The sequence below is a fragment of the Mirounga leonina genome, unplaced genomic scaffold (assembly GCF_011800145.1).
Source record: "Mirounga leonina isolate KUSES-001 unplaced genomic scaffold, KU_Mleo_1.0 Mir_201, whole genome shotgun sequence".
Taxonomy (NCBI): domain Eukaryota; kingdom Metazoa; phylum Chordata; class Mammalia; order Carnivora; family Phocidae; genus Mirounga; species Mirounga leonina.
In genome coordinates, this window is record NW_023270504.1 from 702,770 (window position 1) to 846,948 (window position 144,179).

The following is a 144,179-nucleotide window of genomic DNA, read 5'->3' on the forward strand; positions in this document are numbered from 1 at the left end:
TGGTTGTTTCTCTGGATATCTGATGGAGAGAGAGATCACACACACACAATAGGCAGAATAGCTCTACATCTGAACTGGTGTTAGAGTGGGTGTTGAGTAGGCAAGGGAGGACTGTTCCACCTTGAAAGAGAGCTGTTAATTCCTAGAAGCGTTATTAAAGGCAGCACTGTGGGCTCTGCGGCTGGAACAGCGAACTGCTCGTTTATGGTCTGCATGGCAGGCGTTCGTCCTGTCGCTCGCTCGCTCGCTCGAGTAGTCCTCTGTCTCTGGCAAAGGGAGACCTGTTTTGCCTGCTTGCCTGATTCTGCTGCTCTTTGCGCTGCAGCAGCCTCTCTCATAGCTCCTGGTATCGTCGTCCGTTTTCTGGTTTTTGCTCTAGGATGTGGTGAGGTGTCCCGTCAAAGAGCATGGCTTTTTCTAATCCCAGCCCACACACTGATGTGAAAGTATTTTTTGTTCTTTCTCTGGAGCATTATGTTCTTCCACCCGCAGTCACTCAGCCAGGAAAACATGAGGGTATTTTGCAATAACATTTGGAATATACATTTTTATCTTTTAGTTGGGATTTCCAGTGTTTATATTCTAAAGGTCAGGTGATGTCACCGTCTTAGTCATTAGCAGTCTGCGTACTGCTGAGTGTGTAACTCTGCCAAGTCAGAGCCTGTGGCACTTTCCTAAAATCAGCATGAGGATGATGAGTTACTCGCCCTTTTACGCACATAAACGTGCATGGCCAAACAGTGAAAAACTACACCCAGCCAAGCACAGAGCTCACCCTAAAATATGCTGCTTTCCATTGTTCCAGCAAAAGAGATCCTGCAAGTGACTTTGATAATAATGAAAATGGAAATAGAATTTTTCAGTGAATTTTAGTGATTTGAGTATATGTAAGCATTTCCCTCCCCAGAAACCTGCCTGCTTGTCTTTTTCACTCCTCTCTCTCGCTCGCTCTCTCCTTCTCCCTCCCTGTCCCTTTTCTTATATAATTCAAAAGACTATTTGGTGAGGAATGAAGATGGAAGATTATTGATCAGGGGGTTTCTAATGCTGTTTTCTACTCACAGTTCAGTGTGAAGGCTTCATTTATGTCCATAGAGAATACTAGTATGAACTAGAGGTGGAGATTTAAGAAAAGGCAGGTGGAGGATACAAAACTGCCTATTCTTTTGGCATACACTTAAATCACTTTCTTCGTGCCATGCAATTACAACTGTATATAATCTTTGTGACAAGTTTATTAGGGACTTTATATAGATTAGAAAACCAAGGTACAAAGAGGTTGACTAATTTGCCCAAAGTTACACAGCTGGTAAGTAACAGAACCTAGATACAAAACCGTGCAGCCTAACTCTAGATCTTAACCTTTGTGCTGTGCTGCCTCGGATGGGAGTCCAGGACAGTAAAAGAGGGAGGATATATAGATAGGAGATTTCAGAGCACGTACATGATAATGATGTAAGTGAGGAAAATGGAAATCCATTGAGAGAACAGAGCATTTCAGGTAGGTGAGTGGGTGGCATCTGTACTCACCTTGAAGGCCGAGCTAGACTGTGACAGTGGAGATCAAGAGTGAGAGTTTGCCTTCAGTTAGAGGAAATGGCATGAGTAGAACATCCCGGGGCTGGGAAGTTGGTTCAAAAAATTAGTAGTATAATTATTTGGAGAAAAGGACTGTATACAGGAGTATAAGATACAAGGTAGGCTGCAGCTAAATTTTGCAGGCCCCATTTTATAGGCAGTTGGGATAAGGGGACTGAAGGTTTTTGAGCAGGGAGGTGGCCAGAGCAGTGCTTTCGAGAGCTCAACTTGGTGGGGCGGTAGTTTGAAGAAAGGAGTGCAAGACGCAGGGAAAAGCATTAGGAGACTATATTTATTTGCTTTTGCTGCTACAGTAATACCGCCACATACTTACTTAAAACAACACACATTAATTATGCTCCAGTTTCCGTAGGCCTGCAGTCCAAGCACGGCTGAGCTAGGCCCGCTGCCTAGGGTCTCACGAGGCTACAGAGTATTCACTTGGGCTGTGGTTGTTTCTGAGGCTCAGCTAAGGAAGATTTTGTTAGCTGAATTCGGTACCTTTTGTACCAAGGACTTCAGTTTCTTGCTGTCAATCAAAGGCTACCCCCAGCCCCTAAAGACTTCTCTCAGTCCCTCCCATGAGCATCCCAACACTGGCATCCCATCACGTACCAGCTTACTTTTTCAAAGCCAGCAACGGAGTGAGAGACTTCTGCGGAGCAGCTTACATAATCACATACGTCCTGTCACTTCAGCCACGTTCTGTTAGAAACAAGTCACAGGTCACTCCCACACTCAAGGAGAGAGGACTACAGAAGAGGATGAGTATCAGGAAATGGATCACGGAGAGACTACTCCAGAGTCTGCCAAGGAGACAAATGCAGTTGATGAGACAAACTGTCTGAACTGGGGTGGTATTAACGCAAACAGAAAAGGCAGATTCAAGAAACTATGTCTAGGCAATATAATTATGAATTCCTACCCACATCATGTGAAGTTCTTTGCATACATCATCTCATGTAAGCCTCAAAATAACTGTATGAGGTGGGTGCCAGGAAAATCCTTATTTCACAGATGAGGACACAGGCTTTGAAAGTTAAGTACGTAGGTCACAAATATCCCAGCTTCAAATCTGGGTGTCCCAACCTAGATTTGAACATAGGATGTCAGTCCCAGAGCTCATAGTCTTAGCCACTCTTCTTTAATTGGGCTTAAAAGTATAGAGGATTTTAAGAAAGATGGGTAAGAAAATATTGAAGATAACTGCAAGAGTTTAACCCATTTCAACTCAGGGAGTGGTGGTGGTATCGAAAACAGAAATGTCACGAGAGGCACTATTACACTAATACTTACTGTGCATACGCTACGTGCCGAGCAGTGTGCTAAGCACTCAGTATGCATTACACAGTTAATGTTCCAACAGCCTGTGATAATAGTGGGTAATTCAGCAGGTACCTAAATTCCATCAATGGAGCATAAGAAAAAAAGTCAATGCTAGAATAAACTATCAGGGAGCATCCATGTGGAAACCATCAATCTCTAAAATTAGATGAGATGGGTATGAGGGTGATCTAGCAGTGATATGTCACCCCACTGATCGCCACGGTTGATTTGGCTGATTTGGCGGCTAGACATGTGTCTCCTTCCTCACCCTTCCATGTGCATCTCTCCTGTAGCTGTACACTCAAAGAGGATGACCTTCCCAGATATTGTTCTTCCATCAAGGGTATATGAGAAGCTGTGCACCTGGCAGAACCTCCAAACGAGCTCTCAGGTTCAATTTGTAGGAGAATGTAGGGTAGTCAAGATTCCAAGACTCCAGACACATCCCAGTGAGGCACTGCATGTGGCAGTCTTCCTTTCTTTTAAAAATTTAATTAAAATTAGATGAGATGTTTAAGAGACAAGGGACAGACCCCACAATAGAACCTTAAAACACACCTTTAGAGGTTGAGGGGAGGAAGAGACCCTTTAAAAAGCAATGAAGACATATATATCAGAGGGAGAAGATGAAGATATAACTGTAAAAAGCAAAGGGGAAAGAGAAGAAAAAAGGTCTGTCAGCAATATCAAGCACAAGAAAGTAATCAAAGAACCTCAAAATCAAGGCAAGATAAGTGAATTTGGCGGCTAGAAGGTCTAACTTTTGGGTGAGTAGATTCAGGAAAACAGAACCTGAGTGAGTCAGAGTCAGCTGGCCTATGGGTGGACGGGGGAGCTGGCCTAGGAAGGAAAGAGTAGGTTGTAAGGAGGAAGAGTTCACCAGTATAAATTTCTCTGTAATTGCAGATGAACTAGTAGTGTAATACAAGAGGGGTTGAACAGTTGAGTAGCAGCAAGCTTGTGTGTCATAAACAGAAAGGAAGGCTCATGTCAGAAAAAACTGAAAATGGCAGAAAGAGACAGACGGCTGATGGAACGTGACCCCAGCAGAGACAGAAGGAGAAGGGGGTACAGGTCCTTAGAAAAGGCAAGAGACATGTTACTAATGGAGGTGTAGGAGAAGAGCCCCGAAAGAAAATGCAGAAAAACAAGAGGTTCAAGAGAGTAAAATTGAGGGTGTTCAAATTGAATGTCCTCCATTTTCTTCTTAAAGAAGGACCCAAGTTCATAGTAGTGAGAAAGAGGGAAAGATTTCAGTACTAGAAGATAGTACATATTTTAATTAATTGATGCAACAGTTGAGCAAAGTTTAGCCCAGTGGTAATTGAAGGCAGTTAAATGGTACTGTGCATGGTTGGAAACTGACATCGTGAGGATGGCAGATAAGCATGGAGGAAGGAAAGATGGATTCTAGAGACCGGCAGAGTATTGGCATGGTCTACACTGAGTGATGAGGTTAAATGAAAGCTGAGGGGAGTTTAGAATCTAAAGATTGTGATTTGGGTGTAGAGGAAGTGATCAGAAATTAGGAAATAAAATGCTTGTTACCAGAAAAGGAATGCTTGTTATCAGAAAAGGAATGCTGAGACCTTGAAGTAAAATAGTTCCAAATCAAGCAAAATGCCCTCTTGCAATTTCAGAGGCTAAATAAAGAACTATTAAGCCAAAGTATTATATGGGCCAGAAGTAAAAATAAACAGCTGTGGCAGAGGATGTGAGGGGGTAGAGGATATGACTGACCAGGCACTCAACTCAGGAAGACAAGGTGGGGTGTTATGATGATGGAGGTCATAAACAGACCAAGGACAGGGCTTAAATGTTAAGGTTCAAACATCAGAGGTTGATAGAGGCAGAACACTAGTCTAAAAATGACAATGAGGGCAAGAGTGTTTGTGAGGCTGGTTGTGTCTTCATGGGCAATTCCAGTTTCAATTAAGGTAAAGAATTGGAAGTTTAACTTGAGAGTCAATCTAAGACCAGAGGAGACTTTGCTTGACAATAGAACTAGGAGGCAAAGTCACTAAGGAGTGACTGAGACAGAAGCAAGGACACACAGCAGGAAGGGAAAGTGTTAGTTGGGATCAGATATAAGCACTGTTCCCTCCCCACATCTATGCCATCACCTGTTTACAAGGGACCCTTCTAATCCTTAAGGTATTATCCCCATTTTACAGATGAAAAAAAAAAAAAAATCTGGTTTGGGGACTTCAATCTTGTCCTGACTGCAAATTCTAAGGTCTTTCTACCACGACAGACTCTCGGCAGTCTTAAAGTGTTAGTATAGCTTTCGAGGACTAACTGGAAATCATGTCTGACTTATATGAAGTGCGTATAAAACACAATGTGGTTTTTTTATTGAGATATAATTAACCTATAACATTGTATTAGTTTCAGGTGGACAACATGATTTGGCATTAAACGTCCATCATCATACATTATTTACAAATGTTTCTTGTCATGAGACCTTTTAAGACCTACTCTCTTAGCAACTTTCAAACATGCAATGCAGTATTATTAACTGTAGTGGCCATGCAGTTCAGTACCTTCCATGACTTATTTTTTAACTGGAAGTTGGTACCTTTTGACCCATTTCAATTCTCCAAACTCCGTTCCCCAGCAACCACAAATCTGTTCTCTGTATCTAAGACCATAGCTCAGTATTTTTGTTTAGATTGCACATACAAGATCATATGGTATTATTCCACGTAGCATAATGCCCTCAAGGTCCATCCATATTGTTAAAAATGGCAAAAATTCCTTTTTTTAAGGCTGAGTAATATTTGTATGTGTGTGTGTGTGTATGTACACACATTTTCTTTATCCATTCATCCATCAGTGGACACTCAGGTTACTTTCATGTCCTATTGTAAATAATGCTGCAGTGAACATGCAAGTGGATATATCTTTTGAGTTAGTGTTTTCGTTTTCTTCAGATAAATACCCAGAAGTTGGATTGCCAAATCTTATGGTAATTTTGTTTTTAATTTTTTGAGGAACCTCCATCCTGTTTTCCATAGTGGCTGCACCAATATACATTCTCATCAATAGTGCACAAGGGTTCCTCATTCTCTACATCCCCACCAACACTTGTTATTCATCTTTGTGATGGTAGCCATTCTAACAGGTGGGAGGTGATATTTCATTGTGCTTTTGATTTGTATTTCCCTGATGATTAATGATGTTGAACACCTTTTCGTGTACCTGTCATCTATATGTCTCCTTTAGGAGAATGTCCATTTAGATCCTCTGACCATTTATTTTATTTATTTTTAGTGAGAGAGAGTGGGGAGGGGACAGGGACAGGGAGAAAGAATCTCACTGAGCGCGGAGCCTGACTTGCATGGCTCAATCTCAGGACCCTGAGATCATGACCTGAGCCAAAACCAAGAATCAGACGCTCAATCAGGTGCATCCCCCCTGACCATTTTTTAATTGGATTGTTTTTTTGCTGTTGAGTTGTACACACAGTATATTTCTTTGTTTTTCTCTTGAGTTATATTCAGATCTAAGATATTCTATGTGAGCTTTACAGCGAATACTGTATATTTAAATCTTAATTTTTTTTCAAGAAAAACATCTTGGACCCTTTTCCTTAACGATATTAAGGAACTTTCAGATATTTCCAAGATAAGCACATTGAATTTCTGCAACTATACCCTAAAACATTAATACTTATATTGCATTATTTTTCAGATGTGAGAATGAAACCAAATTTAAAACAGAAGAAGTATTTTGGGCTTACAATTTCTGCCCTACGCCATACTCCTGGACTGCACTTCTGGGCCTTATTTTATATCTTGTTTTCTTCGCACCTGGTAAACAAAGGCTTTGTGTTGTTGTGTTTAATTTAAAGTGTCTCTTTTTAGAGGACAAACTACTTTTTCAAATTCCTTATAAACTATTTTACTGAAATTTTTAGTTTTATGTTTTTCTCAGGAATGGGACCAATGCCTTGGACTGTGAATTCTGAAATATATCCCCTTTGGGGAAGAAGTACAGGAAATGCATGTTCATCTGGAATAAATTGGATTTTCAACGTTCTGGTTTCACTGACATTTTTACACACAGCAGAGTATCTTACATACTATGGTAAGAGATTATTATTCCCATCTATAGTTTCATTTTTATTTTTCCTCCTTTTTTTATATATGCAATCATTTGTGTTTAAAAGTATAGTGGTTATATTTTTGCTATTATAAGTAATCTCTATGTGGGTCTCTCATTCATTCCCCAAAGGCCATGAAAATGTACTTGGAAAAGATAAAAGGAATTCTCCTTTCCTAAGCAGCATTGCTTCTTGTCCCTCGGTGCTTTATAGCCTTCTCCCACCTTCCAACCCAAACATCTCCCAGCTATCTCCCCAGTTGGAAATCTTCACAGCGTGCTTTTAGTTTAATGAAGAAACATAAAACAAGAGAGAATGGCAGAAAGGATGCAGGCAGGGAATGTAAGGGCTAATGCTTGAAGATGTCTCATGACGGAGATGGAGTCATGTCCAAGGAGATCCCCCAAAGGTCGTGCTGTGATTTATGCCTTCCACTATGTCATCTGTGCTGTTCAGGCCATGGCATATTAATTTCAGCATCCACTCAGAGCAGCACCCACCACTGCCTGAAGCATAAACCTGACAGCGGAAATGTGTGGACCATAACTCAAAACAGTATTAGGAAGTGGCTGAGTCAGGAAAAAACTTCTAAAATGAAACTTTACTAAAATGACAAGAAAGATTTTCTCTTTAGCAACAGAATTTCTTCATTATTAATTTATAGTTTATAGGATTCTAAAAGATGAAATGTGAGGTTTTTGTTCTACTCTCCCCATAAGTCTCTGTATGTATATGGAGTGTCTCTTGCTTATGCCATTCTCTGGTCCCTTCCCCATCGCACACACCTCACAGTTGGACCATAAATGTTTGGAGCTCAGGCCAGGACTTATGCCTTGTTCACCATTATATTCCCAATGCCTTCCAGGGCATCCTGTTCATTTGATAAGCACTCAGAAGTGTCTGTCGAATAAATATGCAGAAGAATTTTGAATATGAGGAAACATTATATGAATCTATTCCTCCTCTCTCTTCTGAACATCCTGTATTGGTATTTATTTTTATTATCTTTATAAAACTCTTTGTTTCTCCCAATGAACATTTCGAAATTTAGAAACATTTTATTAAAAACTTAATACACTGGCATTTGAAACTGGATATGTATTTTGTATATTCAGTTTTAACCCATTGGCAATTAAAGCTTTCTTTTTGAGAACATAAATTTTACACAATAAATACTTACCTATATTTGCTAATTCTTGAGAATGCTTAATTTTTTTGTTTTGGAGAATTCTTAAATATTTAAAGACCTAAATATAGATTAATATCCTGAAAAAGTATTTTTTATTAAGTCATAGACCAAAAGTCTACAAGGCAAGGCTTTTGTTACCAAAGCTCCTCTCAAATTTATGCTGCCCGAAACAACATGAGGCAACAGAAGTAAAATTTAAATGGGGCATAGCCAGGCTTCTTTCAGAAATATCCAATTAGAACAAACTGGCGGTTGCCAGAGGGGTGGGGAATGGGGGGGATGGGCAAAATGATTGGTAGGAGGTACAGGCTTTCAGTAATGAAATGAATAAGTCAGGGAGATGAAAAGTAAAGTACAGCATGGGCGGGGGGCGCCTGGGTGGCTCAGTCGTTAAGCGTCTGCCTTCAGCTCAGGTCATGATCCCGGGGTCCTGGGATCGAGCCCCACATCGGGCTCCCTGCTCCGTGGGAAGCCTGCTTCTCTCTCTCCCACTCCCCCTGCTTGTGTTCTCTCTCTGTCAAATAAATAAAATCTTAAAAAAAAAAAAAAAGAAAAGTACAGCATAGGGCATATGGTCAATGGTACTGTAATTGTGCTGTATGGTGACGGTAGCTATACTTGTGAGCACAGCATAAGGTACAGAGTTGTGGAATCCCTATGTTGCACACCTGAAACTAATATAAATTGTGTCAACTGCACTTCCATTTAAATATATAATATATAAACATGAACATTTTTATATATGATACAAAATATTTTAATATAAAATTAAATATTTTAATAAAATTTAATAAAATATAATTTTAAAACTATATATATATCCAGTTAGAAGCAGCTTTTTGCTTTGCATTAAGCCAAGCTTCTGTCAGCACGCTGGTCCATTAGGTCTACTGCTTGCTAGTAGTGGAACAATATTTACGTTCAGGTGAAGTTTTTTCCCTGTTTTTGGATTTGAATTTTAATCTACATGTTACTGGTTTATGTAACATACATGTTTCTAACCCTGATTTAACAAACATATACCATACTGAAGTATTTCTCTTGAAATATGCAGGTCTTTTATTTCCTCCTTTCTTATTTCATAAAATCTCAAATTTTGTTTCCTTTCTAAGCTATACTGCTTAGAAAGGTCTGCCTTGGACCCCATTCACTAATGTTTATTACTAAAAACTGTCACCAGTATACCATTTTATGTATAGCACTGTGAGTACTAAATACCAAATCTACTATATAGATCCCTTGGAAAGCAGTGTATCAAAGTTCCTGTACTGAGATACTGAAATTCAGTCACACATGATCTTTGATTCCTCATTCTATATAATTCAATTAAATATTTGTGTTAAATCTGAAACTTAATATAGGACTCTAATAAGATTTCTTTTCTTCAGAATAAAGCTGAGGAATATCTGCACTTAACAATCCTGACAGACTCGTTACAGACATTTTTTTTTTTTTCCACTTTCATTCCAAGGAGAAATAAGTAAGTTTACATAACTGACCTGGCCATTACTTAGAGCAGGTCACAGCGCCCCCCTGCTGGCTCCTGCCTCTGGGGCTGAACCACAGGTCTCACCAGTGGAGCACCCTTAAGAAGTTTTGGTATTTACCTGCTTTGCGTTCTTTAGATTCTATAAAAGGGTCTTTTATTTTAATAGGATTTTCTTGATGTTGTTTGGCTTGGGAATCTGGGTAACAAGTAAAGCCACGCCTTTAAGAATCTTTAATCCATAATTGTTTTTAACCGTAGGGGTTGAGGACTGATAGATTTGATTTGTTATTTTTCTTTATGCCACTGTTCCTAAATTGTGAAACATGATTGTATTTTATAAAGCCAAACCTAGTTTGCTCTGTTAAGAGATTTTGGAGTTTAGCAGCCTGATTTAGTCTAAAATGTTTTACCATCTGCACTTATTTTTTCTGTGTTATCATCATGATTACCATCCTTTCTTTGTCCCTTCCTGCTAAAGATCCATTTCTCTTCCCACAAATTTCACTTCTCTGTAATCAAACACAGTACTTTATCTCCTTTCATTTTTTTCCCTAAATCCCCACATTATCCAAGACCTAGCTTGTCGGTATCACCTTTTTCATGAAAACTTTCCCAAGTTTTAAGTCCTACTAATGTCATTCTATTCTAATAGCAACCCTTCTTCCTTAATCATTTAGTTGAATTTGATAATGCTATCCCTTTTTTGGGTAACCAACCTCCAGAATTCTAACAGGCATGTAACATACATTATTTCTGTTCTTAGCAGTTGGGCAGGGCAGCAGTTATTTTCCCCATTAGACAGATGAGGAAACCAAGGTCACGAGAATTTAAGAAACTCTCCCAGGAGTCTGCCTGCCTCACTCTGTGACTTTCCGATCTACACTCTGCAGAGCCATGATCCCCACCTCTCACTGTAACGCTCGGTCATGCATCCCTGGTGACCTAGTACTGTTTTCTGGTTATTTACCAAGTAGAAGACGTAAAAAATAGGTCTGTTGAACATGAACCAAACAAATGAAATAAAGGGACCCCTACATTTGTAAATGGAGTTGTGTTTTTAAACTGAGAATGATTTATACCAGCCCAGCTCCTTAAGAGTTGTATGGCTTCTGATGATTTAATCTAACAAACTATGTCACGATTTAGTCATTTTCTCGAAATCTCATTATTTATACCTCTTTTTCACTTTTCTCATAACTCCTCCTCATTCCAGAGTAGATTCTTCCAGGTGGCCAGTTCAGCAGCCTTTTTCCTCCATAGTTTTCCTTGAGCCTTCCCAAGAAATGTTTCTGTGGATATTCCTGAAATGGCTGCTTATAGGCATGTCTTTAAGAAGTAGTTTTGGGGCCCTTGGGTAACTCAGTCGGTTGAATGTCCGATGGTTTTGGCTCAGGTCATGATCTCAGGGTCATGGGATCAGGCCCTGCATTGGGCTCCACACTCAACGGGGAATCTGCTTGAGATTCTCTTCCCTCACCGTCTGCCCCTTCACTCACACATGTGCCCTCTCTCTCTCTAAAAAAAGAGAAAGTAGTCTTAATAATGTCTTTCCTATTCTGTAATGATTCAAAAGAACAGAGAAATATTAATTTTGCTTAAAGCTTAATTTTGAAATATGTCTTTATGTTGTCTAGTTTAGCCCTTTATTTCAAATCTGTTTACCCAGAGTATTCCATCTGGCAGTCAGTAAGAGCACATTTATTTCTAGACCCTCCAGTGTATCAGGTGCCATTCTAGGCATTGGGAACCCAAATACAAACAAGCCAACTCAGGCCTTGAGGAAATCAGTTTTGACACTGAAACAGAAGAGCACATCTCCCTCTCAAGCACCTCATAACCATCTCTCTACCTGCTCCTGATTTGGGTTATAAAATTTATAGAATTATAAATTAAACAGAGGCTGAGAACCATCTTTTTTTTTCCTTGACATGGAAACTGAGGCACAGAGAGTAGGTTAAATGACTGGAAGTCAGACAGAAAGATTTAAACCCAGACCTTCCAACTCCCAAACTGATAGCCTTTCTGCAGTCATTTGTTATATTAGTTTGTCATCTTCCTTCACCACGATGATCTGGATTTAAGGCCTCAAATTAGGCAGGAACTCCACTGTAGTTAGGGTCTTATATTTAAATTGAGAATTCTATTATAAAGGAAAGACCATCTTGGAAATACGTAGACATATAGACAAGTCACATCTATCTCATCCATCTAGGCTTGCTGCATTGACACTTAGAAAACACAACCAGGTACTACTAAGGTCTTTTTATTTATGCTCCATTAGCATGCATAGTGTTACAGCAAAACAAAATTTTCTGACCTCGTGGGACTTACATTCTAGTCAAGGGAAACAAAACAATAAGCTTTATAGTATGTCAGATGGTGAGAAGTGCTACGGACCAAAAACAAAAAGGGACCTTAGTGGTCTAAGAAAAGGAACAAGGGGACTAATTAAAAGACTCCTGCAATAGTTCAGATGAGAGGATGGCCCTTAAACTAGAGATGCCAGTGGAATGGCGAAAAGTGGTCATTTCTGGTATTCTGAAGGTAGATCCAAGAGGATCTCCTGACAGATTGGATATTGGGCGGGAGAGTAAGAAAGTCAAAGTTGACTCCTAGACTTTGGGCATGAGAGATTGGAAAGGTAACAGTTGCCATGTACTTAGCTGAGTCATGAATTCAGTGGCATCACTGTATGTGGTTTCAGAAATACAAGATACATGAGAAATTTCTCCCTCAAAATGCCTGCAGTCTAGTAAACAAGACAGACATAAATTCATGCACCCAATTATACTTCTTGTTTATTATGATGGGGGGTCTCAGCAAAGTGCTGTAAAAGTACATAGGAGAGAACAATGATCTCTAGCCAGGGAAGTGAGGAGAGATTCAAAGTAGAAGTTATGTCTGAACCCAGTTTACCATTCTTCTTGAGTTAGACATTACATGACTTGAGCTTAGAAAGATAAATTGGGGGCGCCTGGTGGCTCAGTCATTAAGCGTCTGCCTTCGGCTCACGTCATGATCCCAGGGTCCTGGGATTGAGCCCTGCATTGGGCCCCCTGCTCCTCGGGAAGCCTGCTTCTCCCTCTCCCACTCCCCCTGCTTGTGTTCCCTCTCTCACTATGTCTCTGTCAAATAAATGAATAAAATCTTCAAAGAAAGATAAATTGTATTATGTTCACAGAGCTAGAACAATAAAGCAGTAAAGCAGGCTGGTAGTTATTTTTTGATTCTATGTCAGACCACAATTACACGACTGACCAGAAAGAAAAGTCAAAATCAAGTACTCTTTCCAACCTAGGACTGTACGTACAAATATGTACTATTTTCCATTGCAGGAGCCTTCTTCCTTTATGCTGGATTCGCTGGCGTGGGACTCCTTTTCATCTATGGCTGTCTTCCTGAGACCAAAGGGAAAAAATTAGAGGAAATTGAATCACTCTTTGATAACAGGTTATGTACATGTGGCGCTTCAGATTCTGATGAAGGGAGATATATTGAATATATTCGGGTGAAGGGAAGTAACTATCATCTTTCTGACAACGATGCTTCTGATGTGGAATAATTTTCAGCTGCTGATATATTTAGGTATTTAAACAAACCTGGGGGACAAAAGCAGCAATTGGTGACCTCAATGCCCTGCTTTTAATCTCGTTCTTTCCACAGTCTAGTTTTGAATGACCTCATCTTCTAGAATACTTGATTAGGAGGACGATACAACCATGATGACATTTTTTTTCACAAGCAGAAATGTAAAACAATATTTAGAGATTTTAAACTAATAATTATTGAACAAATGTATGTAATTCCTTCCTGAGGTAGTCTAAAATGAATATTGTATCCAGTGACTTCAGTGGTATTTTTTTCCTAAAACCATATATAATTATTAGAGTCAGTGCTAATCTAGCTTAATCGTATATGTAGGATATACTTATGAAGAAGGATTCTGGAATAAGATCCAAGGGTGTTTTCTGTCAAAACAAGGCCCATTGGCCCTAAATTTTCCTAAGGACAAGTAGCTTATCTGTGATCATCTATTAGAAAGTAAATTCTATTTAAGCTTTCAACAAATTCAAAAGTGCCTCCCACAGAGGCACGGTTGTCCTTATCTCCTTTGGATTCCACATTTTGGTCTCTCTCTCCAAATCAGATCTTTAGAGTTCTTCAGAAGCTGACTCTACACAGGACCTTTTGAACATTATGAAAAGCAGGTCTTTTAGGGTTTATTTTCATACATATTTTTTGCATTGGTGATAAGTATCCATTTGCACAGATAAGCTAGCAAGTTTTTTTGTTTTTTTTTTAATTTTTTTTTTATTAAGCTAGCAAGTTTTGATAAGTATATTTTATTGCTAGAAAGTAAGAAAGAAAACATTTTTATGGATCCCTGATTTGAGTTAGTTACTTAGGTATGCAACTGTAAACACAAAATAGCACCAGATCTTCAACGATATTTCAGGGTTTCTGTTCATACCAAAATCACCTTATACTCACCACGCCTTCACTCATAGCCTCTGGAGTCCTACTAATTTGTGCCTTCATTTGTTTTAATATAAATAGCTGCTAGCAGACTATTTTTCCCTTTCTTTTAATCAAATAATTCCTGAAACAAAAAAGAAAGAAAGAAAATCAGTGACAGATAATCCTGCTGTTACTGATGTTTTAAATAGTGAGACTTATTTTTTCCTTAGCTTTTTATTAACTCTTAAAAGTACTAGTCTTTTCTTACTTTAAGAACATAAACTCGTTTTTATTTTGCACACCCTTTTCTCATTTTCCTTGACAATTTATCAAAAAAAGATACAGATTTGTCTGTGGGTGTTTCCTTTTTCTCATACTTGGCTTGGATTTTTTTCCTTCTTGTCTAAAAATTGGGGTTTTCTATTGGAACAGATTAATGGTTCTAATATAGCATACATTTCTACAGTGTCTTCTCAAAGTGTTCATTGGTTTTTATGCTCGTTAATCAATGAACTCTAATTTTTACTCTTAGGAACTATACAGAATATACAAAATTACTTGCTAGTTCCAGTGAAAATATGAATGAATCGTCTGTGGCCAGATAGGAATATATAAGTTTGATGGATTTTAAGGTGCTCTTTGGAGTGAAAAGATGGCTATCTCTAAATTCAATGTGTGTTTCTGCCAGTCTCCAAGATGTTTTGTCCTTTGCTTGAAGTCTGGCTTATTCCTATCACTATTATCAAAACTGAGAATGTAGCCAAGGAGGTTTGTTCTCATAGCCACCGGGGGTATGATCAGTACTTGAACTGTCACTTTACTGGCCTAAAAATCCTTCAGCTAAAAAAAAAAAGTTTTCTCCTTTTGATCATTTCATACAATAAAAAAAATTGAGTTTTTTTCCCTGAATTAGGTGCTTTGACAATTGATTTCTAAGGGTATATTAATATTGATTTTTCCCCCAGAAAAGCAGATGTGACTTAATATGAGAAAATTATTGATATTTCTTATCCCATAAAAATTTCTTATCTGTGTAATACTTCACACAAGTGAAGTGGAAAATGAGCTATTATGTGGTAAAATCAGAATATGATGGGAAGAAAAAATATTTAGACCAATAAAGTGCTCTCTAAAAATGTATTTTTCTGATTTATCCAAATAATTGCCTCTATTCTTCCCTTTATTATATACATAGCCTTAACTCTATGCTTCTGTACTCAGCTGGGCTGAATGCACAGTAACTTTATTAAAGGAGCAACTGGACTTTTATTATTTCCTAAAGCAGAACATGGCCTGTTCTCCCTGACATAAGCAAACGGTATATTCAACTTTATATCCATAAATGCACAGAGTAACAGGGAAAATTAGCCACAGTTCTCCTCCCCTATTCTCCTCAACCTCTCCTTTAAAGGACTATTTGTTATTTATATAGTGATAAAGACAATATTCCTTATCTTTGAAGTACAAGACAGAGTGGCACAGTATAAAGATTATTTATAATTTTTTTAAAAACAACTACTTAAAAAGAAACCTTATACAATTAGAGTATTATTTTTAGATTTGGTGAACCTTTATAGTATATTTAAAAATTAAGCGTTTGAATTTTGCAGGTTTTTTTATATTATGTACCTTTTAAGTTCTCAGCATCTTTGGCTACCACTATCAACTGGAAAACATTCCATTTGACATATCATCAAATATATATTTTGTAGGACAATTTATATATGGTATGATTTGAACTACCATATTAAAACAGATTAAGCATCACGCTTTTAACTGAAATTAAGTTTTCCTTCTAAGCATGCTGCACATTCAATAGAGACATATTATGTTTTAGGAGCACATAGTAAAGAAAGTCATAACCCCTATTTGAGGCTTAGCTTGGTGGCTGATGAGATCTGCCATAGACTAAAGAGAATATAACCCTTTATCTGCATTTGAACACATAGGTCTGAATGTGATGTCAGATAAATTTTAAAGATTTGGTATTAATAGTTTTCTTCAATACAAACATTCCTAATAATTTTGACTGTTGCACCTTAGTCGTTAATTACCCAAAACATGATTTTTAATGTATTTGTAAAAGATCTAAATCAAAACTAAATTTAAACGGTAATACTTCCATATGCTGTCAAGTGCTTTTTCATAATTTTACCACTGAGCTAGATTTTAGTATATAAGAATCTAAATATTTTTTAAATTATTCACTCTAAAATGAGAATTCCATTAAAGCAAAAAACTTAGAAGTTGTTTACTATCATTTCAAAATCCATAATCTAGAGAAAGTGAACAGGAAAAATGTAAACTGACAATTTACCCTTTTGCTTTATATTGGAAAGTAAAATTGAAATGTATTGTAATCATAGATTCTAGGGGGAGGATATTCTAAAAAAACATTATATCTTATCTAAGAAAGTCACAACTTAATGACACTAATACAATTTAGAAATATTGTCATGCAATTAGGGCGAATGGAAGGATTGTTTTATCGGCACAGTAATTAAGAACAATTAATGAGATTTTTGTTATAATCAGTTTTGTTTTGTTTTGACCACTCTCCTGGTTATAAAATCTCAAATTATACTAAGCACCTTATAGCTTTCACTTATACAGCTTGTTGCAACAAGTTTTCAGTTTATATCTTTTTACTAACTGCAAATAAAACAATGACCTAGCAGGCCCATGGCAGAGAATTCATAACATGTGCTTTACAGCAAAATCTATTAAATAGTGGATGAAATGTATAGCTCACGTATAGCTGCTGCTTATGAAAAGACTTAGAATTCTTCTCTGGATTATTTTTAATGTCCTGTTTTCTGTCACTTTTCTTATCAATTTTCTTAGCCTCATGTACAGAAATGTTAAGCTAATTTGATGAAGTGATCAGGTGGTAGCAATGTATTAATTATCAGTACACTCAGTTCTTATGGGTGAGAAATGTTGTTTTCTGGAAATAGCAATCATTTTAAAATGCCAAATAGCTAACTGCTATCAACTCTTTTTACGTTATCTTTTAGGGAAATATTTGTATACCAATACTCATTGAAGAGCTCTTTTGTAAGAGTGTCAATGATGGTCAGAAGTACATGAGAGAATTTTATCCTCTTAATTTGCCTGTGAGTGTAAAATGGTGTAATTTCCTATAAATCTTTATATGTATAAAGCAGTCTTGCACTTGAGTGATTTGGTCTATGAAATGCTCAATAACTACTTTCATTTAGTAGTAATATTCATATATTTATTTCACAGTTCATGTGTTTGATTTTTGTCATGTCAGTATGAGAAAAAGGAATGCAGCTTACAAGTACTTAAACACCTATATTTTGTGAAGTTTTACAATTTTAGTAAAATTAACATCATTCCATCTCACTTGAAGGTTAAAAAAAAAATGAGACTTAACTCTAGCCAAAGTAGAACTTTATATTCTACATGTCCAAACTGGTTCCTAGCAGCTTTTGGACTGTATCTCATTTGATGTTATAGTATCTTTATTTGTAATAAATGTTCAAATTTCTATTTAGAAGCTCTAATGTACATCTAGATTAAAAGTTTTATGCTTTTAAAATATGTATTTCAAAATGTATATTTTAATTTGAGTGCATGGTATATAGTATTTAATATTTCCCATGTCTTGGAAAATTCAATATAAATATTTATTCTTACATGTGACATATGGGATCTCTCTTAAAAATTATGAATATGTATCATTTCCTTCAAAGTCATTCTAGCCTATAGCTGTATCAAAAGTATTGTATATTTTATGGAAATTTAGTGATGTATATGTAAATTTTTTAAGTTATTTTATTGAAGTTCAATCTTTACATAAAATTAAAATCTTTTTTTAAAAAAAGTGTCAGTGCCAGAACTGTAAATGAAAATAATCAAATAAAAGTTATGACAATTCATTAGTCATTTATCTCCTTTGCACTTTTGTATTTTCTCTAATTCTCTTCCTTTGATTTTAGGATCTAGGTTACCCAGGAAAGGCATCTACAAAATTAGTTATCTCGTTATCTCTATATATTTATGCAGTCCTCATTTTAATGATATTTTACCTCTTTTAATAATGGGTAAACTCAACTATTTTTTTTTTTTTTTAAAGATTTTAGTTATTTGACAGAGAGAGAGAGACACGGCAAGAGAGGGAACACAAGCAGGGAGAGTGGAAGAGGGAGAAGCAGGCTTCCCGCCGAGCAGGGAACCCGATAGCGGGGCTCGATCCCAGGACCCTGGGACCACGACCTGAGCTGAAGGCAGGCGCTTAACAACTGAGCCACCCAGGTGCCCCTCAACTATCTTTTAAAAATAAATATATAATACCCAAAAATTGTTCCAAGGAATTATTCTAAATAGTAAATATAAAACTTTGAAATGAAGTGCTTTAGGAACCCTTGAAATATTATTTCTGGTTGTTGTCAAAACAGGTGTGACAATGGGGCACCTGGGTGGCTCAGTCAGTTAAGTGTCTGCCTTTGGCTCAGGTCATGATCCCAGGGCGCTGGGATCGAGCCCAATATCGGGCTCCTTGCTCCGTGGGGAGCCTGCTTCTCCCTCTCCCTCTGCTGTCCTCCCCCTGCTTGTGCTCTCTAAAATAAATAAATAAATAGATAGATAGATAAATAATAAATAAATAAATAAATAATAAATAAATAAATAAATAAATAATACATACATACATACATACATACATACATACATACCAGGTGTGACATAAGCCATTATGTTGGGTTGACAAAAACTGTATTTGCTTTGTAAATAACACAAAATACCTGCTGGATGACCTGTTGACATTTCCTTTTGGAATTCTATTGCTCTCCATTGTCATTTTGTCCTAACTGTAGCTTTTATTAGCGAGAAATTATCTACTATTTGATCTGGGCAACTGTTAGACTTACCTCCATAGTTTGTTAGGGTGTGCCATCCTGAGCCCAAATGTAGAAACAGCCTGAGGAGATCCCATAAAGACACTAGATCCACTTGTCCAAAGGCTTACCATATGGGGGTCTCATGTCTAGGTGGTTTCCCCATGCACACAAAATTAAATTTTATTTTCTCCTGCTTAAAAGAAAAAAAAGTGGAGTTGCATTTAATCAAGGATTCTGATGCCAGCAACTAAGATAAAAATCCTACAGTCAGAATGACCCAAAGAAAATCCCATAAATTACGCATAAAGGGTCTACTCACCAGGACACCTAAATATTGCAGTACATATTTGCATCAGTGGTCAAAGTCCTCATTTAACTATCCAGTTCTGTGGGGTAAACATTGTAGTGCTTTTATGGGTACTAAACTTAAGTTCAGAACATTTTGATGACTTGCCCAAGATCACAAACTAGGAAGTAGTACAGAACTTCTCTCTGTGTGGACTACACCAATAGTCGTCTCTCCGTCATCATTTGGAATGTCTTCTGGTCAGACCTAGGCAGAAAGACTACAAAATAAACATTGTGGAATTCCTGTGTTAGTTATTACTTAAAAGGTATGCAGAGGAAGAATCAGACACCTCACTTTAACCTGGTCTATAGACACAAATTCTGAAGACCTTTGGAGCTTTTTCTCCAAATAGTACATTGTTTAAGGAATCAGAATGAATACAAATTGCCAGCTTTGAATCCCAGCTTTTCTACTTACTGCCTGGTAACCTAAATTACTGACTTACTCTTTGCCTCAATTCCTGTCTATAAAGTAGAGATGTTACTATCTACCTCATATATTTGTTATGGGGGTTGCATTAATCATCTAAAGCACTTAGAGCAATAGCACGTAGTAAGTGCTGGGTAACTGTTGGCTGTTCTCAGTGTCATCCTGCACATGCTAACCCTGATGCTAAGGTCGCACTGTCCAAAGCACAAGCAATGTGTTTATAAATTCCTTTCCTGAGAACAACTACTGGGGGCAGGAGCACACAGGCTTGACATATGTCATACAGGGTGTATGACGGCAGCAGCCAAGCTCCTGCTGACCAGAATGGTTTGCGCTGATATGGCTGACTAGCCTGATGTTCCTCTTCCCTTCTCCACCTCTTTCCCTTGAGCATCCTCCTGAATGGCACAGTTAATGAAAAGCACAACCTTCTCACAGTCTCCAGATTAACAGGATTTAGTACACAGTTTCTCTGTGTGTGATCTCTGAGTCAAGAAACAAAAATAATTTTAGAATATCTCTTGGTAACCTATCATTTAAATTCCTTTTAGCATTTAAAAAAATAATTTTCGAAATTCTCTCCAAATGCTCTAAAAAGGGGAAAAGGGGGGCAGCATCTGGGTGGCTCAGTCATTTGAACATCCAACTCTTGATTTTGGCTCAAGTCTTGATCTCATGGGTCGTATAAGATGGAGCCCACATCAGGCTCTGCACTCAGCTGGGAGTCTGCTTGAAGATTCCCTCCCTCCCCATACTCGTGTGCTCATGCGCTCTCTCTCAAATAAATCTTTAAAAAAAAATTCTCTCCAAATGAAAAATGACATTAACCCTTCACTAAGTGGCTATATTGAAATTAAGCTATTATAAATGCTATAAATTCAACATGAAACATTGATACTATTTTTACCTTTGATATTTCATACGCTTTTCCACCACATTTACAAAAACTGCATGATGAGCAGCCTGCAGAGCAAATTAATTTTTTACATGAAAGAAGATACTGACATGGTTCACTTCTAGCAAATGAGTACTAAACCCAAAACAGATTTGTTAGAACAGTGGTTCTCAAAGCATGGTCCTCAAACTAGAAGCCCTGGCATCATCTGTGAGTTGTTACAAATGCAAATCTATGGGCCTCACCTGACCTACTGAATCAGAATATCTGGGGATATAATCCAGGAAACTATATTTTTAATTGAAATATAATTGACATATAACACTGTATAAGGTATACAATGCATTGCTTTGATGCACATATTGCAAAATGTTTACCACCATAGTGTTAGCTAATACCTCTACCACATCACATAATTATCCTTTCTTTTTTGTGGTAACAATACGGTCTCTTAGCTACTCTAAAGTTTATTAATACAATACTATGGTCTATAATCTCTATGCTGTGCATTAGCTTTCCAGGACTTGTCTACTAGTTTCAAATCTGTACCCCTAAACAACATCTCCCCAATCCCCACACCCCACCCCCCAGTCTCTGGTAACCACCATTCTACTGTTTTCACAAGTTCAGCTTTTTTAGATCAGGGAACTGTATCTTAAACTCTCCAGATGATTCTTAAGCACACAATAGTTGAACCACTACACACAATTTTTTAAATCATCACATTAAAAAGGAATCCGCTGCATTTTCTTTCAAATGGTGAGCTCATCTAGTGAATAATAAACTAAGTGGATTTATATGCAAGTTACTTAGGGATTCATAAAGCTAAGTCATTTCCACCCAGAGGCTTAGCATGTGGTGTTACATCTGCCTGGCATGCTTGTTGCCCTATTCTTTGTGTCTCATTCCTTCTTGTCATTCAGGTTTCAGCTCAAAATCATCTCCTCTGAGAGCCTGTCTTGACTATTCAATTTAATCACTCCTTTCCTCCCCAATATCATGTAAACTTGTTTTATTTTCTTCCTAGTATTTATCACTATTTGAAAATTATTTTTTAGTTCTTATCTGTTTCTCCCATGAGAATATACACTGCATGAAAGCGGGGAATTTGCACTATTCACTACTGACTCTCCACCTCATACAGTGCCTAGCATATAGTATGTGCTCACTAAATATTTAAAGAATAAATGGATGCATGCATCTCAGGTGCTCCTGTGGCCTACAAAGGAGTAGTGGGAAGTTTTAACTGGGCTGGAAAAAAATGATTAAAATAATACCATATTACCAGGCCAATATCAGCATGTTTCATAAATCAATCTCTGTATAGCAAAGCTGTTTTAATCAAACAGCCAATTCCATATGCTATATGAAGACATGTATATTCACATAAACACATCTGGATGATAAGTTTGGTTTCTTATTCCTATTAGAGGAGGAGAATATCTAAATAGGATAGCAAGGTTGGGGTGAAATTTGCATCTTTTATAATATTCTATTTCTACATTTTTTTATAGAATAAAAACACACTTATATGCTATATACTTTATACACATTATTTTATCTTCAGGAAACCCTGTATCAAAAGTAGCATTATTACCCTTATTGTATGGATGAAGAAATAATTGAGTCACAGGAAGTAACTTAAGTAGAACAGAAAGGTCAGTTTGTGCCAAAGTCATTTTTAACAAGTACTAGTAATTTCCTTTTTTACAATGAACTTTATCATGGAAAATTTTATAACTGTCTCTACCTGAAAATATTTGTACTTTTTTTTCCTGCAGGGTCACTGGTTATGGACTTAGAAACTAAAACATAACTACTGGATAAAACTGACAATAACATTTAGAGGTAAATGTGAAAAGGTCGGAATTTAAAGTCTAAAATGATCAGTAATTTCCAAAATATGCCCAAATTTACAAATTAACCCACAGAATCCTAATAAGCTTCCTTGCTCTGAAGTCTGCTTTGTCTGAAATTAATTTAACTATTCCAACTTTCTTTTGATTAATGTTAGCATGGTATATCTTTCTCCATCCCTTTACTTTTAATCTGCATGTGCCTTTATATTGAAAGTGAGTTTCTTAAAGATAACATATGGTTGGGTCTTGTTTTTGATCCACTGACAATTTGTTTTTTATTGGTATATTTAGACCACTAACATTTAGGGTGATGAAATATCTACCCTATCTGTTACTGTTTTCTATTTGTTGTCTTTGTTCTCTATTCCTATTTTTGTTTTCTACTTTTTCCATTTTTTGTGGTTATCACTAAGCATATTATATGATTCCATTCCTCTTAGCATATCAACTATACTTTTTTCCCTTTTTTAGTGGTTGCCCTAGAGTCTGCAATGTACATATATAACTAATTCAAGACCACTTTCAAATAATAGTATACTCTTTCACAGAAGAGTCAGATATTCCTAATTCTGTCCCTTATGTCACTGGTGTCATTAATTTCACTTGTACATAAGCTATACATTGCACACACTGTTGCGTTTGCTATCATTTTAAACAAACTTATCTGTTCAATCAAGTAAGAATAGGAAAATAAAAGCTTTTCCTATACACTCATTTCTTCTCTAATGCTCTTCTTTTCTTTATGCAGATCCAAGTTTCTGACCTGTATCACTTTATCTCTGAAGAACTTTTCTTGTTTTAACATTGCTTGCACAGGTCTAACTGGCAACAAATTCCCTCAATTTTTGTCTGAGAAGAGTCTTTTATCACTTTAGAAGGATAATTTTGCAGGCTCCAGAATTCAAGGGTGGTGGGTTTTTTCTCTCAACATTTCAAATATTTCACTCCACTCTCTTGTTGCTTACTTGGGTTTTTAAGAAGTCAGATGTAATACCCATCTTTGCTCTTTAAGTAGGGTGTCTTTTTTTTCCTCCAGCTTCAAGATTTTTTCCATCTTTCATTTTCCACAGTTTGAATATGCCATGCCTGGGTGTAGTTGTGGGTTTTTTTGTTGTGGTGGTGGTTTTGGTTTTAGTGGGTTTTTTTGGCATTTATGTGACCTTCCTAGATCCTGGGTTTGTTATCGGACATCAATTTGGGGAAATTCTCAGTCCTTATGATTTGCAGTATTTCTTCTATTCCTCTTTCTTACCATTCTAGTATTCCCCTTATAACTTTTGTACTCATCCCACAGTTCTTGGATAGTCTATGCAATTTTTTAAAATCTTTTTTCTCTTTGCTTTTTAGTTTTAAGAGTTTCCACTGACATAGCAAGTTCAGAGATTATTTCCTGAGCTATGTCTGGTCTACTAATGAATCCATCAAAGGCATGTTTGTTACTGTTACAATGTTTATCTCTAGCATGTTTTATTCTTAGAATTTCCATCTCTCTGCTTACATTACCCATCTGCTCTTTCATGTTGCCTATTTTTTCCATTAGAGTCTTTTAAAAAAAATTATTTATTTATTTATTTATTTGACAGAGAGAGAGAGCACAAGCAGGGGAAGCAGCAGGCAGAGGGAGAGAGAGAAGCAGGCTCCGATGCGGGGCTCAATCCCAGGCCCTGGGATCATGACCTGAGCTGAAGGCAGACGAACCGACTGAGCCACCCAAGCACCCCCATTAGAATCTTTAATATATTGGTCATAGTTGTTTGAAGTCTCAATCTGATAATTTCAACATCCTTACTATATCTGAATCTGGTTCTGATGTTTGCTGTCTCCTCAAATTGTTTTTTTTTTTCCTTTTAGTATACTTTGTAATTTTTTGTTGAAACCTGGACATGATATAGTAGGTAAAAGGTAAATAGGCCAATAAATAGGCCTTTAGTGATGTAGTGGTAAGGTGTGGGAGAAGAGGAATTGTTCCATAATCCTATCAGTAGATCTAAGTCTTAATGAGCCTGTGCCCCTGGGATATAAACTTCACAAAAAACTTTCAGTTTTTTCTTCCCCTTTGGTGGGCCAGGATGGCTAGAAGGAGCTGGAGTTAGGTAGTTCCTTTCCCCCAGGTCAATTAGACTCTGATAAAGCCCAACCAAGTTAGGCTCTGGTAACATACTTTCTCTTGAGGGCAGGCCTTGTTAAGAATAGTTTGTGGGACACCTGGGTAGCTCAGTCAGTTGGGCGTCTGTCTTCGGCTCAGGTCATGATCCCAGGCTCCTAGGATCAAGTCCTGCATTGGGCTCCTTGCTCAGCAGGGATCCCGCCTCTCCCTCTGCCTGCTGCTTCTCCTGCTTGTGCTCTGTCTCTCTCCCTCTCTCTGATAAATAAATCTTAAAAAAAAAAAAAGAATAGCTTGCTATGGCCTATTTACAATTGATTCCTTTTCCCCTCCTCCTGCCAGGCGCCTCAGAGAATTTTTCTCCAATCTTCACTGTTAGAACCTGGTAGAGCTCTTAGAAATAAAACTCAAAAAAGTGTAAGGAAGCCTCACTATGACTACACCCTTCTGAAATTTTTGGCTCTCAGACTTGTCTACATTGAGCCTCCAGCAATCCATCAATTAGTTTAGGTTTCCTACCTTGACACTGGTTCCCATAAATGTTTCTGCTCTTGACTTTCTGCTTAGGCAAGTTGTGATTCTCCATGTCTTCTCCAATTGTGGGGGCAGTGATTTGCCCTGTGACCGCACTTTTCAAGAGTTGTTTATTTTCAATTTGTTCACCTTTTTACTTGTCAGGATGGAGTATGACCTTCCAAGCCCCTTACATACAGGACTGGAAACCTAGTAAGCTTCCTCAACTTCGTAAAATACAATTTTAAAAACTCCAGATGAGGTAGACACAATACCTTTCTATGTGCTTTAAGAAGCCCTTTTCCTACCAGAAGGAATAACTGGGCAAGTGACCAGAAGACACTGAAGTCTTGTCAGAGGTGTTCACCACGAGCAAGTCCCAGAGCTCCAAGGCAGCTGTACCTTTAGAAACCAAAAATAAACAAATTACCCTTATTTCTAAGGTTTAATCAGAAGTCTCAAGGAACCTACAAGTGCCAACAGGAAAGCCTTCAAGTTGCTAGACAGTAGAGTTCATTTATCAACATACTTAATAAACATAACATGTATAACTGGCAGTTACATGACCTCTTCCTCCCTCCATAAATGGGGGGGGAAAGGTGTTTAACTGTAGAGAGGAACCTGACAAACTGGCCTTTCTAAAAAAGGCATCCAGACTTCTGGGGAAGATGGTCGAATAGGAGGATCCTAAGCTCACCTCATCCCACAGATACAACCAGATAACACTCACATCAGTGTAAATATCCCAGAAAACAACATGAAGACTGACAGAACTCTCCACAACTAAATAAAGAGAAGAGGCCACATCAAAGAGGGTAGTAAGGACAAAGATACAGTCCAGAGCTAAAGGGAACCTCCACACTGTCCAATGGAGGGAGGGACACCACAGGTGCAGAAGGAGTGAAACAGACTCACATCAGGGATTCCACAGGGGAAAGAAGAATCCCCATAACATTTGGCTCGAAAACCAGAGGGGCTGAAGAGTGAGTTCTTAAAACCAGCAGGACTTAAAACCTGGAACTTTAAAAATCAGTGGGCTCAGCTCAGGGAGAGCTGGGAGGGCAAGAGGAAACTGAGTCCCTGTTCTTAAGGAGACAGTACAACAACAGCCCCACAGAGATACGGCATAGAAGCAGCAGCTTGAAAATCCCCTGGGGTATACAGGACGGAGATCTGTTTGCTAATTTCAGAGCACGCACTGTAGGTGCAGGGATCCTTGGGAGACTTGGAAGCAGGGGGAGGGAGAACAGACAACAAATGAGCCACTTCCCTCCCCTGCCTCCCACCCTACCAACACTAACTAACTAACTTGGTAAAAATGAGCCCCACCCTGCATTCTCCTGCAGACATGCCCCCTCCAGATCTCCTTCCACAGCAGACCAGCATAAACCTTGCTGACAGCTTGTGTGGATCCGCCCCCTTTAATACACTCTTGGCCTGATCCACCTAAAGCAATGCCACAAGCCTGGCAGTGTGCGAGCAGCCCCAACAGGGGCCAGTACCACTCCAGAGTGACTCCTGCCCCAGAGAGAGGGAAGGAGAACTACACACACCAGTCAGACTGTGGCTCCAGCAGAGCTGGGGGCAGACAACTAGTCTGACTACAAGCTCAAGCCACCAACAAAAGCCTCTCAGGGGACAAAACAGAAAGAGCCCTGCAGTTCGGTGCTACTGCATCCATGGCAAACACCTGGTCTGACACAACTCAAGCCCAAGGGGGCCCAGACTGGCCCACTAACAGCACAGGAACCAAACACTTCCCACAATAAGCAAAGAGAGCAGCTACAGATGACTCAACTGAAGGCAACATCAGCTCAGCCACAACAGCAGGGCACGCACAACACATATGGGAGACACCCCTGAGGTGCCAGGTTCTAATGAACCGGAGACACTGCATGACAGGGCAGTACAAGACCTCTTCATAAGGCCACTACTTTCAAGAGCAGGAGACATAGCTGACTTTCCTAAAACACAGAAACAGACAAGGATACTTAGATAAAATGAGGAGACACAGCAATATGTCCCAAATGAAAGAAGAGGACAAAAGCACAGCAAGACACCTAAACAAAACATAGGTAAATAATATGCCTGATAGAGTATTTAAAATAATGATCATAAAGATACTCACTGGACTTGAGATGAGCAGAGGACATCAGTGAGACTCTTTACAACAAGACAGAAAACAAAAAAGAAACAATCAGAGATGAAGAAATCAACAAATGAAATTAAAAATACACTAAAGAGGAATAGACTTGAGAAAGTAGAAAAACAGATCAGCGACCTGGAGGGCAGACTAATGAAAGCAACCCAACTGAATAGGTGAGAGGGAAAAAAATGATACAAAATGAAAACAGACTTAGGGAACTCAGAGACACGATCAAGCATAATAACATTCTCATTACAGGGATGTCAGAAGGAGAAAAGAGAGAAAAGGGGGAAGAAAATTTATTTGAAGAAATAGCTGAAAACTTCCCAAATCTGGGGAAGGAAACAGAAATCCAGATCCAGGAGGCACAGAGAGTCCCCAACAAAACCAACACAAGGAGGTCCACACCAAGACACACAGTAATTAAAATGGTAAAAAGTAGTGATAAAGAATTTTAAAAGCAGAGAAAATAGTTGCTTGCAAGGGAAATCCCATAAAGTTATCAGCTAATATTTCAGCAGAAACTTCACAGGCCTGAAGGCAATAGCATGATATATTCAAAGTGCTAAAAGAAAAAAACACTCCAGGGCCCCTGGGTGGCTCAGATGGTTAAGCGTCTGCCTTCGGCTCAGGTCATGATCCCAGGGTGCTGGGATCGAGTCCCACATCGGGCTCCCTGCTCCTTGGGAGCCTGCTTCTCCCTCTGCCTCTCTCTCTCTCTCTCTGTCTCTCATGTATAAATAAATAAAATCTTTAGAAAAAAAAAAAAAAAGAAAAAAACTCCAATCAAAAGACATAGGGTGATGGAATGGATAAAAAAGCAAGACCCATCTACATGCTGCCTACAAAAGTCTCCTTTTAGACCTAGAAACATATGCAGATTGAAAGTGAAGGAATGGAGAAGAATTTAACATGCAAACAGATGTGAAAAAGGACCAAGTAGCAATACTTATACCAGATAAAAAAGACTTTAAACCAAAGACTGTAACAATAAGATACAAAGAAGGACAGGGGATAGTCCAACAAGAAGATATAACAATTATAAATATTTATGCACCAAACATGGGAGCACCCAAATACATAAAGCAGTTAATAACAAACAAAAGGGAAGTAACTGATAGTAATACAATAATAGGAGGGACTTTAACACCCCACTTACATCAATGGAAAGATCATCTAAATGGAAATACAAGGAAACAGTGGCTTTGAATGACACACTGGAACAGATGTATCTAACATATATTCAGGACATTCCATCCTAAGACAGCAGAATATATATTCTTTTCAAGTGCACATGGAACATTCTCCTTAAGAGATCCCATATTAGGCCACAAATGAAGTCTCAACAAATTCAAAGAGATCGAAATCATACCATGCATCTTATCTAACCACAACACTATGAAAATAAAAATCAACCACAACAAAAAATCATGGAGGTTAAATAACATGCTACTAAACAATGAATGGATTAACCAAAAAATCAGGAGATCAAAAAAATATATGGAGACAAATGAAAATGAAAAAACAACAGTCCAAATCTTTGGGATGCAGCAAAAGCTGTATGAAGGAAGTTTATAGCAGTACAGGTGACTTCAAGAAGAAAAATCTCCAAGAACCTAACCATATCCCTAAAGGAGTTAGAAAAAGAACAAAAAAGCCAAAACCAGTAGAAGGAAGGCAAAAATAAAGATTAGAGCAGAAATAAAACAGATACTTAAAAAACAATAAAACAGATCAATGAAACCAGGAGGGTTTAAAATAAAATAAATATTTTATTTATGTATTTGTCAGAGAGTGAGCAAGAGCACGTGCATGCATAAGCAAGGGAAGCGGCAGGCAAAGGGAGAAGCAGGCTCCCCACTGAGCAAGGAGCCCAATGTATGACTCGATCCCAGGACCCTGGGATCATGACCTGAGCCAAAGGCAGACACTTAAATGACTGAGCCACCGAGGCATCCCAATCTATTGCATTTCTATACACTAATAATGAAGCAGCTGAAAGAGAAATGAAGAAAACAATCCCACTTACAGTTGCACCAAAAATAATAAAACACCAAGGAATAAACTTAACTCAAGGGGTGAAAGACCTGTACTCTGAAAACTATAAAACCAAAGAAACTGAAGACAATACAAACATGGAAAGATACTCCACACTCATGGATTAGAAGAACAAAAATTGTTAAAATGTCCATACTACCCAAAGCAATCTACAGATTTAATGCAATTCCTATCAAAATACCAACAGCATTTTTCATAGAACTAGAACCAACAATCCTAAAATTTGTATAGAACCACAGAAAACCCCAAATAGCCAAAGCAGTCTTGAAAAAGAAAAATACAACTGGAGGTATCACAATTCCAGATTTCAAGTTATCCTACAAAGCTGTAGTAATCCAAAGAGAGTATGGTAGTGGCACAAAAACAGACACATAAGTCAATGAAACAGGATAAAGAACCCAGAAACAAACCCATACCGATAAGGTCAATTAATCTTCCACAAAGGAAGGAAGAATATGCAATAGAAAAAAAAAAATCTTTCTTCAAAAAATGATGTTCAACTGGACAGCTAAATGCAAAAAGAATGAAACTGGACCACTTTCTTACACCATATACAAATATAAATTCAAAATAGATTAAAGACCTGAATGTGAGACCTGAAACCATAAAAATCGTAGAAGAAAGAACAGGTAGTAATCTCTATGACACTGGCCAAAGCAACATTTTTCTAGATATATCTCCTGAGGCAAGGGAAACAAAAGCAAAATAAACTATTGGGATTTAATCAAAATAAAAAGGTTCTGCACAACAAAGGAATCAATTTAAAAAACTAACAATCTACTGAATGGGAGAAGACATCTGCAATGACAAATCCAATAAAGGGTTGGTATCCAAAATACATAAAGAACTTATACAACTCAACACCAGAAAAACCAAATAATACAATTAAAATTGGGCAGAAGACATAAACAGGCATTTCTCCAAAGAAGACATACAGATGGCCAACAGACACATGAAAAGATGCTCAACATCATTCATCATCAGGGAAATGCAAATCAAAATCACAATAAGGCATCACCTCACACCTGTCAGAATGGCTAAAATAAAAAACACAAAAAACAACAAGTGTTGGCAAGGATGTGGAGAAAAGAACCTACCCTGTGGGTAGGAATGCAAACTGGTGTCGCCACTGTGGAAAACAGTATGGAGGTTCCTCAAAAAAAACCCTAAAAATAGAATTATCATATGATCCAGTTATTGCACCACTAGGTACTTACCCAAAAAATATAAAACACTAATTCAAAAAGATATATACACCCCTATATTTGTTACAGCATTATTTATAAGAGCCAAATTATGGAAGCAGCCCAAGGGTCCCAAGTATCCATAGATGAATGGATAAAGAAGTGGTATATACATATAATGGAATATTATTCAGCCATTAAAAAAGAATGAAATCTTGCCATTTGCAAAACATGGACAGACTTAAAGGGTATAATGCTAAGTGCAGTATATCAGTCAGGAAAAGACAAATATCATATGATTTCACTCATATGTGGAATTTAAGAAATAACAGCAAGACAAACCAAAAAACAAACTCAACTATAGAGAACAAACCGATAGTTACCAAAGGGGAGGTGGGGGAAAGGCGAAATAGGTAAAGGGAATTAAGTGTATGTTTATCTTGATGAGCACTGGGTAATGTATAGAATTGTTGAATTATCTATATTGTATTCCTGAAACTAATGTAACACTGTATGTTAACCATACTGGAATAAAAATTTTTTAAGTAAAATTTTAAAAAGCAATATGCCACATCTCAAAAATAGTTTATAGTAACATAACCTTGCTATCATCAATAAGCAATTATAAAATATGCACTGTATACAAATAAATTAACTAACCTATTAATTTAATTATCAAGCTAGCTCAAATCAGAAAACATTAGGGGCACCTGGGTGGTTCAGTTCATTGTCGGACTCTTGATTTCAGCTCAGGTCATGATCTCAGGGTCATGGGATCGAGCCCCACGTCAGGCTACAATCAGTGTAGAGTCTGCTTGTCCCTCTCCCTCTGCTCCCCTCCCCCACACTCTCTCAAATAAAATCTTAAAAACAGAAAAAGAAAACAATAATCACTGTACTGTCTGCCACCTCTATATCCAGCCATATCCCAAGCCCTGTTAAATTAATCATGTAATAAAATTCTAGCCTCAGTAATACTGATTCTCCTCAGCAAAAAACACTCTCATCATATTCCCTGGTAAGATGATGACCAGGCTACTTGAATTCTACTGATATGCTTGGATGTCCCCAGGATTATGGTACGTCCTATGTAAGCTAAGGACATCAACCCATGAGAATTTCAAAGTCCATTTAGAATACAGAATAAGAGAGATTTAAATTTAATAAAAACTCTAAAGGCATAAGAAAATATTTTTTCCAGAGATATAGAAATGTTAAGAAAACCTGAAATCCTTTCTATAAATTAAAGATATATTTAAGAATTTAAAGGAATACTTTTGTTCATGAAATGACTACTCAAACTCAAGATACACTAGTTTTAAAAATACAGTTTATTCAGATAACACAAATTAGACTTCCTTCATGTGGCTTTCATTTCATTACCAAAAAATAGCTGAATTTTAAACATTATCTCTTAGTTTTGGGGAAGCAAGAAAAAAGTTGAGAAAATATAATCTAAAAAAAATCAGGCAAATTATATTTTCTGAGCAAACACAGTTGCTTGGACTCTAAATCTCACATTCTTTCTTCCTCACTATATTATTTTTTTTAATTTATTTTTTTTAAAGATTTTATCTATTCGAGACACAGAGATACAGAGAGAGAGAGAGAGAGCATGAGCAGTGGGAGAGGCAGAGGGAGAGGAAGAAGCAGACTCCCCGCTGAGTCAGGAGCCCGATGTGGGGCCCGATGTGGGGCCGGATCCCAGGACCCTGGGATCATGACCTGAGCCGAAGGCAGACGCTTAACCATCTGAGCCACCTAGGCACCCCCTCTTCCTCACTATATTATTTAACTATAGAAAGCAAGGGCCTCACTGATTGCCTCTGGTGATTCTTATTTCTGACCACAAATTATCCTTGTAAGTGATACCAAGATATAAACTGAAGAAAACCTTAATATCACTTTTACTTAGCAAAGTGCCCCCCCCCCAAATCAAAACATATAAGCAAAGATATTAAAAAATTACAACACGCTGTTTCTGTGAAACTGGATACACGCTGTTTCCTATTAATTTGATACAAACTTTTTGGAAAGCAACATAATCCGTGCATATTATAAATCCAAACTCCATGTTTGCCACAAGAAATTTGCCATAGGAATTCACCCCAGAAAATAAAACTGGCTTGCTAAAAAAATTTCCAGAAGTATGTATACCGTACAAATGGTATTGAGAGTTTGGTAATTAAAACATTCTTCCCTACATGCACTTTTTTTCTTTTTTTTTATTATGTTAGTCACCATACATTATTAGTTTTTGATGTAGTGTTCCATAATTCATTGTTTGCATATAATACCCAGTACTCCATTCAATACATGCCCTCCTTAATACCCATCACCAGGCTAACCCATCCCCCCCCTCCCCTCTAGAACCCTCAGTTTGTTTTTCAGAGTCCATAGTCTCTCATGGTTTGTCTCCCCCTCTGACTTCCCCCCCTTCATTTTTCCCTTCCTACTATCTTTTTTTTTTTTTTAACATATAATGTATTATTTGTTTCAGGGGTACAGGTCTGTGATTCATCTGTCTTACACAATTCACAGTGCTCACCATAGCACATACCCTCCCCAATGTCTAAAACCCAGCCACCCCAACCCTCCCACCTCTGTGCACTTTTACTTATTAACTAAGCTACATCAGCTAATTATTGCTATGTAAAATACAACCCAAAATGCAGGGGTTTCACATCCACAAGTATTTATTTAGCTCATAATTTGGTGGGCTGACAATTCAGACTGTGCCCAGATGGGTGGTTACTGGGTTATTGCTGAGCTCACTAATGCATGAGGTCAGCTACTGGGTGGGTGAGGTGATAGCTGTCCAAGAGGGCCTCAGCTGGGATGGCTCATCGCTCTTCTATGTGGTCTCTCATCCTTCAGCTGGCTTGCCCAGAATTTTCCAACACAGCTGAGCATCCTTTTAAGAAAGCATAAGTATGCAAGCCCTCTTGAGTCTAGGCTCAGAACTGACACAAAGTCACATCTGCTAGATTTTATAGGCAAAATCAACTTACGACACCTACCCAAATTACAAGGATAGAGAAATAGATTCCACCTCTTAACTGAAGAACATGCAACATTATAATGTACCAGTTGTGACTGTAGGGAGGGATAGAGAATCATGACCATTTTTGCAATCTTCAGTATTTCATTTGGTTTCTACCCCTCTTATATCCATTCTGCTCAAAAATGAAGACAGCATTTATTTCCCAGTGACTTGTAATATTTGTAAGTATACCTGCCAGAAAGCCTTACCTGAGCATCCTAGCCAAAAGTGATATATTTTAACTCTCTTTCTATAAATAATTCAATCATGATATTCTGTATTCTCTTTATGGTAGTTCCTACTAAACCATGAGATTTATGTGACTAGGGATCAATCTATCTTGTTTTCTTCTGGTCATTGCTTTCACAGTGCCTACACTGAGTACACATGAATGAACAAAGGAATTAATCCTGTATTAAATGAAAAACTCACTGGGAAAAGGGCTATCTCAATTAATTTGTATCTCCCATAACCTCTAGGTTTTTGCACATACATATTTAAGTCCTCTAAAAATAATTAACTACATTTTTATATGAAGAGCAAAAGGAGGACTTAGAGGTTAAGAATTCTGGAAAATATATATACTTTCTTTACCTTGCAGGATTTTTTAATGTGTTAAGGCTGCATGTTCAAAAATATGTGTAGCCATCCCAGTGACATTTGAAACTTAACTAGATGTCTGGAAATGTTGTATGGAACAGGCTGTAAACACTGACCTCACCACATTGCAAAGGAGAAAAAAAAGATAAATATGACCTTATAGCTATAAAAAACAACATGTTATAGTGATTCTACAATAGCACCCCTACCCCAAACCCACAGTTAGTTGTAAACAGCTCTGCAACTCTGGGTCTCAGTTCCACATCATTATTTCATCAGCCATTTCATTTACAATGGTCATCTTTTTATTTCACGTTATAAAAACATGAAGGTTAATGCCACTAAAGAACATTTAATAATCACGGTTTAATAGAATCTGTTGGCTTTAAACAGTCTAGTTTCTTTCTGCTACTTATGAGTTCCAATATCACAGAATTTGGAGGAACTCAATATTTTCTCTCTTAGGCTACAAATGCTCACTTCAATCAATAATATTATGGGGTGATTAGCCAAAGATGACATATGCTGTGTAGAACACATACTGGTTATTGTTATTAATGGTAATAAGCTGAGAAGGAAGTAGGCCTGGTGTGATAGCAAAGAAGGAATTTTGGGCTAAATAAGGCCTTGAATTAGTTAGATGGCTTGTGAAACGCTACAGAGCCTAATTCCTGTTCGAGCCATATGAGATGGTAAATAAAAATAAGTCTAGGCCATCTTAAAAACATCCCCATTTCTGTCATTCCAGTGACTGCAGAGTGACCAAATCTACCCAAGAGAAGTGTCTCATTCCTTCAACAAAAATTTAATAAGTACCTATTGTAAGATACACTTTATTCTAGGCATTGTATACAACATGGCAAAAACTATTCTACATTTTACAGTGAAATTCAGAAAAGATTTCTAGATTAAGAAATAAACTGAAATATGTTACCTTCATGGGTATTGAACAAAGAAGTCATTACTTAGAGCCATTATGAAGTAATTTGGAAAATGCCACTTAGCAATTTTTGGGAGGGGTGTCACATCATATAAAGTCAGATGAAGTAATTTCCAAGTAAAAACAGATATGGAAAATCATGATCCTTGGATCTGATCTTACATAAAATGAAGTAGTGCCCCATTATCAACTATTAAAGACAGACTGGAATTAACTAATATCAAACATAATAAAGTTTCAGTATGCAGTAGACCCTTGAACAACACAAGGTTTGAACTGCAGGGGTCCACTATACTTGGATTTTTTATAGTACTATTAATGTATTTTCCTCTTCCTTATGATTTTCTTAATAACATTTTTTCTCTAGCTTACTTAAGAATACAGTATATAATGCATATAACATACAAAAAATGTGTTAATTGACTATTCATGTTATCAGTAAGGCCGCAATAGTAGGCTCTTAGTAATTAAGTTTTTAGGGGAGTCAAAAGTTATATGTGGCTTTTTGACTAAACGAGGATTGGCACCACTAACACCTGTGTTGTTCAAGAGTCAACTGCAATTAAGTTATGACAGGAAAAAGATATCTTTGCACTTCATTGTACTTTGATTTTTCAAATGTTGCTAAATTCTCTTTTGGTCTACCTTGTTAATCACTCTCAATTTTTATATTTCACCTTTTCTCTAACTCATAAATTACATTTCAATAAAAATCCTTAAAGCAACAAATAAGAGGCAAATATGGTTCACATACAACATATTCAATGACACCAAAGTATTAGTGAGAACCAAATAATTTGGCTGAGAACCCAATGACCAATAGCAGCCAAAAGAGTTAACTATTATGCCAATATGCAACAGAAAACTAGACTTTGCCATGTGAGCAAATGATTTCACCCTAAGAGGAAAAAAAAAAAGTACTGGTATATGAGCGAGGTTTAAAATGTCTAATTCTAAAACTGAAATCTAACATCAGAAAGAACTGTCATTAGTCTTACCCATTCATTCTTACAGGTTCTATTTTTTCAAGCATGGAAATAGTTCAATGGCTTCAGTGAATATTAGGTTTTACATATTTTCTATTAAAAAAAAAAGCAGAGTTATTCTCCATATTACTGAAATAGGTCTTGGTTCTGATTTTTTGTGTGTACATAATTATATTTTTAAATGGTAGATTCTTTCCATGGACCCCCAAAAATGCACTACAGGATGGAATGTAGCAACATACAAATCAGAGGCAAATAGGACATCAGTTCTGGAGTAGGCAAGGCTAAATTGCAAACCAAATAAAGGGTGTGGGCAAAGTTCATGATCAACAACTAGAAACCTATGTTAACATCAAAATGAGGTAAAGCATAGTCATTAAGCATAGGCTTTAGAGTTAGATGATTTGAATCTTGTCTCTACCACTGACTGGATGACCTGGGAAAGTCACTTCACAAATTTAAAGTTCAATTTCCTTATCTATAAAATGGGGATAATCTTCATAATGTTGTTGTGAGGATTAAAAAAGGTAGTGTATATAAATTACTTCAGTGTCTTTCACATAGGTAAGGTCAATCCACAAATGATTGCTAATTGTTTTATATAAATGTACTAGGCACTATTTCCAAGGGATACACTGGCTCTTGAGCTATAAAATTTATATATAGGTTAGTACATTTTAGTAGTTATTATCATTATCAGGTCATAAGGCAAAAGTTAGGTTAAGGAATAAAAACCAAGATGAAGTGAAAGAGATATAAAAGTTATGAACTAGAGCCGAAGTCAGAAAGTAAGGTAAACAAAGCAACAAGAACAAAGGTTTAAAGGAGAAATGTGAGGTGATAACAGCTATAATGCTAGAATGAGAGCTAGCTACATGTGGTCTGGTTCTGCTTCAATCCATTTTACAGAACCAACTGGATTTACTGAGTGCCCGTTGTATGAAAAGCACTATTTTAGGACATATACATTTAAAAAATATATTGCAAAACAGGGTTCTAGCTCTCATCAGTAAATGTAGCAGTGAGGAGAGTAAGACCTGTAAACATGAACTATCTGTTACCTAATGCTATGTAACAAATCACCTCCAAATTTTTATTAGCTTGAAACAACATACTTTGATCACAAATATGCAGCATAAGCATGGCTAGCAGGGACGGCTTATCTCTATACACTCTTGGCTGGGGCTGCTTAAAAGCAGAGGGATAGTTCATTTGCTCACACATCTGGTGTCCAGGCTGAGAAGACCCAAAAGACTGGGGCTCCTCAGGCAGCTTACTCTATATGGTCTTTCCACATGGTCTCTCCAGCATGGAGGTTTAGTAGCAGCCAGACTTCTTAAATAGCAGTTCAGGGCAGTAGAGGTATGTGTCCTGAAAGAGGGAAAAAAGAGAGCACCAGCTGGAAACTATATTACTTTTTGTGATATAATCCTGGAAGTCATGCAGCATCACTTCTATCTCATTGTTTGTTAGAAATAAGTCATCAAGGCTCACTCATATTAAGAGGAGAGTAATAAGACCCCACTGTTTGTGGAAGGGGAGTCAAAGTGCAAACATATCCTCTGGCCTTGAATTACTTATATTCTTTCTGCATGCAAATTATAGACTCCACATCCCAAGACAACCCTCCCCCCAGGCAAAAGTCTCACCTGTTATGGCACCAGACATAAGTTCAAAGTCCAGAATCTCATCCAAGTGTGTATGACACTCTCCAGATACTATTTATCAAGCACAGCTCCCCAAGTATAACTATTCTCAATCTGAAGACCTGGGAAACTACAGAGATAAGTTATATATCCTCTGCACATCAAAATACAATGGTATAAGAGGCATAAGGTAATTTTTATAGACTTTTCTATTGAAAAGGGGTGAAATAGAGGTAACAAGAGTTACCAGCCAGTAACAATTCTGAAATCCAGTCAGGCATATACTGATAGTCCCTTGATGCAGCACAGCATGTCTATATATCTTAACTCTACCCTCTGAGATCATGGTTCAACCCCCTTCATCATCATTTTCCATAAAAAAACTGCTTATGTTTGCAGCTAAGTAGTTTCATCAGCCTACTTCCTACAAGTAGTACTTTGGAAGTCCAGATGCGTCTTTTACGTTGTACTGTCTCTGTCCCTTTTAGTCCAAGCAGGCAGTGTTTCTGCAAGTACACTTCTCTTAAAACTTTGCAGGTCTCTTAGGGGTGTCTGGGTGACACAGTTAAGCATCCAACTCTTGGTTTCAGCTCAGGTCATGATCTCAGGGTCATGGGATCGAGCCCCGCATCAGGCGCAGTGCTCAGAGGGGAGTCTGCTTCTCTCTCTCTAAAATAAATAAATCTTTTAAAAAAACAAAAAAATAAAACTTTGTAGGTCTCTTATGAATAGTGTACTGGGGTTCACCCTATTAGAAAAAAAGCTACATCCACAAAATTCATCAAGATAAGTCATTCTCAGGGCACTGGGGTGGCACAGTCAGTTGAGCATCCAACTCTTGATTTTGGCTCAGGTCATATCTCAGGGTCATGAGATCAAGCCCCACATCGGGCTCTGGGCTGGGCGTGGAGCCTGCTTAAGATTCTTGCTCTCCCTCTCCCTGTGCCCCTCGCCACTGAACGCTTTCTCTCAAATAATCTTAAAAAAAGGTAAGTCATTATCTTTGGCTTCCTGTCCTTGATGTTCTTAAAAGCCAAGTTGTTGAATAGAAACAATGTGCAGTTCATGTCCTTTAAGATCCTTAAAGATGTTTATCTGTTTGAGATACTACCGCAAATCTTTCTGAAGTCCTTGAAAGAGTTGTACAATAACACCTTTGTCATCATCTTTATTCCCTATATTCCTGATATTGTCCTGCAACTGACCTTTGTTCAAAAGCCTTTTCATAATTTTAGCATTGTATGCCATCTGAAGAAACTGGAATAAAAAAGTCTTATTTTTGATTCCAGCAAGTCCTAATTTCATTATATACAAAGTATTTCTTTCACTTAACACTCTCATCTTGCATTTTACTACAGGCAGCTAGAAGTCACTATAACACTTTGAAATCTCCTTAATTTTGTAGCTCTATTTCCTCATTAGTTCTATTTTCTGCATTCCTACAGGTGACAGTGTTGCTTCATTACATAATAAACGTCCCATTATTCCAACTTTCAATAACATTATCCTCAATTTCCTTTCAGTCCTCACTGATGAACCACTAACATAAGGTTACCACTAACAGTCTCTTCAAAGGCTACTACACTTTAACCATTTTCTCAAGATCCTCCCAGCTTCAGCCTGCCACTCCATCCCAGAGCTATGTTTTAGGTTTTTGTTGTGGCAGCACCTCACTTCCAGGTACTAAAATGTGCTCTGATTATCTACTATTGGGCAACAAACCCCAAAACTCAGTGGCTTAAAACAACATTTATTTTGCTCATGAAGCTGCAGTCTAGACAAAAGATTGGTAGAAAAAATTAAAACCTAAATAAGTGGATATAACATATTCATTAATTGCAAAACTCAAGATTATTAAGATGTCAATTTTTCCCAAATTAGTAACAGATTCAACACAATCCCTATCAAAATATAACTAGATTTTTTTTGTAGAATTGACGAACTGAGACCAAATGTTAAATGGAAATGCATATAAAGCCAAAATAATTATTTTTTTATTTTATTTTTTTTAAGATTTTATTTATTTATTTGAGACAGAGAGAATGAGAGAGAGAGCACATGAGAGGGGGGAGGGGCAGAGGGAGAAGCAGACTCCCTGCCGAGCAGGGAGCCCGATGCGGGACTCGATCTCGGGACTCCAGGATCATGACCTGAGCCGAAGGCAGTTGCTTAACCAACTGAGCCACCCAGGCGCCCCGCCAAAATAATTATTTTAAAAAACAGGTAACAACACTGATTTCAAAACCTACTATAAAGCTACATTAATCAAGACAATGTGTTCTTCACATAAGAAATATAGAGATATATCTATAATATATATTAGAACACAGATCATAATAAATAGGTAAAATAATAAAAACAGTAGAATGTAATAAAGAGTTCAAACCTACACATCATAGTCAAGTGATTTTTGACAAAGGCATAAAGTTAACTCATTGGGTGCAAGAATTGTCTTTCAACAAATGCTGCTGGAGCAATTAGATACCTATATTTAAAAAAAAAAAAAAACTTTTGACCTTATGTGGTACAAAATAAATAAAAGCTAGAAATAAATCATAGACCTAAATGTTTGGTGGTTTCAAACAATGCTGGAGCTATAGGGAAGGAAAAGGAAATTCTAGAATGACAGCTTTTTTCTGTCAGGATTTGGAAAGTATAAATACACTGTATTTTGTCTTCCATTAATGCTATTAAAAAGTCATCTAACAGTGTAGCTCTCCTAGTAGGAAGGTAGTCTTTTTCCTCTCCAGCTGCTTTCAAGATATTCTTTGAGGCTCTGCCATTTTATTATACTGGGTCTATACATGGATTTCATATTATTTTTCCTACTTGGAAACTGTTAGACGTCTTGAATTTGTGAATTAGTATGACTGATCAATTTTGAAAAATTATCAGGCATTATCATTTTAAATTATGCCTCTATTCCATTCTCTCCTCTGCTGTGGATACTTCAATTAGTAGATGTTGGAGCTTCTTATTCTATCCTCCTTATTGTTTCACTCATATTTTCTATTTCTTTCTCTTATGCATTCTGGACAATTTATTCTGATATATATTTCATTTCAAAAATTCTCTCTTCACTGTGTCTAATATGCTGCTAGATAGACTCAGTTTTCAGCAGGTGGCAGAAATGGATGGAAAACTGGAACTAGAGAACCATAAAACTAGAAAAAGTAGCAAGTAGGTGAGTCACACCTACAAAGAGAATTCATGCATCTATTTGTCATGGTCCCTGTCAATACGGATTCTCCCAGAAGCAAACTATAAGGCAAAACTGAATGCAACATTTAAGTGCATGTAGTTTTTTGGGGGTGTGATTTCAAGAAAGACTGGTAGGGAAGTAGGGAAGTGAGAAAGGAAAGGAAGGAAGCTGATAAAGGGTTTATTATCAAGCAAGTTACTATTGTAGGCAACTTCACCCTTTTGAGGAACTCCAGAAGAATAGTGTCTCTCCAACTTTAGAGTGTATAAATATCACCCATTTAAGCATATATTCTTGGTCCCCATTTGCAGAGATTCTGATTCAGTAGTTTTGGGGTGGATTCTAAGAATCTGCTCCTCTAACTCACTCCTGTGCAATTGTAACATTAATGTTACAGGTCTGTGGATCACACCTTGAGTACCCAGTGGTGCAGAAAATGCTTCGAGGAAGTTATCGTGCACAAGAGACAAGGAAACTGGAGTATTTACCCACCAACTCCCATCAGTTCTTGTTTTAAAAGACTTCTCTCAAACAGCATTAATTCTCTGGTACTTCCTGCCTGCCTGCACACAGGCAGAGCAAGTGTCTGCGGCCAAGAGAAACCTCTCAGGAAGTAAGTCACAGGTGCTGTCAGCTGGAAATCAGGTTGGCATGTATTGAAATGGAAAGTGCCAAGGAAATGTAAGCAGAGCAAGGACAGCATTTGCTACACTGCTATATATGCTATCATGGGGAAAATAAACATTAACCAAGAAATTACACAAATAAATTACAATTATGGTTAAGTGCTATAAAAGAAAATTACATGAGGACTATCCCTAAAGATACCTTCCTATTATTACAGATGGCAACTTACTAGAGTAATTAATTCTGACCAAAATAAAGCACTGTTTCACAAATCCATTAAATATAAACTCCAGATCAGTTATCATATACATCAGTCATTGCACTCACTGTGATTGGTAGTTTACATTACAAATGTGTGCATAATCATTAAGCTTTCCATTTCGTTTCATTTGGATAAACCTCAGCTAGAATTCACTTTGTTTTATACATCTTAAGTTGTGAATATGGAAAGAAAGCTGTTTAACTTCAGTTTTTTTTTCATTAAATGGTTTCACCAAAGAAAAACCTAAACCATATTGTGTTTTGAGAAGTATGCTACAATCTATTCAACTAGAGGTAAGAGATGTCTTTTTGATTTTGTAAATCTATACTCACTTTCCTTTCCAATATTTTTATCTTCTTAAAGCACCTAAAGAGTTAGCAATTGCAAAGTTAGGAAGAGTCCACAAAATTACCCTTACTTCAGGGGTTTCAAGAGCACCCTCAAATTTAATAATTTGCTTTATAAGGACTCAGAACTCATTGAAAGCTGTTATATTCACAGTTACACTTTATTAAAGGAAAAGAATACAGATTAAAATCAGCCTAGGGAAGAAACATACAAGACACACTCTAGGGAAGTAATAAATACAGAGTTTCCAGTAGTCCTCTCCTACGGAGTCAAGGACTTTCCTGGTATTAATATGTGACAACACACAGAATACTGCCAACCAGGGAAGCTCACCCAAACCTTAGTGTCTGGAGTCTTTACTGGGCCTCCATCACAGTGGCATGGCTGATTGCCCATATGCTGACCTCAGTTTCTAAAAGCCTTAAGAAGTTGAGCTGAAGGCTCCTGGGTGGCTCAGTCGTTAAGCGTCTGCCTTCGGCTCAGGTCATGATCTAAGGGTCCTGGGATCGAGTCCCACATCGGCTCCCTGCTCAGCAGGGAGCCTGCTTCTCGCTCTCCCACACCCCCTGCTTGTGTTCTCTTTCTCACTCTCTGTCAAATAAATAACTGAAATCTTAAAAAAAAAAAAAAAAAAAAAAGACGACGTTGAGCTGATACAGCTTGACCCCAAGTCTCATTCTAAATCACACTGTTACTATCTAGCTTGGCCCCAAATCCCAAGGCTAACAAATACATTTGTATTATGCATGAATGACACTCCAAGGGTTTAGAGATTATATCCCAAAAGCCAAGGGCAAAGGGCAGATCTCTTTTTGGGCAAGTTTATATTCTTTACTACACTGCACTTTATTCTGTGTGGTCACTGCACTAAAAAGCCCTGACATTTCTTTTACCTTACTGAGCTTAACTGCCACATTATGATATTGATAAAAATATAACTACATGTAGATTTTTGTAATGAATGTGCTTTCAGTACTGGTAGACTTTGATTAGTATTTGGAAAAAATCCATTTATTTGATATTTGAAACCAACCTAAGAATCACAGCTCGATCTTATTCTAGTATCACCAGTAAAGACTCTTTTTTTCTATATATTGATCTTCATTGCTATGTCATATTTTGCAAAATAATGCTCAGGATAATCAATCCATGATGGAATACTTTTTGTTTAATATCACAATGAAAATCGAGCCTTTTGAAAAACTATCAATGTACACCAGATAACTATATTCCCCTTTCATGAGATGATTACTATACTTTAAGAAAATTATTTACGAGCTCCTTGAGCTTTCTGAGTCTGCAAAAATAACTTCCTAAAACTAGCTAAAAACTTAAGATTACTACTGTTTAAACATCAGCTGTTGGTGTTTCTAAATCATTATGCTTTAGATCACCCCTGCAGCACAAACTTTTGAATGATATGTGTGCATGTAACAATTCAATATCTCATCACCCTTTTCTTTAAAGGCACAGAAACTCCTACCAACTATATTTTTGGTTCAATTATGTATCATTCAGAATGCCCTCTGCTGTGCAATTTGTAATATATCCATACAAATGGTCAATTCCAGAGTATGAACATTTGAAAATCTTGAAACAAAAAATAAAATGTTGGAAACAAAACCTGTATTTTATAAATGAGAAACTCTAATATTTTTTAAAAGAATCTTAGCAAGATTAAAATTAGTGAATATAAATCATTTTTTCCAATGTTGGACATTTCTTTTATAAAGGCATTGAAATATTTTTTATCTCGTGAAGAGAAAAACATTTTCCTTTGAATTAATATAAGCTCCAACAAAAAATATTATCCAAACAAAACAGAAAATATATTTTATCTAAAAATTAATGCCAGAATTTTTTAATGAGGGTATAATATTTAATATAAGTGGCTAATAATGCTCACTTTGGCAGCATATTAAAATTGGAACAATACAGATTAACATGGCCCCTGCACCAAGATGACATGCAAATTCATAATATAAGTAACTAACAAAATTCTTGCAATAAGATTATAAAACATATTTAATATTATTTAGCATTATTTTCTGTTTTAAAATCTTGGAAGAGAACATTTTTGGTAACAGATGCAGCTGCACTAAATTTTAAAATAAAGAAAACATGGAAGGAAGCAATTAAGCATACTTTTATCCATAAATAGCAGCATATCATAATATAATAATCACCATGAGAATTATAAACAGTAAATTTACATATATATTATTTTCTAAAAACTTGAAGACATACTATGTGTATCTTGAACATATATCTATGTATATGTTAAAAAACTATGTAAAATGAACTGTATACATTAATATTTAAATGTTTTAAAACAAGCCAAAAATATATCCTGTAAATACTTTCACCTTGTGCTTAGCTATATATTCTCTTTCCTTATTATGTTAATGAAATTCTGAACATTAAATGAAATGCTAAATCTTAGGCTGAGATTTTAGAATATTAGTTGTTCTTAAGGATTTCCTGCCCTCCAGTGGTATCTGCCTTAATATCTTCACTGCACCTTTCAACATTACAAAGAGAAGACACATTACTTCTACATTTACATTTTGAAATTATATCACACTGTACAACAGCATCTAATTTTTCTTCCATTGCAGGTTCACAGCCTGTTTGTACCCATGCATCACATCTTGCAACCTGCAGAATGCAGTTATTACTGGTTTTGTTTTGTAATATGTGTGCTGAATTACACTGAGACTGTGGAATCTGATCTGTCTTATTTTTCATTGAGAACTGGTGACGATTCTCATTTTGTTTATGAATTTTGGCATTGTTCTTAATAATCCTACCACATGGAAATTTTGGCATCATTTCTAGATAAAAATTATTAGTTGTTTCTTTGATTCTGATGGACCTCCTATTTGATTCTTCAATTTGCTGCAATATTTGATCTTCATCTTCAGATGGCTAAAAGAAATTTAGTACTTTTGCTGTAAATTTTTGCTTAAATTTACAAAAATCATTCAATCACTTCATAGCATTCTCAAAATTCATACTACAGAAAATTTCAAAATACAGAAGATACTTGGCAGGTTGCAATTCAAAACTGGTATACCATCAAACAGTCTTCAAACAGTAATCTACTGCCTCTGGAGATTCCTCAAAAAAATTAAAAATAGAACTACCATATGATTCAGTAGTTCAGCTACTGGGCATTTAACCAAAGAATACAAAAACACTAATTCAAAAAGTTATGTGCACCCCTATGTTTATTGCAGCATTATTTACAATAGCCAAATTATGGAAGCAGTCCAAGTGTCCATGGACAGATGAATGGATAAAGATGATATGATATATACACATACATATATATATATATAAAATGGAATATTAGCCGTATAAAAGAATTAAACCTTGCCATTTACAACAACATGGATGGACCTATAATGACTATAATGCTAAGTGAAATAAATAAATAAATCAGAGAAAGACAAATACCATATGATTTCACTCATATGTAGAATTTAAGAAACAAAACAAATGAACAAAGAAAAAGAAGAGACAAACCAAAAAACAGACTCTTAATTATAGGGGTGGTGGTTTGGGGGAATGGGTGAAATACGTGAAGGGGATTAAGAGTACAATTATCATGATGAGCACTGAGTAATGTATAGAATTGCTGAATCACTATACTGTACACCTGAAAATAATATAACACTATGTTAATGACACTGGAATTAAAATTTTAAAAAACAGTAATAATCTACCACTTCCAGGAGGTTTGTGGACTTTTTAAAATAGCAAGAACAATAATAATAATTCTTGTATTAAAAATGCTAAAGAGGGACCCCTGGAGGGCACAGTCTGTTAAGTGTCTGCCTTCGGCTCAGGTCATGATCCCAGGGTCCTGGGATGGAGGCCCATGTAGGGCTCCCTGCTCAGTGGGGAGCCTGCTTTTCCCTCTCCCTCAGCAGCTCCCCCAGCTTGTGCGCTCTCGCACACTCTGTGTGCTGTCAAATTAAAAAAAAAATCTTAAAAATGCAAAAGAGCTAAAAAAGATAAGAGGAATTTTGTCTCTTATCAATCCCCATAATAAAAGCCTACATCATCCCCCTACCCTTTCACAAAGGTATTAATAAATTATTCACTCATTGACTTATTAAGTAAAAAAAAATCTATATTGTATCTTTTATGGACCCAGTCTCATGAAAGGTATAATTTAAGGAAAGTATCAGCTAAAAGGAAATCAAATAGACAAAAGAAAAGTTAAATAAGAATAAATATCTCAGAGCAGTGGCCTAGTCTGTTAAGCACCTAGCTCTTGATCTCAGCTCAGGTCTTGATCTCAGGCTTGTGAGTTCAAACCCCCGTGTTGGATCTACTTTAAAAAAAGAAAAAGAAATAGATTTTAAAAAAAGAATAAATATCGCAGCTGTTAGATCTAAAAAGACAAATTTAAAAACTTTTAATAGGTGTAGATTTCAGTTTGCTAGCTTGAATGTTTCAACTTCATGAAAAATTTATCTTTTAATTACTGAACTAACCAAAATATTTTTTTAACAAAAATTCTATTTAAAGTACTGATTATTCCAGCTTTAAAAAAAAAAAAATGCAGAGTTAACATAAAAACCCTAAAATGAGGTGTAGCCCTCAGTGGATTGGCACTAAAATAGAAAAAGTAAGCCCAAGAAATAGCATTGAGACTGGCTGGGCACACATTAAAGAAAACAAGCTCAATACATTTATTCAAGAAAATATTCCTTTAGCATCTGCAATGTGAGTGAAGCAGACATGGATGTTGCCCTATTAAAGCACACATTCTCGGGGCGCCTGGGTGGCTCAGTCGGTTAAGCAGCTGCCTTCAGCTCAGGTCATGATCTCAGGGTCCTGGGATGGAGGCCCGCATCAGGCTCCTTGCTCAGTGAGGAGTCTGCTTCTCCCTCTCCCTCTGCTGTTTCCCCCACTTGTCTCTCTGGCTCTCTCTCTTTCTCTCTGTGTCAAATAAATAAATAAAATCTTTAAAAAAAAAAATAAAGCACACATTCTCATGGATGGAAAGGATATTAACTGAATAACCATATACATGTAGATATAATTACAAGTTGAGAAAAGCATTATAAAGAACAAGTATGAAGCACTTTGAAAGTATAACTAAGGGACCTAATTTATTATTTTTTAATTTTTATTTTATTTGAGAGAGAGCAGCAGGGGGAGGGGTAGAGGGAGAAGAGGCAGACACTTAACCAACTGAGCCACCAGGCACCCCCTAAGGGACCTAATTTAGATTGAGGAGCCAAGGAGGGGCTTTTAGAAGAAGTCACATATTTGAACTGAGACTAAAAGGATGAATAAGAGTAAGGTAAAGGAAACAGGATATATAAAGGCCCTGAAACAGAAAAGAGACTGACAAGCTAAGGAAAGTGAAAAGTTAATACATGTGGAATGTGGGGCAAGAGTGGAAGTAGAGAGATCTCCCAGGAGACAACCATAATAGTGCAAGAACAATATATTGATACTTTAGACTAGTGTGCTAACAGCAGAAGTTGAGAAAAGTAGATGAATATGCAATTTATTTTGGATGTAGAACTGATTGGATGAAGTGATGGAGTGATTGTGGTTAAGAAAACTGATAAGGCAGAAAGAAATGGCAAAGTTAACTAAATTTTTGGCATGGGCAATTGAGTGGATTTAAAAAGTAACTACTAATATAGGAATTATCAGAAAAACTGATTTGGGGCAAAGACCAGGAGTGTTCAGTTCAATGTGTGAAGAAAAGGAGATTTTTGTGAAATATCCAAGAAGATATATCAAGCAGGAAATTGGATATCTAAATAAGGATCTGGGCTAAAGTGATAATGTTGAAAACTGTCATGAGTCAGATAGCATATGTCAATGGGATACAGAACATCACGTAGACTTTAGAGTGTAAGTTAAGAGAAGAAAAGAGTCCTGTAGCAAACCCTAAACATTACAACATTTATATAGGCAGATGGAAGAGAGTCAGCAAAGGCATAAAGTAGAATTCAAAGAGGTATGAAGGAAACCAAGATACTGTGCTATCACAAAAGCAAAAAGAAGAAAATGTTTCAAAAAAAGAAAATAAATCATTTCTACCAGTATTATTAGTTCTCATAAAATAAAAACTGAAAAGTGACCAATGAATTTGGCAACATAGAGGTCACTGGTGTTCTTCCTTAGCAAGAGCAGTTTGGATGGTGAGCCAAAACAACAACAACCAAAAAAAAAAATGGAAGATTTAATGAAGGAGAATTCAATAAAGGAGAATTCCATTGAAACATGTGATTTAGAACCTGGAAAAGATAGTGGAGGAGTAGGGAACTCTATTCCAACCAGTCCCTGGAATTGAGCTGGATATCTACCAGACCACTCTGAACACCCAGAACACCATCAGCCTGAGATGTAAGAAGATAGATCTGGATCTCTACAAACAGAATATTGCAGGCAGTTGGTTTCGACTTATGAAGCAGAGAGCTGTGATTCTGCAGCCAGACGGGGGAGGGAACCGAGTTGTCAGGATCCTACATTACTGGTGAGTGATAGCCTCCAGCACTGGCGACTGGGCACAGACTCACAGGCTGGTAGCAACAGGGAAAGGACTTTGGGCAGCCCCCTAGACTGAAACCTGGAGCGGGGGGCCACGCATGCGAACTGGGGGCGGCTGGTGGTTTTAGAAGCACAAAGGGCAGAGACATGCCCTGACCTGGAGGTGAGGACTGGGAGCACTGCTGAGGGGCACACAACCCAGGACGCTGCAGTTTATAGCAGCACAGACAGAAATGGAGATAATGTGGCCTGGAGAGCTCACTGAAGAACAGACTGCGATCTCTCTGCTCTGAGGCAGAGGGCTGGAAATGATCTCTTCTGCTCTGACTCTCAGAAGAGACATGGAAAGCCGCCAGGGAAAGCCACCAGAGAAAAGCCCCAAACACTGGTTTTCACTGAGCCCAGCCCCCGCCACAGGGGGCAGGGCAACTCTGCCCAAACAGGGTTCCGGAGTAACAGTGCAGCAGGCCCCTCCCCGAGAAGACAGGTTGGGAAAACAAGAGGCCGGCAACCTTAAGGTCCCTAAAAACAGGTGCATCTTGCTTGGGTTGTGGTCAATAATTTGGACTCTGTACATTCCCTCAACCACCCCTCAAAAGAATGACTAGGAGGAGGAACCTCCAAAATACGAAAGACTCAGAGACTATGACTTATGCCACAGATTTACAAATGGATACAGATAAAACCAAGATGTCAGAGATGAAATTCAGGGTAGCAATTGTGAAGACAATAGCTAGAATGGAGAAATTGATTAATGGCAACATAGAGTCTCTAAGGGCAGAAATGAAAGCTGAATTGGAAGAACTTAAAAATGCTATCAATGAGATCCAATCTAATCTAGATAATCTAACAGCTAGGGTAAGCGAGGCAGAGAATGAATTAGTGATCTAAGAGACCAATTAATAGAAAAGAAGGAAAAACAGGAGGCCAAGGAAAAACAACTCAAAATCCATGAAAACAGAATCAGAGAAATAAGTGACACCATGAAATGTTCCAATGTCAGAATTATTGGAATCCCTAAGGGGGTGGAGAGACAGAGAGGACTAGAAGATATATTTGAGCAAATCGTAGCTAAGAACTTCCCTAATATGGGGAATGAAACAAATATTCATGTCCTAGAGGCAGAGTGGACCCCTCCCAAGATCAAGGAAAACAGGCCAACACCCCGGCATGTAATAGTAAAACTTGCAAATCTTAGAACCAAGGAAACCATCTTAAGGGCAGTTAGGGGGAAGAGATTCCTTATGTACAGAGGGAGGAACATCAGAATAACGTCAGACCTATCCACAGAGACCTGGCAAGCCAGAAAGGGCTGGCAAGACATATTCAGGGTTCTAAACGACAAGAAGATGCAGCCAAGAATACTTTATCTGGCAAGGCTTTCCTTTAGAATGGATGGAGAGATGCAGAGCTTCCAAGACTGGCAGAAACTGAAAGAATATGTGACCACTAAGCCGGCCATGCAAGAAATATTAAGCAGGGTTCTATAAAAGGAGAAAGACCCCAAGAGTGATCTAGAACAGAAATTTTCAGGGACAATCTATAAAAACGAGGTCCTCATGCAACATGATGACAATAAATTCCTATCTTTCAATAATCACTCCCGACGTGAACGGCCTAAAAGTTCCCATAAAACAGCACAGGGTTGCAGACTGGATAAAAAGACAGGACCCATCCATATGCTGTCTACAAGAGACTCATTCTGAACCTAAAGATACATCCAGACTGAAAGTGAAGGGATGGAGATCCATCTTCCATGCCAACGGACCTCAAAAGAAAGCTGTGGTAGCAATTCTTATATCAGACAAATTAGATTTTAAGCTAAAGACTGTACTTAGAGACACAGAAGGACACTATATCATTCTTAAAGGGTCTATCCAACAAAAAGATCTAACAGTTCTAAATATCTACTCCCCCAACATGGGAGCAGCCAACTACGTAAGCCAACTGTTAACCAAAATAAAGAGTCATAATGATAATAATATGTTAATTGTAGGAGACCTCAATACTCCACTCTCAGCAATAGACAGATCACCTAAGCAGAAAATCAACAAAGAAACAAGAGCTCTGAATGACACACTAGACCAGATGGACGTCATAGGTATATACAGAACATTCCACCTTAAAACAACAGAACACTCATTCTTCTCGAGCGCACATGGAACTTTCTCCAGAACAGACCACATACTGGGTCATAAATCAGGTCTGAACTGATACCAAAAGACTGAGATTATTCCTTGCATATTCTCAGACCATAATGCTTTAAAACTGGAACTCAATCACAAGAAAAAACTTGGAAGAAATTCAAACACTTGGAAGCTAAAGACCACTCTGCTCAAGAATGTTTGGGTCAACTAGGAAATAAAAGAACTTAAACAAGTCATGGAAACCAATGACAACGAAAAACATTGGTCCAAAACCTATGGGATACTGCAAAGGTGGTCCAGTCAATAAACTGGCCAGACTTATCCAAAAGAAAAGAGAAAGGACCCAAATTAATAAAATTATGAATGAAAGGGGAGAGACCACGACTAACACCAAGGAAATAGAAACAATTATTAGAAATTATTATCAACAACTATATGCCAGTAAATTGAGCAACCTGGAAGAAATGAATGCCTTCCTGGAAACGTATAAACTCCCAAGACGGAAACAGGAAGAAATTGACAACCTGAATAGGCCAATAACCAGTAACGAGATTGAAACAGTGATCAAAAACCTCCCAATAAACAAGAGTCCAGGGCCTGAGGGGTTCCTGGGGAATTCTACCAAACATTCAAAGAAGAAATAATACCTATTCTCCTGAAGCTATTTCAAAAAATAGAAACAGAAGGAAAGATTCCAGACTCATTCTATGAGGCCAGCATTACCTTAATCCCCAAACCAGGCAAAGACCCCATCAAAAAGGAGAATTTCAGACCAATATCCCTAATAAATATGGATTCCAAAATTCTCAACAAAATCCTAGCTAATAGGATCCAACAATACATTGGAAGGATCATCCACCACAACCAAGTGGGATTTATCCCCGGGATGCAAGGGAGGTTCAACATTCGCAAATCAATGAGTGTGATAGAACACATTAATAAGAGGAGAGAGAACAACCATATGGTCCTCTCAACTGATGCAGAAAAAAGCATTTGACAAAATACAGCATCCTTTCCTGATTAAAACTCTTCAGAGTATAGGGATAGAGAGAACATTCCTCACGTTCATAAAATCCATCTATGAAAAACCCACAGCGAATGTCACCCCGAATTGGGAAACGCTGAGAGCCTTTCCCTTAAGATCAGGAACACAACAAGGATGCCCACTCTCACCACTATTGTTCAACATAGTACTAGAAGTCCTAGCAACAGCAATCAGACAACAAATTCAAATTGGCAAAGAAGAAGTCAAACTCTCTCCACAGATGACATGATACTTTATGTGGAAAATCCAAAAAACTCCACCACCAAATTACTAGAACTCATACAGCAATTCAATAATGTGACAGGATACAAAATCAATGCACAGAAATCAGTTGCTTTCTTATACACTAATAATGCAACTGTAGAAAGAGAAATTAGAGAAATGATTCCATTTACAATAGCACCAAAAACCTTAAGATACCTCAGAATAAACCTAACCAAAGAGGTAAAGGATCTATACTTTAGGAACTACAGAACACTCATGAAAGAAACTGAAGAAGACACAAAAAGATGGAAAAACATTCCACGTTCATGATCGGAAGAATAAACATTGTTAAAATGTCTATGCTACCCAGAGCAATCTATACACCTTTAATGCCATCCCGATCAAAATTCCAATGACATTTTTCAAAGTGCTGGAACAAACAATCCTAAAATTTGTATGGCATCAGAAAAGACCCCAAATCGCCAAGGAAATGTTGAAAAAGAAAAAGCTGGGGACATCACGTTGCCCGATTTCAAGCTCGATCACCCTTCAAGCGAAGATCACCAAGACAGCATGGTACTGGCACAAAAACAGACATACAGACCAATGGAACAGAATAGAGAGCCTAGATATGGACGCTCAACTCTATGGTCAAATAATCTTCAACAAAGCAGGGAAAAATATGCAATGGAAAAAAGACAGTCTCTTCAATAGTGCTGGGAAAATTAGACAGCTATATACAGAAGAATGAAACTCGACCATTCTCTAACACCATACACAAAGATAAACTCAAAATGGATGAAAGACCTCAGTGTGAGACAGGAATCCATCAAAATCCTAGAGGAGAACATAGGCAGTAACCTCTTTGACATCAGCCACAGCAACTTCTTTCAAGATACATCTCCAAAAGCTAGTGAAAAAAAGGCAAAAATGAACTTCTGGGACTTCATCAAGATAAAAAGCTTCTGCACAGCAAAGGAAACAGTCAACAAAACAAAGAGGCAACCCACAGAATGGGAAAAGATATTTGCAAATGACACTGCAGACAAAGGGCTGGTATCCAAGATCTATAAAGAACCTCTCAAACTCAACACCCAAAAAACAAATAAGTCAAAAAATGGGCAGAAGACATGAACAGACACTTCTCCAAAGAAGACATACAAATGGCTAACAGACACATGAAAAAATGTTCATCATTATTAGCCATCACGGAAATTTAAACCAAAACCACAATGAGATACCACCTTACACCAGTTAAAATGGCAAAAATTGACAAGGCAAGAAACAACAAATGTTGGAGAGGTTGTGGAGAAAGGGGAACCCTCTTACACTGTTGGTGGGAATGCAAGTTGGTACAGCCACTTTGGAAAACAGTGTGGAGGTGCCTCAAAAAATTAAAAATAGAGCTACCCTATGACCCAGCAATTGCACTACTGGATATTTACCCCAAAGACAGATGTAGTGAAAAGAAGGGCCATATGCACCCCAATGTTCATAGCAGCAATGTCCACAATAGCCAAACTGTGGAAAGAGCCGAGATGCCCTTCAACAGATGAATGGATAAAGAAGATGTGGTCCATATATACAATGGAATATTACTCAGCCATCAGAAAGGATGAATACCTAACTTTCACATCAACATGGATGGGACTGGAGGAGATTATGCTAAGTGAAATAAGTCAAGCAGAGAAAGTCAATTATCATATGGTTTCACTTATTTGTGAATAAGTGAATAAAGAATAGCATGGAGGACATTAGAAGAAGGAAGAGAAAAATGAAGGGGGGTAATAGGAGGGAGAGATGAACCATGAGAGACTGTGGACTCGGAGCAAACTGAGAGTTTTAGAGGTGAGGGGGTTGGGGGGATGGGTTAACCCGGTGATGGGTATTAAGGAGGGCATGTGCTGCATAGAGCACTGGGTATTATACGAAAACAATGAATCGTGAAACACTACATCAAAAACTAATGATGTATTGTATGGTAACTAACATAACATAATAAAATAAAATTTTTAAAAAAAGAAAGAAAAAAGAAACATGTGATTTATGAGAAATGCAGCCCTCCTACTCAGGACATAAACGTCATTCCAATTATTCAGATTACATTACTCAACATTTTATAGTTTTCTTCATATAAGTCTTCAGACTTTTTCTATATATTCTTAGTTATTTTAGTTTTCAACTATTGTAAGTAGGAACTTTTAAAAAGCATTTTTAAAAAATACAACTTTATCATATACACATATATATCTCAATAAGGTTGGCTTTTGTAAATAACAATGAACACATCGTTTTTATAAATGTAAATGATACTCATTTAATTTTAATTTTACATTTCTGTTTATAAGTTTCTTCCATTTTAAATATTTTTAAATATTTTCTTTACATTTATTTTCACCACTTATTGAAAACTTTTTTCAGAATGTAAAGGAAAACTGACAAATAAAGTAATTCCAAATTAGCATAGCATAAATTAATAAGCAAAGAGAAAAGTAACTTACCATCTCTGAACTAGAACTGAAGCAACTATCTGTTGGCCTTGGAGAGTAACTGGTAGACTGACTACTCTGTGAAGAATCAAGATCTGAAAATAAAGGTTTAATTGATGAAGAACTGTATTTGTTAATGCTCTATAAAATATGTACACAGGCAGAAGATATTTGCTGGTAAAATAAATTTAGCTGACATTCTACAGAGCACTTTGTTTTTTTTTTAAAGATTTTATTTATTTATTTGACAGAGAGAGACACAGCAAGAGATGGAACACAAGCAGGGGGAGTGGGAGAAGGAGAAGCAGGCTTTCCGCTGAGCAGGGAGCCCTATGCAGGGCTTGATCCCAGGACCCTGGGATCATGACCTGAGAAGGCAGACGCTTAACGACTGAGCCACCCAGGTGCCCCTCTATAGGGCATTTTAAAGTGTGCAAAAACTAGTTAAAATCTTGCATACTTGGCAGCTTGCACTTCTGACAGGTATTATGAGTTTATTCTACATTCAAAACATTTGTATCTATAAGTAAAATAAGAGTATATAACATAAGGGAAGAAAGAATAAAGAAAACTGGATTGATTTTTTTTCCAATAGATGAACCATTTTTTATGAACAAATAATTTAAAGTGTCAACTGCAAGAAGGAAGAATAAGCCAAGTTTATTAAGTCCCAAGGGAACAGATATTTGCTAATCCAGTAAATGAAGATTCATTGTACAATCAAAATTGTATGAAAAAAATCAATTTGAAGCATCCAGTATGATATTCTTCCATTATCTGCTTAATGTGTTCTCTTATGATTGCAAGTAAAGTTTAAAGATGCACCTGAGAAGTAGGTTATGACTCCCTATAATGCAAAAATACTACAGAGTGACAGTAGCTTCAACGACTCCTCTCCTTGTTTGTGAAAATGGGTTTGCTATCAAGAAAAGCACAAGGTAATGGAATGTGGAGTGGCAACTCATATCAAATCACATGCCCTCCTGTATGCAAAAAACTATAAGTACTATCTATGCATGCCTCAGATCAGGACTAATGTTCTCTGAAACAGAATCTAACCATCAGTCAGCTGAGAGACAGGGAGAACTTAGCTGAACTCAGATACCCTTAGTTCATTATTCTAGAAGGAAATTTATATACCTGTAGATCAGGTTCTCCCCGATAGTAGAAAGCAGAGTACAGAAAAGTAAATGGTAGGATTTTACTAACACCATAATCTAAGAGCATTCCCCCTAGTAAGGTTCATTCACTTCATAGGTATAGTAAACCCAGAGTCATTAGAATAGAAGACAAATGTCTGTTGAAAGAATATCATACCTATAGCAGTGTAAGAACAGACATGCAGATCTAAATGTCAATTCAGTTCAACACTTATTGAGTAATTACTTTATGTAAGGCACTGTAATCGTAGGGAAACATGACATGCCTACAGTGTTCAAAGTGTTCAGAATTTTTTAATGGAGAAAGACATATTAATACTGTTTAAAAGAAAAAGTCACAAAATTAGGTGCAACAACAGAAGTCACAAAAGGTACAAAAGTAACAGAGAACTAAGTGTGGTAAGCTCAAAGAGAGAGTTGGGAACAGCTACAAAAAAAGCACAGCATAGGGGTGTCTGGCTGGCTCAGTTGGTTAGGCATCCAACTCTTGATTTCAGCTCAGGTCCTGATCTCAGGGTCATGGGATCAAGCCCCACATTGGGCTCTGTGCTCAACATGGAGTCTGCTTGTCCCTCTCCCTCTACTCCTCCCTCCACTCATGCTCTAATACATAAATAAATGAAAAAAAATCTTTAAAAAAAAAAAAGAAGAAGAAAAAGCACAGTATAAAGAATAGGTTTTGAAAGATGAATAAACATTGTCCAGAGAGACAAGATGAAAAATAGCATATGGAGAAGAAGAAAAAGAAAGTATAAGGATACACTCTAATATTAAAGGAATTTGCATTTTAGATTATTTACCAAGGCATCTAACTGAGGATAGATTAAAGAAGGGTGAGACTGGATAAAAGCAGGTCAGTTAAAAAATTAACTCAATAAACTCGTCATGAAGTGATGAGGATCTGCAAAAAAGCAGTGAAATTGGGGTGAAGAGGCAAGGGATGCAAATTTCAAGAAATCTTTCAAATAGCCTCAATTCTGACAAGTATACAGCTTCAAAATTCTTTGTGAATCTGATATATAACATTAATACCAAAACATAAGAAAGACTGCAAACACGCATACCTACACACATACTCTAAAGGCAAATCTCACATTATCAATGTAAAAATCTTATATAAACACTAAAATTTCAAATTTTAAATTAAAACAGGATATAGTAAAATAGAATAGCAAACAAAATTATAATACATCATAAATTGGTAGGATGTATTATAAAAATGCTAGGATGGTCCTATCACAAAATCCATTAGTAAAATTCACCATTTTAGAAGATCTATACCACCATGAGGTATCACACCTCACACCCATTAGAATGGCCAACCTATAAAAATTTAAAAACCCAGAAAATAGTTAAGTGTTGGCAAGGATGTAGAGAAACTGAAACCCTTGTGCACTATAAGTGGGAATGTAAAATGATGTAGCTGCCATGGAAAACAGTATAAAAGTTCCTCAGAAAGTTAAAACCAGAGGTAACATATGATCCAGCAATCCCATTTCTGGGTATATATCCAAAAGAATCGAAAACAGGACCCTGAAGAGAGATTTGTGCACTCATGTTCATTACAGTTATTATTCACAATAGCCAAAAGGTGGAAGCAACCTAGATGTCTCCATACAAATGGATACAGAAAATGTGATATATACATACAATGGAATATTATTCAGCACTAAAAGAGAAGGAAATCCTGCCATATACTATTACATGAATGAACCTTGAGGATATTATGCTAAGTGAAATAAGCCAGTCACAAAAAGACAAATATTGCATAATTCCACTTATATGTCTAAAATATTCAAACTCATAGGAACAGAAAGTTAAATGGTGGTTGCAGGGGCTGTGGGGGAAGGGGAGCAGAGGTGTGAAAATTGCTGGGAAGGTGAATTTTATGTTATGTGGTTTTGTGCCACAATAAAAAAAAATCTATGAAGAAAAATTAATAATCATTTTTAGAGATGCCAAGAATTACTCTTCCCCAAATTACTTATTTCCCCCAAAATCATTTCCTTAAAAAATTCTCAATAAAATAATCAACACACATGTGCCTAAGCTCAAAATCCAGAATCCTACTTAATATAAAAACATGAGATACATACCACACTAAAGCAGCAACAAAACAACAAAAGTACCTACAGATAAATCTAACAAGACACATGCAGTAATCTACTTAAAAACTTTAAAGTGGGGCGCCTGGGTGGCTCAGTCATTAAGCGTCTGCCTTCAGCTCAGGTCATGATCCCGGGGTCCTGGGATCGGGTCCCACATCGGGCTCCCTGAGGAAGCCCGCTTCTCCCTCTCCCACTCCCCCTGCTGTGTTCCCTCTCTCACTGTCTCCAAATAAAAATCTTAAAAAAAAAAAATTAAAATAAATAAAAACTTTAACGTGCCTAAACGTCATTTAAACAAATATTAAAAATACAAAATTAGACTGAATCAACTAAAGAACATCCCCTGTTCTTAGATAGGCTAACATCATTAGGTTGACAATTCACACTTCATTAATATATACATTTAACATTTTCCTAATAAAAATTAAAACATTTCTCTGGAGTTAAACAAGTTGATTTTAAAGTTTATATGAAAAAATAAAAAATAAAAAATAGCCAGAAAAAACCTTTTTTTTAAAGCGTAAAGGGAGGTGTATCTCTTCTAGAAATTAAACATACTATAAAGTCATCATAATAAAAATAGTATGGTATTGGAACATGAAGATTAGGAAAGAGCAATGAAAAGTATAGAAAGCCCCAAAACAGACCCCAGTACATATAGAAAATTACTATATAAAAAAAGTGGTATCACAAGTACTTAGGGAAAAGATGCATTTTAAAAACCTGAAGAGAGAAATATCTCACACCTTAATTCAGGATAAACTCCAAATGGATTAAAGACCTAAATGTAAAAATATAAAATCATGCTAATATTAGAAGAAAATATAAGTGAATTCATTTATAATCTGGGAGTGTAGAGTCTTTCTAATTAAATCCAAAAGTATTAAAGGAAGAAATTGATAAAATTAACTACATAAAAAAATGTTAAGCCTTTTGCAAAAGCAGAAAACACCATAAGCAAAGTAAAAACAACATAAAATCCAATAATAAAGTAGGAGAAAATATTTGTGATATATCACAAAGGCCTAAATCTCTTTAATATATATAGAGCTCTTCTTATATAAGAAAAAATGCCCCAAACTCAAAGACATGGGGCACCTGGGTGGCACAGTTGGTTGGGTGTCTGACTTTTGGTTTTGGCTTGGGTTGTGATCTCAGGGTCGTGGGAACTGAGACCCACACTGAGCTCTGTGCTCTGCGCAGAGTCTGCTTGGGGTTCTCTCTCCCTCTTTCTCTGCCCTTCCCTGCCTCAAATAAATAAATAAATCTTTAAAAAAAAAAAAAAAAAAAAACAGGCACGTGGGTGGCTCAGTTGGTTAAGCAACTGCCTTCGGCTCAGGTCATGATCCTGGAGTCCCTGGATCGAGTCCCGCATCGGGCTCCCTACTCGGCGGGGAGCCTGCTTCTCCCTCTGACCCTCCCCCCTCTCATGTGCTCTCTCTCTCTCATTCTCTCTGTCTCAAATAAATAAATAAAATCTAAAAAAATAAAAAATAAAAAAAATAAATAAATAAAAAAAACAAACCCTCAAAGACATGAATGGAGAGCTCACAGAAAAAAAAATGCAAATACAGCCACTGAACATTTTTAAAAGATTCTCAATTTCACTCATAGAAAGAGAAGTAAAAACTCAAATGTCTATCTATCTATCATTGTGAGATTCACAAAAAAATTTCTAAGCTAGACCACAACTCCTGTTGGTGAGTCTGTGGCATAAAAGGAGTATTTCTGGTAGGATTGCCAAATGGTATGACAGGGAATTTGGCAATAACTACAAAAGGCCACAGTGTATTGGGTGCCTGCGTGGCTCAGTCTGTTGGGCATCTGCCTCTTAATTTCAGCTCAGGTCCTGATTTCAGAATTGTGCATTCAGGGGCCGTGTCAGGCTTTACACTGGGCACAGAGCCTACTTAAAAAAAGAAGTTAAAAAAACCAATGTATCTCCCCTTTGACTCAGCAATCCCACTCCTAGAAATTACCCTACTTCCACAATTAAGCAACATATGCATAGTGTGGTACACTGCAACATTATTTGTAAGAACAGAATACTGGAAACAACCCAAATGTCCATCAACAGGGCATTGACTGAATAAACTATAATCCATCCACATAATGGATTACTGTGTGTCATAAAAAAAGGATGACAGAATGTCTAACACTAACATAGCGAACACTATAGGATGTTTTATTAAATTAATCTGTTTAATTAATTTAATAAAATACCCTATATTAAATAAAATATCCAGTATTACATTTGGAGTGAGAAAGGCAAGGACTAAGATTCATATGTATATGTGCACTTATATATTTTTAGGCTTTATTTTGGGGAAAAAAACTGGAATGATAAACCAAAAACCAACAAAAAACAGCTACTTATATGATGCAGAAGGAAAGAGAGCAGCAAAGATAGGGACAGAAACCAAACCAATGTGTTACATATTCAAAAGATTAAACTAATTCTAAAAGAAAGAAAAAATCCATAAAAATTTCTAGGTATCCTACTGGACTAGATATCCTGAAGAATCATTCCATCATAGACTATGTAAAAACAGTCAAACTTTTGTCCATAAAAAGGCAGCACAGAATAAAAAGATTGCTCAAATATGAAGTATTTGCTACACATGGACCTAAAGCAATATCTAGGATCTATAAAAGATATATAGAATATATACATACAGATATATAAAAGACACATCCCATAAGAAAAGCCAAACTTTTTAAAAGAAACATGGGCAACAGACTTGAAAGGCATTTCACAGATGAACATGGATGTTCAATCAACTTAATTAATAATTAGGGAAATATAAATTAAAATTACAGTGAGATTTCAGATTGCCAACAATGATAAAAAGCTGACCTGGAGTTAGACTATGTAACAACTAAGACTCCTACCTCTTGCTAGTCAAAGTTTAAAATGGCACAACTACTTTGGAAAATAATTTTGCATTACCTGGAAGAGGTATAAATGCTCATATCATATGAACTAGTCAATTCTGCTCCTAGAACTATATCATAGAGGAGATTTTTATACATGTGTGCCAGGAGAAGTATCAAGAATTGCCAAAGCAGCACTGTTTATCATACCAAAATATCCAAACAACCTAATCACTACCAGAGGATGTAAAAATAAGATGCGATACTACATTCACAAAATAGAAGGCTTATAGTAGTAAACAAATAATGAAATGTACTAGAGTCACAACTATCAAAGTAAACAAACCCCAAAATATATTATTGGGTGAACAACAAAGAAAAAGAAAATTGCAGAAAAATACGTAGAATTTGCCACAATTTGCAGAAAGTTCAAAACCAAGCAATGGAAAAGACTATGTGGGATATCACAAAAAATGAATTCAGGATAATAGTTACCTCTAGGGGGCAGGATAGGAAATGCAATTGAGAAGACCTTCAAATGTACTGAGTATACATTATTTCTTAATGTATCAGGGTATCAGTTTCATTATTCACTAAACTATATATATATACTATATATACTCATGTGTAATAGTACAGTTTTAAAGAGTCAGTTGCACTGCTAATATATTCTAAAATTATGAAATATTTGCTGGCAAAAAATCTGAAAGAAAAAAAAAAAACCTCCACAAAATTTAACTGATTTTCATTTAAATGTTAGGTTGTTTTTTTTTTTAAAGAATAAAATTCATTATAGTTACGCTGACAGATTTTCTTAGCAGATGTTGGTCTCTCTTTTAAAGAACAGGTTCCTCCTTCTTCCATCAGAATCTAGAAGAAAAACAAAATTTTAACAATTCCCAAGTATAAACAGTTGATACCCACTTATATCTCCCTTTTAATCTCACCAATTCATTTTACAGTGCTTTTCCTTTATATTAATTTAATTCAACAAAGATCTTAAAACTACAAAGAAAAATTTGCCTGTGATAAACAATAACAAAATTTAAATATGTTTTGAAGCAGCAAGCAACAGAATAGACACAGCTAAGAAAACTGATGGAAAGGAAAGGCTTGAGGTAATCATAGTAAATGAAGTTCAAAGAGACCGAAATATGAAAGCAATCTGGAGATTTATTCTGTTAAGTTGGATATCTTAAGTTGGAAATCAGTTTATATATTTTCAGGTTTTTTAAATAATAAAAGCCCACAAAATATAAATTTTCTGTAAAACAAAGCATTGGTTTTCATTTTCATCAATTTCTATGAAATTTCTAATTTATTTTCATTTTCCATTTTTTTTCTCTTTTTCTTTTTAAAACCCAGAGTGTTTCATTTCCAAGAAGGTAAGGAGGTTAAACATCCTTTGTTGTTGTTGATTTCCAACTCAATGAATTATTAGAGACTGTGACTATGAATCTCTCCTTAGACAAATCTCAATCTTTCTTTATGGCTTACTACATGAAATTATACTTGCAAATGTATCATGGACTTAGAAAAAATAGATATTCTCTTTTGGTAAGACAGAGTGTTTTAATAAAGACAGGTAGGATAAAGAAACTGTCTAGCTGTTCACCAAACTATTTCCCTTTCCTCTTAGGCATACAGCTAGACTACATTTCCTAGCCTCCCTTGGAGTTGGTTTGGACATGTGATTTAAGTTCTGGTCATGGGCAAAAGTGGTGTACACCACTACTACTCCTGGCCCATAAAAATTTTCTCCACAATCCTCTACTTTGTTTCCCTTCTGCTATCTGATATCAATATACACTGTAAGTGTGGAAACCACCAGTTAAAGACAGCAAAGCCCCCATCAGCTTGGGGTCCTGAACAACTTTATGGAGCAGAGCCTCTTCTCTAACCTCACTATTCAATCATTTAAAAAGTATTATATTCAACTCTTAAAACACTCAAGCCCCAAACTTGCACTACAACACACAAGTTGAGACAGTTATACAGACCCCAAGGCAAGCACATAAACCAATACCTATGTCGGATCTGCTTATAGAGGATAAATGACAGAAAAGATCATCCTAAAGAGAAGAAACTAAATTATTCAAAGAATTTCTCCCATACCCCAAGAGAACAAGCCTTCACAATCCCTGCCAAGCTGGATTTCATAATTGGTATGGATCAGTAACTCCGTATTTCCTCTTCTTCTGTTTACTGAATGAGTTTTCTACTGCATTTTGCTCTGATACTATATATTTTATGTGACAGGCTTCTAATTTAACACACATCTAGAGGCCTACTGAAAACTCTCCAAAGACTGTAGAGCCTAGCAGTCACCATCCTCACACTCTCCTACTTTGTTCCAGGTCATGAGTACTGCCTGAAAACACTCCTGATGCACACATCTAGAACCCCAGTTTTTGCAGCTACCACCCATGGGATGTCCCTTGATCATCAGCTCTGATAGCCAATGGGGCTTTATGTATGCAGGTCCCACAGGACTGTAACAAACAGAAAAAGAGTTCTTAATCAGCTACCAACCACGGGAGCAGTGATGAGACAGCTGACTGAAACACCCATTTCTTCTGTGAAAGAGGCCTATATTATCTTATCTTCATACCTGTGGCCAGAGGAGCAAGCTTCTAATTAAACACATATCGAGGAGCCACCTGAAATCCTCTCCAGATTCTGTGGAGGCCAGCAGGTACCACCTTCATCCTCCTTCTGCCTTACCCCAGATTGCTGGTGTCTCTAAGAAAGGAGCTTATACAAACACCCAGCATCCCAGCTTTTGTGGTTGCTGCTCAGAGGACACCTCCTTTGATAGCCTGGTTCTGATGGCCAGCAGGGCTTAGGTTCACAGATTCAACAGGATGACAGCAAACAAAGAAACGCTTCTTAACTGGCTATCCCACCAGGGCTTAGTGCAGAGGGTACAGACAGATGTGAATCTCAAAGTCTGGCCATGAAAGAGGTACATTTGCATACTTTCAAAGCTCCCACCTGAGGGTGCAGCTTCCGATCAAACTGAATCTGAGTACTGACTGAGATCCTTCCCATTGGGACACTGGCAGGTTTTGGCATACCCTCAACTACTGGGAACTACTAAAAATAAAGTAGGCTACTTGGAAAATCACAAAAGTTTGAGAGGCAACCAAGAGATAGGGCAGGGTTGAAACATAGGTTTTATTTCCTACTTAAGGCCCCACCTTCAGGACTAAGAGAGGTGTCTGTTTTATCTAACACGTAGAAATGAACACAGAGTCAAAGCAAATGAAGACACAGAACAATATGTTACAAACAAAAGAACAAGATAAAGCCTCAGAAAAAGACCTCAGTGAAATGAAGATAAGTGATTTTCCCAATAAGAGTTCAAAATAACAGTCATAAAGATGCTGTCACTGAGATCAGGAGAACAATGCAAGAACAAAGTGAGAATTTCAACAAAGAAACAGAAAATATAAGAAAGTACCAAACAGAAATCACAGAGCTAAAGAATATAGTAACTGAACTGAAAAATATTAATAAAAGGATTAACAGAACACTTGATGAAGCCAAAGAAAGGATCAGGAACTCAAAGAAAGGGCAGTGGAATTTGTCAAATCAGATGAGCAACAAAAAAAAGGAATTAAAGAAAGTGAAAATAGCATAAGGCACTTATGGGACAATATCAAATAAACCAGTATCCGTATTATAGAAGCCCCAAAAGGAAAAGGAGACAGGGACAGAAAACTTACTTGAAATTATGGCCCAAAACTTCCCTAACCTGGGGAAGGAAACAGAGTTCCAAATAAGCTGAACCCAAAGAAACCACACTAGGACACATAATTAAATTATGTTTTTGTAATTAAATTACAAGAAGAAGATTTTTAAAAGCAGCAAAAAAAAAATAACTTGTTACATACAGGTAAACCCCACAAAACTATCAACAGATTTTTCAACAGAAACTTTGCAGGCCAAAAGAAAGTGGCATGACATACTCAAAGTGCTGAAAGGAAAAACTACCAACCAAGAATATTCTACCCAGCAAAGCTGTCCTTCAGAATAGGAGAGATAAAGAGCTTTCCAGATAAGCAAAAAGCTAAAGGAATTCATCACTAGACTGGGCTTTACAAGAAATGTTAAAGGGATTTCTTGAAGCTGAAATAAAAGGTATCAATTAGTAACAGGAAAACATGAAAGTACAAACTTACTGGTAAAGGTAAATATATACTAAAATTCAAAATAATGTTGTAAAGGGGGTGGGTTAATCACTTACAAAGCTAGTATGAAGGTTAAAGACAAAAGTAGCAAAAACAACAATTACAGTAATTTGTTAATAAATACATAAGACCAGGGGGAGGAGGAGCAAGATGGTGGAGGAGTAGGAGACCTAAATTTCGTCTGGTCCCAGAAATTCAGCTAGATAGGGATCAAACCATTCTGAACATCTACAAACTCAACAGGAGAGTGAAGAAAAGAATAGCAGCAACTCTCTGAACAGAAAAGCAACCACTTTCTGGAAGGTAGGACATGCGGAGAAGTGAATCCCAGGCGGTATTCGGGAAGACAGATGGCAGGGGAGGGGGCCTCCGTCAGCCACTACCAGCAAGTGATAGAGCAGCAGAGCACAAAATCGGACTTTTAGAAGTCGGCTCCACTGAGGGACGTCGCTCCAGTAGCTAAGCGGGGAGCGGAACCCTCACTGGGACAGTGTGGTCTCAGGACCCTCGGGGTCACAGAAAGACCAGGGGTGCCTGAGTGCAGCAGAGCTCCCAGGTATCAGAGCAGGGAAGCTGGCTGCAGAGACGGAACCAAGGAGTGGGCTCTCAGCTCGGGGTTGCCATAAACCATGATCCATGGCACAGTCGGGCCACTGCTCCTCCAGGAGGGACCCAAAAAATGGCAGATCCAGGTAGACTCCCCTTTCTCCCGGTGGGGGGGGGTAAGTGGCGCAGGAGCGGCAGGAGCGCACCGCAGGAATCGGCTGGGTTTGGAGACTCCAAACGGGGTCGTGAGGGAGAGATAGAAACGCTCGGTCACAGGCCGGGTGAGCACGGAGTGCACCCAGAGACCAGGGGGATGGGAGTGATTGACTGCTTTTCGCTGGGGGCTCACTGAGGAGTGGGGTCCCGAGCTCTCAGCTCCTCCGGGGGGGAGACTGGGAGGCCGCCATTTTCACTCTCATCCTCCAAAGCTGTACCGAAAGCTTGCAGGGAACAAAAGCTCCAGAGAGCAAACCCGAGCAGATAACTTAGCCTGGACTGGGCAAGGGCGGGGCAATTCTGCCTCCAGCAAAGACATCTGAGACCACGGCAACAGGCCCCTCCCCCAAAAGATCAGCAAGAACAGCCAGCCAAGACCAAGTTTACTGATCAATGAGAACAGCAGAACTCTAGCGCTAGGGGGAATACTGCACATAGAATTCATGGCTTTTTTCCCATGATTCTTTAGTCTTTCAAAGTTAATTTTTTTTTTAACTTTCTTTTCCTTTTTTTTTTTGTTGAATTTTTCCTTTTCCCTTTTTCAACCAACATCTTATTAATCCCTTTTTTAAAAAACCTTTTTTATTTTTCATTTTTACAGTCATATTCTATCCCTTCATAGTAGTTAACCTTATTTTTGGTATATATATATATATATAAGTTGCTCTCTCTTTAAAATTTTGGGATACAGTTTCTTCTAACAGACCAAAATATACCCTAAATCTCTAGTGTATGGCTTTGTTCTAGTCTCCTGCCTGATCACATTCTCTCCCTTATTTTTTTTTTAAATCCTCTTCTTTCTTTTTTCAACCAACTTCTTTTTTTTTTTTTTTTAAGATTTTATGTATTTATTTGACAGAAAGAAACACAGCGAGAGAGGGAACACAAGCAGGGGGAGAGGGAGAGGGAGAAGCAGGCTTCCCGCAGAGCAGGAAGCCCGATGTGGGGCTCGATCCCAGAACCCTGGGACCATGACCTGAGCTGAAGGCAGATGCTTAACGATGAAGCCACCCAGGCACCCCTCAACCAACTACTTATCAATTCCTTTTATAAAATCTTTTATAATTTTCATCATTACAGTCATATTCCATCCCTTCATTGTATTAACCCTTATTTTTGTACATAGATAAGTTTTTCTTTCTTTAAAATTTTGGGAGGCACTTCCTTCTAACAGGCCAAAATATGCCCAAAATCTAGTGTGTGGCACTAATTTATGCACCAGCCTGATCATATTTGATCATATTCTGGTTTTTTTGTTTGTTTGTTTTATCTTTTTCTTTTTTTTCTTTTTTCTTTCTTTTTCTTTTCCTCTGGTTTCAGGTCTCTTCTGATTTATTTACTGTATATTTTTGGGGGGTCGTTGTTACCCTGTTAGCATTTTGTTCTCTCATTCATCTATTGTCCTTTGGACAAAATGACAAGACGGAAAAAATCACCTCAAAGAAAAGAACTAGAGGCAGTACCGACTGCCAGGGACCTAATCAATACAGACATTAGGAAGATGTCGGAACTAGAGTTCAGAATGATGATTTTAAAGATATTAGCTGGGACTGAAAAAAGCATGGAAGATATTAGAGAAACCCTTTCTGGAGAAATAAAAGAACTAAAATCTAACCAAGTCAAAATCAAAAAGGCTATTAGTAGAACAGATCAACGACACTAGGAGCTGGTTCTTTGAAAGAATTAACAAGATTGATAAACCCTGGCCAGACTTATCAAAAAGAAAAAAGAAATGACCCAAATAAATAAGATCATGAGTGAAAGAGGAGAGATCACAACCAACACCAAAGAAATACAAACAATTATAAGAACATATTATGAGCAACTCTATGCCAGCAAATTAGATAATCTGGAAGAAATGGATGCATTCCTAGAGATGTATCAACTACCAAAACTGAACCAGGAAGAAATAGAAAACCTGAACAGACCTATCACCACTAAGGAAATTGAAGCAGTCATCAAAAATCTTCCAAAAAACAAAAGCCCAGGGCCAGATGGCTTCCCAGGGGAATTCTACCAAACATTTCAAGAAGCATTAATACCTATTCTTCTGAAACTGTTCCAAAAAATAGAAATGGAAGGAAAACTTCCAAACTCGTTTTATGAGGCCAGCATTACCTTGATCCCAAAACCAGACAAAGACCCCATCAAAAAGGAGAATTACAGACCAATATCCTTGATGAACATGGATGCAAAAATTCTCACCAAAATACTAGCCAATAGGATCCAACAGTACATTAAAAGGATTATTCACCACGACCAAGTGGGATTTATCCCTGGGCTGCAAGGTTGGTTCACATCTGCAAATAATCAATGTGATACAATACATTCATAAAAGAAAGAACAAGAACCATATGATCCTCTCAAGAGATGCAGAAAAAGCATTTGACAAAGTACAGTATCCTTTCTTGATCAAAACTCTTCAGAGTATAGGGATAGAGGGTACATACCTCAATATCATAAAAGCCATCTATGAAAAACCCACAGCCAATATCATTCTCAATGGGGAAAAACTGAGAGCTTTCCCCCTAAGGTCAGGAACATGGCAGGGATGTCCACTATCACCACTGCTATTCAAGATAGTACTAGAAGTCCTAGCCACAGCAATCAGACAACAAAAAGAAATAAAAGGCATCCAAATCAACAAAGAAGAAGTCAAACTCTCACTCTTTGCAGATGATATGATACTTTAATCCAGATGTCCTAAACAGGTATATACAGAGCATTTCATTCAAAAACAATAGCATACACATTCCTCTCAACACATATTGGATATTTTCCATGATAGATTGTATTTTAGGCCAAAAAACAAGTCTTAATAAATTTAAGAAGACTGAAATCATATAAAACAAGTCTTAATAAATTTAAGAAGACTGAAATCATAATGTTATGAAAATAAAAATTATAAGGAAACTGGAAAATTGATAAATATATGGAAATTAAACAACATGCTCCTAAACAATCAATGGCTGAAAAAAATAATCAAAAAGTATTTTTCAGTATCTTGACACAAATAAAAATGGAAATACAAAATACCTAAACTCTGGCATGCAGCAAAAACTGTTCTAAATGGGAAGTTTGTGTTGATAAGCACCTATATTAAGAAACAAGAAATATCTCAAACAACCTAACTTAATACCTCAAGAAACTAATAAACTGAACCTACAGTTAGTAGAAGAATGTAAATAACAAAGATCAGAGTGGAAATAAATGAAACAGAAACTAAAAAACACAGGAAAAAATTAATGAAACTAAGAGCTGGTTGTTTGAAAATATAAAAAATATTGACAAACTGTTAGCTATCAAAAGGGAAAAAAGAGGACTCAAAATCAGAAATGAAAGAGATGTTATAACTGATAAAAGAAAAACAGATCATAAGAGACTACTAAGAACAATAAACCAGTAAACTGAATGACCTAGAAGAAATTAGTAAAATTCCGAGAACATACAATCTACCAAGATTGATTCAGTACAAAATTGAAAATATTAATACACCAGTTACTGGTAAAGAAAAACTTCCCAACAAGCAAAAGTCCAGAACCAATGGCTTCACTGGTGCATTCTATCAAACTACCAAACATTTAAAAAAGAATTACTATCAATCCTTATCAAACACTTCTAGAAAACAGGAGAAAGGAACACTTCCAAACCCATTTTATGAAGCCAGCATCACCCTGATAAGAAAACCAGAAAAGGACACTACAAGAAAATAAATTACAGGACAATATCCTTAATGAACACAGATTCAAAAATCCTTGAAAATATTAGCAAACTGTATTTAACAATACATTAAAAGGATTATATACCATGATCAAATGGGATTTATTCTAGGATTGTAAAGATGGTTCAACACTGAAGGATAAAAATCATATGATCATCTCAAAAATGCAGAAAAGCCATCTGACAAAATTCAACATCCATTCATGATTAAAACTTGCAACAAAAGAGATAGAGGGAACATACCTTGACAGAATAAAAACCATATATGTTCAGCCTATAGCTAACATCATACTCAAGAGTAAAATGCTGACAGTTTTTCCTTTAAGATCAGAAACAACACAAGGATGTCTACTCTCACCACTTTTATTCAACATAATACTGGAAGTCCTAGTTAGAGCAATCAGGCAAGAAAAAAAAAAAAAAGGCATCCAAAACAGAAGGGAACAATTAAAATTACCTTCAGTTGCAGATAACATAATACTATATATATAACATCCTGAACAGTCTACCAAAAAACTGTTAGAAATAACAAATAAATTCAGTAAAGTTTCAGGTTACATAATCAATACACAAAATCAGTTGCACTTCTATATACTAATAATGAACTATCAGAGAAATTAAAGAGATAATCCCATTTACAACTGCATCAAAAAGGATAAAATACCTAGGAATAAATTTAACCAAAGAGGTAAAAGATCTGTACACATAAAACTGTAAGACACTGATGAAAGAAACTGAAGACACAAATGGAAAGATAATCTGTGCTCATGAATTGGAAGGATTTATCTTGTTAAAATGTCCATACTAACCAAAGCAGATCCAATACAATCCCTATCAAAATTCCAATGATACTTTTCACAGTAGAACAAATAATCCTAAAGTTTGTATGACCATAAAAAACCCTGAATAGCCAAAGTAATCTTGAGAAAGAACAACAAAGCAGGAAGCATCACCCTTCCTAATTTCAAACAACATTAGAAAGCTACAGTAATTGAGGGGTGCCTGGGTGGCTCAGTCATTAAGCATCTGCCTTTGGCTCAGGTCACGATCCCAGAGTCCTGGGATCGAGCCCCGCATCAGGCTCCCTGCTCTGCTGGAATCCTGCTTCTCCCTCTCCCACTCCCTCTGCTTGTGTTCCCTCTCTTGCTGTGTCTCTCTCTGTCAAATAAATAAATAAAATCTTTAAAAAAAAAAAAAAAAGAAAGCTACAGTAATCTGGGGCGCCTGGGTGGCTCAGTCATTTAAGCGTCTGCCTTCAGTTCAGGTCATGATCCAAGGGTCCTGGGATTATTGGGTCTAGCATTGTATTTGGCTCCCTGCTCAGCAGGGAGTCTGCTTCTCCCTCTGCCTCTCCCCACTGCTCGTGCTCGTGCTCTCTCTCTCTAATAAATAAATATTTTTTTTAAAAAAGCTACAATAATCAAAACAGTATGGTACTGGCATAAAAACAGGCACTGACCAATGGAACATGATAGAAAGCTGAGAAGAAAATACACATACATAATGGCCAATTAATTTACAACAAAGGAGCCAAAAATGCACATTAGGGGAAAGACAGTCTCTTCAATAAATGGCACTAGGAAAACTGGACAGCTACATGCAAAAGAATGAAAGTGGACCCCTATCTTACACCATATACAAAAATTAACTTAAAATGGAATAAAGACTTGAACATAAGACCCGAAACCATAAAGCTGCTAGAAGAAACATAGGGGGTAAATGTCCTTGACATTGATCTTGACAATGATTTTTTTGGATTTGACACCAAAAACAAATGCAATCAAAGCAAAACTAAACAAGTGAGACTACATCAAACTAAAAAACCTCTACACAGCAAAGGAAACAATCAACAAAATGAAAAGGCAACCTACAGAATGGGAGTAAGTATTTGTAAACCATTTATCTGATAAGGGGTTAATATCCAAAATATGTAAAGAACTCATACAACTCAAAGCAAAATACCAACAATCTAATTAAACAATGGGCAGAGGAACTGAATAGACTTTTACCCAAAGAAGATATACAGATGGCCAACAGGTACACAGAAAGGTGCTCAATATCGTGAATCATCAAGAAAGTGCAAATCAAAACCCCAATGAGACAGCACCTCACATTTGTTAATATGGCTAATACCATAAAGACAAGAAATAACAAGTACTGGCAAGGATGTGGAGAAAGGGAAATGCCTGTCTACTGCTAGTGGAAATGTAAACTGGTCAGCCATTATGGAAAACAGTGTAGCGTATCCTCAAAAATTAAAAACATAACTACCATATATGATCCAGCAACTCCACTCCTGGTAATTTTTCCAAAGGAAATGAAGAGAGTAACTCGAAGTGATTATCCTCACGCCCTTGTTCATTGCTATTATTTACAATACCTAAGACATGGAAATGAACCAAGTGTCTACAGATGGAAAAATGTGTAAAGAAGATGTGGTATACATATGCAATAGAATATTATTCAGCTATATTAAAGAAGGAAATCCTGCCATTTGCAACAACATGAATAGACCTTGAGGGCGTTAATGCTAAGTGAAATAAGTTAGACAAAGAAAAACAAATACCATATAATCTCACTTACATGTGCAATCTAAAAAAAAATTAAAATTAAATACAAACTCATAGATTCAGAGAACAGATTGGTGTTTTCCAGAGGTGGGGTATAGGCAAAAGGGATGAAGGCATCAAAAAATACAAACTTTCAGTTATAAAATAAATAAGTCCTGGGGATGTAATGTATAGCATGGTGACTATAATTAGTAAAACTGTATTATATATTTGAAACTTGCTAAGAGAGTAGATCTTAAAAGTTCTCATCACAAGAAAAAACAGATTTTTAACTGTGGTATGGTAATGGATGTTAACTAGACCTATTCTGATGATTATTTCACAGTTTATACATTTATCAATCATTATGTTGTAGTACATGAGAAAGTAATAAATTGTTATATGTAATTAAATCTTAATAAAAATAATTATACTCCTCCAAGACATTTTTCTTTCATATTCCCTTCCACAACCAACAAAAGGATCTTGGACCACCACTACTCTTTCCATTCCCTACTATCTGCCATCCAAGATGGAATTTTGTTTTTTTCTGTGTGCTTCTGCTTCTTCATTAATTCTGCCTCAGTAGCAACTACTTGTTCTGATTTTATGCAGCCAGTGGGCAGGCACAACTCTGCCTTTCTTCTGCTCCTACCTCTTCTTCCTTTCCTCTTTTGACTCCTGCCTTGGTTGCTCTTGCAGAATTTAAGATTTTAACCAGGGTTTTCACTATACCTTTAGCCCTGCCCATACATCACAAATTAAAACTGCATGCTGATCTACCCAAAGAACTCCTCATAGCACCGGATTCCCTTCAGGCTCCAGCAATGGGCTTATTTTCTTTTCTGACTTGCTCTAGCCATATTCAAGCTGCCATAAATGTAGTCAAACAGAGTTTTTTTTTTTTTTTAAGTATAAACTGCTGACAATTCCTTCAAGAGAATATATCTATATTATTCTTTTTGGGAAAATAGAAGTTCCAGGAGTCATAGGACAGCATCTGATATTACTGACCATATTCCTCCTCCTTGAAAATCTATTTTTCTTTTCTACCATTCTTTTAGTAGAATTCCTCAAACCTGTCTAACAATTCATTCTGTCTCTTCTTCTGGCTTCTCTTCTACTACGCGTCCTCCAACTTTAAATGTTGTGGCTTCTCAGGACTCTTTGTTCTTGTTCTAAAATTTTCTCTTGGAAATCACGTATGTATACATAAATGTATTGAATTACAACCTATTCACTGAATACAAAAAGCCTCTTCCGACTGCAAGCTCTGTATATATAAATGGCTACGACACATCTTCATATATATCACAGATTTTTGAGAAAACTTTAATCAACCTCAACAGGTCAACACTTAACTAATATTCTCTTAGAAATCTCTCCCTCTGAATTAGAGTAATGCTAGGTATTAAAAATAAATCACAAAATATATAATGCTTAAACACAATTATTTCTTCCTCATGTAATAATCTAAAATAAGTTTTCCTAGTCAGTAGGTAATTTTCTTCTATCTAGTGATTTAGAGACTCAGTCCCTCCCACCTTGTGGCTGCAAACATTCCTTAGGGCTTCACTACCACCTAGCCCTCACAAGAAGGATAACACAGAGAAGGAATCTCCACTTTTTGTAGTGCATGAAAATAATGCACATGACTTCTGATAATATTCTATTATTGAGCCACATGGCCAAATTTAGATGAATGGAAGATTAGGGAAAGTGTTCCTTGGCAGGGTAGCCCTTTCATATTAACAGCTCTATTCTATAAAAGAGGGTACACATAAAATTTGGTGGAGAGTTAACCTTTTCTGCAACCTTCTCTCATGTTTTCAATCTTGGTGAATGGCATCATCCCATCAACTACCCATTTACCCAAATCATAAATACAGGTCTTTAATTTTTTCCTTCTCACTTAACTAATCATCAAGTTTTCTCAAATCTAGATCTTCTAAATCTCTGTGATAGCTCTTCCCTGTTTCCATCCTCACTGCCACTCCTCAACTTTTTAATACCCAGATGTTATCATATTCCTCTGCTAAAATTTTTTTAGTGGCTCTCTGTTTGGTGATAGGAAATTAACCTGTTATATATGATACAAGGTCTTTCATGACCTGGTCCTTTATAACATCCAGAATTATTTCTTGCTATCCCTCCACCCCTTATAATTTATACTGCAGTATTAGCAATAACAATAAGTAGAATGAAACAAATTACTTACAGTTTCCAAAACAAGCTTTATTCCTTCACCTCTTAGTTTCTATCTATATTGCTCCTTCTTCATAGGATGAAGGAAGTTTGTCCATTTGGTAAACTTACTAACCCCCAGATCAAAAGTTTTCTCCTCTATCACATCGTCCTCTGCCCATGAAACTTAGAACTGACTTTTTTATTATTTATTATTGAAGTATAACTGACATAAAGGATATTAGCCTCGGGTATATAGCATACTCATTTGACAATTCTATACATTACTCAATGCTCACTATAACTATAGTTACCATCTGTCATCATACATTATTACAATATTATTGACTATATTTCCTATGCTGTACTTTCCATTTCCATGACTTATTTTATTTTATATCTTATTTATTTTATAATCCTCTTCACCCATTTTGCCTAACCCCACCAACCTCCCCTCTGGCAACCATCGGTTTGTTCTCTGTATTTAAAAGTCTTGGTTTTTTTGTTTGTTCATTTTATTTTTTACATTCCACATAGAAGTGAAATCATATGGTATTTGTCTTTCTCTGATTTATTTCACTTAGCGTAGTACTCTCTAGGTCCATCCATGTTGTCACAAATGGCAAGATCACATTCTTTTTTATGGCTGAGTAACATTCTACTGTGTGTGTGTATATGTGTGTACTCACACACATATATATACATACCACAATTTCTTATTCATTCATCTATTGATGGACACTTGAGTTGCTTCCATATCTTGGCCACTGTATGTAATGTTGCAATAAACATTGGGATGCATACATCTTTTCAAATTAGTATTTCTGTTTTTAAAACTTTTTGTTTTTAGATTTTATTTATTTGATAGAGTGAGCAAAGAGTGAGCACGAGCAGGGGGCACAGGCAGAGGGAGAAGCAGGCTCCCCACTGAGCAGGGAATCAGATGTGGGGCTCGATCCCAGGATACTGGGATCATAACCTGAGCCAAAGGCAGCCACTTAACTGACTGAGCCACCCAGGCACCCCATATTTCTGTTTTCTTTGGGTAAATACCCAGTAATGGAATTACTGGATTGTACAGTATTTCTATTTTTACTTTTTTAAGGAACTTCAATACTGATTTCCATAGTGGTTGCACCAATTTTTTTTCCTACCAACATGTTGGTGCCTGACCTTTTTAGAAGCATACCAAAAAGGAGTCACTTAGGGGTCCCTGTCTTAAATTATAAACAGCAGCCTTTTCAAATTTGGCTATTTTGCTCACAGCCCATGATAGAATGTGTAAGTAAACCAAACAGCTAAATGACTGGCTATTTGGATGAATTTGATATGTATTTTATGAAACTGCATTCTCTACAAAGCAGTAAAAAGTCCATCTTAGGTACCAGAAGGACCCAAGGATTGTGTAAATCAAAGAATATGAGTTTGTAATTCAAATTAATCTTTCAACAGCTAAAACTGAAGGGCGGGAACTCTCATAGGCAACTTTTAAATTTCTGCAGTTGAGGCTTCAGGGCAGGAAACCAGAAGTTTTGCACATATTGCTCATGAAAAAAATATTTTTAGGGAGTGCATTTTCAATATAAAAAATTAAAATTAATTCTCCACATCCTCACCAATACTTGTAACTTCTTGTCTTTTGGATACTGGCCATTCTGACTGGCATAAAGTAATAACCTCATTGTGGTTCTGATTTGCATTTCCCTGATGATTAGTGATGTTGAGCATTTTTTCATGTGTTTTTTGGCCATCTGTTTGTCTTCTTTGGAAAAATGTCCATTCAGGTCCTTTGCTCATTTTTTAATCAGATTGTTTGCTGGCTTGGTGTTGAGTTGTATCAGTTCTTTATATATTTTGGACACTAACTCCTTATTGGACATATGTAATCTGTAAATATTTTCTCCCACTAAGTAGGTTGCCTTTTTATTTTGTTGGTGGTTTCCTTTGCTGTGCAAAAGCCTTTTATTTGGGTGTATTTTAGTTCATTTTCACTTTTGTTTCCCTTGCCTGAGGAAACATAGCCATAAATATGTTGCTAAGGCTGAGAAGAACAAAACTGAAGGTATCACAATCCCAGATTTCAAGATATACTACAAAGCTACAGTAATCAAAACAGTATGGTACTGGCACAAAAACAGACACATAGATCAATGGAACAGGATAGAGAGACCAGAAATAAACCCACATCTATATGGTCAATTAATCTACAATAAAGGAGATAAGAATATAGAATGTGGAAGAGTCTTTCCAATAAATGATATTGGGAAAACTGGACACCTACATGCCAAAGAATAAAAACAGACCATTTTTCCTACACCATATATAAAAATGAACTCAAAATGGATTAAAGACCCAAATCTAAGAACTGAAACCATAGAACTCCTAAAAGAAAACTTAGAAGTGTCTTTTACTGAGTTCCAACTGCCTTTTGTAAAAACCCCAATTGGAGCAACTGTATCTAAATGCACTAGGTTTTTTGTTTGTTTCAGTCTAGCTACAAGGCTATAGCTTCCTAAAGATAGGTTCCATGTCCTTTCATCGCTGTACCTTTCATCATACTGTGCATAATAGAATGTAAGCATCAGAACAAAAACTTATTTCACCACTGTAGGCACAGTGTCTAGCATATAAAAGACACAATAAATTCTATTAAATGAATTCATAATATGCATTCAATGCATATTTATTGAAGATAAAAAGAGAAAACAGTGTAGTAGAAAATATAGTGTCAAATAAGAGTCTGAAGGGCTCAGTTGGTTGAGCTCAGCCTCTTGATTTCGGCTCAGGGTCTTGGGATCAAGCCCCACATCAGGCTTCCTGCTCACTGGGGAGTCTGCTTGTCCCTCTACCTCTACCCTTCCCCCTGCTCTTTCTCTCTAAAATAAATTTAAAAATAATAAAATTTTTTAAAATAGTAAAGAGTCTGAATCCTGGTTTGAGCATGTTACTTTGAACAAGTTATTTAATCTCTCTGAACTTGAGTCTCTTTTGCACTGCAGACCTTACAGAATCAGGCTTTTATAGATTAGAAATGAAGTACATAAAGCTCCTAGCACAAAGCCTGCACTATTTTAACAATCACATGCCCTTATTATGAGCAGCAGTTACAACTTACATAACCCATGTTTATAGCTCTTTCAGTATTCTTAAACATATAACTATGTTGACCATAGCACATTGAAACCTAAATGTTTTCATCTTGGAAGAAATTTTATAGGACTTATAGAAAGAATTTTTTAAATATCTAGATTGGTTTGTCTTAAAGCATATTACAAGTTCTGAAAGGTGTTAATTTTATTTCTAAACCCAAGCTATAATTTCCCCAGAATAAAAAAAATATAACAAAGAAAAAGTATTAATCTCAGAAGAAATTTTTTTGATAAAAGCTAACTTTAAACCAAAGTAAACTGCCAATACTAATATATGACATAATAACAACTGACTTAATTGGAAAGATAATGGAAGATGTACTTTACCTCACCAAATCCAAAGTCCCACGATTGCTTAGAATGCAATTCTTCCAAAGAGATATTACCCCTAAGGATCATAAATAAGATGCTTTTAAAGTGTGCTTTATTTCCTGCTGAAAATTATTATTCTAAATTATGGTTTCCAAAGTTGGCTTCAGATCAGAATTATAAGGGAAGATTTTTTGAAAAACAAAGATTCATAAGCTCCAACCTAAAGAACTTATTTATTACGTGTGGATCAAACTTGGTATTTTTAATTTTAAAAAGTCACCCCCCTCAAGTGATGTGAACCTGCAGCCAGACTTGGGAACCATGTTCTAAATCCCTTTCATAAAGTAAATTTTAAAATTCAAGGCCTACCATGTTGTTTTTCATTCACAACTTTCTGAATATTTGGGAATTTGACAACAAAGCAGCTAATTTATTGATTTTATTAAATAAGTTGTTAATCTGTATTTTAATTAATTTGTTGTGCCAATCCCATAAAAATAGCATCTATATACTCTTTTTATAGATATTTTAAATATTTCCATAAGAAAGTACTTTCAAAATAAAAATATATTCTAGTTCATGATTTTCAGTTACCAAGATCTGACTAAATCACAATTATTACCAAGAAAGTTTGGGCTATTCTGAAACCAGAAATTTTGTTTAATTCCCTATAAAAACAGTCTCATAAAATGTTAATATGCTTATGCCATTACAGTTGAATTCTATCACTCTCTTGCTCTGATTCTATACTAACCAAACAACCTTCCCATGGAGAGCTGAGCCAAAAGTTAGAAAATATGCTTACCATGCAAGTAAGCATTCCTATACATGTGACTCTTCTATTTCTTACTGTAAATAATAAACTGCATTCTGGTGAGTATGTAAGTTTCTTAAACACAGAAGTCAGTTTTCTCAAACCTAATTAATACTAAGATTCCAGTTATTTTTGCAATAGCAAATATAGGCACCATACTCTCAAATAAGGTGATTTTACCAAGATTCTGACAGCTGAGAAGCCATCCTTGAGGCTGGTCTACCCACCCCCAGAGAGCAATATGCCTACTCACTTTTCATCAATTCCAACATTCAACATGCATTATACTAATAGATCCTGATTTGCATTCCCCAGATTTACCTAAAAACTTACATATGATTCACTGGATATTTCTGGCTTCCATTCTGTGGTGTCTTCTCTTGGTAATCACTTTTAAATTTTCCTTTAAAAATAAAAGTATGCACTGAACTCAAAACCTTAACAGAGACTATCTGTTTTTTAATTTGAAGCTTACAAACCACATAGAATAAAATTACTGATCCAAAAAGTCATGTAATAGAATGTCATTCTGTTTCTAATTTCCTGTTCTTACACACACACACACACACAAATTGAAAACAAAAAATCCCAAAAGATTATGTTTTCCATGTATAACACTCACCTTTTTTTTCAAAGCTGGCTGCATAACAATCCTTTTCAAAGGATGTACTAAGAGTATTTCTTTCATTACTGTGGTACTCTTTTTGATACCTCTTGTTTGGCTGACACTTTTCTGGATAACTTGTTTTATTAAAAGTAGAATTACTAAGAGTCAACACTGGATCTGTAAAAATTCTTCTAACGCATCTATCAGTTGAATCATTTTTATCAGAACTTGTGATTGCACAAATATCTCCCATACTGTCATAACCACACTTGTCAAAGGTTTTCTTTATCCTCTGTTGATCTATGCTTAATAAATTGATGACATTTTCACTAATAAAAGAGTTACAATTCTCTGATATAAGGCTGGCTTTTGGCTGGTTCACACTTTCAAAAAAATTTGAAAGCTCTCTTCTATTTTCTCCCCAAATATGTTGTACTGACTGTTTTTCAGTAATGAAGTCTGACTGTCTTTGCTCATCCATGCTTCCACATTCTTCACCCATAACCACAACAGGTCTTTCAGTAAGGAAATTCCTATTGCCTGGACTTGAAGATAAATAAAAACATATTTAGCAAGAAAAACATACAGCATTTTCATTTCAAAACTATTAAATTCTTAGAGAACATACTGAGTAACTACTAATATTTACCTAGACTAGGTTTTAATTTTTTTAATTTAAATTGCTTTGGGTAGAATTTTGGGTAGAATATTGCTTTGGGTCGAAATTTATCTAATGTACTCTTCTAGTACCTTAGTGAGTATAAAAATAATCTACACTTAGTTCAGTATTTCAAAATGAAAAATTAGCATGGGTTCAATTTACTGTTATATTAAAACAAAAACCTATAGTCTGTCTTGTCTCCTATAATAAGATCTAGTGAATAACCTAGACAATTACTGTGTGTAGCTGCTGCTTCATTTAACCAGAGAAAGATATTTAAAGACTGTGAAGAGGAAAATTATCCTGTTTTAAAATCAAATAGTCATGAGAATATCATAACAGATTTTTCTCAACCTAACAACTCTGAAGTTCCCAAGGCAGAAAAATGTGATACAAATGCATATATAATAAAGTCATGATATAAAATAAATTAGATGAAAAGGTTAGACTAGATAAATTTTAAGTTCCTTTTTAACTCTACTTTATGTCCAACTTGTATCAAATGAAAGCTATCATAGGACATAATTAGAAATCAAGATATTTCAAATTTTGTTGTCACTGACTACCAACAAATTTACTTGGGGGTTGGGTTGTTCCAGAGACTGGAGGTACCAAAGAAATTTAGAAAAGAAATATAAGCCACTAGAATTCTGAAAGATTTTCCAATTTTATTTTTTAAGTTATTTATTAAATATCTAACAAGCAGGTACACTTGTTGTGTTCCAGACACTATGCCATGTGTTGCGGACAGAGAAATAAAAGAATTCCATTTGCCATTAAGGAGAGAGAGATGTTTTCCCCATGAATGTTCACAGATCACGATCCTACACTGTTAATCAACACAGGTCTCATTGGTGTTTTGGGCAACATAATGTGATAATATTATACCAAAAGGCATAACCTATAGTATGCAATAATATACAACATTAACACCAGAGAAATTTTTATTACTCTAAAAAAATAAATGTAAAGAAAGACTTATCTGTGTATATTAAACAGACATTTAATATATGCCTATTATGTGGCAGGGAAACAATACAGCTTATATTCTAGTTAAGGAAAATAATAAATAATTAACCATTAATAAGTACAAAGGATAAAAGAAATACAGAAATAAACAAATAAAAAGGATAATTACACTGCCTTTATAGATGCTACAAGATCATGTGATGGGATAACTTGTGTTAGAAGTCCTGTATCAGATAGTCTGGTCAGAAAAGTCCTTAGTAAGGAAGTGATAAATAAGTGAAAGACACAGAATGGTTAAACATGTGAAGAAAGGAGTAAGCATATTCCAAAGAAATAGAATAATAAGCACAAATGCAAAATTTGCCACACATTTGAGGAACAAAAAGAAACGAACAGGGGTGCCTGGGTGGCTCAGTCAGTTAAGCATCTGCCTCTGGCTCAGGTCACAATCCCAGAGTCCTGGGATGGAGCCCCAAGTTGGGTTCCCTCCTCAGTGGGGAGTCTGCTTCTCCCTCTGCCCCGCCCCCCCAGCTTGTGCTCTCTTTCACTCTCTCTCTCAAATAAAATCTTAAAAAAAAAAAAAGAAAGACTCAATAGAATCAGTGAAGGAAAACCTATGAAAACCTATGACCTAAGTCTTAAAAGGCCCAGATTATACAGAACTTAATATTTTTAATTCAAGCATAATTAATATACAGTGTTATTTAATTTCAGGTATACAACATAATGACTCAATAATTCTATGCATTATTCAGTGCTCATCATGATATGTGTACTCTTAATCCCCTTCACCTATTTCACTCACCCCCACCCACCCATCTCCCCTCTGGTAACCACCAGTTTGTTCTCTAAATAAAGCATCTGGTCTTTTGTCTCTTTCTTCTTTGTTCATTTGTTTTTAAATTCCACAAGAGTGAAATCATATGGTATTTGCCTTTCTCTGACTAACTTGTTTCACTAAGCATTATACTATCTAGATCCATTCATGTTGTTGCAAATGGCAAGATATCATTCTTTTTTATGGCTGAGTAATATTCCAGTCTGTGTGTGTGTGTGTGTGTGTGTGTCTTCTTTACCCACTATGAATGGACACTTGAGTTGGTTCCATAATTTAGCCCTTGTAAATAATGCTGCAATAAACAAAGGGGTGCATACATCTTTTTGAATTAGTGTTTTAATTTTCTTTGGATACCTGGTAGTGGAATTACTCGGTCATATGAATAGAGCTTTATTTTTTTAAAAGAACAATAAGAAGTACTGAAAGGTTCTAAATACAAAAGTAAAACTGACTTGCTTTTTGCCTTGAAAAATATCAGTTTGATTGCTAGGTGAATACGTTTCAAAACTTCCAACTGGCCAATACAAAGCAAGAGGAACTAGACTTACCCTCCTGACTGACACAATTAAAAAACTGGACAAAATATATGAGATAAAAGTTTTCATACATGGACCATCAGGTAGAACAGCATAATGATTTTTTTTTTTAAAGATTTTATTTATTTTTTGACAGAGAGAGAGACAGCAAGAGAGGGAACACAAGCAGGGGGAGTGGGGGAGGGAGACACAGGCTCCCTGCAGAGCAGGGAGCCTGATGCTGGGCTCGATCCCAGGACCCTGGGATCATGACCTGAGCTGAAGGCAGACGCTTAATGACTGAGCTACCCAGGTGCCCCCAGGATAATGATTCTTGAGAAAGAAAGCAAATGAGGTGAACCCCATGATTGCTCCTAGCTTACTGCCTGCAGAAAGTATACAAGCCGCAGAATATAAAGGGACAACCCAGTTAGAGCTCACAGATCCCTTTGTTGAGAAAACAGAGCTGGGGGTTCAGAAAGAATACAGAGGATAGAGTTCACAGGGCAGATTATCACTAGGAGAGTGCTTCAATGAGAGAGCACTCTAGAGATCTACGGCGAGTTCTCAAATCTTCAGCTAAGTACTGATCAGCACATGCATATGAAGAAATAATGCCCAAGGCTGGAGGTAGGGAGGAGGATAAAATATCTAACAGGATAAGATGGAACAAGTCCAGGAATTCACATACAGATGGGAAAGTTTTGTGTTCCCATCAACCAGAGTGGAAAACCTCATAATTCAAAAGGAATCACAGAGTATTCAAAGGGTATATTGCCTCAGCAGAGGGCGAAATTAACCAAAAACTAAAGATATATCTAGTCCTGCCTAACAAATTTAAAGCAAGCCTCAATAAGATCATAGTATTTCCAAATAACTAAACTGTATCTAGAACAAAGCTTAGGATGATTTATAGGGATACAAAAATATCCAGACACCAAAAAGATGAAAATTCAGAATTTACAGAATCCAAACAAAATTACCAGGAATACAAAGAAACAGAAAGTACAACCCATAATGAGAAGGAAAATCAATTATTAGAAACAGACCAAGAAATGACACAAATGATAGTATTTGTAGACATCGATATTAAAAAAGTCATTGTGCCTATATTCCCTATATTCAAGAAGATAGAGGAAAGACTGAGCATGTTAAAATAAATGCATGGAATATATAAAGAAAAGTTGAATGAAACTTACAGCAATGAAAAATATACTGAACAGATTTATGAGCAGATGAGACATCAAAGAAGATACAACTAGTGATTTTGAAGATAAAGCAATATAATCTATATAAGGTCAAACACACAGAAAGAAAAAATACTAAAAATAGATGAACAAAGCATCAGTAAACTGGGACACAACTTCAAGTGGACTAATTTAATGTAATCTGAGTCCTCAAAGAGGAAAAAGGAATCAGAAGAAATATTTTAAAAATTAATGGCTGAACTGTTTCCAAATTTGATAAAAACAGTAAGTCCACAGATTTAAGAAGCTCCACACAGCCAAAACACAAGAAGTGGAAAGAAAATGAACATCCTAATTAATGGATAAAAATCCATGGTAGAAGGTGCATGACAGAGAATCCATGATAGAAAAATCTTAAAAACAGAAAAATTATATATTATATATACAGATACTAAGATAAAAATGACAGCAAATTTCTAGTTAGAAACAATGCAAGTCAAAAGACATCTTTCAAAAAGAGTACAATAAAGACAAGTACACAAAAGATAAAAAGAATGAATCACCAGCAGACCTATACTAGAATAAATTTTAAAGTCTTTAGAATTGAAGGAAAATGTCACCAGATGAAATTCTAGATCTACACAAAATCATCGAGACCACCAAAAATGGTAAATTTGTGCTTAAATATAAAAAATATGTTTTCTAATAACTCTCTTTAAAAAGAGCAATAATGTATTATTGGATCTGTAACATATATAGAAATAAAATATATGAAACATACACAAAGGCCAGAATGGAGAAATGAAAGCATACTATTATGTTTTTATACTATATGTGAAGTTGTATAACTTGAAGACAGACTGTGATAAATTAAAATATATACTATAAACTAAAGCAACCACTGAAAAACAAAACAGTTATAAGTAATAAGCCAACAAAAGGGGTAAATTAAGTCATAAAAAACACTCAAACGAAATAAAGGCAGATAAAGAGGAAAAGGAAACATTATATGGGACAAATAAAAAACAAGAGAACAAATTTAGGGACACCTAGGTGGCTCATTCAGTTAAGCACCTGCCTTTGGCTCAGGTTATGATCCCAGGGTCCTGGGATCGAGTCCCACATCGGGCTCCCTGTTCAGTGGAGAGTCTGCTTCTCCCTCTCCCTCGGCCTCTCATGAGAGAACTCATGTGCTCTCTCGCTCGCTCACTCTGTCTCGCACTCAAATAAATATCTTTTTAAAATTTTTAAAAAAACAAGAGAACAGACTTAAATCCAACCATATCAATTACCACATTAAATATAAACCATACTCTTGACCATAATACAAGTCTTAATAAATTTGAAAGGATTCAAATCATACAAAGGATATTTCCTATCCACAATGGTATTAATTTAGAAAGATACAGGAATGCCTTAGGATTTCTAGGAACCAAACAACAAATTTCTAAATAACTCATGGATTGAAAAAGAAATTAAAAGAAAAATTAGGAACACTTTCAACTGAATGAAAATTAAAACATCAAAATTTGTAGGATGCAGCAAAAGGAGCAGTTAATGGACAATTTATAGCGTGAAAACACCTATATTAGAAAAGAAAAATGACCTCAAAGCAATGACCTCAGCTTTCACCCTGAGACAATAGAAAAAAACTAAATTAAATACAAAGGAATAGGCAAAAGGAAATAAAGAGCAGAATTCAATGAAATAAAAAATAGAAAATAAATATGTGAAACTAGAAGATGATTCTGGGAGAAGATAAATAAAATTAGTGAGACTCTATATCATAATGACCAGGGGGAAAAAAGGTAAAAAGATATATGTACTCCAATGTTCACTGAAGCATTATTTATAATAGCCAAGATATGGAAACAACCTAAGTGTCCATCAATGATAAATAAATGGATAAGGAAGATGTGGTGTGTGTGTGTCTGTAATGGAATACTACTAACTATAAAAAAGAATGAGAGGAAGAGGCAAGATGGCAGAAGAGTAGGGGACCTCATTTCATCAGGTCCCTCAAATTTAGCCGGATATCTATCAAACCATTCTGAACACCCACAAAATCAGCCTGAGATATAAGAAAATATATCTGGAACTCTAAAAGCAGAAAAGCGAGGGCTTTTTGTAAGGTAGGATGTATGGAGTATTGGAATGTGGAGAAGTACTGGAAGATAAATGGAGGAAGGAGGGAGCCTCCATAAGCTGGCTACTGGAAAGTGGTATAACACTGGAGCACAAAATCAGAACCCTTAGAAATCTGTTCCAGTGAGAGATATCCCTTTGTGAAAGGGGCTCGGGGGATGAAAAGGGCAGAATTCTAGGTGGGTCATTGTGGTCTCAGGATCCCAGGAGACACAGAATGAACAGGGGTGTATCAAACAGTAGAGTGCCCAAGCAGGGGACTGAGGAAACTAGTTATGGTCAGAGAGCCCAGGAGGGACTCAGCTCCGGTCACCATAAACCACAAGCCCGGACCGTTAGGAGACCACTCTTAGCCTGAGCACCCTGAGAAGGACTGGAACGTGTGGGCTGTTTACTATCCCCTGGGAGGGGCGAAGAGGCTGCACCCACAACTGGGCAAAAGCTCTCAGGGCCCTGGAAAGGACAGCCGTAACCTGGGAGCAGTGACGGTTCCCTGGGACTACACCCTAGGAGGACTGCAGTGGGCACGTACCACAGGAGTCTGCGGAGTTTGGCACACACAGAAGTGGAGACTATTTGACCCAGAGGGTTTATTGAAGAGGGGGGACTGGGATCTTGAGGGTCTGGGCCGGAGATCCAGCACGGCTATTTTTGCTCTGACCCTCTGAAGAGGGCGGAAAGCCTCCAGGAAACAAAAGCCACAAAGATGACCAGCTTACATTCCTCTGACAAGGGGAGGTGCAACTTGGCCCAGGCAAAGACCACTGAGAAATAGCAAAACAGGCCCTCCCCCAGAAGACAGACTGGAAGAACAGCTGTACTACAACTGTATGGATTCCACAAAACTGTGAAACTCCAGTGCCAGGAGAAAATAGTATATTGAGCTCCAGGTGTTTCCTCATGACTTATCTTTCAGTCTAAAATTTTCCTTTTTTTTTTTTTTTACCTTTTTCCCATTTCAACTAGATTCTTATTTTACCAACTTATGGTTTTAAGTTGCTTTTTAACTTATTTTTTTGCATCTACATTTTATAGATATATGCTTCATTTTAGTCCTTTTTTCACTCTACTCAATTTTATTTGTAAATATATATTTAACATTTATAATTTTTATATTTATAATTATATTTATATTCTATATTTATAATTATATAATTTATTTTATATATATATATATATATAAGCTTTCCTTTCTTTGGAATTTTGGGATGTGGTGTCTTCTAACACACAGACCAAAATTCAATCAGGAACAAGTAGATCACCCTGCTTTGTCCACCCTGCGAGAGTATAGTCTCTTCCCCTCCCCACCCCCTTGTTTTGTTTTGTTTCTTTTGGTTTTGTTTGCTTTTTCTGTTGTGGCTTCTGACCACTTCAGATTTGTCTAGTGTGTATTTTGCTTGGGTCGTGGTTGATATTTTGGACTCTACTCATTCGCTTACCCATTCTTCTCTGGGCAAAATGACTAGAAAGAGGAATTCACAACAAAAGAAAGAACCAGAGGCAATGTTCTCTGACACAGAGCTAATTGATGTGGATATAAGTAAGATATCAGAGATGGAATTCAAGATAGCAATTATAAAGTTAATAGCTAGGCTTGAGAAAAGCAAAAATGACAGTACAGAATCTCTAAGGGCAGAAATGAGATCTAATCAGGCCAAATTTAAAAATGCTATGAATGAGATACAGTCTACATTGGATGCTCTAACAGTTGGGGTCAGTGAGGCAAAGGAAGGAAGTTGAGCAAAAGAGAGAAAGACAACTCAGAGCCCATGAAGAAAGGCTTTGAGAATTTAATGATGCCTTGAAACAAACCAATGTCAGAATTATTGGGATCCCAGAGGGGGTGGAGAGAGAGAGAGAGGGCTAAAAGGTATATTCGAGCAAATTATGGCTGAGAATTTCCCTAATCTGGGGAAGGAAACAAGCACTCATGTCCAAGAGGCAGAGAGGACCCCCCCAAAATCAACAAAAATAGATCAATACCCCAACATATAATAGTGAAGCTTGTAAATCCTGTGGGGGAGGGGGGGAAGCTATCCTGAGAATAGCTAGGGAGAGGAGGTTCCTTATATACGGAGTGAAGAACATCAGAATAACATCAGACCTATCCACAGAAACCTGGCAGGCCAGAAAGGGCCAATGAGATATATTCAGGGTACTAAATGAGAAGAACATGCAGCAAGGCTGTCATTCAGAATGGAAGGAAAGAGAGAGAGCTCCCAGGACAGACAGAAACTGGAAGAATATGTGATCACCAAGGCAGCCCTGCAAGGAATATTAAATGGGATACTGTAAGTGAAGAGAGACCCCAAGAGTAATATAGACCATAAAGAAACAGAGACAGATCTACAGAAACAGGGACTTCACAGGCAATACAATAGCATTAAATTAATATCTGTCAATAGTTACTCTGAATGTAAATGGGTTAAATGCTCCAACCAAAAGACACAGGTTATCAGATTGGATAAAAAAGCAAGAATCATCTTAGACCTAAAGACACCTCCAGACTGAAAGTGAGGGGGTGGAGAACCATTTACCATGCTAATGGACCTCAAAAGAAAGCTGGGGTAGCAATCCTCCTAACAGACAAATTAGATTTTAAACCAAAGACTGTGATAAGGGATGAAGAGTGACACTATATCATACTTAAGGGGTCTATCCAACAAGATTTTCTAACAATTGTAAATATTTATGCCCCCAATATGGGACAGCCAATTATATAAACCAAAGTAAAGAAACATATTGATAATAATACATTAATCGTAGGAGATTTCAACATCCCACTCACAGCAATGGACAGATCATCTAAGCAGAAGACCAACAAAGAAACAAGGGCTTTGAATGACACACTGGACCAGATGGACTCCACAGATATATACAGAACATTCAATCCTAAAACAAGAGAATATTCATTCTTCTCAAATGCATATGGAACTTTCTCCAGAATAGATCATACATTGGGTCACAAATCAGGTCTCAACTGATACCAAAAGACTGAGATTATTCCCTGGATATATTTAGACCACAATGCTTTGAAACCGTAACTCAATCATAAGAGGAAATTCGGAAGGAACTCAAACACTTGGAGGTTAAAGAGCATCCTGTTAAAGAATGAATGGGTCAACCAGAAAATTAAAGAAGAGCTTAAAAAATTCATGGAAACTAATGAGAATGAAAACACATCAGTTCAAAACCTCTGGGATACAGCAAAGGCAGTCCTAAGAGGGAAGGAAGTACATAGCAATTACAAGCCTTTCTCAAAAAACTAGAAAAATCCCAAATATACAAGCTAACCTTAAACCTAAAGGACCTGGAGAAAAAACAGCAAACAAAGCCTAAACCCAGCAGGAGAAGAGAAATAATGAAGCTCAGAGCCCTAACCAGAAGAACAGTAGAACAGATCAATGAAACTAGAAGCTGGTTCTCTGAAAGAATTAAAAAAATCAATAAACCTCTGGCCACACTTATCCAAAAGAAAAGAGAAAGGACCCAAATTAATAAAATCACGAATGAAAAGGGAGAGATCATGACCAACACCAAGGAAATAGAGACAATTCTAACAATATACCATGACAACTATATGCCAACCAATAAATTAGGCAATCTGGAAGAAATGGATGCCTTCCTGAAAACTTACAAACTACCAAAACTGAACCAGGAAGAAATAAAAAATCTGAACAGACCAATAACCAGCAAGGAAATTGAAGCAGTAATCAAAAATCTCCCAAAAAAACAAGAATCTAGGGCCAGATGGCTTCCCAAGAGAATTCTATCAAATATTTAAAGAAGAAGTAATACCTATTCTACTGAAGCTGTTTCAAAAAATAGAAATGGAAGTAAAACTTCCAAACTCATTCTATGAGGCCAGTATTATCTTGATCCCAAACCAGCTAAAGACCCCTTCAAAAAGTAGAATTACAGACCAATATCCCTGATAAACATGGATGCCAAAATACTCACCAAGATACTAGCCAATAGGATCCAACAGTACATTGAAAGGATTATTCACCACAGCCAGGTGGGATTTATTCCTGGGATGCATGAGTGGTTCAACATTTGCAAATCAATCAACGTGACAGATCACATTAATAAAAGAAAAAACAAGGACCAAATGATCCTCTCAATTTATGCAGAAAAAGCATTTGACAAAATACAGCATCCTTTCTTGAATAAGTCTTCAAACTATAGGGATAGAGGGAACATACCTCAATATTATAAAAGCCATCTATGAAAAGCCCACTGTAAATATCATTCTCAAAGGGGAAAAACTGACAGCTTTTCCCTTAAATCAGGAACATGACAGGGATGCCCACTCTCATCACTATTGTTCAACATAGTACTAGAAGTCCTAGCCTCAAAAATCAGACAACCAAAAGAAATAAAAGGCATTCAAACTGGCAAAGAAGAAATCAAACTCTCTCTCTTCGCAGATGACATGATTCTTTATGTAGAAAACCCAAAAGACTCCACCCCAAAATTGCCAGAACCCATACAGGAATTCAGCAACATGGCAGGATAGAAAATCAATGCACAGAAATCAGTTGCATTTCTATGCACTAACAATGTGGCTGAAGAAAGAGAAATTAAGGAATTGATTCCATTTACAACTGCACCAAAAACCGTAAGATACCTAGGAGTAAATCTAACCAAAGAGGTAAAGGATCTGTACTCTAGAAACTAGAGAACACTTATGAAAGACATTGAGGAAGACACAAAGAGATAGAAAAACACTCCATGATCATGGGTTAGAAGAATAAACATTGTTAAAATGCCTGTGCTGCCTAGAGACATCTACACATTCAATGCAATCTCTATAAAAATACCATCTGCATTTTTCACAGAACTGGAACAAACAATCCTAAAATTTGCATGGAACCAGAAAAGACCCCGAATAGCCAGGGGATTGTTGAAAAAGAAAACCAAAGCTGGGGGCATCACGTTGCCCGATTTCAAGCTTTATTACAAAGCAGTGATTACCAAGAGAGCATGGTACTGGCACAAAAACAGACACATAGATCAATGGAACAGAATAGAGAGCTCAGAAATGGAACCTCAACTCTATGGTCAACTAATCTTAAACAAAGCAGGAAAAAATATCCAAAAAGACAGTCTCTTCAATAAATGGTGCTGTGAAAATTGGATAGCCACATGCAGAAGAATGAAACTGGACCATTCTCTTACACCATACACAAAGATAAACTCAAAATGGATGAAAGACCTCAGTGTGAGACAGGAATCCATCAATATCCTAGAGGAGAACACAGGCAGTAACCTCTTCGAACTTGGCCACAGCAACCTCCTGCAAGACGCATCTCTAAAGGCAAGGGAAAGAAAAGCAAAAATGAACTATTGGGGCTTCATCAAGATAAAAAGCTTCTGCACAACAAAGGAAATAGTCAACAAAACTAAAAGGCAACCTACAGAATGAGAGAAGATATTTGCAAATGACTTAAAAGATAAACGGCTGGTATCTAAGATCTATAAAGAACGTCTCAAACTCAACACCCAAAAAACAAATAATCCAGTCAAGAAATGGGCAGAAGATATGAACAGACACTTCTCCAAAGAAGACATACAAATGGCTAAAAGACACATGAAAAAATGCTCAACATCACTTACTGTCAGGGAAATACAAATCAAAACCACAAAAATGAGATACCACCTTACACCAGTCAGAATGGCTAAAATTAACAAGACAGGGAACAACAGATGTTGGAGAGGTTGTGGAGAAAGGGGAACCCTCTTACACTGTTGGTGGGAATGCAAACTGGGGCAACCACTCTGGAAAACAGTATGGAGGTTCCTCAGGACATTAAAAATAGAACTACCCTATGACCTAGCAACTGTACTACTGGGTATTTACCCCAAAGATACAGATGTAGTAAAAAAGAAGAGGCACATGCACCCCAGTATGCACAGCAGCAACATCCACAATAACCAAACTGTGGAAGGAGCCCAGATGTCCTTCAAGAGATGAATAGATAAAGATGATGTGGTTCATATATACAGTGGAATATTACTCAGCTATCAGAAAGGATGAATACCTACCATTTGCATCGATATGGATGGAACTGCCTCTAGTTATTATACTAAGTGAAATAAGTCAATCAGAGAAAGACAATTATCATATGGTTTCACTCATATGTGGAATGTAAGGAATAGCACAGAGGACCATAGGGTAAGGGAGGGAAAACTGAATGGGAAGAAATCAGAGAGGGAGAGACTCTTAACTCTGGGAAACAAACTGAGGGTTGTGGAAGGGAGGAGGGTGGGGTGACGGGGTAACTGGGTGATGGGCATTAAGGAGGGCACGTGATCTGATGAGCATTGGGTGTTATACACAACTAATGAATCACTGAACACTACCTCAAAAACTAATGATGTACTTACTATACATTGGCTAATTGAATTTAAATAAATTTAAAAAAAAGAAATTTAGCCTCAGGACAAACTCCAGGGAATCACTCCTGGTTTCTTCTACTTTTTATTTTACTCATAAATGTTGATTAAGAAAGTAAAAACAAAAAAAAAAGGGGGGGGGTGCCTAGGTGGCTCAGATGGTTAAGCGTCTGCCTTCGGCTCAGGTCATGATCTCCGGATCCTGGGATCGAGCCCCACATACAGCTCCCGGCTCAGTGAGGAGTCTGCTTCTCCCTCTCCCTCTGCCTCTCTCCCCTGCTCATGCTCTCTGTCTCTCTGTCTCTCTGTCTCTGTCTCAAATGAATAAATTAAAAGGAAAAAAAGAAAGAAGGTAAAAAAAAAAAAGAGAGAGAGAGAGAGAATGAAATCTTGCCATTTGTGACAACATGGATGGAACCTGAGGGTACTATGCTAAGTAAAATAAGCCACACAGGGAAAGAAAAATATCATATAGTTTTACTTACATATAGAATCTAAAAAATAAAACAAGCAAACAAAACAAAACTCATGGATACAAAGAACAAGTTGGTGTTTGCCAGAGAGGAGGTAAGTTGGGAAGTGGGTGAAGTGGGTCAAGAGGTGAAAAAAAATTCCAATTATAAAATAAATAAGTTGTGGGAATGTACAGCATGGTGATTATAGTCAATAATATTGTATTGCATACCTGAAAGTTGCTAAATCTTAAAAGTTCTCATTACAAAAAAAAATTATAACTTTGTATGTGACAAATGGTAACTAAACTTACTGTGATCATTTTACAATGTATACAAATACTTAATTACATTTTACATCTGAAATTAGTATAATGTTATAGGCCAATTAGTTTTAAATTTAAAACAATGATCAGGAAAAAGAAGGGATAAGACACAATTTATATTAGTAATAAGAGAAAAGACATCACTATAAATGTTAAAAATTTTAAAAGCATAATAAGAATATTATGGATAACTTTAAGTCAATAAGTTCTACAATGTAGATAAAATAGATGCATTCCTTGTATGACAAACTACCAAAGCTTACTCAAAAATAATAATAATAATTTGACTACCCCTGTATATAGTAAAAAAATGGAAATTATAGTAAACAAAACCTTCCCATCAAAAAAGACTCCATACCAAGTGGCTTCATTGATGAACTCTATCAGACATTTAAGGAAGAAATTGTACCAATTCCACATAAACTCTTTCAGAAAATTACACAGGAGAGAATATTTCCCAACTTACTCTATGACATCAACAATTAGGCTAATAGCAAAACCAGATGAAGATATCAAAAGAAAAGAAACATAGAAAATATCCCTCATAAAGATTAATGCACAAATTCCTAACAAAATTTTAGCACATCAAACCCAAGAATGTGTAACAAGGATAACACACTGTAACCAAGTAGGGTTTATCTCCAGAATACAAGGCTCACTTAACATTTAAAAATTAATCAATGTGGGGCAGGACTTCAGGAATGATGCATGAAAGTCTGGCAAATAAATCCTGCCCCCCAAAAGTAATGACAGAAGCAGATAACACTTGCAAAAACAATCATTTCAAAATCTGGAGAGTAACAAAGGCACGCAATAAACTGAGAAGCAGTACTTCAAGAAAAACCACTAAACCTTAGCAGGAACAGTGGGAGTCTGTGGAGTTTTAGCTTCAGGAAGCTACCTTCCTTCCACCCCTACTCCATGGCTGGTAGCTCTACTAAGGCTCAGTAGTCTAGAAGTGAGACAGGGGAGCCCCATGCCCAGGAATTTGTCAAAGGTAATCATTACCTTGGTAGCAAACCATCAGGAAAGCCCAACACTGCAACTAACTGGGGCTGCAATATTTGGAGCAAGCAAAAAAAACATCCAGAAATTTCATAGAGAGATCCAGGAAACAAACAGGCATAATGAACTCTAATAAATTGCAAAACACCCCAGCGGTCTGAAAGGCTGCACACATGTGTAAGTCTGTATACACACTCAGGAGAGGGCCTCAGGTATGTACTCAACCCTGGCTGAATGTGAGGTCTTGCACACAAAAAGAAGCCTTATTTGCTCAAGATGTTTAAACACAACCTCCAAGTAATCATTGGTTGGCCTCTAAGCATTGGTTAGAGGGAAATTTATAGTTTTAAATGCCTATACTAAATAGAAAGAAAATATCAAATCGTAAGTTAAGGTTATACTTTAAGAATCTACCAAAAAAAAAAAAAAAAAGGCAATCGAAACCCAACGCAAGCAGAAGAAGGAAATTATAAACATTAAGGCAGAAATCAATGGAATGGAGAACAGAAATATAATAGAGAAGACTAAAGAAATACAAAACTTAGTTTTTTAAAAATATCAATAAAATTAGCAAATCTTTAGCTACAGTGACCAAGAAAAAAAGGAGCAAAGGCACAGATCTGGAATTAAAGAAGGGACATCAGGGATGCCTGGGTGGCTCAGTCGGTTGACCATCTGCCTGGCTCAGGTCATGATCCCAGAATCCTGAGATGGAGTCCCACATCAGGCTCCCTGCTCATCAGGGACATCATTAGTGACTTTACAGAAATTAAAAGGTTTTCAAGGAAATACTATAAACAATTTTATGCTAACAAATCACACAACTTAGATGAAATGGATAAATTCCTAGAAAAACATACATTACTACAACTGACTCAAGAAATTAGAAAATCTGAACAGACATAAACAAAATTAGTAGTTAAAAGTCTTCCCAGGAAGAAAAGCCCAGATGCAAAAACACTTAAAGAAAAAAACTGTACCAATTCTCCACAAATTCCTTCATTAAATAGAGGATGACACACTTTCCAACTTATTCTGTATGGTTAGTATTACTTTGACACCAAAGACACTACAAGAAAAAAAAATTCACACTAATTTTCATGAATAGAGACATGAAAGTCATCAACCAAATAATAACAAACCAAATCCTACAATATATGAAGAGGATTATATACCATGACCAAACAGCTTTTATCCCAGGAACCCAAGATGGTTTAACACTTGAAAATAAAATAATATACGATATATTAATAGAATAAAGGGGAAAAAACTACATGATAATCTCAAGGGACACAGAAAGAACATTTGACAAAGTCCATGATAAAAACTTTCAATGAACTAGGAATAGAAGGGAAGTTCCTAAACCTGATAAAGGACACCTACAAAAAAACCTACTGCTAACATAATAGTGAAATGCTTTTTCTTTAAACAATGCAAGCATGCCCACTCTTGCCTGCCTGCTTGCTGTTCAACACTGTGCTAGAGGTTCTAGTCACTAGTTCACAAGAAAAAGAAGTAAAAGGCATCCTGACTGAAAAAAGAGAGGTAAAAATACTTGTATATATGGACAACATAATCCAGTATGGTATAAAACCACTAGCAACTCATAATGAATTCAGCAAGGTCGTAGGAGACAAGATCAATATAAAAAAATATTCCTATATTTTAGCAATGAACAATCCAAAAATGAAATTAAGAAAATAAATACCATTCACACCAGCATAAAAAGAATAAAATATTTAGGAATAAATTCAGCCAAGGAAGCACAAGGCTTATTTATTGAAAGCATAATACAATACACTAAGAGAAGTTAAAGAAGATTAAATACAATGGAATATTGTTCAGCCATAAAAAAAGAAGGAAATCATGCCATTTGTGACAATATGGATGAACATGGATGACATTATGCTAAGTAAAATAAGCCAGACACAGAAAGATGAATACCATATGACCTCACCTATATGTGGACTCTAAAAAGTGACATTCCAAGAAGCAAGGAGTAGAACTGCCAGGAGCTAGGGAATGGCAGAAATTTGGGGAAAATTTCCATCTTAAAATTAGTGATTCTTCCAATCCATGAGCATGAAGTGTTTCTCCTATTTTTTTTAATGTCACAGCAGCTTTCTTATCATAATAGTCCCAAATCTGAACTATCCCAGATGTCCATTAAGAATAGAATATTACGGCGGGAAAGCTGAGTCACGGTGGCGAGGCCACGGCCCCCCGGCGGCCGTGTGGAGGGGCGGCCTCACTGGGAGCCACACAAGGAGAGGGTCCGAGCCCGCGCCGCAGAGGTGCCACTGCAAGACCACTTGCATTAATACATTGTTGATTAGTCCGCATTGAACTCATGGCCAGCAGTGTTGTAAGTCATGCCTGAACCCAGCCTGTCTGCTACTGTTCTCTGTAAGGTGCATCGCAGTTTCCTGGTACTTAGGAAACTGGACAGCACTTATACACCAGCCTGAAGTCCACTTGAAACTGAAAGACTGCCACCAAAAAGCTCAAAAATGTGAAGACCATAACACTAAATAGGCTGTGCAACAGAAGCTTATTTACCGTATCAGAACTGAAACAAGAAAGAAGGAAGGTGTTATCCTGCCCCACCTTGACTGGAAGTGTGTTTCTCAGGCAACTCGAGTTTTTTGCTACTCAGCACATGTTGGCGAATAACTGCTCAGGTACCGCAAGTATTGATTTTGGAGTTACAAATAAATTTAGCAGATAGGCAAATTCACAAATGTGGAATCCACAAATCCCCAAGTCCACAATAATAAAAAAAAAAGAACAGAGTATTATATGTACACCTGCAACTAATGAAATACTGTATGTCAGCTATACTTAAAAAAATAGATTATATAATATTCATACAGTGCAGTAACAAGCAGAAATGAAAAAGAATTAAGTACTGATACATGGAATAGCAAGCAACAGCATGGATGAATCGCCATACCAAAAGAAGACCACTGTCTAAAATTCCATTTATATGAAGTTCCAAGACAGGCTTGATTAATGTATGGTGACAGGAGGCAGAATGGTGATTACTGGTGGGAGCTATAGACTTGGAAGAATGTGAGAAAACCTTCCAGTATGTTTGAAATGATCCTCCCCGCCCCCAGCTTTATTGAGATATAACTGACAAATAAAAATAAACAAATAACTTGTATATATTTAAGGTGTTCAACATGATGATTTCATGTAAGTATAATTTGTGGAAGTGACTACCACAATCAAGCTAACTAGCATATGCATCACCTCATATAGTTACCTTTGTATGTATATGTGGTGACTCTACTTATGAGATACTGTATTAACAAATTTCAAGTATGTAATGAAGTATTATTTATAGTCACTACGTTGTATATTAGATCCCCATAACTTATTTGTCTTATAACTGGAAGTTGGTACACTCTGACTAGTGTCTCCCCATTTCTGCAGAGAACATAAGTATATGATGTCACTTACATAAAACTCTAGAAAATACAGACTAATCAACAGTGACAGAAAGCAGACCAGCTGTTGCCTTGGGATGAGAGTAAGGGATGTGAAATGGCCAGAGGAAGAGATTACAAAGATGCCCAAAGAAACTACTGGTGATGATGAATATGCTCATTATATTTGAACAGGTCAGAACTTATCAAAGTGCACATTTTAGATAAATTCAGTTTGTTGCATGCTGATTATACATTAATAGAGCTGTAAAAAAAAAAAAAATGGATCTCAGGAAAACAGAAAACAAAATGAACTGTTACATGGTTATTACAATTCTCCAGGCAAGAGGCAGTAGTGGCTTAAGACTGGGATGGAACCTATAGAGGTGGAAAGGTGAATAGGTAACTTTAAAGCTTATTAGAATACAGAATTGTCCAAACTTTGTTGATGAAATGGATAATTGGGAGTTGAAGAAAAGGAAGCAATCAAGGACTTTTATTTGGTGTTGGCTACTGAGTGAATAGTCGTGTCATTTACTAAAATGACAAAGACTGGGATAGGATTACAGAGTCAAGGTTTCTCACCATGATTACTAGGAGTGATTCAAACTGGTTTTATAAGTTTAATGCATTTTAAAACAATGAACCAGGATTTATATACAGACAACTAGAAAATAAAAGGGGGCACTGATCAACTACCATAAATAAGAAAAATAAATCAGTATGTTTATGATACAGAAAAAGAACTAGTATTTCATGGAGATTATAAAACAAATGCAATGCACCTTGGCTCAAAATATTTTTTTAATGAATGAAAAGTAGATGTGCACATTAGAAAATAATTACTTAAAATTGTTAATTAAATGCTACATTTAACTTCTAGTATTTTTTTTCTAGAAGTATTACTTAGGTTTGTCTACATTTCTAAAAAATATTTGTCCATTAAAACTGAATTAATAACTCAAAGAAAGAATGCTGCAACTTCTTTATTTCCTTCAAAAATATTTGCTTGGGATGTCTGGGTGGCTCAGTCGGTTAAGCGTCTGCCCTCAGCTCAGGTCATGATACCAGGGTCCTGGGATCGAGTCCCACATCGAGTTCCTTGCTCAGCTCAGCCTGCCCCTCCCTCTCTCTCACACTCTCTTTCTCTCTCATAAATAAATAATAAATAATAAATAAAATCTTCAAAAATCTTTGCTTACCTGTTTAATCTTTCGAATAATGACCTAAATTGTACTGTTTTATATGTTGGACTGAGAGCATCTTGATTTTCATTTAATTTGGAAACCAAGGAATTAGAATAATTAACTTTACTGAGCTGAAAAAGAAAGAAGAACCTGCCAAAATGGTAAATGTACATACATGTATACAATTCAAATTACTTACCATAAAATGTCATCTAAGTGGATATCCATATGCAAAAAAAAAATGAATTTTCTAGTTTAAAACAAAGTAACTGTGTCCTTATTGAAAACAAAACAAATATTGTGCTAACAGTCAAAGCAATATCAATATTTAAATGATTGTTAAAATAACAGAATTGATACTATGATGTGCTAACCATTTCCTCAGAAGTTAAAATACATATATTATTAATTATAACTAATATATATTATAAATATAATTAAATAAAATTTTAAAATATATTATTAATTATAAACAATATATTATAATTATAAATAACTTATATATTATACCCAGGACACCAGGATCTTGAGCAAATGATCTCTGAAAGAAAGTAATTTTTCCCCAAAAAACAGTTGTATTTATCTGTTTTATCCATTTACTGAGTAATTTTAAAGAACGTTCCTTTAATCTTTCTGAATATCAGTATCATTGAGTGCAAAATGGGGAACGTATGGAAAGACTTGTGGAAAACAGATGAGGTAATCCATTTGTTAATGTGGAAGGTACCACATAACTGTAAGATGTTATAGTGGCCCAACACTAATCTATCCAGCAATAATAATTTATATCTGTAACATATTTTATTTACTAGCCATGAAACAGAAATGAGAAGTCCAAAAACAATCAATGACACAAAACTGGAAAAAAAGAAGACAAAAAGAGATATTGAAAGTCTTAGGGGAAAAAAGGGGGGAGTCCAAAGTCAGGGAGACCTGGAAATAAAGTCTGGTAATACATCTCATAGCTCAGCCTCAGAGAAAGAGTGACAGAGGTACAGAGACAAAGTCATCCCATGAAGTGAGAAACAAACAAACCAAAAGAGATGAGAATACTTTATGTTGGCTCAATATTAACTTCTCTAGGGATCAGTGAGCCCCAACCCACTTTTTCTTCTAACCTGTTGTTTGAACTCATTTTCTGTTGTATTTTATAGTTTCATTTTAATTCTCACTTTTCTTGAAATCCCTCCAAATAAGCAATTAAACACTTTTCTAATACTTCACAATGTACCACTACACCTTGAACAGGAACATCAGCCTTTCTTTTTAATTTTCTCTTCTGTGTATTAAGTATAACATTATTGGGGGGCGCCTGGGTGGCTCAGTCGTTAAGCGTCTGCCTTCGGCTCAGGTCATGATCCCAGGATCCTGGGATCGAGCCCCGCATCGGGCTCCCTGCTCAGCGGGAAGCCTGCTTCTCCCTCTCCCACCCACTCCCTCTGCTTGTGTTCCCTCTCTCGCTATCAATCTCTCTGTCAAATAAATAAATAAAATATTAAAAAAAAAAAAAGTATAACATTACTGGGACTCCTGGGTGGCTCAGTCGTTGAGCGTTTGCCTTCGGCTCAGATCAAGATCCCAGGGTCCTGGGATCGAGTCCTGCATTGGGCTCCCTGCTCAGCGGGGAGCCTGCTTCTCCCTCTGCCTGCCAATCCCTCTGCTTGTGCTCAAGTGAGCACACACTCTCTCTCTCTCTGACAAAATAAATAAATAAAATCTTTAAAACAAACAAACATTATTACCCCTCTGAAGATAATCATTAACCTGCAGCCTAAAAGTAGGAGATTATTTAAGTAGAGATTACAGAGAGTTACACATTCTCTATCCTATAAACTATCTAGGATGCAAATTTTAGTCTTATAAAATACAAACTGAATAACTAAATGTTTTTCATTGCATCATTCCAAAGTTAATGGGTCCTTAAATTAATAAGGCTAACATCTATCACTGGAAATATAATACTTTATTTTCTCTTCTCTGAAAAACAGAAAACATACTTTCATAAATACTTTCATAAAACTGAATCATATCATTGATATCACTATATATTATATATAATGTACCATGTGTAATCATAACTTATAAAATTTGTAAATTATAAATTTGTTTATAAATGATAAATACATAAATATGGCATAAAACGAATGCATGCTAAAAATGGAAGAAATTCAAAACTGAGTATTCCCATTAACAAGACACCATGTTTATAACCATTTTCCCCACTACCATCATACATTAGTATAATAATAATTTCATTTACTTATTTATTTTTTAAACTCTATATAATCTAATAAAATGACTACTTTTTATAGTTTATGGCAGATATATTTCAGAATTTTAAAATCTGGATTTTTTAGATTTTTAACTTTAGAAAATACAATGACTAAACAATATTTTAGTACTACACATCTCTATCTATATAAACACATTTGTATAGTTTTAATTCAAGTGCATATAACCAGTTGTCATCTGTCAAATCATAAAAAGAATCAAACCATCACAACTCATTCTTTAACGGGCTACTACGACATCACTGAGATTATATACTGCAATTCACAGGGCCCTTTCCATATCATGACTATTGGGGCCACCATGACATCACCAACTAGTTATTTACTGTGATTACAATCATCAACTATTATATAAACACACTGAACTATTTTCAATTTCACTATCAGTAATTTTATAAAAGAATGATGATTTCAAAGATTTTTTAAAAAGATTCCAATTTTTGGATTCATAATCTTCTACAGAGCAGACAAATTTTGACCAAAGAAGAATTATTATACTTAACTGATATCCTAATTTGTCTGTGTCTATAGCAATTCACAACTAGTATTTTTTAAATCCATAAGAACAGAAAAAAAGAGCATATCATAAAAATACAATGATATAAAATGCTAAGACTAGTGATTCAAATGTATCTGCTCATTCTGCTTTTTTTCACATGCAACTTTCTGAGGACTAGGTGCTATTCTGAGAATGACATTTTGTTTTGTAATATTCCTGTTAGAAGATAATTCTGCTGAAAAAGATGGTTGAGCAAAACTACAATTTTCTATTCTGTTGAACTGAGGTTTAAACATTCTATATGAGTCCATGACTTGTAACAACTATAGGAAAAGTAGATAAAACCATTTGATCTGCTAAAATATATAAACTTGAGAAGAGGAAAGTCAAAATAGGAATGAAAAAGGTCACAGACTGCAGAAAAAGCTCCAAGGAAAAGCAAGTTATCAGTAATTCAGAGGACTTACTAAGACAAGAGAGGTTATCAACTAAAATTATACTGAAGAGCTCCTTTCCATCTGCCTTTCTCACAACTGGTCCCCTCAACCTCCAAGCTTCATGCCATCTCCAAATGACAAGAAATCTAAGTTTCACGGACCCACAATTCAGGTAAAAAGACTTCCAAGAAATTTTAGTATCATTGCCATTCATGCAGTTTAATTTTGGCAATTCAAAGCAAAGAAAGAATAATCAATAATATAGCATTGGACCTGAGGCACCTGGGTGGCACAGTCAGTTAAGCATCTGGCTGTTGGTTTCGGCTCAGGTCATGCATGATCTCAGTCTCGTGAGACTGAGCCCCGTGTTAGGCTCCACACTCAGCACAGAGTTTGCCTAAGATTCCCTCTGTCTCGCCCTCTGCCCCTCCCAGTCCCGTGCTCGCTCTCTCTCTAAAATAAATAAATCTTTAAAAAATATATTATAATATAGCATTGGATCTTAAAATTTCAAGGTTTAATCACAATCTATATATTTTCTAATTGATTAAAATTTTATTTACTAAAAAAATCATGTGCAATACTTGAAAGAAAAATAATCTCCCAAGATTATTATTATCAGTGTAAATGTTGAAAATCACAATTTGATATAAAATCATATGGTCACTATGCTAGAAGAGATGAATTTCTCAATGATCACATAAACCCAAAGCAGGAATACCCAAATGAATTATCTTTTGCAGCTCATCAGTAACAAATGTTATGTACACACAGGCCTAATCTACATTACCAGAACTCCAAAGGGTTTCTTTAAGCAATCAGTTAAAATATACCTAAGGTATAAGTTCTATATATTGAAAACTTTAAAAATAATTTTTAAAGACTGTAAAAAAATTTTTTAAAGAATAATTTTCCCTGATATTCGAAAAATTTCTATCATTTGGTAGCATTCCACAATTGTTAAAGTAACTTAAAAAAAATTTTAAGTCTCACCTGAACTGGGGCAAGTTGTTTCTTGCTGCCTAGTCTTGACAGTATATAAAAATGAAAAGAAAAATGTAAGGTTAAAAAAAAAAGCTGATAATAAATTTGACTACCTTTTTACATATATTTAAAACTCATACTGTTCTATAGAAATACATGAAAACATACAGAACTCTAAATCATTCTCAAATTTTTTTAAAAATTGTATTATTACTACAGAAACATTTTGAGGATAAGGAAAGTCAAACTATGCATACAAAACACTTAGTATGGACATTAGCTCATTTGATAAAAGTCTTAATGGTTTAATAATACTGTTAACAGCCAAACAAAAACTAGAGCTAGAAGAAAAGTCCTCTGCATATTTTCTAATGAATAAAACAGTACTGATGATGACCCGTTGAAATACCTAAATAATATACCACCTTGATAAAATATACCTGTTGTCTATATCATCAATGCAGAGGTTAGATGGTACACAGTGAGGTGTCATTGGAAGTTCTAAATTATGCTTTCTTAGGGGCATTTTTACGTCTCTATGCATATTCACGTGGATTGGTTTTCTCACAGTTTCTATAATGAAAAAAGTTATAATTAAAAATAATAAAATCTTTTAAAAGCAACGTTTGATATACAATGTTCATTAAATAAGTGTACATCTTAGAAATTTCCTAAAACTACCTATATTCTATATATGCTAGAAGTCATTAAAGTACTAAAACCTATCACAGATAATTCAAATCATCTTTTTCATTATCTTACATAGTCCTCATGAAAGGGGCTATACTGATTCAGTTCTATGTTCTCTATTATAGCACTTACCATGGTTTATTGTACCTGATTAATTCTCTCTCTCTTACTAGATCTTTAAACTTTATGGAAACAGAAGCCTTTTCTCTCCTTATACAAGATATCACTATTTGGTCTGCTCAGTACTTTTTAACCACTCTCCTTTTCTGGGTAATGCTTTTTTACACACATACCAACTACACAGGGGCTCTTCTGTGCTTTTTTAAAAGTTATATATTTATTTATTTATTTATTTATTTGAGAGCGAGCGGGAGAGAGAGAGAGCAGGAAGGAGAGGGAGAGAGACTCTAAGTAGACTTTGCAATGAGCACAGAGCCTGGTGTGGAGCTTGATCCCATGACCACAGGATCATGACCTGAGCTGAAACCAAGAGTTGGATGCTTAACCAGCTGAGCCACCGAGGTGCCCCAACTATACAGTTCTACTAGAGAACTTCCTATCTTCTTATAAAACCCTGTCTCTAGAAAAAATAATTGACTTAAGGGGAACCATCTGACCCAAGATGAACCAATAATAGAATCACATCTCTGTGGTTATAAATAATTGTTCCATTGCTAGGACCTGGCACCAGTAGGGCAAGGTAACATACTTCCAGTAAAATTTAAAAACTCAGAACAAAAGAAACAACTCTCAGTGTTTCCCTTGTGGCAAAACAGGAGAGATGAGCAATATTAATTTTTTAAGGTCATGTTTTAAGCCTGAATGAAAAAGACAATCTGAGAGAATAAAGTTACTATCTAAAGTGAGAAAAAAATCTTGGTGGTATGCAAGTCCCTGATTCAAGCAGTCTCTGAGGCCCAGCTGCACCACTGCCCTTCCTTTTAGTAAAATGTCTTAGTCCATTCAGGCTGCTCTAACATAATACCATAGACTGGGTAGTTAAAACAACAGAAATTTATTTCTCAGCCAGGCAGTCCAAGATCAAAGCGCTCTCAAACTCAGGGTCTGGTGAGAGCCTGAGTCCTGGTTCACAGAGAGCTGTCTTCTCCCTGTGTCCTCACACAGTGAAAGGAGCAAAGAGAGCTCTCTGGGGTCTCTTTATAAAAGACCTAACCACCTCCACCACTTAACTCCATTCATGAAGGCTCCACCATCATGACCTAACCACCTCCTAAAGGCCCCACCTCCTAATACCATCACTAATAAACTTACGCTTTTTCTAAATTCTCAGCTAGGAACTCTATAACAAAAGACAGATTAGTGAGAGAAAAAACATACCAATTTATTTAGTATAAATTTTAAATGGAAAACTTTATAAGGAAATGGAGACCCAAAGAAGTGGTTAAACCTGAGCATTTTTATGCTAGGTTTGATGGAGAATGAAAAATAGTGGGAAAATGTGATCGAACAAAAAAGGGTATGAACTAAATCTAGCCAACAGGAGGGAACAGCAAGGCTTATTTGTTTAGATTCTTCTCTGTGTCCCTCTGTCTTGGAGATAAAGATGTTCCTTTCCTCCAGGTATAGGGAGGACACTTCTCACATGAGGATCCTTCCTGCACATGCTGCTTCTCAAATTCCTTCAGCTTAAAATCTTTAGTATGCCAACATGCTTTATTTTTGGAACAGTGTGTCCTGACCCCATCATTTTCTATTCTATTCTCAGCATCCAATACACTACTTAATGGAAGTACTCAATAATGGAGGTACTCAATAAACATGTTGAACGTATAAATGAAAAGAAAGTGAGGAAGAAAGGAAATATATAAAGGCAAATACATCATTGACAGCCTCATGAAAAAGAGTGAAATTGGTCCCCTATCTTACAACATACACAAAATTCAACTCAAAATGGATTAAAGAGTTGAATATAAGACCTAAAACCATAAAACTAGAAGAAAACATAAGGGGTAAGTTCCTTGGCATCAGTCTAGGCAATGATTTTTTGGATTTGACACCAAAAGCAAAGGCAACAAAAGCAAAAACAAACATGGGAACTACATCAAACTAAAAATCTTCTACACAGCAAAGAAAATCATTACCAAAATGAAAAGACAAACTATGGAATGGGAGAAAATATTTGCAAACCATATACCTGATAAGGGCTCAAGTTGCAAAATATATAACAAACTCATACAACTCTTAGCAAAAAATGAACAATCTAATTTTGTAAATGGACAGTGGAAATGAACAGACATTTTTCCAAAGAAAACATACAAATGGCCAACAGACATATGAAAAGGTGCCCATCACTAATTTTCAGGGAAATACAAATCAAAACCACAATGAGATTATCACCTCACACCTGTTAGAATGACTATCATCAAAAAGGCAAGAGATAACAAGTGTTGGGAAGGATGTGGAAAAAGGGAACCCTTGTGCACAGTTGATAGGAATGCAAATGGGTGGAGTAACTATGGAGAACATAATGTATGTTCCTCAAAAAATTAAAAGAAAAACTACATAATTCAGCAGTCCCATTTCTCAGTATATATCCAAAGGAAATGAAAACAGAATCATAAGGAGATATCTGTACTCCCATGTCCCATGTTCACAGGAGCATCATTCACAATGGGCTAGATATAAGATATGAAAATAACCTCATGTCTGTCAATGGATGACTGGAAAAAGAACAGGTGAGATATATACATATGATGAAATATTCTTCAGCCATGAACATTAAGGAAATCCTGCCACTTATGACCGCTTGGATGGACCTTAAAGGCATTATGTTAACTGAAATAAGCTAGAGAAAGACAAATAATGCATGGTATCACTTACATGTGGAATCTAAAAAAGAAAATCAAACTCACAGAAACAGGGAGTACTAAAGTGGTCGTCAGGGGCCGGGGACCAGGGAATAGGGGAAATACAGGTTGGTAACAGGTCAAACTTTAGCTATAAGATGAACAAGGTATGAGGATCTAATGTCAAATGTCATGACTGTGGCTGACAACACTATATTACATAAGTGAAGAAAAAGAAGGTAAATACATCAAACAGATTTACAACAAAACTTTTATTCCTAAAGTCCATAAAGAGCATAATTAGATCTAACGTATAACTAAATTTGCTTGTGTGAACCGCTGTCTGCATTAAGGAATAAAAATGGCAGAGAAAGGAAAACAGAATATACTAACAGCACTTACGATCAATTTCTATCCTTCCTTTATGAACTATCTTATTTCTTAAGCTCTCATTTTAGTACTTATTTTAAAAATTAAATATCAGACACAAGTTCCCTTGAGAAAAAAAAAATATTCTGATTAAACTTTTTATTCGCTTGAAGGCTCAAAATACAGGCAAAATGAACTTTATTTTGAAGTATTAGACTACTATAGTTAACATTCCAAGAATGCCTAAGAAATCATTCAAGTTGTGATACAGGAAACTAATCATTGAGGCAAAAATCTTTTTCAGTGCCTCCTTTCAAACAAATTCTCTAAATACTTTAAGATAGTAAAGACATTTATTCCCTGCTCTTTTAGCTAAACTTTGGTAACTATCAGCCTACGTAGATTAATGTAGTAACTAAAACAACTACAATATAATAACTTTGACCATACCTTATAAAATTAATTCTATATAACAACATAACTTAAAAATAGAATAAGCAAAAAAAAAAGATTTTAAGCAAAAAGTGACAAAGGTACTTTAATCAAAAAGTAACTAATTTAAGAAGGCAGCCAAGTTTTAAAATTAGTTTACTTTCCATATCCTCTGAGTTCTAAAATTATAAATTTATTAGAAAACTGAATGTTATGATCACATTAGAGTCAAACAAAATGCTAATGGAAAGACTTACCAGGTGTTTTCTTCTGGCAAGATATGTGATTTACCATATATAGGTTAAGGAGGTCTAAACTGACAGTGGAATTTTTGACAGGGGATGAAACTCCCAGTAATTTCATTTTTGATTTTAACCTTTTCTTTTCAAAATATTCCTAAAATAATTAAAAATAAAAGTTATTATAACAAAAGTTATTAGGCAAATCAAAAAAATAAAAAGCAATAAGGCCATTTAATAATTAATTGACTTGACATTTTTATATTTTTGACACCCCCTTTATATGCTTACATATAAATTAAAATCAATCATGATGACATAGTTTGCCTAAAGACTCTTAATTTCACAGCCTCTTAAAATCTTTTTGGTAAATGTAATGCCTTTAAAATAGAACTTTATGAAGGCATTACTAGGTATCAAAAGATTAAAAATTATCAGAAATATAAAGCTTTTTAAAAATGTGATAAAACAAACCTGACAAGTTAAAAACTTGTTTTTCTACAGAGTATGCTATCTTTTTTTTTTTTTTTTTTAAGATTTTATTTATTTGGGAGCGCCTGGGTGGCTCAGTCGGTTAAGCCGCTGCCTTCGGCTCAGGTCATGATCCCGGGGTCCTGGGATCGAGCCCCGCATCTGGCTCCCTGCTCAGCGGGAAGCCTGCTTCTCCCTCTCCCTCTGCCTGCCTCTCTGCCTACTTGTTCTCTCTCTCTCTCTGTCAATAAATGAATAAAATCTTTAAAATTAAAAAAAAAAAAGATTTTATTTATTTGACAGAGAGGCACAGCGAGAGAGAGGGAACACAAGCAGGGGGAGTGGGAGAGGGAGAAGCTGGCTTCCCGTGGAGCAGGGAGCCCGATGTGGGGCTCGATCCCAGGACCCTGGGATCATGACCTGAGCCGAAGGCAGACGCTTAACGACTGAGCCACCCAGGCGCCCCCAGAGTATGCTATCTTACAGATATAAAAAGCCTTTAAGATATGCACAGCTGAGTACCATTAAAAGTCAACTGAGGGGCGCCTGAGTGGCTCAGTCATTAAGCGTCTATCTTCAGCTCAGGTCATGATCTCAGGGTCCTGGGATTGAGCCCTGCATCAGGCGGGCTCTCTGCTCAGCAGGAAGCCTGCTTCTCCCTCTCCCACTCCCCCTGCTTGTGTTCCCTCTCTCGCTGTGTCTCTCTCTCTGTCAAATAAATAAATAAAATCTTTAAAAAAAAAAAAAAAGTCAACTAAAATGAGAAGAGGATAAGAAAAAGCAGCTGTGTGAGACTAACTCCCCCCAGACTCAATTTAATTTCCTTTATTATCCTTCCATGTCTGCTACTCTGCCATTAGCAAAAGCTATACTGTTGAGTGGACTGAGAAGTGAATGAGAGATAAAAGTGAAGGGGCATAGCAAGAAAGGGAAAGGATCCAGAGAGGGCTTTACTTGTTTTAATAGCAGAAAATTGAGTATGTCTGAATATCAGTGGAAAGCCTCCAGCTGACAGTGACTGGTTGAGAATACAAGAAAGAGAGGAAGTAACTGATGCAGTGAAGTTCTTGAGAAAAATGGAATCCAGACTGCAAATAGACCTTCCCTTGACAAAAGGAAACTACTTCCACAATCACAGAAGGGAAAGAGAAGATCAGTGAAGATGTAAGATAGTTTATAGAACTGGTAGTAGATAACATGAGATAATTCTCATCTGATAGCTTCTATTTCCTCTGAAATGTAAGACAAGGTCATCTAATGAGTGTGAAGAGATTAAAAACAGGGTTGGGGAAGAGTGGTTTAAAGGAGGCATGAAATATTCAAGGGAAGGTATGACATTTTCAAAGAATAGGAAAGTGACATAACTAGGGATCGACAGTTCAGGGAAGGGCCATATGTCCTTCCCTTTCTTATAAATATTCACAAGAATGATCCAGAGTTAGAATACTAAAAAAAAAAATCTCGGGACAGATTATAGTTTATTTATTGAATGCCTATGTTATTGCTTGGCACAATTCTAGGCATGGGAGATACAAAATAAACAAAAATAATAAAATCCCTCTTCTGATGAATATATGTTAATGAAGGTGGGGGGAGAACAGAGGAAACAAATTTATAAGAAAATACCAGATTATGAAAGAGAAGAGTGGTAAGAAATGGTCCTAGAAGGAAACTGGAGGGTGGGAAGCTACTTAGATGCTGTGATCAGAGAAAGCCAATCTAAGAGGAGATACTTGAGCTAAAACCTAAATGTTGACAAGCCACACACGCAAGTATCTTGAGGAAGAATATTCCGGACAAAGAGAAGAAGAATGGCAGAAAGAAGGTCAGTGTAGCTAAAATAAAATGAACTGGGCAAGTAGTAAGAAAATCAGAGAAGTAGGCAGGGTGTAGATCCTTCAGGTCCTTCTAGGCTATGGTTAAGTCAGGTATTATTCTAAAAGCAATGAAAAACAACTGAAGCTTTTAAGCAGGGGAACGAAAATTCTGATTTGTGCTCTTAAAAGATCCTATTAATTGCTGTGTGAAGAACAGACTACATAGGAATAAAAGTTAAAGCAGAAAAACACTGATAAATTTGATTACATTAAAATTAAGAACTTGCCTTAAAAGACAGCATTAAGAAAGTAAAAATAAAAGCTACAGAGTAACCAAAGAATTCTAAATATATAAAGACAATAAGAAAAAGACAACATTAAATTAAAAATGGAAAAAATACTTGGAAAAGTACTTCACAAAAGAGGAAACATGGATGAAAATTTCAGATAACCTCACTAGTAATCAAGAAAATAGGAGTTAAATTTACAATGAGACATCATTTCACTAATAACTTTTCTTTAAATTTTATGAGCTTTGAACATATTTTTTCTGTTTTGGAACACTTTGTAAATGGAATCTTACTGCTTATATTCATTGAGTTGCTTCATTTGGTCAACGTTTTATTTTGGGGATTCATCTACATTAATTAATCTACATTAATTACAGAGGTTAAGTAACTTGCCCACAGTCACATTGCTGATTGGTGTAAATTGGAGATTCAAATCCAAGAATTCTGATTTTAAAGTTTTTAACCAGTGCATTACACTGCTTTCCAAGTATGTCAACTGTGAATACACACTGATACATTTTCACTGCTACATAATTACTTGGGTATGCCACAATTTGTTTAACCATTCTACTGCTAATGGACATTTGGGTGGTCCCCTTCCCTCCCCATACTCCTGCCCCTCTGCTTCCTCCCTTTTGCCTTCTTCTCTTTCTTTTTTGCTACTTAACAACAATGATCCAAACAAGCTTGTATATGTCTCAAAGTACACATGTGGAAGAGTTTCTCTTGAATATATACTGCTCGGCTGTAAGATATATACATGCTCAACTTTATATAATAAAACCAATGTAAAAAAAAAAACTAAAAAATGATTATTTGAATCAGGGTACTCGTAGGACAGGTAGTGAGAAGTGATCAGACTTCCCTTAAAAGAGTGGGATATATTTTAGAACTAGAATGACAACAAGAATCAACAATGATCTTTAAGTCCCTGCCTAAGAAAATGGTTGGCTGATCAAACTATCTACAAGACAGAGAAGACTGGATGGCCTTCCAGTTACTTAGGTGAATTTATTAACCTTCAAAAAACACTTCAAAAGATCACTGTTCTCACAAGGCTAATATAAATAAAAATATATTTACTTTACCTTTTGCTTTCTCCTTTCCTGCTTGATCAGAACCCTGGTACTGAAAAAGGAAGCAAGACAAAAGATATTATGATTAAAGAAATAGTCCCTAAAATGATTGCCATTTTAGCTGAATTGACGACTTGAAATTAAAATCTAAAAGTATAGTAAAGGGGCGCCTGGGTGGCTCAGCCGTTAAGCGTCTGCCTTCGGCTCAGGTCATGATCCCGGGGTCCTGGGATCGAGCCCCGCATCGGGCTCCCTGCTCCGCGGGAGGCCTGCTTCTCCCTCTCCCACTCCCCCTGCTTGTGTTCCCTCTCTCGCTGTGTCTCTGTCAAATAAATAAATAAAATCTTTAAAAAAAAAAAAAAGTATAGTAAGAATTATATTATTTTCTGAAAAGAAACTATGAGATGTTATTTATAGTATATACTGTTTCACAAAATTTTCTTAGAAAATCCAAGAAATAGTAAAAAAGACTCTAGACCTACAATGAATAAACCTGGATTATAAAATCAATATAAGCAAAGAGAAAGCAATGCATTGGAAAAGATGTATCCCTGAAACATTCTCATCTGATAGCAATATTCTTGGTCAAGACTGCTATTTTCTTGCTTTATCTTATTATTTCAATATTCTACTAAAATCAGGAGGGAATAGAGAGAAGATCAAAATCTATTTGGATCTAAGGAAATTTTAAGTTTATTATTAGAGAAACTCTAGGTATATTAATGTATCAGCTATGTGTACTAACTTGTTTAAAAAAAATAGCTAGTCATTATGGATGTGCCTTATACCTATGATCTTTGTGCTAAACACTGCACTGAATCCCAATGACAGTACAGTATTTAACAGTTATAAATATTTGCTCTATTAGTAATAATGGAATGCTATAAAACATTCATGACAATTTAAAAAGATCTGCACAATATAGCTTTTGGATATACATGAAACTATGGTCTCAAATTCAAGATCTGTGCAAGAATTATAAGTAAAATAAAAATAAATAAAATGTATATCAGCTATATGAGATAATATAAGAACATGAAAATAAAAACGGCTAATTAACAAGTACTATATATCTTGCACCACCCTAAATGTTTTGGACACTTTATATGTATAAATTCATTTAATCTTCACAGCAACTCCATAAGGTAAGACCTATTTTTATCCCCATTTTACTGATGGAGAAACTAAGAGAGGTTAAGTAACTTGCCCACAGTCATATTGCTGATTGGTGTAAATTGGAGATTCAAATCCAAGAATTCTGATTTTAAAGTTTTTAACCAGTGCATTACACTGCTTTCCAAGTATGTCAACTGTGAATACACAAAGCTGTTCATTTTTCCAAATGAAATTTTTCCAAATTTTCATAAACTACATAAGTTACTGAATACCCTCACACTTGCCACTTACTGAACTTGTTCTTTAACATATTTCCCAAAAGCTATGTCTTAATTGACCATTTTGAGCTCATTGAACAAAGAACCCAATCTATTCTGTTCTATGCAGCACCGTAAGTGTATTGCTGGGATTCAAACTTTAGAAAAGAAAAAGGAAGTAAATTACATTTCATTAACACCTCAAATGTTAAGGCTGGAGAGGATCTTAGAGATTAGTTTATTCTCCATCATTTTAAAATTTACAGGGGCGCCTGGGTGGCTCAGTTGGTTAAGCGACTGCCTTCGGCTCAGGTCATGATCCTGGAGTCCCGGGATCGAGTCCCACATCGGGCTCCCTGCTCCGCGGGGAGTCTGCTTCTCCCTCTGACCCTCCTCCCTCTCCTGCTTTCTGTCTCTCATTCTCTCTCTCTCAAATAAATAAATAAAATCTTTAAAAAAAAAAATTTAAAATTTACAAAAAACTCGCATAAGAAGCAAAGTGACTTTTCAAAGTTCAGAAATATAAGAAGTATGACAGAGCCAACAATATTAAGCATTTCAGTTTATATACAGATAATAAGAAGAGATATCAATTCTACAAGCAGTTCCCACTATAAAGATCAGCAGAATTAGGGACAAGTCAAAGTCTAAATACAGTCTTTATATACATAAATATCAAGTGCTTTCATTCCAGGCTGACTTTCTATTATCCAGGACACTCTTACGGCTCTCACCAAATTTCTGTAGTACATAATCCCCATCACTATGTGCCTAAGAAAAGTCAATTAAGGACTCAAGGGGCGCCTGGGTGGCTCAGTCAGTTGAACGTTTAGCTCAGGTCATGATCTCAGTCAGGGTCCTGGGATGGAGTCCCTCATCTGGCGCCTGCTCAGCGGGGAGACTGCTTCTCCCTCTTCCTCTGTCCCTCTGCCCTGCTTGTGTTCTCTCTCATTCTCTCGCTCTATCTCAATTAAATAAATAAAATCTTAAAAAAAAACAAAAACTCAAGACCAGCTGCTGTATCAGCCTACTACCATATAAAAGTGAAAAAGGATCCTGATGTAGAAGTCAAAGGTAATTTCTTAAATAGAACATTTTAGATTGTTATTATGGCAACTGATGCTACTAAACAGTGTCTCTCAATTAGCTGCACTAAAGAAAAACATTGCATCAATTAGGATTTTTAGTTACAAGAAACTGAAAGCACCTTTGGTTAATTTAAACAGAAAAAAAATGTATTAAAAGGAAACTGCGTAGAGACGCCTAGGTGGCTCAGTCGGTTAAGCATCTACCTTTGGCTCTCAGCTCAGGTCATGATCTGGGATTGAGCCCCCACACTGGCTCTCTGCTTAACAGGGAGTCTGCTTCTCCCTCTTCCTCTGCCCCCCCCCGCCCCTCCCCACCGGCTCATGCTCTCTCAAATAAATAATAAATCTAAAAAAAAATTTTTTTTAATAAATAAAAAATAAAAGAAAACTGGGTAGCCAACAGACCTGCCAAGAAGGCTGAGAAAGCAGATCTGGCAACCTGCAGGAACAAGATAGTCTAGGCTGTGAGGTCAAGTCAAAACCATGCCATAATTAGTTTCAATAAGTACACGACTGCTGACACAGGTCAACACTGGACACCACTGATTGTACCACTGTTACAGAAAACCCAAGTTCAGCTGTTCTTCACTTGCAAAGCCAATATTCAAGAGATGAGTTTTAACTGGAAAGGAATTTGAGCTTTATTCAGGAGGCTGGCCACCTGGAGAGAAGGTGGATTCCTGCGCAAAAACCAAATCTGAGGTTTCTCTGCTTGGCGCAAAGATTTCCCCCAACCCAAAGATTTTTTTTTTTTAAGATTTTATTTATCTCACAGAGAGATAGAGAGGGCACAAGTAGGCAGAGTGGCAGGCAGAGTGGCAGGCAGAGGGCGAGGGAGAAGCAGGCTCTCTGCTGAGGAGGAAGCCGGACGTGGGGCTCAATCCCAGGACCCCAGGATCATGACCCGAGCCGAAGGCAGCCGCTTAACTGACTGAGCCACCCAGGCACCCCAACCCAAAGATTTTTAAAGGAACTTTATTTAGGGCAGTTATCACTAAAAGGGGAAAACCACAACTATATGGTCAATTTATCTTCGACAAAGCAGGAAAGAATATCCAATGGAAAAAAGTCTCTTCAACAAATGGTGTTGGGAAAACTGGATAGCAACATGCAAAAGAATGAAAGTGGAGGAGCCTGGCTAGCTTAGTCAGTGAAGCATGCAACTCTTGATCACAGGATTGTGGGTTCAAGCCCCATGCTGGGTGTGGAGCCTACTTTAAAAAAAAAAAAAGTTTAAAAAAATAAACTGGAGATGACTGGGTGGCTCAGTCAGTTAAGTGTCTGCCTTTGGCTCAGGTCATGATCCCAGGGTCCTGGGATTGAGTCCCATATCAGGCTCCTTGCTCAGCAGGGATTCTGCTTTTACATCTGCTTGCCACTCCCCCAGTTTGTGCATGCTCTCTCTCTCTGACAAATAAATAAATAAAATCTTAAAAAAAAAAAAAAAAAACCTAAACTGGACCACTTTCTTACACCATACACAAAAATAAATTCAAAATGGATGGAAGACCTAAATGTGACACAGGAAACCATTAAAATCCTAGAAGAGAACAGAGGCAGTAACCTCTTTGACATCAGCCATAGCAATTTCTTACTAGATATGTCTCCAGAGACAAGGGAAACAAGCAAAAATAAACTACTGGGATTTCATCAAAATAAAAAGCTTCTGCACAGCAAAGGAAACAATAAAACTGAAAGGCAACCTACAGAATGGGAAAAAATATTTGCAAATGACATATCTGATAAAGGATTAGTGTCCAAAATGTATAAAGAACTTATCAAACTCAACACCCAAAAAACAAATAATCCAGTTAAAAAATGGGCAGAAGACATGAAAAGACATTTTTCCAAAGAAGACATATAGATGGCCAATAGACACATGAAAAGATGCTCAACATCACTCTTCATCAGGGAAATGCAAAGCAAAACTACAATGAGATATCACCTCACACCTGTCAAAACGGCTAAAATTAACAATACAGGAAACAACAGGTGTTGGTGAGGATGCAGAGAAAAGGGAACCCTCTTACACTGCTGGTGGGAATGCAAACTGGTACAGCTACTGTGGAAAATAATATGAAGATTCCTCAAAAAGTTAAAAGTAGAACTACCCTATGATTCGGCAATTGTATTACTAGGTATTTACCCAAAGAATACAAATATACTAATTCAAAGGGATACATGCACCATGATGTTTATAGCAGCATTATCACCAATAGCCAATATTATGGAAACAGCCCAAGTGTCCATCAACTGGTGAATGGATAAAGAAGATATGGTGTGTGTATACATACACACACACACACACACACAGGAATATTACTCGGCCATCAAAAAGAATGAAATCTTGCCATTTGCAATGACATGGATGGAGCCAGAGAGTATTATGCTAAGCAAAATAAGTCAGTCAAAGATAAATACCATATCATTTCACTCATAGGTGGAATTTAAGAAACAAAACAAATGATCATAGGGGGTAAAAAGAGAGAAGAAAACCAAGAAACCAACTATAGAGAACAAACTGATGGTTACCAGAGGGGAAGTAGGTGGGAGGATGGGTTAAATAGGTGATGGGGGATTAAGGAGTGCACTTTGTGAGGAGCACTGGGTGTTTTATGGAAATGTGGAATGACTATATTATACACCAGGAAATAACATTATACTTTATGTTAACTAACCGGAATTTAAATAAAAACTTAGTAAAATTAAAAAATTTTTTTAATTTAAATTTTTTTCTAAAAATCAGTAAAAGGGGAGCACAGTGGTCTGTTAACACTTCTTGATTACTTGCAGACTCAATGGTGCCAGCTACAGATATCATCATGGTCCTCAGAGTCTGTGCAAGAGGGTTTGGTTCTGAGTCTTTCTGGGAAACAATGCATGATCTATAGCTACACAAAGAAAGGTTTAACCAATCACGTGGACTAAAGGTGCTTGCTAAAAGTTAAAGACTACTAAGTTGGCCAGAGGGGCCAAGGAGGCAGCTTCACCATCTCCACTCCTGGACAGTAAAATACCTCCTCTGGCATCACTAACATTACTGTCCCTGAAAATTCAATCCTGCTACAGCTCCTACAACTGCCTGCAACTACAATAGATGCTCTGTATTCTTTCTTTGGCTTCACTAACTGCTCATTCAAAGTATAGGACAAGTGCATCGAAGTCAGAGCTTAGATCATATGCCCATTTCCTAGCTGCAAAACAGACTGAAACACCTTGAAACACCTTATCTGGGTTTTGTTGTGTTTTTTTGCGTTGGGCTTTATGGGGTTTTTTTTTCCACATTCTTTAGAGGATGGTGGCCTGTGCCTAGTACCATACCTCGTAAGGTGGGAAATACCCCCCCACACCCACACACACGGGGCTCAGATGCTGGGCTGCCAAAGAGTACAGACTCAATCAATGGTGCCAGTGGTGTATAAAATGTTATACAATAAAATTAAAATAGTTGATGATCCAAAAGTAATTTTTTATTTGGCTGTCAGATGTGTATGTGTATGTGCGTGTGTGTATGTATGTATGTGTGTGTGTGTGTGTGTGTATTCCTACTAGTTGCTTCTAATGGTTTTGCTTAGGTCAGTGTCAAAATAAGACAGTAATGTTGCTCTTTTTGTTGTTCCACAGGGTTGAGTAAGATGGCAATACGGAAGGCTCCTGAGGCCTCCTCTTCCCACAGACACACCATATGTACAGCTACATTTGCAGCATTCCCTCTGAAAGAGGTTCAGAAACTAGCTGAGTGACTCCTACATACTAGATAATTGAGAAAACACCCACACTGGAACAGGTAGGAAAGGCTATGACATACTCTTACCATAAACACATTCCTCCCCCCTTAGCACAGTGCCATATAGTTGGGTGGGAACCCCCAATTCCTAGTTTTGACCTGAGGAGCAAATGGTTTGTACTGCATATCCAGCACTCCCAATTTTCAGGGCCCTCACTAGACAGGTAAGTTCCCAAAAACACAGCTCTGAAAGCCAACAGGGCCTGTGTCCAGGAGACCCACAACACTATAGCAAACATGACATAAGCAAATTCTTAACGGGTGTGTAGCACTCACCACAGCTACCCCTCAGCGTTCATCATGGAGTATGTAAATCATCTATCTTCCAGCCTTTCCCAGAAAAAGGTTTATCTGCACACTTGACAAGCTCCTTCCTGAGATCCAGGCTTATAATTCCAGCAGACTTCAGCGGCTGGCTGCAAACCGCTCCAGAAAGTGAGAAAGCCAGAGGAGACCTCTCCTGCCTTTTTCCAAACCACTCCAGCACATCATATCTCCCTAGAAGGAGATGGTGTGCCCCAGCTATTATAGCTGCCACCCAAAGAATATGTCACTGGATGCCCTCACACTCATAGCCAAAGGGGCTTCCTTCCATTCAAGAAACCAGTAGGACTTTAGTAAACAAAGAAACAATTCTTAACTGCCTATCACCCCAGGGCTAAGCAAGTAGTGACCAGGCAAAATCTCTTAATCTCATTAGTTCCCTGAAAAAGGTTTATCTGCTTACCTTAAAAGATACCACTTTAGGGCAAGGCTTCTAATCTAGCAGGCATCGACAGGCAGGCTGTGATCTTCCCCAGAGACCTGGGAAGACTGAACACATCTCTCAGGCTTTCTCCAGAACTCCAGCCCACTCCAGTAAAACCAAATCACCAGTATCTGCCTGGAAGGAGCTTGTATAGCTTATTTAAAGCCACAGCTTTTGTGACAGCCACCCAAAGAATAAGTCTCCTGATCACTTGGGCTTGCATTCACAAGTACCACAGAAATTTAGCAAACAAAGAAAGAGTTCTTACTGGGCACAGAAACATAACCCAGTGGCTAGCACAGAGGAACAGGCAAAAAAGCTCATCTCCCAGTTTCTTCCTGGAAGGGGCTGAAATACATAACATACCCAGCTGCTGCCTGAGGGTTAGCAACCAGGTGCTAACTGCAATCCTACCCATTGAGACACTGATGTGTCTTGGCACACCATCTACTACTAAGAAACACTAAGAACAAAGAAGACTTGGACAATGACAAAAGTTTGAGAGACAACTAGGAGGTAGGGTCTAGCTGATCAAGGAGATTCATTTCCTTCAGAAGACCATTCTGTCAAAACTGGGAGAAGAGGGAGATTTAGGGAAGATCAAGGGGTAGGAAGATCCTGAGCTTACCTCTTCCCACAGACACAGCAAAGCAACAACTATATATAATGCAACTGACTCTGAAAATGACTTGAAGGCTAGCAGAACAGATCTTCCAGAGATCATGACATAAGAAGCAGCCACTCTGAGAAGGGTAGCAGGAGCAGAGATAGGGTTTTGTTGTCAAGACAGTGTCAAGAATGAAATCCTCTGGTGAGACAACTTATAAACAGGAAGGATCTCACAGGGATGGATGTCCTTGTAAGCAGCAAGGGAATGGATCCTGATATCAGGCACCCCCAGCCCTGTGAACCTGCACCAGAAGATAAGCCCTCACAATGTCAGGATTTCAAAGTCAGTGGGGCTTGACTCCAGAAGAGCCAGAAGGCTATAGAAAAACCAATACTCCACTCTTAAAGAGGCAGCATGCCATATCAGTTGGTCCAAGATCCAGCACAAAAATAGCAGATTGAAAAGCACCAGGTTTATAAATAAAGGGAGATTTATTGACTAATTTTAGGGCATGTGCCAGACAGGCAGGGATCTGTAGAAGCTTTCTCTGGGAATGGAAATGCTGGCACAATTTTTCTTGCCCTCCTTCAATCTAGCTGGCCAGATACTTGCGAGAGCCAGTTCTGACACTATGTAGTTCCCTAGCACTGCTGGCCCTGCCCTGGCGTTCCCTTGCAATTATGCACTACCTAACCCACCTGCCCCAAAAGGCACCCCTCCAAAGCAACTCCCACTATGCCCCACCCAGCAGGAAGCCCAGCCAGACCAGTGCCACTCCAAAGCAGCTCCTGCCCCGAAGAAGGGGAAGTCAAGTCAAGCCATCAGCATGGGCCTCTCAGCCAGCCATGCCAGGGACCAGCCCTGCCCATCAGTGTGCTCATAGTAGTCAGGGCCAGTCACTGCAGACAGTTGGGCTGAGGGCCCGCCCCAACTATCAGGGAACCCACAGCAATCACAGCCCAATCACAACAGGAAGGTACATGCAGCCCACAGAGCCCACACAGGGGACACCCCTAGAGTGCCCTACAGGATCCTTCCACGTTAAGACCACTACTTTCAAAACCAGGAGCTGACCTATCTAATACAAAGAAACACAGTCAGAGAAAATGAAGAGACAGAGGAATATGTGCCAAACAAAAGAATAAAACAAAACCACAGAGGAGCACCTGGGTGGCTCAGTCATTAGGCATCTGCCTTTGGCTCAGGTCATGATTCCAGGGTCCTGGGATCGAGCCCCGCATCAGGCTCCCTGCTCAGCAGGAAGCCTATTTATCCCTCTCCCACTCCCCCTGCTTGTGTTCCTGCTCTCACTATCTCTCTCTCTCTGTGTCAAATAAATAAAATCTTTTTTTAAAAAAACACACAGAAAACTAAACAAGACAGAAATAAGCCACCTACCCAATAAAGAGTTCAAACTAATGGTCATAAAGATGTTCACTGAACTTGAGGGGAGAGTGGATGAACTTCAACAAAGAGGAAATAAAAAAAAGAAACCATCAGAACTGAAAAATAACTAAAATGAAAAATAAACCACAGGGAATCAATAGCAGATTAGAGAATGCAGAAGAAGAGACAGCAATCTGGAAGCGAGAGTAGTGGAAAGCACCCAAAAACAAACAAAAAAAGAACAACAACAAAAAATTAATGATGATAGCTTAAGGGATCTCTGGAATAACGTCAAAGATAATAACATTGATATTATAACGGTTTCAGAGAAAAAGAGATAGAATGGAGCAGAAAACTTATTTGAAGACATAATAACTGAAAACTTCCCTAACTTGGGGAAAGAAATAGACATCCAGGTCCAGGAGGCAAAGAAAGCTCCAAACAAGATGAACCCAAGGAGGGCCACACCAAGAAATATAATAATTAAAATGTCAAAAAGTAAACATAAAGAGAGACTCTTAAATGAAAGAGAAAAGCAAATGGTTACATACAAGAGAAACCACATAAGACTATCAACTGATTTTTCCTCCTTTCAGGAGAAACATTGCAGGCCAGAAATAAGTACGTGATATATTCAAAATGCTAAAAGTTCTTACAACTAAAAATAATGTACCCTGCAAGGTTATCATTCAGAATTGAAAGAGAATGAGTTTCCAGACAAACAAAAAAGGAATTCATCACCACTAAGCCAGCCTTACAAGAAATATTAAAGACTTCTTCCAGTAGAAAAGGTCATAACAAAGAAAAATAATGAAGGGAAAAAATGCACTGGCAAAAGCAAATATATAGGAAAGACACTAGATCAGTCACCATAAAGCTAGTATGAAAGTCAAAAAACAAAAGCAATAAAATCAATTATATCTACATATTAGAAAATACACAAAATAAAACATCTAAAATATGAAAAAATACATTTTAGGTATAAAATCTAAAAAAAGCTAAAATATACACAAAACATGGAGGGGGCAGTAAATGTGTTTTATGAATGTGTTCTAACTTAAGTCACACCTAAATTAATGTAGACTACTATATACACAGGATATTATATATGAAACTCCTGGTAACCACAAACTAAAAACCTATAATAGATGCACAAAGAACAAAGAGAAAGAAATACAAACACCACTGGGAAAGTCATCAAATCACAAGGGAAGAGAGTAAGATAAGAATAAAGAAGAAGTACAAAAACAACCAGAAAACAATGAATAAAATGGCACAAGTACACACCAACCAATAACTACTTTAAATGTAAATGGACTAAATGCTCTAATAAAAAAACATAGGCTGACTGAATGGATTAAAAGCCCAACTTACAAAAAGACTTCCTTCAAACCTAAAGACACATACAGACTGAAAAAGAAGAGATGAAAAAGATATTCCATGCAAATGGAAGCAAACCAATGAACAAAAAGCTGGGACTGCAATACTTAGACAAAATAGACTTTAAAGACCATAAGAAGACACAAAGAAGGGTATTACATACTGAAATAGGGATCAATCCAAAACCAGAACATATCAATTCTAAGTAACTGCACCCAACATAGGAGCATCTGAACACACAAAAGAAATATTAACAGACACAAAGGGAGAAATTAACAGTAACACAGTAACAGTAGTGGATTTTAACACCCCATTTACATCAATGGAAGATTATCCAGACAAAATATCAATTAAAAAAAAAAAAAACCAACAGTGAACTTGAACAACACATTAGACCACATGGGCTTAACAGATATATACACAAAACATTCCCAAAACAGATTACACATTCTTTTCAAATGCACATGGAATGTACAATATGAGCAATATAACCTAGAAATGAATTACAAGAAAAAACCTGGAAAAAAAAAAACACAAACATGTGGAGACTAAACATCATGCTACTAAGAAACCAATGGATCAATGAAGAAATCAAATAGGAAACCAAAAAATATCTGGAGACAAATGAAAATGGAAACACAATAGTTCAAATTCTATGGGACACAGGAAAGGCAGTTCTAAGAGGGAATTTACCAATATAGGTCTACCTCAAGAAATAAGAAAAATCTCAAATAAACAATATAGCTTTATACCTTAAGGAACCAGAAAAAAGAACAAAGCCATAAGTTAGTAGAAGAAAAATAATAATAAAGCTTAAAATGGAAATAAATAAAATACAGACTATAAAATAAATCAATGAATTAAGAGCTGGTTCTTTGAAAAGTAAAGGAAAAATTAAAATTAAAAAAAAAAAACCCACCTTAAACTAGATTCACTAAGAAAAACAAAGAATGGGGCTCAAAAAATAAAACCAGAAATGAAGAATTAACAACTGATACCACAGAAATACACAGGATTGTAAGAAACTACTACAAAAAATTAGGGATGCCTGGGTGGCTCAGTCAGTTAAGCGGCTGCCTTCGGCCCAGGTCATGATCCCAGGGTCCTGGGATTGAGTCCCACAACCAGCTCCTTGCTCAGCAGGGAGCCTGCTTCTCCTTCTCTCTCCCTCTGCTTGTGCTCTGTCAAGTAAATAAAATCTTAAAAAAAAAAAAAAAAGAAAGAAACTACTACAAAAAATTACATGGCAACAAATTAAAAACCTAAAGAAATTAATAAATTCCTAGAAACATACAACAACCTTCCAAAACTGAACAGGAAGAAACAGAAATTCTGAACAGACCATTACTAGTAGTGAATAAAATCAGTAATCATAAAACTCAACAAAAGTCCAGGACAGATGGTTTCACAGGTAAATTCTACCAAAAATGTAAATAAGAGTTAATACCTATCCTTCTCAAACTATTGCAAAAAAACAGAAGAGGAAGGATTGCCTCCAAATTCGTTCTAAGAGGCCAATATTACCCTGACACCAAAACACAACAAAAACTTTTAAAAATTCATTAAAAAGATCATTCACCAATCAACTGCATTTCATCTCAGGGATGCAAAGACTGTTCAATATATGCAAATTAACATGATACATCATATTAACAAAGTGAAAGATAAAAATCATGTGATCATCTCAATAGATGATGAAATAGAAAAAATTTGACAAAATTCAATTTCCTTCCATCATAAAAACTCAGAACAAAGTGGGTTTAGAGGGAATATACCTCAACATAATATATGACATATATGATAAACCCACAGCTAACAACATAGTCAATGGTGGAAATCTGAAAGCTGTTTTCTAAAATGAAGAACAAGACAAGGATATCCACTCTACAACTTTTATTCAACCAAGTATTGGAAGTCCTGGCTGTGGTAATCAGACAAGAAAAAGCCCTCCAAATCGGTAAGGAAGAATTCAACCTGTCACTATTTGCAGATGACATGATACTATACATAGAAAACTCTAAAGGCTCCACCAAAAAACTATTAGAATAAATGAATTCAGTAGAGTTGCAGGATACAAAATTAATGTGCAGAAATCTGTTGTGTTTCTATATACTAAAAATGAAATAGCAGAAAGAGAAATTAAGAAAACAATTCCATTTGCAATTGCATCAGAAAAAATAATAATAAAATAGAGATGCCTGGGTGGCTCAGTCAATTAAGTGGGGACCCTTGGTTTTGGCTCCAGTCATAATCTTATGGGTTGTGGGATCCGGCCCCACATTGGGCTCTGCCCTCAGCAGGGAATCTGCTTCTTTCCTTCTCCCTCTGCCCCTCCCCCTGCTCACAGTCTCTGTCTCTCAAATAAATAAGTCTTAAAAAACAAAGAATAAAATATCTAGGAATAAATTTAACCAAAGAGGTGAAAGACCTGTTCTCTGAAAATGATTAAGACCTTGATGAAAGAAATTGAAGGCAACACAAATAAATGGAAAAATACTCTGTGCTCATGGACTGGAAGAATTCATACTGTAAAAATGTCCTTACTGGAATGTCTGGGTGGCTCAGTCAGTTAAGCGACTGCCTTTGGCTCAGGTCATGATCCCAGGGTTCTGGGACTGAGCCCCACTTTGGGCTCCCTGCTCAGCGACTTCTCCCTCTCCCTCTGCCCCCTGCTTGTGCTCTCTCTCTCTCTCAAAAAGAAAAAAAAAATGTCCTTACTACCCAAAGCAAGCTACATATTCGGTGCAAACTGTATCAAAATACTGACTGTATTTTTCAGAGAATTAGAATAAATAATCCTAAAATTTGGATAGGACCACAAAAGACACTGAATACCCAAAGCAATGTTGAGAAAGGAGAATGAAGCTGACGGCATCAGAATCGCAGATTTCAAAGTATACTACAAAGTGATAGTAATCAAGACAATATGGTATTGATACAAAAATACATCACCAAGACCAAATAGCCCAGAAAAAAACCCACGTTTATATGGTCAACTAATCTATGACAAGGGAAGCAAAAATATATAATAGGAAAAAGACAGTCTTTTTGATAAATAGTATGGGGATACTGGACAGTTACACGGAAAAGAATAAAACTGGACCACTTTCTTATACTACATGCAAAAATAAACTCAAAATGGATTAAAAATGTAGATGTAAGACCTGAAACCATAAAACTCCTAGAAGAAAACATAAGCAGTAAACTCTTAGACATCGACCTTAGCAATATTTTTCTGAATCTGTCTCCTTAGAAAGGGAAGTAAAAGCAAAAATAAACTGGGACTACCATCAAACCGAAAAGCTTTTGCACAGTGAAAGAAACCATCAACAAAACAAAACAGCAACCTAGTTAATAGGAAAAGATATTTGCAAATGATGTATCCAATAAGGGGCTAATATCCAAAACATATAAAAGACTCCTACAACTCAAACCCCCCCCAAAATAATCCAATTAAAAATGGGCAGAGGACATGAATAGACATTTTTCCAAAGAAGACATACAGATGGCCAACAGACACATGAAAAGATATTCAAAATCAATAATCATCAGGAAAATGCAAATCAAAACCACAATAAGGTATCACCTCACACCAGTCAGAATGGCTAATATCAAAAACACACACACAAAAAACGTGTTGGTGAGGATGTGGAGAAAAGGGGACTCTTATGCACTGTTGGTGGGAATGTAAATTAGTGCAACCACTATAGAAAACAGTATGGAGGTTCATCCAAAAATTAAAAGTGAAAAAAAAATCATATGATCCAGTAATTCCACTACTAGGCATTTACACGAAGAAAACAAAAACACTGACTAAAAAAGATATATGCATTCCTATGTCTATTGCAGCATTATTTACAATTGCCAAGATATGGAAACAACCTGAGTTTCCATGGATATGAAAGATGTAGTACCTATACACAATGGAATATTACTCCGCCATAAAAAAATGAAATCCTGCCATTCACAACAACATGGATAGCCTAGAGGATATTATGCTAAGTGAAATAAGTCAAAGAAAGACAAATACCACTTTACTTCATTTATACATGAAATCTAAAAAAAACAAATTAACAAACAACATTAAAAAAACAAAACAAAAACAGAAACAAACTCCTAATTATACAGAACAAACCAGTGACTGCAAGAGGTGTGGGGGATGGGAAAAAAGGTGAACTAGATGAAGAGGATTAAGAGGTACAGATTTCCAATTATATAAACTAAATAGGCCATAGGAATGTAAAATATGGCATAGGGAATATAGTCAATATGTAATGACTTTGTATGTAACAGATATTAACTACACTTATATGATTTTAAATCACTACTACAATACTGTATGTCAACTAAACTTTAATTAAAAGTCTTTTAATTTAATTTTAATTAAATTACTACATATTTTTTTAAAATGGGAGAGATGGCTATTTTAACTTATACACAGAAACCAAAATAGAGAGTAAAGGAACATTAAGAAACAGAGGAACATATTTCAAAAAAAGGAACAAAATAAATCTCCAAAAGAGATCTTAATGAAATGGAGATAACTGATTTGAATGATAGAGAGTTCAAAATAATGGTCATAATGATGCTTACTGAGGTCAGCAGAAAAATGCATAAACAAAGTGAGAATTCCAACAAAGAAAAAATATTAGAAAGTACCAAACAGAAATAACAGAGCTGAACAGTATAATAACTTCACTGAAAAATTCAACAGAGCAACAGAAGACTAGATCAAGTAGAAGAAAAGATCACTGAGCTCAAAGACAGAGCAGTGGAATTCATCCAATTAAAAGAGCTGGTAAAAAAAAAAAAGAAGAAGAAGAAGAAGAAGAATGAAAAACAATAGACTGTTAAGGGACATATGGGTCAACATTAGCTAAACCAATATACCCATGATAGTGGCCCCACGCTTATTCAAAGAAATAACGACTGAAAACTTCCCTAACAAGAAAAGAGAAACAGACTCACATCCAGGAAACTCATAAAGTACTAAATAAGATGAATACAAAAAAATAAACACCAAGACACATCATAATGAATTGTCAAAGTTAAAGACAGAGAGACTCTTAAAAGCAGCAAGAAAAACACAACTTGTTATTCACAAAAGAACCCCCATAAGACTGTTCACAGATTTTTCAGCAGAAACTCTGCAGGCCAGAATAAAGTAGTACAGCTCTCTTCCTCAGGGCTGCCTGTGGAGGTGGCAGCCATCTGTTATTGGGCATCATGGCTGCCCTCAGACCTCTGGTGAAGCCCAAGATTGTTAAAAAGAGGACCAAGAAGTTCATCTGGCACCAATCAGACCGCTATGTCAAAATTAAGCAAAACTGGCAGAAACCCAGCGGCATTGACAATAGGATGTGCAGAAGATTCAAGGGCCAGATCTTGATGCAAAACATTGGTTATGGGAGCAACAAGAAAACAAAGCACATGTTGCCCAGTGGCTTCCAGAAGTTCCTAGTCCACAACGTCAAGGAGCTTGAAGTGCTGCTGATGTGCAAATCTTACTGTGCAGAGATTGCTCACAATGTCTCCCCCAAGAACCGCAAAGCTATTGTGGAAAGAGCAGCCCAGCTGGCAATCAGAGTCACCAATCCCAACACCAGGCTGCGCAGCGAACAAAATGAATAGACAGCTTGTTGTGCACATATTTGTGTTAATAAAACCATAAAACCACACACACAAAAAAAAGAATAGAGTAGCACAATATATTTAAAGTGCTAACAAAAAAAGACCTACCAACCAAGAATACTCTACCAGCAAAGTTGTCCTTCGGAATTAAAGAAAGATGGAGTTTTCCAGACAAACAAAAGTTATGGAGTTTGTTACCACTAAACCAGCCTTACCAGAAATGTTAAAGGGAATTCTTCAAACTGAAATTAAAAAATATTACTAACAGGAAAACATATTAAAGTATAAAACTCACTAGTAAAGAGAAATATATAAATAAATTCAGAATATTCAAATTTAATGGTGGTGGGCAATCACTTATAATTCTCTTATGAAAGAAATAGGATTACAATATAACTACAATAATCTGACAACAGACACAGAATGAAAAAATGCAAATTGTGACATCAAAAAAATGTGGGGGTGTCAGTAAGGGAAGTGTGAGACTCTTGATCTCCTGGTTATGGGTTTGAGCCTCACAGTGGGTGTAGACATTACTTTAAAGTCTGAAACATGGCGCCTGGGTGGCTCAGTTGGTTAAGCGACTGCCTTTGGCTCAGGTCATGATCCTGGAGTCCCGGGATCGAGTCCCGCATCGGGCTCCCTGCTCAGCAGGGAGTCTGCTTCTCCCTCTGATCCTCCTGCCTCTCATGCTCTCTGTCTCTCATTATCTCTCTCTCAAATAAATAAATTAAATTAATAAATAAAATAAAATCTTTAAAGTCTGAAACACACACACACACAAACATGGAAGTGGGAGAGCTTTGACATACATCTCAAGTTAGTTATTATCAGCTCAAAACAGACTGTAATGTTTCATATAGGCCTCATGATAAACACAAAGTAAAAGCCTATAAAGAAAAATTTTAAAAAAGGAATCAAAGCATACCATACAGAAAATCATCAAACTACTAAGCAATAAAGTAAGAGAGAAAAAAGGGAATAGAGAAATAAAACAACCAAAAAACACTTAACAAAATGGCAACAGTAAGTCCATAACTATCAATAATTTCTTTAAACGTAAATGGTCTCAATTCTCTAATCAAAAGATAGAGTCACTTATTAGATTTTTTTTTAAATGACCCAACTAGAAGTTTCATGTAAAAGACACACCTCAGCTTTAAGGACATGCACAGATTGAAAGTGAACAGATGGAAAAATGATACTTCATGCAAGTGGAAACTAAAAGAAAGATGGAATGGCATACCTATATCAAGCAAAATGGACTCTAAGCCAAAGACTGTAACAAGAGACAAAGAAAATTATTACATGATGACAAAGGGGTAAACACTAATGCACCCAACAATGGAGCATCTAGATTTATAAAGCAAATATAAGCAGAGCTGAAGCAAGAAGCAGCAACAGAATAACAGCACGAAACTTCAATAATCCACATTCAACAAAAGACTGATCATTATGATACTCTGATATATAACAAGAAAAGTATATTTGGTTTTCATCCCCAATCCTGGCACAGAGCTCCTAAAACCCTTGGAATTTCTTAATGAGAGCAAAAAAAAAAAAAACCACATAAATAAAATGATAAAAGGAAAAGGTTCTTTTGTTATGTTAACGAAGTATCTTTTGGAACACACCTGAGGATGGGGACTAGCTGCCAGGAGAACCAACCACGTAATTAGAGAGTTGGAACTTTCAGTCTCACCCCCTTAACTTCCTAGAGGGGAAAGGAACTGAAGGTTGAATTAACTAATAATAGCCAGTGATTTAATCAATCACACCTACATAATTAAGCCTCCATAAAAACCAAAGGGACTGAGTTTGGAGAGCTTTCAGGTTGGTGAACACATGGAGATTTGGGAAAATGGAAAGGAAATGGAAATTCCATGGAATGGAATGGAAATTCCATGCTCTTTCCCCATATCTTGCCTTAAGTATTTCTTCTATCTGGCTATTCCTGAACTATATCCATTTAAAATAAAACTGTAATCAAGTAGATAAAATGTTTCTCTGAGTTCTGTGAGCTCCTCTAACAAATCCATTGAACCCAACGAGAGCCTCAATGGAATCTCCAATCTATAGCCAGTTGGTCAGAAGCACAGGTGACAACCAGGACTTGCTATTGGTGACTGAAGTAGGGGGCAGGAACAGTTTTGTAGGAATCTAACATTATCTCCAGCTAGATACTGTCATAAATGAGTTTAATTGTATGACACTAATTGTAGGACATCAAGCTACTTTTGGAGAATTGCTTGGTGGGGCCAGGGGTGGGGAACAGACACATCAGAATCAGATATAAAATCAGTAAGAAAATATTGGTCTTAAACTATACATTAGATGAGATGGACTTAACAGAAAGAACATGTTACAGAATATTCCATCCAACAGCAACAAAATATACAGCCCACATAGATCATTCTCCAGGACAGATCAATTGTTAATCCACAAAATAAGTCTTAAATTTAAGAAGACTGAGATCATATCAAGGATCTCTTCCAACTACAATGGCATAAAACTAGAAATCACAGGGTCCCTGGCTGGCTCAGTCAGTTAACATCCAACTCTTAGTTTCAGCTCAAGTCATGATCTCAGGGTCACGAGATCGAGCTCTCCCCTCCTCATCAGTGTCCATGCTCAGCATGCAGTCTACTTGGGATTTTCTCTCTCTCCCTTTCCCTCTGCCCCTCTCCCTGCTCATGCATATTCTCTAAATAATTAAGTAAATAAAATCTTAAAAAACAAAACAAAACAAAAATAAACCGAGAAATCACTTCCAAGAAGAAAACTGAAAAACACATTTATGTGGAGACTAAACATCCTCCTGAACAACCAATGGGCCAAAGAACAAATTAAAAACAAAATAAAAACGTATCTTGAGACAAATGAGAATGAAAACACAACATACAAAAACTTATGGGATGCAGCAAAAGCAGTTCTTGGTAGCAATAAATGCCTATATTAAGAAAAAGAGAAAGAGCTAAAAAAAAAACCACCTAACTTTACACCTGAAGGAGCCAAAACAAAACAAAAACAAAGCACAAAATTCGAAGAAACAAGTCTACAGCACAGAGAGTAAAAACAAATGAAATAGATACTAAAAAGACAATAGAAAAGATCAATGAAAATAGCGGGTGAGTTTTTGAAAAGATAAAATTAACAAACCATTAGCTACATTTATCAAAAAAAAAGACATGAATGAAATAAAAAATGGACAAGACATTACAACTGACATAATACAAATAAAAAGCATCATAAGAAGCTACTATGAACAATTATAAACCACAAATTGGACAACTGAGAAGAAATAGATAATTTGTTGAAATATACAATCTACCAAAACTGAATAATGAAAAAATAGGAAATCATAATAGACCAATACTAAGGAGACTGAATCAGTATTCAAAAATCAACCAATAGAGAACAAAGACTAGATGGCTGTACTGGTGAAGTCTACCAAGCATTTAAAAAATAACTAGTATCAATCCTTCTCAAGCTCTTCCAAAAAAAACAGAACATTTCTAAACTCATTTTACCAGACTAGCATTACCCTGATAGAAAAAACAGACAAAGACACACAAGGAAGGAAAATTACACGCCAATATACCTGTTGAACATGAATGCAAAAATCTTCAACATAATATCAGCAAACCAAATTTAACATAATAGCAAAAAGATCCTTCACTATGATCAAGCTGGATTCATTCCAGGGATGCAATGATGGCTTACCATATGCAAATCAATGTGATAAAACGCATTAACAAAAGGAAGCTTAAAAATCATGATCGTTTCAATAGCTACAGAAAAAGCATTTGCCAAAATTCAACATTCTTTCATCATAAAAACTCCTAACAAAGTGAGTACAGAAAGAACACACCTCAACATAATAAAGGCCATAGATGACAAGCCCATAGCAAATCTCACATTCAAAGGTGAAACACTGTAACCTTTTCCTCTGTGATCAGAAACAAGGGTGCCCACTTGCATCACTTTCATGCAACATAACAAGGAAGTCCTAACCAGAGCAATCAGGAGAGAAAAAGAAATAAAGAACATCCAAAACAAAAAAGAGCAAGTAAAATTGTATTAATTTTCAGATAACATGATATATACAGAAAACCCTAAAGACTCCACCAAAAAAAAACTGTTAGAATAAACAAATTCAGTAAAGTTACAGAATATGAATATACAAAAATCAGTTGTGTTTCTATACACTAACAACAATCTATCAAAATGAGAAATTAAGAAAACAATCCTACTTACAATAGCAGCAAAAAAAATAAATAAAATAAATTTAACCAAGGAGACAAAACATCTGTATACTGAGAACTACAAGACATTGATGAAAGAAACTGAAGAATACACAAATAATGGTGAGAAATTTCATGCTTATGGATTGGAAGAATCAATATTGTTAAAATGTCCATACGATTCATAACAATCTACAGATTCGATGCAATCCCCATCAAAATTCCAATAGAATTTTTCACAGAAATAGAACAAACAATACTAAAATTTGTATGGGACCACAAAAGACCCCAAATAGCCAAGGTAATCTTCAGAAAAAGAACAAAGCTGAAGGCATCACACTTGATTCAAACTATACAGATCTTCCTTGACTTACAATAGGGTTACATTCTGATACAGACATTTTAAGTTGAAAATATTATAGTTGAAAATGCATTTAATACACCTAACCTACCAAATTTCATAACTTAGCCTAGCCTACCTGAAGCCTACTCAGAACACTTTACATTAGCCTACAGTTGGGAAAAATAATCTAACACAAAGCCCATTTTATAATAAAGTGTTGAATATCTCATGTAACTTATCATATGCTGTACTAAACGTGAACAAGAGAATGGCTGTATGGGTACAGAATGGTTGTTAGTGTATCATTGTTTACCCTCCTGATTGCATGGCTGACTGGGAGTTACAACATGCTGCCACTGCCTAGCATCTTGAGACAGTATCATACTACATATCACTAGCCCAGAAAAAGATCAAACTTCAAAATTCAAAGTATGGTTTCTACTGAATGCATAGTGCTTTTGCATCATTGTAAAGTCAAAAAATTTTAAGTCACACCATCATCAGTCAGGGACTGACAAACCTAAGGTACTGGCATAAATATAGACATACTGACTGAGATTCTGGAATAAAACAGAGAGCCTAGCATGCATATATGTCATAAATTAATTGATGACAAAAGAGCCAAGAAAATATAATGGTGCAAAGATAATAAATTGTCCTAAAATAAATGGTAGGGAAAACTGGATGGTCACATGCAAATGAATGAAATGAAAGTGGACCCCTATCTTACACCATACACAAAAATTCAGTCAAAATGAAGTAAAGACATGAACCTAAGACCTGAAAACATAAGTGCTAGAAGAAAACACAGGGGGTTAAGCTCATTGACGCTGGTTTTGGCAATAAATTATTTAGATTAAACCAAAAACAAAGACAACAAAAGCAAAAATAAATAGAACTCCATCAAACTGAAAAGCTTCCACACAGCAAAAGAAATCAACAAAATGAAAAGGCAACCTAAGGAATGGGACCAAATATTTGCAAATGTTATATCTGATAAGGTGTAAATATACACAATCTATACAAAACTCATACTACTCAATAACACACAAAACAAAACAAATTAACTCAATTTAAAAAGAGGCCAAGAGGCAGCTCATCCTGCCCATCGGTCATGGGCAGGGTAGCAGGACCCTTAGCTGACTTCATTCTACAGATACAACTAGATAACACCCACATCAGTTTAAAAAACCCAGAAAATGATGCAAGAACAGACTCTCAACAGTTAAATGTAGAAAAAAGGCCACATCAAAGAGGGCAGGAAGGGCAGAGATGCAGTCCAGAGCTAAATGGACCTGTGGGACTGTGCCTGGAAGGGAGGGACACTGCCCATGAGAAGAGGAGAGAGGAAAGGACCCCAAACCAGGAACCCCAGGCATAGGGGACCCACACTGGGACAAACAAGCCCCATAATATTTGACTCTGAAAACCAGGGGGACATAATTTCATGAGTTCTTACAATCAGGGGGGGCTTAACATCTAGAATTTACAAAATGAGTTGGCTCAGCTCTGGGAGAGCCAGGATGGCAACAAGAAACTGAGTCCCCACCCTTAAAGACACAGCACAACAGCCCAGTGATGATACAGCATTGAAGTAGCAATTTAAAAAAATACCTGAGGTATATGGGAGGGAGATTTGTTTACTAATCTCAGAGTGTATGCTGGAGGGGTAGGGATCATTGGGAGATTTCTCTGGAAACAAAAGGTCTGGCAGGTGCCATTTCCTGCCCCAACCCTAAAGCCTAGACCCTTAGATACCTGCAGAAATCAACACAGTGCCAACACTAGCTACCTAACTTGCCAAAAGCGTAAATGCCCCTGCCTTTTCCTGTCCAACTGCCCTCTCCAATACACCCTTGGCCAGATCCATCCAAAGTGGTGCCACAAGCCTGGCAGTGTGCAAGCGGCCCAAACAGGGGCCAGTACCACTCCAAAGTGACTCCTGCCCCAGTGAGAGGGAAAGATAACTACACACACCAGTCAGACTATGGCCCCAGCAGTAGTCTGGGGACAGTAATCTGGTCTGACAGCAGGCTCCACCCACCAGCAAAAGCTTCTCAGGGGACAACACAGGGAAAGCACCTTGCAGTTCAGTGCTACTGCGTTTCTGGCAAATGCCTGGTCTGACTCAAATCAAGACCAAGGCAGCCCCAGACAGGCCCACTAAAAACACAGGGACCTAACCCTGCCCACAATAGGCAAAGAAAGCCATTTCAGATGACTGGACTGAAGGCAACACTGGCTCTGCAACAACAGCAAGGGACAAACACACAGGAGACACCCCTGAAGTGCCAGGTTCTGCTAAACAGGGGATACTGCACTGCAGGGCATTACAAAAACCTCTTCTTCATAAGGCCAGTACTTTCAAGAGCAGGAGATGTAGCTTACTTCCTAACACACATAAACAGACACACAGAGACAAAATGAGGAGACAGAGGAATATGTCCCAAATGAAAGAACAGGGCAAAATCACAGCCAGAAAACTAAATTAAACAGATAATATGCCAGAATAGAGAATTTAATAATGGTCATAAAGATAACACTGGACTTGAGAAAAGAGGGGAGGACCTCAGTGAGATCCTTAACAAAAAGATAGAAAACGTAAAAAAGGGGACGCCTGGGGGGGCTCAGTCAGTTAAGCATCTGCCTTTGGCTCAGGTCATGGTCCCAGGGTCCTGGGATAGAGTCCTGCATCAGGCTCCCTGCTCAGCAGGGGGCCTGCTTCTCCCTCTGCCAGCTGCCCCCCCCCCCCTTTGTGTGAACACACTGTCTCTGTCAGATAAAATATTTTAAAAGTTAAAAAGATAAGTTTAAAAAAAAACAAAACAAAAACCAATCAGGGATGAAGAATCAGTAACTAAAAATTACAAATACACTAAAGGGGATAAACAGTAGACTAGAGGGAACAGAAGAACAGATCAGGAACCTGGAAGACAAAGTAATGGAAAGCAATCAAGCTGAATAGAAGAGAAGAAAAAAAATAATAAAAATGAAAATAGACTTAGGGAACTCGGCAATACCATCAAGTGTAATAACATTTGCATTACAGAAAGAGAAGACAGAGAAAAGAGTGCAGAGAATTTACTTGAAGAAATGATAGCTGAAAATTTCCCAAATTTGGGAAAGAAACAGAAATCCAGATCCAGGAGGCACAGAGAGTTCCCAACAAAATCAACCCAAGGAGGTCCACACCAAGACATACAGCAATCAAAATGGTAAAAAGTAGTGATTTAAAAACAATTTTAAAAGCAGCAAGAGAAAAGAAAACAGTTGCATACAAGGGAAATCACATAAGGTTATCAGCTATTTTTCAGCAGAAACTTCACAGACCTGAAGGCATTAGCATGACATATTCAATGTACTGGAAGAAAAAACCTGCAGCCAAGAATACTCTACCCAGCAAGGCTATCATCCAGACTAGAGGGAGAGATAGGACCGTTTCCCAGAAAAACAAAAGTTAAAGGAATTTATGACCACTAAACCGCTCTATGAGATATGCTAAAGGGGATTCTTTGAATGGAAAGGAAAAGACCACACTCAGTAGTAAGAGAAGTAGGAAACACAAAGCATTCAAATTAAACATATCTATAAAAGCCAGTCAAGGGATTCACAAAATAGAAGGATGTAAAGTATGATGCCTTGTACCTAAAATGTGAGGAGAGGAGTAAAGAATGGGTTCAAATTTAAGTGACCATCAACTTAATACAGACTGCTATATATGGAAGATGTTATATAAAAACCTAACAGTGGAGCACCTGGGTGGCTCAACTGGATGGGCATCCAACTCTTGGTTTCAGCTCAGGTCATGTTCTAAGGGTCATAGGATCAAGCCCCGCATTGGGCTCTGCACTCAGCAGACAGTCTGCTTAGGATTCTTTTCCTCTTCCTCTCACTCCCCCTCTGCACCTCCCCACCCCACCCCACCCCCCTGTTAGCACGTGAATGCTCGCTCTCTCTAAAATAAATAAAATCTTAAAAAAAAAAAACCTAAGGATAACCACAAATCAAAAACCAGTAATAGATATGCAAAAACTGAAGAAAAAGTAACCCACGGACATCACTAAATAAAGCCAGTATACCATGAGAAAAGAAAGCAAAAGAATGAACAGAGAACTACAAAAACAACCATAAAACAAGTAACAAAATGGCAATAAGTACATACCTATCAATAATTACTTTGAGTATAAATACACTAAACGCTCCAATCAAAAGACATGGGTTAAAAAATGGGTTAAAAAAGCAAGACCCATACATATGCTACCTACAACAGGCTCATTTCAGACCTAAAGACACATGTAGATTGAAAGTGAAGGAATGGAGAAGGATTTATCATTCAAATGGAAGTGAAAAGAAAGCTGGGGTAGCAATACTTAATCGGAAAAAAAAGAGACTTTAAAACAAAGACTATAACAAGACACAAAGAAGAACACTACATAATCATAAAGGGAACAATCCATAAAGAAAATATAACAACTGTAAGTATTTATGGGAGCACCCAAATACATAAAGAAGCTAATAACAAACATAAAGGAAGTAATTGATCATAATACAATAATGGTAGGGGACTTTAACCACCCACTTACATCAATGGATAGATCATCCAAACAGAAAATCAACAGGGAAACAGTGGCTTTAAATGACACACTGGACCAGATGGATCTAAGATATATTCAGAACATTTCATCCCCAAACAGCAGAATGCACATTCTTTTCAAGTGCACAAAGAATACTCTCCAGAAGAGATCACATTTTAGGCCACAGAACAAGTCTCAACAAATTCAAAAAAAGTGAAGTCATTCCATGCATCTTTTCTGACCACAACATTATGAAACTAGAAATCAACCACAAGAACAAATCTGGAAAGAATACAAATACATGGAGATATAACACGCTACAAAACAATAAATGGGTCAACCAAGAAATCAAAGAAAGCAAAAAAATACATGGAGACAAATGAAAATGAAAACATAACAGTCCATTATCTTTGGGATACAGCAAAAGCTGTTCTATGAGAAAAATTTATATCAATACAGACCTACCTCAAGAACGAAGAAAAATCTAACCTTACACCTAAAAGTGCTAGAAAAAGAACAAAACCCAAAACCAGTAGAAGGAAGGAAATAACAAAGATCAGAGCAGAAATAAAAGAAATAGAAATGAAAACAAACAAAACCAGTAGAACAGATCAATGAAACCAGGAGCTGCTTCTTTGAAAAGATAAGAAATTGATAAACTTTCAGTCTCATCAAAAAATCAGAAAAATATATTTTTAAAGAGAAAGAGAAATGACCAATACCATAGAAATACAAAGAATTAGGGCTGCCTGGGTGGAGCAGTCAGTTAAGCATCTGACTCTTGGTTTTGGCTCAGGTTGTGATCTCAGAGTCGTAAGACCAAGTCCCATGTCAGGCTCCATGCTCACCATGGAGTCTGCATGAGATTCTCTCTCTCTCTCTCTCTGCCCCTCCCACTCATGCTTGCACACACTCTCTTTCTAAAATAAATAAATCTTCAAAGAAAAGAAAGGAAATTGGGGTACCTGGGTGGCGCAGTTGGTTGGGCCTCTGACCCTTGGTTTCAATTCTGATCATGATCTCGTGGTCATGGGATTGAGCCCCACATCGGGCTCTGCACTCAGCAAAGAATCTGCTTTAGATTCTTTCTCACTCTCCCTCTCCCTCCCCCTCTATTCTCCCAGCTCATGCTCACTCGCTCTCTAAATATGGAAAAATCTTAAAAAAAAAAAAAATATAAAGGATTATAAGAGAATATTTTGAAAAATTATATGCCAACAAACTGGGCACCCTAAGGAAATGAATAAATTCCTAGAAACATATAACCTCCCCAAACTGAATCAGGTATAAATAGAAGACTGAACAGACCAATTTACCAGCAATGAAATTGAATGAGTAATCAAAAAACTCCCAACAAACAAAAGTCCAGGACAAGATGGCTTCACAGGTCAATTCTATAAAATATTTAAACAAGAATTAATTCCTATTCTTCTCAAACTACGCCCAAAAAATTGAAGAGAAAGGAAAGCCTCAAAATTTATTTTATGAGGCAAACATTACCCTATACCAAAACCAGATGAAGACACTACCAAAAAAAGAAAACTACAGACAAGTATCTTTGACAAACATAGCTGCAAAAATCCTTTTTTTTTTTTTAAAGATTTTATTTATTCATTTGAGACACAGAGATACAGAGAGAGAGAGAGCATGAGCAGTGGGAGAGGCAGAGGGAGAGGAAGAAGCAGACTCCCCACTGAGTCAGGAGCCCGATGTGGGACTCGATCCCAGGACCCTGGGATCATGACCTGAGCCAAAGGCAGACGCTTAACCATCTGAGCCACCCAAGCGCCCCAACTGCAAAAATCCTTAACAAGATATCAGCAAACTGAATCCAAGAATACATTAAAAAAAAAAAAAAATCACCATGATCAAGTGAGATTTACTCCTGGAATGCAAGGGTAGTTCAATATTTGTAAATCAATCAACATGATAAACCACATCAACAAGTGAAAGGATAAAAACCATATGATCATTTCAACAGATGCAAAAATGCATTTGATTAAGTACAACATTCATTCAGGATAAAAACCCTCCAACAAAGTAGGGTTAGAGGGAACTATATCTCAATACAATGAAGGCCATATATGAAAAACCCTCAACCAACATCATCCTCAATGGTGAAAAACAGTTTTTGTTTTTCCCCTAAGATCAGGAACAACACAAGGATGTCCACTCTTACCACTTTTATTCAGCATAGGACTGGAAGTCCTAGCTACAGCAATCAGGCAAGGAAAGGGAATAAAAGGCATCCAAACTGGTAAAGAAAAAGTAAACCATTCAATATTTGCAGATGGCATGACACTATATATAGAAAACCCTAAAGACTCCACCAAAAAACTGCTAGAACTGACAAATGAATTCAGTATGATCGCAGGACACAAAATCAATATACAGGTGTCTGTTGCATTTCTGTATACTAATAATGAGGTGGCAGAAAGAGAAATTAAGAAAACAACCCCATTTACAATTACACCAAAAATAATAAGATACCTAGGAATAAACCTAACCAAAGAGGTGAAAGACCTATACTCCGAAAACTAAAACACTGATAAAAGAAACTGAAGATGATGCAAATGGAAAGAGATTCCATCTCCTGAATTAGAAGAACAAACGTTAAAATGTCCCTAAGGCCCAAAGCAATCTACAGATTTAATGCAATCCCTATCAAAATACCAACAGCATTTTTCAAAGAATACAACAAATAATCCTAAAATTTGTATGGAACCACAAAAAAACCGTGAATAGCCAAAGCAATCTTGAAAAAGAAGAACAAAAATAAAGGTATCACAATCCCAGATTTCAAGTTACACCACAAAGCTGTAGTAATCAAAGGAGTATGGTACTGGCACAAAAAGAGACACACAGATAAACAGACCACAACAGGAAGTCCAGAAATAAACCCACACTGATATGGCAAATTAATCTATGATAAAGGAGCAAGAATACACAATAGGAAAAGTCAATCACTTCAACAAATGGTGTTGGTTAAACTGGATAGCTAGATGCAGAAGAATTAAACTTGACCACGTTCTTACAGCATACACAAAAATACTCAGAATGGAAAAAAGATCTAAATCTGAGACCTGAAGCCATAAAAATTCCAGAAGAGAGCTCAGGCAGTAATTTCTCTGACATCAGCCATAGCAACATTTTTCTAGGTATGTCTCCTGAGATAAGTGAAATAAAAGCAAAAATATACTATTGGGACTATATCAAAATGAAAAGCTTCTGCACAACAAAGGAAACAATTGACAAAACTAAAATATAACCTACTGAATGGAAGATCTCTGCAAACTGGATATCCAATAAAGGGTTGGTATCCAAAATATATAAAGAACTCATGCAAATCAACATCCAAAAAACAAATAAGCCAATTTAAAAATGGGCAAAAGAAGACATTTCTCCAAAGAAAACATACAGATGGCCAAAAGACATATGAAAAGATGCTCAACATCACTGATCATCAGGGAAATGCAAATCAAAATTCCAGTATCACCTCACCCCTGTCAGAATGGCTACAATCCAAAACACAAGAAACAACAACTGCTGGCAAGGATGTGGAGAAAAAGGAACCCTCTTGCACTGTTGGTAGGAATACAAACTGGTACAGCCACTGTGGAAAACAGTATGGAGGTTCCTCAAAAAGTTAACATTAGAACTACCTTAGGATCCAGCAATCACACTACTGGGTGTTTACCCCCAAAATACAAAAACACTAATTCAAAGAGATACATACATGTTTATAGCAGCATTATTTACAACAGCCAAACTATGGAAGTAGCCCAAGAGTCCATCAATAGATGAATGGAAAAAAGGGGTGGTATGTACCACCTCACTGATCAGAATGGCTAAAACTAACAACTCAGGAAACAACAGATGTTGGTGAGGATATGGAGAAAGGGGAATCATCTTACACTGTTGGAGGGAATGGAAACTGGTGCAGCCACTCTGGAAAACAGTATGGAGGCTCCTCAAAAAGTTAAAAATAGAGCTACCCTACAACCCAGCAACTGCACTACTAAGTATTTATCCAAAGTATAAAACATAGTGATTCAAAAGGGCACACACACCCCAATGTTTATAGCAGCAATGTCCACAACAGTCAAACTATGGAAAGAACCCAGATGTCCATCAACACATCAATGGACAAAGAAGATATGCTACACACACACACACACACACACACACACACACAATGGAGTATTACTCAGCCATCAAAAAGAATGAAATCTTGCCATCTGCAATGATATGGATAGAACTAGAGTATTATGCTAAGTGAAATAAGTCAGAGAAAGACAAATACCATAGGATTTCACTCATATGTAGAATTTAAGAAACAAAACAGATGAACATAATGGAAGAGAAGGAAAAATAAAAGATGAAAATAGAGAGGGAGGCAAACCCTAAGAGACCCTGAACTCTAGGAAACAAACTGAGGGTTGTTGGAGGAGAGGTTGGTGGGGGGAAGGGATAAATGGGTGATGGGCATTAAGGTGGGCACTTGATGTAATGAGCACTGGGTGTTATATGCAAATGATGAATCACTAACTTCTATCCCTGAAACTAATAATATAGTTACCTAAATTTAAGTTAAATAAATAAATTTTAAAGAGAGTTGGAATGTAGGATTGGGGAAGAGATGGTAGAGGAGTAGGGGACCCTATTCCAACCAGTCCCCTGAATTGAGCTGGGTATCTACCAGATCACTCTGAATACCCACGAAATCAGCCTGAGATGTAAGAAGATAGATCTGGATCTCTACAAACAGAATATTGCAGACGGTTGGATTTGAGGTATGGAGCGGGGAACCATGATTCCACGGACAGATATCGGAAGATAAATGGAAGGGGAAGGGAGCCGTGGGGATCCTGCAATGCCAGTGAGTGAAAGCCTCCCACGTTGGGGACAGGGCACAGACTCACAGACCGGAAGCAGCAAGAAAAGGACTTTAGGGCAGCCCCCCGACTGAAACCTGGAGGGGTGGGGCCACGTGTGCGAACTGGGGGTGGCTGGTGGTTTCAGAAGCACAAAGGGCAGAGATGTGCCCCGACCTGGACGCGAGGACTGGGAGCACTGCTGAAGGAGTGCACAACCCAGGACGCTTCAGTTTATAGCAGCAGACAAAAATGGAGAATGTGGCCTGGAGAGCTCACTGAAGAACAGACTGTGATTGCTCTACTCTGAGGCAGAGGGTTGGAAATGATCTCTTCTGCTCTGATTCTTGGAAGAGACACAGAAAGCCACCAGAGAATAAAAGCCCCCGAAAAATGGTTTTCACTGCACCCATCCCCCCCCACAGCAGGCAGGGCAACTCTGCCCAAACAGGGTTGCCTGAGTAAGAGCGTGGCAGGCCCCTCCCCGAGAAGACAGGCTGGGAGAACAAGAGGCTGACAACCCTAAAGTCCCTATAAAACAGGCGCATCCTGCTTGGGTTGTGGTCAATAATTTGGACTCTGTACATTCCCTTAACCACCCCTCAACAGAATGACTAGGATGAGGAACCCCAAAAATAGGAAAGATGCAGGGATTGTGACTTCTGCCACAGATTTACAAATGGATACAGATATAACCAAGATGTCAGAAATGGATTTCAAGGTAACAGTTACAAAGATGATAGCAGGAATGGGGAAATCGATTAATGGCAACATAGAGTCTCTAAGGGCACAAATGAAAGCTGAACTGGCAGAACTTAAAAATGCTATCAATGAGATCCAATCTAATCTAGATAATCTAACAGCTAGGGTAAGCGAGGCAGAAGAATGAATTAGTGATCTAGAAGACCAATTAATAGAAAAGAAGGAAAAAGAGGAGAAACAACTCAAAATCCACAAAAACAGAATCCGAGAAATAAGTGACACCATGAAATGTTCCAATGTCAGAATTACTGGAATCCCTGAGGGGGTGGAAAGACAGAGAGGATTAGAAGATGTATTTGAGCAAATCATAGCTGAGAATGTCCTAATCTGGGGAATGAAACAAACATTCGTGTCCTAGAGGCAGAGAGGACCCCTCCCAAGATCAAGGAAAGCAGGCCAACACCCCGGCATGTAATAGTAAAACTCGCTAATCTTGGAACAAGGGAAACCATCTTAAGGGCAGTTAGGGGGAAGAGAATCCTTACGTACAGAGGGAGGAACATCAGAATAACGTCAGACCTATCCACAGAGACCTGGCAAGCCAGAAAGGGCTGGCAAGACATATTCAGGGTTCTAAACGACAAGAACATGCAGCCAAGAATACTTTGTCCAGCAAGGCTGTCATTTAGAATGGATGGAGAGATGCAGAGCTTCCAAGACTGGCAGAAACTGAAAGAATATGTGCCCACTAAGCTGGCCATGCAAGAAATATTAAGGGGGATTCTATAAAAGGAGAAAGACCCCAAGAGTGATCTAGAACAGAAATTTACAGAGACAATCTATAGAAACAAGGACTTAACAGGCAACATGATGACAATAAATTCATATCTTTCAATAATCACTCTCAACGTGAACGGCCTAAATGTTCCCGTAAAACGGCACAGGGTTGCAGATTGGATAAAAAGACAGGACCCATCCATATGCTGTCTACAAGAGAGTCATTCTGAACCTAAAGATACATCCAGACTGAAAGTGAAGGGATGGAGATCCATCTTCCATGCCAGTGGACCTCAAAAGAAAGTTGGGGTAGCAATTCTTGTATCAGACAAATTAGATTCTAAACTAAAGACTGTAGTTAGAGACACAGGACACTGTATCATTCTTAAAGGGTCTATCCAACAAGAAGATCTAACAGTTCTAAATATCTATGCCCCCAACATGGGAGCAGCCAACTGTTAGCCAAAATAAAGAGTCATATTCATATTGATAATAATACGTTAATTGTAGGAGACCTCAATACTCCACTTTCAGCAACAGACAGATCATGTAAGCAGTAAATCAACAAAGAAACAAGAGCTCTGAATGATACACTGGACCAGATGGACCTCATAGGTACATACAGAACATTCCACCCTAAAACAACAGAATACTCATTCTTCTCGAGCACACATGGAACTTTCTCCAGAATAGACCACATACTGGGTCAAAAATCAGGTCTCATCCGATACCAAAAGATTGAGATTATTCCCTACATATTCTCAGACCATAATGCTTTAAAACTGGAATTCAATCACAAGAAAAAACCTGGAAGAAATTCAAACACTTGGAAGCTAAAGACCACTCTGCTCAAGAATGTTTGGGTCAACCAGGAAATAAAAGAAGAACTTAAACAAGTCATGGAAACCAAAGACAACGAAAACACATTGGTCCAAACCCTATGGCATACAGCAAAGGCGGTCCTAAGTGCGAAATACATAGCCATCCAAGACTCACTCAAAAAAAAAAGAAAAATCCTGAATTCACCAACTAACTTTACACCTTAAATAACTAGAGAAAAAGCAACAAATGATGCCTAAGCCATGCATTAGAAGAGAAATAATTAAAATTAGAAGCAGAGATCAGTGAATTAGAAACCAGAAACACAGTAGATCAGATCAACGAAAATAGAAGCCGGTTCTTTGAAAAAATTAATAAGATCGATAAACTGGCCAGATTTAGCCAAAAGGAAAGAGAAAGGACCCAAATTAATAAAATTATGAATGAAAGGGGAGAGACCATGACTAACTCCAAGGAAATAGAAACAATTATTAGAAATTATTATCAACAACTATATGCCAATAAATTGAGCAACCTGGAAGAAATGAATGCCTTCCTGGAAACATAAACTCCCAAGACTGAAACAGGAAGAAATGGACAACCTGAATAGGCCAAAAACCAGTAATGAGATTGAAACAGTGATCAAAAACCTCCGAAAAAAAACAAGAGTCCAAGGCCTGATGGGTTCCCTGGGGAATTCTACCAAACATTCAAAGAATAGGTATTATTATACCTATTCTACTGAAGCTGTTTCAAAAAATAGAAACGGAAGGAAAGCTTCCAGACTCATTCTATGAGGCCAGCATTACCTTAATCCCCAAACCAGGCAAAGACCCCATCAAAAAGGAGAATTTCAGACCAATATCCCTAATGAATATGGATTCCAAAATTCTCAACAAAATCCTAGCTAATAGGATCCAGCAATACACTGGAAGGATCATCCACCACGACCAAGTGGGATTTATCCCCGGGATGCAAGGGAGGTTCAACATTCGCAAATCAATCAGTGTGATAGAACACATTAATAAGAGGAGAGAGAACAACCACATGGTCCTCTCAATTGATGCAGAAAAAGCATTTGACAAAATACAGCATCCTTTCCTGATTAAAACTCTTCAGAGTATAGGGATAGAGGGAACATTCCTCACGTTCATAAAATCCATCTATGAAAAACCCACAGTGAATACCATCCTCAATGGGGGAAAGATGAGAGCCTTTCCCTTAAGATCAGGAACACGACAAGGATGCCCACTCTCACTACTATTGTTCAACATAGTACTAGA

The 144,179-nt window shown here is 36.9% G+C and overlaps 3 protein-coding genes, 1 long non-coding RNA gene and 1 other non-coding gene across 5 annotated transcripts in view; 3 read left to right on the plus strand and 2 right to left on the minus strand.

The window, feature by feature from the left end:
* Positions 1–18,061, plus strand: part of SLC2A13 (solute carrier family 2 member 13) — a 359,809-nt gene extending 341,748 nt beyond the window's left edge. Inside the window, exons 8-10 of the mRNA XM_035027907.1 lie at positions 6,598–6,719; positions 6,841–6,993; positions 13,023–18,061. Coding sequence (XP_034883798.1) covers positions 6,598–6,719; positions 6,841–6,993; positions 13,023–13,249 — 502 coding nt within the window. The 3' untranslated portion in view covers positions 13,250–18,061. The remainder of the gene's footprint in view (positions 1–6,597; positions 6,720–6,840; positions 6,994–13,022) is intronic.
* Positions 14,201–38,078, minus strand: LOC118025509. The gene is made up of 6 exons (XR_004683329.1): positions 37,766–38,078; positions 37,394–37,487; positions 25,435–25,561; positions 19,330–19,576; positions 19,041–19,200; positions 14,201–14,287 (listed from the first exon to the last, which is right to left on the minus strand). It is a non-coding gene; the product is annotated as an uncharacterized LOC118025509 (long non-coding RNA).
* A 6,021-nt stretch (positions 38,079–44,099) lies between these two features.
* On the plus strand, positions 44,100–44,204 carry LOC118025856. Its single transcript, XR_004683416.1, has one exon. It is a non-coding gene; the product is annotated as a U6 spliceosomal RNA (small nuclear RNA).
* Positions 44,205–44,661: 457 nt separating this feature from the next.
* Positions 44,662–116,179, minus strand: CUNH12orf40 (chromosome unknown C12orf40 homolog). Its single transcript, XM_035027821.1, has 13 exons — positions 116,039–116,179; positions 110,573–110,612; positions 106,925–107,059; positions 102,795–102,942; positions 102,379–102,412; positions 101,087–101,271; positions 98,174–98,293; positions 79,059–79,588; positions 78,770–78,839; positions 77,638–77,698; positions 61,554–61,623; positions 54,624–54,706; positions 44,662–45,129 (listed from the first exon to the last, which is right to left on the minus strand). Exons 1-13 carry the CDS (start codon positions 116,177–116,179, stop codon positions 44,662–44,664), a joined length of 2,085 nt encoding a protein of 694 aa, XP_034883712.1.
* A 9,979-nt stretch (positions 116,180–126,158) lies between these two features.
* LOC118025508 (60S ribosomal protein L32-like) lies at positions 126,159–126,630 on the plus strand. The gene has a single exon (XM_035027908.1). The coding sequence runs from the start codon at positions 126,159–126,161 to the stop codon at positions 126,561–126,563; it is 405 nt and encodes a 134-aa protein (XP_034883799.1). The 3' UTR covers positions 126,564–126,630.
* The last annotated feature ends 17,549 nt before the right edge of the window (positions 126,631–144,179 follow it).

Bases quoted from the DNA above. Each gene is read 5' to 3' on its own strand.
- CUNH12orf40 (XM_035027821.1), bottom strand. From the start codon at position 116,179: ATGCACTTGTCCTATACTTTGAATGAGCAGTTAGTGAAGCCAAAGAAA. The intron at 79,589-98,173 runs GTAAGCAAAGAT...TTTATCTTCAAG, and splicing joins TTATTCGAAAGATTAAACAG to TCCAGGCAATAGGAATTTCC. The intron at 61,624-77,637 runs GTAAAGTACATC...TTTTTCTTCTAG, and splicing joins GGGACTTTGGATTTGGTGAG to ATTCTGATGGAAGAAGGAGG.
- LOC118025508 (XM_035027908.1), top strand. From the start codon at position 126,159: ATGGCTGCCCTCAGACCTCTGGTGAAGCCCAAGATTGTTAAAAAGAGG.